The sequence below is a fragment of the Macrotis lagotis genome, chromosome 1 (assembly GCF_037893015.1).
Source record: "Macrotis lagotis isolate mMagLag1 chromosome 1, bilby.v1.9.chrom.fasta, whole genome shotgun sequence".
NCBI classification, from domain to species: Eukaryota; Metazoa; Chordata; class Mammalia; order Peramelemorphia; family Peramelidae; genus Macrotis; species Macrotis lagotis.
Window position 1 is genome coordinate 52,793,753 of NC_133658.1, and position 144,179 is coordinate 52,937,931.

Here is a 144,179-nt window from a genome sequence, read left to right on the forward strand (position 1 = left end):
TGGATCAGAAAACACAGGTGCAACTGTGGTCTCTGTCTATCTGAACCCATCACTGAAAAAGGAGGAAGGATGGAGGAATGAGGGAGGGAGAAAGGTTGAACATATCATGGGACTCTGAAAATAAATATATAATTTCAAACACATCAGAGCACAATAAAGTCATGGAAGAGTAAAGCTCTTTGAGGCCAAAGTCATTTCATATTTAGAACATATTTAGAAATCAGTGACTTCTTGTACATTCTGAACACCCCCCCACACACACACACACTCCTCCCCCATAAACCCTACAGATAACTATAGTTTCAGGATGGGGGCAAGAGAGTGAATAAAAAGTGAAACTCAAAAGTTTAAAAACCTCACTAAAGCTTTGCTGCTACCATTCTTTTGTTCTAGTAACAGAAGAACTGGATCCCTCCCAAATTTGTGCCTTATTAATAATTGGTAAAGTGTTCTAATACCCAGCCTAGAGGTCTTTTCATAAAATCATATGCTGCCTTTGAGGTTCAAGTGAATATCCAGAGCAAACTGGAAAAGGGATATATTTCCAGAAGGACCCAATAGTTCCAATGAAAAAAGAAGTGTCTAGATCTGCATCAGAGCTGGAATAGGCTATTTTCCTGCCTCAGACAGACCTCTCTTCCCCCATTCAAAACCTGGTAACCTGTGGCTTCATCAGAGGGAGAGGTGGTGGATGAGAAGTCTTTCAAAGGGTAAGGTCTTCCCTTACTGGTCCCTCTTCATTAACCTGGGACTTTTCAAATAATAATTAAAAAAATAAACAAAAAATCAAAGACCCTTTAGATACAAATTGTCAGAAAAACTGATACAGTTTCCCTAGGATAGACCAATTAAGAAATAATCCAACCACAATGTCATTTGATATAAATAATTAATAAATATATAGAACCATACATATGCATATAGTCACAATGCTTCTATAAATACAATCTTTGATCAGTGGGTTTTCAGTGGGAATTGCAACCTTCCAGAGCTGACAAGAGAACAAGTGAGCTGATATAGCCCATAAACTCTGCACCCTTTTTTCATTACATTGGCCTGCAGAGACCCAAGGCTTCTGCTCTGTGGGGCAGTCTGAGGGCCTGCCCCAAGAAAGGGGCCCGGCATTGGACATGGACAACTTTGGAAAGAGTAGGAGAAAAAAACACAACAAGATGACACGGAAGGAGGTATTCCAAGAAGGAACCCATCAAAAGACAGCCCACAGGGCTTGAAAATAGCAATAATAATTATAATTATAAAATAACATAAAAGTTTCAGGGTTTACAAAGGGCTTTCCTTTCAGCAACCTTATGAGGTAGGTAGTGTAAGAATTATTGTCCCTGGTTTTCAGATGGGGAAAATTGAAAATCAGAGAGTTTAAGTGACTTTTTTTTTGGGGGGGGGGACTAATGACTAAATCTGGATTAAAAACCCAGGTTTCATTGAACTCCATGACTATATCATTAAAAACATAGCCTCCCCATTTCCACCCCAGCCCCAAAATCCATCCCATCAGGCATGAGAATGAAGGACATCATAGCCAGTAGCTATGAACTACTGTGTTCTCCACTAATTCTTGAGAAGGACCACCCTACCAACAAGAACATTAAATTAGAAGACCAAGAGGAAATCAGAAAGGGAATAGCAATCAGGACCCAAAGAGGATTGTAGCACCAGTAATAAATAATTGAGGATTAAACAGATTCATCTGTCCAGCACCAGAGACACAGGAAAAATCCATCAAGAAGGAGGATGTTTTTTGCCTTGGCTGGGATAAGGCCTCTCTCTTGGGCACTGTCCTTCATCTGGGTTCAGAGCCACATAATTCAGTACTGGAAAAGACCTTTGAGATCATCTGATTCAATGTTCTTATTTTAGTTAGGGAAACTGAGGTCCAAGGAAGATAACTGACTTGCCCAAGGCCATCTAAGTTAGTAGAGCCAAGATTCAAATTCAGGACTCTTGATTCCAGATACAAGACTCTTTCCACCATTCCAGCCTGCTTCATGGGTCAAGCCACAAAACTGAAGGCAGTATTAAACTGGGAAGTAATTGAAGAGGACTGAGCTCAGTGAGTCTTCTTAGCTGAATCGGGGCAGGACACAGGTGCAGCCTACAGGTACACTGATGTATTCTATCTGAAAGGTGAAAGGTGTGGTCGCTTGGGTATCATCCTTCAGAGAACAGGGCTTGCGGCGAAGGACCATCACTCTCTGACGCAGTAGAACTGAGTTGAATGAAGATGACTCCCGACCTGTTTTCATGTCAATACAGCCTTTGCATAAGCACTCTGCAAAGGCCAGCTTTTGGGGGTACCGGTTCTCGTCCATGTCAATTCTGTAAGACAAAAAAAGTAAATGAGCATTCATTGAGTGTATCCTAATTGCTAATTAGAGGGGATACAAAAGGAGCTCACAATCTAATGGACACCTTTTTTTTTGTTTTTTTTGCAAGGAAATGAGGCTAAGTGACTTTCCCAGGGTCACACAGCTAGGTAATAATTAAGTGTCTGAGGTTGGATTTGAACTCAGGTCCTCCTGAATTCAGGACTGGTGCTCTATCTACTGTGCCACCCGGCTGCCCCTTCAATGAACAAGCTTGCAAAACTTTGTGAAGAAAGTGCTCAAAGAATTATAAAAATATAAGTGATCATCAAAAAGCAAATATCATGGGGAGCTGAAATATCCCTAAATCCCTCTTTGCCATTGACAACTAAGATGAGGGGCAGCTGGGTGGCCCAGCTGATAGTGCAGTAGCCTTGGAGTCTGAAGGACCTGAGTTCAAATCAAGCCTCAGACAACTTACTATGTGATCCTGGACAAATCACTTAACCCCAATTGCCTCAAAAAAATCAAACAACTTAGGTGGTAAAGGCTAAGAGCACGATTTCACAGTTTTGTCCGGAAGTTCCAATTTCTGTTCCCCTTTCTGCTGATGGGACAAATCCAAAAAGACTATGTCCCAAGACCCATTGTAGGCAATATTTTGAAGTCTTCTTCATCCTGACACTAATTAAAATCAAATTATTGAATATTGAGGGAATTGTGCAGAGCCTCAAGCACAGGACAGGTAGAAGAGAAGTGGATGATTCTAATGAGGTAATTTTCTTTGTCCTTCATTTTTGAAGAGGACCGTGATGTCAGGGAGGTGATACTATGACCAGCACATGAACGGGATGTGAGTGAAGGGATGCTGGCATTAGTCACCAGCTTCATTTTCCCCCCCAGAGCCTTCCGGGTCCAGTGGCCAGGTATGGATCAAGACGTCTGGAGATGGCCCTGGATGCCAGGAGCCAGGGTTAAGCAACTTGTCCAAGAACACACAGTTAATAAGTGTCAAAGGCTGAATCCAAACTCCCATCCTTCTATATTCTAAGACCAGTGCTCTGTCCACTGTGCCATCTAGCTGCCCTTTCAAAAATTAAATAAAAAATAAATATACTAATAAGTACTAAAAAGAAAAATCCATTCAGCTAACTAATAAATGCTCCCCACCTCCAATCACCAAGGTAAAGTGGGAGGGGATCTGACCCTTCCTTCTTCCACTCTCTTTCCCCATTCATTCGAGACTACTCTAAATGCCCATTTTCATCTGTAACTTTATTTTTATTTTCCAGCAGTTCTGAATTCTCTTCCTTCTTCCCACCCCACTCCCCTTTCAAGAAAGCAAGTTATTTGATATCTGTTAAAAATGCTAGTCATGCAAAACATTACCATAATTATCATGTTGTGAAAGGAAACACAGCCCCTCCTTCCCCCCCAAAAAAGCCTCAAGAAAAAGAAAGCACAAAAAAAAGTATGCTTCAATGTGTCCATTTTCATCTTGCCCAAATACCTGGCTTTTTAGACCTGGCTCTAATGTCATGGTAAATTAGGAGGAGTGGTCTGCAGAATCTCTCAGGTCCCTTCAGGTGCTAACCATTGTGCTAGGTTCTAAGGTTCCTCCAAGCTCTGATACTTCCAGCTCAAAGGTCATTTTTATAGTTCTGGGAGTTTGATTTCACCTATGCAAATGTATGGAGCAAGGAGCAGTCTGGTTTGAGCCCCCAGCCTCCAGACCTCCCTGTTCCTTGCCATCTTGTAGGACTTACCGGTATCTCCAAGGTGATAGGGATCGCTGATGGGGCTCCGCTTCTTGCACATTTTCAAGTTGGAGCGTTGTGCATTGGGGCTCCTGGTGCTGTGGATGTCTCTTTGCCCCATTCAGGTTCTCAGCCTCTAGGCTGGCCACCAGGGCAGCAGGCAGGGAGCGGGCAGTCCTGGCAACCTTGCCCATCAGGTGGAAGGGAAGCTGGCTGGGGGACAGCTCCTCAGGAGAGTAGCAACGATGGTGAAGAGTCAGAGTTTCTGAAGGCTGCCAGTGTGGGTGATGGGAGAAGCAGGCAGGAAAGAAAAGAAGGAGGATCCAGGCAGCAATCTGAATGGAGACAGGTTTGGGAGAAGGAGAAGATAAAGGGAGTCTGGGTGAGACTGGAAGCTTCCTTGGCTGTCTGGTAGATCCTGGGAAAACCTGCCACCTCAGCCAGCAGGGAGACAGGACACCTCCCTCAACCAGGGGGAGAGGGTCATTTTCCACCTTCTTCTAGGACTCAAGGGGCTTCCTTGTTTCAAAGTCCCCAGGATCCTCTAACCCTTAGGCTTCTTTTGTATCATGAACCCCTTTGGCAGTCTGGTGGAGTCTTTTGTCTTCTTAAAATAAAGTTTTTAGTGTGTAAAACAAATGACACAGGATCAAAAAGGATATTCATTAAATTGAATTATAGTCTGTATTTTTCTCTTCTAAGTTTTCAGACCCCCTGAATTCTAGCCAAAGAGGTCCATGGACCTTAAGAATTCCTACTCAGAACTTTTTTTGGTGAGCTACCCCCCCCCCCCACCAAAATAAGCAAAGGTCTATCTCCTCATCGTCTTCCATAAACTCTTTCCCCTATATCATCATTCTGATTCCCCTTCCCAGTTTTAAATTCCCTCAGTTTCCCCTCTCTCCTAATATATCCTAGCCATCAAAGAGAGTTAAAATTGTTCTTCTGATTTTATTTAGGGCAAAGCTAAGGCACCCTAATTCACCAACAGAACCCAATCCATTGCAGAAGAGGGGAAAGAGGAATCTTCATTTCAGTCCCCAGGTTCTTTCTTCCCCAGATCCTGTTTCTACTGCCAGGTGGTCCAGCTTCCATTGTGCCTACCTCCATCCCTCCCATCCCATCAATGAGGACTGGCTCAGCCAGTAACCCATCTCCAGTTGGGAAGAGGCCAAGCAGCCGCCCACAGAAGGCACCGATGCTCTTACCATGTCAGGGGACTCCACTGGCTAAGTGAAGAAGAAACGGAGGCTTCTTTTGGGTCCTCTCTGGTCCTGCAGCAGGCACCTGCCAAGGGGTCTCTTGGGGCGTTTGTGATTCTACCTTTGGCTGGGCCAGCCTCCTTATACTCTGTCAGAGAGGGCGGAACACACCTTCGGAAACTCCGGGGGAAAACATTCCTTTGTTCTCACTCTGCTCTTCCTCCTTGGGAAGGAAGTATCAAGGCCCTGTGTTTTCTCCTCCCAACACTGATCCAGCCTTCGAGAACAGGGGGCCTGCCCAGAGGGATCCAGTTTCACATGTCACTTTAACCCAGGAAGGGTTCTAACCTTTTGCCTTGAGGTTATCCCACGCACCTGATCTGTTCTCCACTTTTCCCTCCCCACCTTCTCCACAACCCCATCTTCCCCAGTCTCCAGGCTAGCCCCTCATTCCCTCTTCCCCAATTCATCTCAGGTTCCCTTGCACCCCCAATCCATCTCCCTTTAACTGCTCTCTACAAACCCAGTAGCCCTGACCCTCAGTCTAATGTCCCATTCTCCAAACCCCAAACTTATCTCCCCTCCAACTTACCCTCTTTAGAAACACATTTTCCTGACGATACTATCCAGAAACACATCTACCCATACCCTTAACCCTAAACTCATTTCTTCTAATTACACCTGTTCACAAATCCCTTTTTCCTCAACCCCACCTTCACAAGCCATATCCTCTTTCCTTCTTTCCCAAGCCCATGCCTCCCTTTTCCTTCTCCATAATCATCCACTTCTCACATGGCAGATAAATGGCTTACTGACGGTACCAGGGATATTTTTTAACTCCCACCTTCCTTTCAATAGGTAGATTCCAAGGATCCATGAAGAGTTGTTAGCATTGGACAGGGGAAAAGAGGAATTTGGGATTTGTTTTCTGATTCTTTGAGCCCCATTTTCCTACTTGCAAAATGGGGTTATTGGTTCCTCTTTCCTCCCTCCCTCCCATCTTTCCTTGGCTTTATTTTTTTTTTTTTTTTTTTTTGTTGTTATTTTGCTAGGCAATGGGGTTAGGTGACTTGCACAAGATCACACTACTGGGTAATTATTAAGTATCTGGGACCCTGATTTGATTTGAACTCAGGTTCTCTTGACTTCAGGGCTGGTGCTCTATCCACTGTGCCACCTAACTGGCCCTTTGGCTTTCTTTTAAAAGAGGAGGGGGAATTCATGGTGCAAAGGCTACACAAAGAATGAATCCCTCAGACTGAGATGTACATATTGCTTTTCCTCTTACTTCACATCTCAACCCTGACTCCAAGGAGACTATAAGCTCTTTGAGGGCAGGGCTCATTTTGGAACAGAACCTAATGCTGAACACAATGAGAGATCTCAGTAAAACATTCATTTGTTCATAGAATTATAATAAATTAAGAGCTGAAAGAGATCATCTAATGAAGCTCCTTCATTTTACAAGGAAGGAAACTTGGAGATAGAAAATGTCATTAAGACATGGCTCCTGGCCTCATGGAGTTTACAGTCTTGTAAGGTGATATGACACATACTCAACCACATAAAACTATCTTACAAAATACTACATAGTAGGTGCAGATAAATTATTATGTGAGGGAGGAGCTGGAGAAAGGGAAAAGGCTATTGCTAGGGAAGGCTAGGGAAGGCTTTATGGTGGTAGCTGGCATTTAATGGAAGGCTAGATGTTGAAAAGCAGTTAAGTGGTGCAATGGGTAGCATGCTAGATCTGGAGTCAGGAAGACCTGAGTTGAAATGTAGCCTCGCCTGAATTTACTTGCTATGTGACCTTGGGCAAGTCATCCAACTCAGTTTATCTGTTTCCTCATCTATAAAATGAATTGGAGAAGGGAATGACAAACCCTTCAGTATTCCTGCCAAGAAAACCCCAAATGGGGTTACAAAGTCAGATTCAACTGAATGATCAAATCAACAACCAAAAACTAATATCAAATAATAAAAATAGTATTCATGTAGCATTTTAAGGAATACAATGCACTTTACACATATTATCTCCTTTTATGCTCATGGTAACCTTGTGAATGATGCAGGTACTATTTTATTCTCATTTTACAGGTGGAGGAAACTGAAGGAGAGAGGTTGTGACCAGCCCAGGGGGTTACACAACTAGTGTCTGAGGCCAGATTTGAACTCACGAAGATCCTGACTCCATGTCTAGCACTCTATCCATTGTACCTCCAAGTTGCTTTTATCATTATTATTTACTTAATAGGAGGAGAGAGAACTTTTTTTATTTTATTATTATTTTTTCCACTTACGTGCAAAGATAGTTTGCAACATTCATCCTTTTGCAAGCTTTTGAGTTGCATATTTTTCTACCACCCTCCCTTTCCTCTCCCCTCCCCATGGCAGTGAGCAATCTGATACAGATTGTTCATGTACAATCATGTTTAACATATTTCCATATTAGTCATGTTGTGAAAGAGGAATTAGAACTGAGGGGAAAAGATGAAACAGAAAGAAAAAACATATAGCAAGTTTCAAAAAGTGAACATAGCATGCTAAACTGCATGACCATGTTTAACGTATTTCTGTATTAGTCCTGTTGTGAAAGAGAAATTAGGGTGGGGTAGGGGAATCATGAGGAAAAAAGAAAAAACAGAAGTTTTAAAAAGTGAGCATGATATACTTTGCTCTGCATTTAGACTCCATGGTTTTTTTCCCACCTCTGAATGTGGATGGCATTGTCCATAACAGGTCAGGAGAAAGAACATTCTAGGAATGTCATAATCAAGGGTTTGAAGACAAGAAGGACTAGAGGCAGTCTGTTGTCCAATCTGGTTATGAGGTCAAGGAATCAAGTAGTGTTAGTTAAGACAAGAGGGTGGTTCCAAATTATGGAGCACCCTGAATACCACAGAACTATCATGAGACCAGAGGCAGAGCCAGGTCTCCTGACTCTAAGCCAAAGTTGAATTGAACTGGAAAGGCAACCTGATGCCCAGGGAAAGCAGATTAGGAACTCACCCCTCTCTCAACATCTTCTTCTTAATCTTTTCCACCAATTGACTATCAATGCTACCATTAAAACTCTATTCTATTACCGGTCACTTATGACTCCCCACTTTCATCCAGGAGCAAGTATAAAAATCTGATTGAATTGCTTTAAGATCAGATGTAGGAAAAAATAATCCTATTTGGCTTTTCAACAGAACCTGGCCCCCTTCCTAGTCTTTCTTTCTAGTCTTCTTGTGTCCCATCCCTTCCCATTATTCCATCCTTCCACAATGGCTTCTTTGCTGGTCCTTAAACTCAACATTCAATCGAACTAGTTGTTCCATGCCTGAAAAAATTCTTTCCCTCCTCATCTCTAGCTTTGAACTTCACTGGCTTCCTTCAAATCTCACACCTAGTCCAGCTTTCCTTAATCTTAGGCCGTCTTCTTGATATTATCTCCAGTTTATCTTGTCTATATCTTTTTAAAAATTTAATTTAAATTTTATTTTTGGTTTTTGCAAGACAATAGGGTTAAGTGACTTGCCCAAGACCACACAGCTAAGTAATTATTAAGTGTCTGAAGTTTGATTTGAATTCAGGTCCTCCTGCCTCCAGGGCCAGCGCTCTAACCTCTTCACCACCTAGTGGTCCCTATCTTGTCTATATATTATTTGAAAATTGTTAGAGATTGTAAAACCCTTGAAGGTAGGAAATGTATTTTTTTGGCCTTTGTATATCCTCAGTTCTTAATAACATGATATGTGGAACAAAGGAGCTTCAGAAATGTTTGTTGATGTTTGTAATATATAACCTATATTAGATTACTCCTCTTAGGGAGGGGGAAAGGAAGGGTGGGAGGTAGAAAAATGTGGAACTCAAAAATCTTACAGAAAATAAATGTCGACAACTATCTGTACATATAATTGGAAAAAATAAAATTCAAATTAAAAAAGAAATGCTTCTTGATTTGACTTGACTATCTCTTTCTTTGGAAGTTTTACTTCCTATTAGGGTGAATTTTTTGTCCATTTTCGAAGAAGACCATGACATCAGGGAGGTGATATCACGACAAGCACATGGATTGGATTTGAGTGGGGGGGGGGTGCTGTGCTAAGTTATCAGTCTTACTTTCTCCTCCAGAACCATCTGGGTCCAGTGGCCAGATATGAATGGATTTGGAATTAGAGGACCTGAATTGAAGTCCAGACTCATCAACTTATGCCCTTGGACTTGGTTTCCTCATCTATAAAGGGAGGGGGCTTGTTTCCATGACTTCAGCATTCTATCCCCCTTCCCCCTGGGGGAATGAGCTATTGAATGAAAGTTCCCAGACAGGATTTGAAAGATTTTAACTTTATGTGACCCAGGACAAGTCATTTCTCCCCTTTGCCTCAGTTTTCTCATTTGTCATATGAACTGGAGAAGGAAACATCAAACCATTCCAGAACCTTTGCCAGGAAAACCCCAAATGGGGTCAAAGGGAGACAGAATCTGGATCCTGAAAGAGGGAAGGAAGGGAAATGGTAACCCTCCACAATAGGAAAGGAATGAAGAATGGCAGAATTAGTGGACATCTAATGACTTAAAAGGCATAGGGAAGCTCTTTCCTTCAGAAATATACTTTCTCCCAGCACCCAGGCCTGGAATAAAAATAATACCAATTCTATCCATCATCTTTAAAAAGACAAATTTGCTATTAAATAAAAAAAAGCAAAGTAAATAATCCATTACCAAGATCCTAGCATCAGGGGATTTCAGAGCTCAGAACAGTATCGGGGAAGAATAATGGATTTGGATGTAGAGGACCTGGGATCAAATATAGTTTTGCTTACCTGTAAAATAAAGGTAGCAAAGGAGAGAGAATGCTGAGCATGAAATCAGAAAGATCTAAATTCAAATCTGGCTTCTGTCACTTAACTAGTTGTGTGACCCTGGGCAAGTCATTTCTCTCTGTTTGCCTCAGTTTCCTCAATTGTCAAATGGGTCAAATGAGGAGTTGGACATGACTGAACCACAACCTAAATGAAGGCAAAGTAGTAGATAGAGATATGAGTGAAGAGCAAATATGGAAAGAATAAAGAAGCAAGAGAAATGAAAACAAGCATAAATGAGATTTTTCATTATTATCCTCAAAAATCATCCAGTCCTTTTGGTGCCTGGAAGCAAGGACACTGGTTACCCCATAAGAATCATAGAGAATAATTTGGCTATTTTTGAAAACTAAACATTCCCCTTCCCATGCTCTGCAGACATGAATTATCCATTGTTAAAATGAGCTTACTCTCAAAAGCTATGAACAAACACTTCTCAAAAGGGGAAATGTAAACAAAGTCATATTAAAGCTCATTCTGAAACACTAATAAGAGAGATGCAAATAAGAGCATTTCTGAGGTCTTCATATTCAGAAAATTGCAAAGGACAATAAATAATGAAAAAATACTCAGTGTTGGAGGCACTGTGGAAAGAAAGGTCTACAGATCAGACTGTTGATGACACCATGAATTGGACCAACCATCCTGTAATAATGTCTTTTATTTCATTTATTTATTTATTTATTTATTTTTAGGTGGTTTTTTTTTTTTGTTTTTTTAATAATGTCTTTTAAAAAGTGACAAAGTGTCATACCCTTTACCCTAGAAATTTCTCTTCTGGGCATCTAACCCAAGGAAATCAAAGACAACTGTTCCATATGCAACAAAATATCCAGAGCAGCACTTTTTGTGTTAGTTAAGACCCAATACAAAAATAGCTATCCATTGATTGGGGGATATATGAACATAATGGGATATTACTAGGTGGCACCATATTGGCCTGAAATCCAGAAGACCTGAGTTCAAATGGGACCCTCAGACACTAGTTATGTGACCCGGGGCAACTCACTTAACCTCTATTTGCCTTAATCCACTGGAGAAGGCAATGGTAAATCACTCCAGTACCTTTGCCAAGAAAACTCCAAATAAGATCACAAAGCGATGTACACAATCACAGCAACAACAGACACGAGATAGATACTAGTATAAGTGAACCAAGGCAGAGTATCTTAAACAGAATCATAAAAATAATCTAAATGATGACTTCAATGATGCAAATAGAAAGAACGAAAACAAATTTAAACGTGAGACAATTATAATCGACCTAGAAGCTTGGTTCTGGAGATGAGCTTTTCTCCTTTCTTCAATATGTGCATTGAATATTTTTTTTGCAAGGCTAGGGAATCATTAAGAGTCTGAGTCCTTCTGGCTCCAGGGTCAGTGCTCCATCCATGTGCATTGAATATTGCAAGTCAATTTGTGGGTTGGTTTTGTTGAACTGCTTTTTTTTGTTGTTTTTATTTTTTAATTATTCCAATTATATGCATTCCAATTATATGATAGTTTTCGACATACATCCTTTGACAAGCTTTTGAGTTTCACATTTTTCCACCACCCTCCCTCCCTTCCCCACTCTCCGTGGCAGTGAAAAATCTGATAAAGATTGTACAAGTTCAATCACGTTTAACATATTTCTATATTCATCCTATTGTGAAAGAGGAATTAGGGTGGGGAGGGGGAACCATGAAGAAAAAAGAAAAAACATAAAAGAAGTTTTAAATAGTGAACATAATATACTTTGCTTTGCATTTAGCCTCCATAATTTTTTTTTTCCTGTAGATGTGTATGGCATTCTGCATAATGGGTCTTTCAGGATCACTGAACTGCCAAGAGGAGTTGGGTCCATCATGGTGGATCAACTCACAATGTTGCTGTTAATGTATAAAATGAACTGCTTTTTTTTTAAAAAAAACTTATTACAGCAGACACTTAATAATTACCTAGCTGTGTTGCCTTGGGCAAGCCACTTAACCCCATTTGTCTTGCAAAAAAACCCTAAAAAAAACAACTTATTACAAGAAGATGATCTCTTGGGAAGAGAAACCGAGAAGGCTGTTTTTGGAAGAGGTGATGTAAGCATAGATGATAATAAAAAATTCAAAATAAAATAAATTCAAGTAATCTTTCTGGAACTGTTTGTCTGACATGAAGATGTCTAAAAGATGTCTAAAATGAAGGTGAGCTGGTGTCCCTGAGGCTTAAGACTGTGAAGGGAAAATAAGGAAAGAATAAAGGAGCAAGAGAAAAAAAGATGAAAGAAAAAAAGAAAAAAAGTAGAGGAAGACAAGCATTAGGCTTATATTCTCCCTCTTTTCCCCAAAGCTGGTTCAGTTTTGTGATTCTTCAAAGAATTTATCTCTGTGCCTCAGTTTCTTCATCTGTCAAATGGGAGTACCCATTTCTTTTTTTGGGGGGGGAGTACTCATTTATAACCTGTCTATATCACAGATGCCTTGTTAGGATCAAAAGGAAGCATCAAGGGGGCAGCTAGGTGGTGCAGTGAATAGAGCACCAGTCCTAGAGTTAAATCAGATCTGGGTTCAAATCCAGCCTCAGACACTTAATAATTACCTTAGCTGTATGATCTTGGGCAAGTCACTTAACCCCACTGCCTTGCAAAAACCAAAAAAAAGGAAGCATCAAAATGAAAGCATTTTATATATAGTAAAGTATACAACTATGAGATTATTCTCTATTATTTTTCAAATTATTTCATCTTTCCTGTGTCTTTATGATTTTCTTTTTTTGATTGAAAATTTACTTTATTTTATTTTTCCAATTACATGTTATGAACGTTTTTCATTTATCCACTTGTATATTTATGTTACATAATTTTCTTCCACCTTCTCTTCCCACCCCGCTCCCTTTACCAGTTAATGGTCTAGTGAAAGTTGTGCCTGGACATTTGTGTGTCTTTATGATTTTCAAATTCCCCTAGGATGGAATGAAAGGAGCATAAAAATATCAGATTGGCTCCCTTTGATTACATTGATTACATGCAATCTGCCTCCAGCCTGGCTTCTTCTGGCTTTGACATGGACAGCAAGCAGGCTGGGGACAGGAGTAAGATAAGACTGCCCTCGGAAAGTATAACTCTGAAATTATGATCTACATTGTTTCTAACAACTATCATTAATAAATTCATTAATTCATTGTGATTGGAGAATGACCACCTATGAAAGAAATATTAAAGTAACATCATAATACCATCAACTCCAAACTACTTTTGATTTTTTAGAGTGAATTTAACTTTAAAAAAAGACCATAAAAAAATCCCAACTTTTTTGGTTACAAATTCCTCTTCAGAGCTCTTTTTCTTCTACGAATTTGGCGGCGGGGAGATGGATTTTGATTTTTTTTTTTACATAGTTGTTTTGGGTCAGAGGGTATAGATACCCTAGTCATTTTTTTCATCTTGTTTTTTCAGAATTGTTGGCCCCAAATGGTTGCTCTGATTCTTCTTTCCTGCATCCTTTTGAACAAGCATCCTCACATTTTCACATTTCTTTGTATTCTTCATAATTGTCATTTTTATAGTGTAATCATGTTCCACTGTATTCGTGTATTTGCTGCACATACTCTTAATTTACTCAAACTTTCTATGACCTGCTTGTCTAGGACTTTGGCGTTTCTAGTGTTTATTTTTTGTTCTTGTTTTTTTGCTACAATGAGAATAGTTAACTTCTACATAGTTTTAAGATTTTTCAAAGCCCTCAACCTCATTTTACCCTCACAACAACTCTGAGAGGTAGGTACTTACCATTCCCCATGTTACAGATAAGGAAGCCAAGGCAGTAGTTAACAGAAGTTAAATGACTTGCCCAGGGTCACAAAATTAGGAAATATCTGAGGCTACATTTGAACTCAGTTCTCTAGATTCCAGGCCTGGTGTTCTGTACATCTACCTGTCTTGTAGATGATTAGTCTGGGAAGATGTTGCACTGTTTGATTCCTAAAGTTTCTTAAAGTTCTGAAACTCTATGGGGCTTTTAATAGTTTCAGTTTATAACAAATTTCACAAGCTTCTAACTCAGGTGATATTCTACAAACTTCATGTTTATTTGACAGAATGTTGGTCAAATCTAAGATAAAACTTAATGAGGATAAATACAAAATCTTAACACTTGGACTCAAAAAGTCACTTTTACAGGTACAAAATTGGGTAACGTAGCTAGACAAAGGTTTGTGAGAAAATGACCTGGGGCTTTTTTGAGTGACCTCTATATATGATGGCAGTGCAAGAGGATAACAGAAGGAAATGCCAGCTTAGGTTGTCTTAAGAGAAGCAGTGAGGGACAGTTAGGTGGCTCAGTGGATAGAGCACCAGTCCTGGAGTCAGGAGGACCTGAATTCAAATGTGACCTCAAACACTTAATTACCTATCTGTGTGACCTTGGGCAAGTCACCTGACCCCATTGCCTTGCAAAAACTAAAAAAAAAAGGTATTTAAGAGAAGTCTTGAATAAGGAAATATGGTAATTCCTCTGCCCTGATCAGGTCACATCACATTCTTTTGTTTTGGAGAGAGTCCAGAGAACGGTAGCCAGGATGATGTGGCAGATCTTGAAGTAATACCTTCTGAGGATTCTCTGAAGGAATTGAGAATGTTTCGTTTAAAGACAAGACTTAGGGAGAATTCACTTTGGGAAGTTTCATGGAAGCAGATTTAGGCTGGGTATAGGATTTCTGACTCAGAGCTTTGCCCAAATGGACTGTATCTGGAGGGATAGATGAGTTTTCCATCACTAGAGGATGTTGTAGGGTAGTTTAGTCACCTACAGGTTGAGCCAGATGGATGGCTTCTCTCCTCTGAGGTTCTGAGGATTTCAAACTATAAGGGGAAATGGAATGCCTGGTGATTCCAGGATTTGTTGAACAAGTCAAGTCTTCTTTCTCTTTCTGGCTTAATCATTCCTTCTTGGGAGGTGTTCATTTCACTTAGGGCTTCAGAGCAGCTCGATCCAAGCCTAGTGGGACCTCTTTCTCTTTTTTAAGCCAATCTGAGGCTTCTGACCTCCTCCCTGAGGCACAGATGTGAATTCCACCTGCTAGAGCAAGGCTACTGGCTATCACTTGTTTTACTATTGGATTCAGGAGAGATCTGCTGCATATAGATAGGGGCAGGGTAAAGGGATCAAGCTCTAAGGGAAAAGTTTTAACTAAGATCATCAAGTTTAGAATCTTGGGTGCCTTAGTCTACCTTCCCTCTCCTATTTTACAGCAGAGAAAATTGAGGTTAAAAGAGGGGAAGAGACTTTCCTAAAGTCACAAAAATGGACTAAAAGTAGGGTTCAAACTCAGGTAATTTGAATATAGTATATGGTTCTTTTGCAGCCTGTTGGACTTTTCCAGTTCATGTTGGAAGATACCTTAGAACATGGTGTGTTAGAGTATAGGATGTCTCCTTTTATAGATGAGTCTGAATGGGGAATTGACTTCCCCAAGGCCACATAGGCAAGAAGCAATAGAGATGACACACCAAATTAGTCCCTTCCCCAGACTCTCTTAAAATTAACACAGTGCAAGAGAGCTAAAGAAAGTCAATGAGGTATATGACCCTGGGCAAGTCTCCCAACCCTGTTTGCCTCAGTTTCCTATCTGTAAAATGAACTGGAGAAGGAAATGGTAAACCCCTCCTATGCCTTTGCCCAGAAAATTCCAAATAGGGTCATGAATAGTTGGACAGGACTTGAATGACTGAACAACAGTAGGGCGTGACCGTATGAGAAGGCACTAATGAAGCAACTCTGGTGCTGGGAGTACCATTGGGTTCCTAGGAGGGGCTGTCTCTAGAACTGTTCCATGTCCAGGGAAATGCTTAGTGGGTCAAGAGTCCGGGTTTCCCTCCCTTCCTTCGTGTATGGCACTGGAACTCTGGTACAAGTGGTACATATGGCTCAGGGCCATAGGAAGTGTGTGTGTGTGTGTGTGTGTGTGTGTGTGTGTGTGTGTGTGTGTATTTCCATCTCTTTGCCCTGATGATGTGGCAAAGGAAGGTACTGACTTCACGTTTCTTTTTGGTTATTCTTTCTGAAGAGTCTCCCTCAATGATTCTTGTTTTTGTTTTTGTTTTTAGGTTTTTGCAAGGCAATGGGGTTAAGTGGCTTGCCCAAGGCCACACCGCTAGGTTATTATGAAGTGTCTGAGCCCGAATTTGAACCCAGGTCCTCCTGACTCCAGGGCCGGTGCTTTATCCACTGCGCCCCCCAGCCACCCCCCACTCAATGATTCGTTGAGCCATTGACAGCAGGTCAGAATCCAATAAGCTGAGTGCTCTTCGAGATTCAGTTCCTTGGTTTTAGTAAAAGAGGAAGCTGAAATGCAGGGGGAAGGCACTGATCCAGTGTTATCCATCTAGGAAGTGACTGGGTCTGGTCACACGCCCAGCTAATCTGAACCCCAGGGCTAGGATTTCTTCCCTCTCCCACCACATCTTGGTCCTCCTGCTGGCAAAAGACAAGGTTGGACCCACTTGTCTTGGGAAGGGCTCTAGTAGAGAGAAAGGAGACCCCGGGTTTTAGGTGGTGCTCCCCACTAAGCCACCGGACAAGCCACGTAACCTCTCCATCTGCCCCTGCCAGTCTGTAAAACACATCACAACGTGCTTTCTGACTCGCCAGAGAACAGCATCTGTGAGGCTCACTAGCCCAAACGCACAGCTCGTCCCCCCTCGGACGGACAGCTCCCCTCAGAACCCTTCTTTGTCTACGTTCAGGAAGCTGGGGCCAGCGGGGGCCAGCGCTTCCTTGGCACTGGTGAACTGAAGGCTCTGGCCGCCTTCGAGGTCATTTGGGCGGCACCTGGGCACACACCCTTCCTCTGGCCCTGGATCTCTCTGCCCAAGGAAGCCTGTTTGGGGGACACAAGGGACGGGGAAGCGCAGCAGCCGTTCAAGGGCTGCGGGCAATTACTGTAATTCTTAGAACGTTTTAAGTTAGCAAGGCTTGCCGCACACCAACAGCCCAGTGGGTAAGGAGGAGAAATAGGAGCTTGACTTCGGAGATGGCGAAACGGAGGCTTCGGCACTGGAATTCGGATCCAGGCTGAGGGGCAGGGTGGGCAGCGAGGCAGACGTCGTGTAAGTCGGGCGCCGAGTGGGGTGGCCAGAGGACGGGGGGCGGGCGCCACTTGTGGGCAGCCCCGGGCTGGGGCGAGCGGCAGAAGTCCCAGGTTGGGCAAGACTGGAAAGGGCGCGCGGGCAGGGCTGAGTGGGTCCGAAGGGCAGGAAGCAAGCGCGGCCAGGGGCGCCGGGCAACCTCTGGGCAGCCCCGGCCCTCGGGAAGCCGCAGCGATTTCCTCCGACGCCCAGATAGCGAGGGCACCCCGCCAGGGCCCCGCCTGGGCTGGCCCCTGCAGCCCCAGGGGCGGCCGGGACTGTCAGCAGGTGGGTGGGGAGGGCTGGACCCGGACCCAGGGAGGCCGGGGCCGGAGAGCCGGCAGGAGGCAGACCCAGCCCGGGCAAGGGCAGAGGAGCTCCAGGTGGCTCCCGAGGCTGCGCCCAGGTGATCCCTCGAAGCTCACAGCAGCCCCGGAAGCTGGGATTGATCACCATCGATCTGTTTAGGAATGAGGAAACGGACACTCCGCTTCAGTGACTCGTTCAAGGTCCCAGAGTATATCGGAAGGGAGACTCAGAACCCAAGTCTACTGGACTCTGTCCAAAATATCAAGCTTTCTCTCCACAGAGTAGGCCAAAGTGGTGCTAAGAGAGCTGACTTTGGATTCAGAAGATTTGGGGTAGGATTTGGCCTCTGTCCCTACATCTGTGACTGCCGACAAGTCATCTCCCCTCTTTGGGACTCAGTTCCCTTCCTTTGTAAAATGACAGCACTGGACTAGATCATCCCCAGGACCCTTTAGGACCCCGTGATTTAAAGAAAAAAGGGGCAGAAAGAAATCAGAAAGAAGGAGAAGCCAGAAGACAAGGAAGCACAACCCTCCAGAAGGCATTGCTTCAGGCTATGGTATTATCAGATCTGTGTTAAAAAATTCTCTCTCTCTCCTCCTTGCATGAACTGATGCTGAGGGAGATGAGCAGAAGCAAAAGAACACTGTCCACCCCAACAGCGACATGGGGGGCGATCAGCCTTAATGGGCTTGCTCGGTCCATCAGCGCAACAACCAGGGACAACGTTAGAGCAGCTGTGAGGGAGAATAGCACCTGTATCCACAACTGTGGAGTCAGAGCACAAAAATGAGCATTTAGCTTCTAGGATTGTTGAGAAAAATCAAATGAGACCACAATTATTTGGAAAGTACTTAGTACACAGTAGACACTTTATAAAATGTTAGCTTTTATTCTTATGATCCTACTCGGTTATCTTAGACAAGTCTTTTTGTCTTTAGACAAGAAAGTTCCTTTGTAAAATGGAGATTCAATTTAGTAACTATATATCGAGAACCCACTATGTATAATGCGCTAGTCTCTTAGGACATCAAGCCAAACAAAGGGGTCCCAGTTCATGCCCTCAAAGTGATTACATTCTAACAGGATTGGGGAGGAGTTTCAGCACAGACAAATATAAATATGAAATATATACAAAGTTGGGAGGGAGTGAATGATGATAGTTGGAAGATTCAGGAAATGCTTTGCATAGGAGTTGACATCCAAGCTGAGCTTTGACATTAGCTAGGGATTCTACCAGGAGGAGGTGAGGAAGGGGTGCATTCCAGAGAGAGTGATGGAGGCTAAAGAGGTGTAGACTGGAGATGAAATTTGTTATATGGAATTCACTGTGATTGAAAGTGTGGAAGGGGGTTAATATGAAACTTTTAAAAATGTAAATGGGAGCCAGATTGTGAAGTCAGATCTTAGCTTTGCCTCTCTCATTTTAAAGTTATGAGGATTAAATGAAAAAATGTAAAGATTTAACACTAACCTTGTTATAGTAATGATATGGCAGAAATGACTCCTTTTCTGAAGTCACAAATAGAATGTGCCCTGAAATGAACAGGTTACTGCATATTATGAAAGGAAAAGGTTTCATATGTACTGATATGCACTTGTAACAAGAAATTAGAAACAGAAAGTATCAATATTTGGCAAATGCAAGGGTAATGGAATATTATTGATTCAAAAGAAATTATGAATATAAAGAATCTGGGAACTTGGACAAACTTATATGAGCTGATATGGTATAAAAGTAAGCAGTCCCAAGAGAATAATTTACATGATGGCCACAGGCATTTAGGAAAATACTAAAAATCAGATCAATGCAATGTCCAATCTTGACCTTCATGACCTTTCTCACTTGTCTTTTCTTTAGTCCCCAAACTCTGTATAGTAAACTGATTTCCTGTGGACTATTTGGTTCTAATGAAATCCTGAATATTCACACTTTGATAAAGTTTAGGGTATAGATGAGGCTTCTGTGGGTTATCTTCACTGCTACTTCCCCATTGTTTCCCTTCTCCATGGCATCCCATCTCTGATAGATCAGGTCCACATTCTTCACCTTTGACTGGAGTCCAAGGGAAAGCCTGGGGGTTCTTTAGAAGAGAACACAATGTTCTCCTTTGGGCAATCTTTAAAAGGTTCGTCTCCTTCCACTTCAATGCATCCTCTTCAGAAATTCATACCAAGCTACTGCTCAAATCGCTGAATCACATTACCGAAGCATCTTGAGATGCTGTCTCTCCAAACCCTAGCATAAAGATCATCCTAGGTCAATGATTTTGTAGAGTTTTAGAGGTATCATGATCCAGGATCATTGTTTCTATAATATTTCCTCTTTCAAAAAAGTCTTATGAAAATGTATACATTCAAAAAAAAGGGGGTGGCTAGGTGGCGTAGTGGATAGAGCACCGGCCCTGGAGTCAGGAGTACCTGAGTTCAAATCCAGCCTCAGACACTTAATAATTACCTAGCTGTGTGGCCTTGGGCAAGCCACTGAACCCATTGCCTTGCAAAAACTAAAAAAACCAAAATTGAAGTGGATTTTGTTCTGAGAATTTCTTGATACTTTCACAATGTCTTTAGATAATTGGCTGACCCTTTCAGATCACCATTTATTGCTTGAACAAGATTAAGTATCTTTGCAAAGCTTTGTGCTTCTTAGAAGAAATAATGATAATTAAGATATAGTTCATCTCAGAGAACATAGTTTAGTTGGGGGGAAAGGGAGACATGAAAAGCACAAATATGTAATAGTATAAAAAAATCCATAAAAGAGGAGCCAACAGGGTGGGGACCATTCATTGCAGAGTGCCATCCCTGGACTCCCCGAGATTTCATACCATGAAACACTTGATCCTTTGATGCTGCTTATCTAGATCCCAACACTTGGATTCAATATCTTCTTTTAGTGGGCAAGAAGAGACCTCAGAAAAAGCCTTGATCCATTCCTGCCCTTTATTCTGTCCATCTAATCTGCTAACTAGGGTCTGGAGAAATTAGGCACCTTGCTCAGAGGCACACTGTCATATCTTTTAGTCATATTCTTACATTCTCCCACAAAGAATGATTAAAGCTTATGTTTGTAGAGTTATGGTTACATGTTCATATATATTATTTCATTAATGAACAAATCCTTAGTAATATCATTTGACAAATGAGCAAACTGAGTCTGTGAGCAGCTAAATAATATGCCCAACAAGAGGTTTTTCCTATCTAGATCCCCCCCCCCCCCCATCACCGGGGTGGTGGTGGTATTTTTCTTTTTCCTTTTTTAAAAAAATCAGGCCAAGTCCAAATTAATAGGGTCATATATTGGAACAGCATTTAGTACAGTTTTTGGCTTAAAGGCTTATTAGATATCTAATCTTCTCCAACCCCACTTTACAGAAGCAATTGGGTTCTGGAAAAATCAGATGACTTGCTCAAAGGCACACAAATAGTGAATCAGCAGTTGGGATTTAAACCCTGGTTCCACTGCTCAGGTCTTGTACTTCTTTCACTGTTACCTCTGAATTTCTTCCTCATTGATTCTCTTCTCTTTGCCTCCAGATGGCTGCTAGCATGCTAAACCAGAGTGAGTTCCATCTCAGTCACTCAATCACAGCGATGTATGACCTCAGCAAAAACACTGGCTCTCAGGCTCCCCAACTATAAAATGAGGGGCATCTCACCAGATTAGCTCTAAGGTTCCATTCAATTCTATTCATTATTCTGTGATCCTCCTTTCTAAACCAGGGTAAAAAAAGTAGTTCCTGAAATCCTATCTCCCCACCAAGCATTCCTGGGTTAACATGAAGGGAGGCAGAATGGGTCACCATGACTATTTCATCTTGACCTTCACCCTCAAACTGCCTGTAATATATTTTTATTACTTAGGAATATGCTCAATCTATATTCTTTGCATTCCCTTCCACATTCACCCACATTAATAACTTACATTTATGTGATTTAGCTTGTAAAAATCACTTTCCAACACATCAGCTGATAATCCAACTCGGTGAGATAGGCAGTATTAAGCTATTATCATCATTGCCATTTTATATAAGAATCAGAACCAGAACCTCGGTCTTTTCGAACTTAAAGTCAATCTTCTTGCCACTGTACGTTTTCTTTTGTACTACAGAATAGCAGGGGCTGTTCACCGATTGTGAAAGAGGTCTGTTATTGGAGCAAGTACAACTATGTGTTTTGAGGCAAGGATCATAGGCGGTCCTCAAAGACCAGGGCTGGTGCTTTTTGTTGAAAACACATTTCTTTTCAGTAAAATGAAAAGGGCTGTATTAGATGATCTCTAAGGTTATTTGCAGTCAAGAGCATTGTGACCCTTAAGTTTCCTAAGGGGTGGTGAGATTGAGGTAGAGCTGGTGTTGGGACCGGGGTGCATGGATTGGTTCTAGCCCCAGCTCTACCACTACTTACCTGGAAAATGCATGGGAAGTCAATTCCCCTCATTTGTATGAGGGTGTTGGGCCAACTGAGGTCTAAGGATCTGAGCTCTGAAGTTCTAAGTATGAGTCCACATCCAGATGATCTGGAAGGTTTGTTCTGACTCATGCTAGGATTCATTTTGCAAGTCTTTCTGCCCATATTTTACCAGAAGAAAGTAACAAGTCTGTCTACAATTAAACAATCAGGACATGTTTCTTTTCTCAAAGTAGAGAGGGCTGTTATTGCAGTGGAAAGAAGCTTGAGTTTGACTCCAATGATTATAGACAAACTTCCTTCATCAAGAGCATATGCTTGCACTGTCTACCTCACAAAGTTGCTACATCAAAGGCTATGCTAACAAAAGCTAATTCTTATCAAATGTCCTATTCATTGCTTGAACTTTTGGTAGTTCCATTGGAAATATACGTAATTTCAGTGACCAAGTTAGGAAACCTGTATTCAAATATCAGCTCTAACACTTAAGAGGTGTGTGACCATAAGCAAGTAATTTATTTACCTTCTCTGAGCTTACTTCCTTAACTGTTAAAACTATGGAAAAAACCACTTGTATCACATACACATAGGCTTTATAGGGTTGTGCAAGCCTTAAAGGACTATGAAATGTGAGTTATCTGATTGGATGATGACAAAAATTAAAAAAAAAAAACACTTGGATACACAATAATATAAATATAGGAAAAGCAAAGTCGACCTTGAGCAAACTGAAGTCACTCAGCAGAGCCAAGACAGCAGCTTCTTGGTCTAAGGTGATGTAAACAGGCTTCAGTAGATTAATTTCATTCCATGAACTCTAAGTTACATGGCATATGGAAAAAGAAGTCTTCTCTCCTGACCTCTACAACCAGGAATCTGTAGGAAAGGTGTCATTTGAATCTATGATTTCTAGAACTTCGCTAGTTGCATGGGTGAGCAGATCCAAAGGTAAGAGCAGGAAATGGGAGAAGAGTCATTCCAGTATAGGTGGACACAACTAAAAGGGCAGGAAGAACTGTTTATCAAAATATTTTATTTTAGGAGACCCCCTCAAAAAAAAGACCCTCCTCATTAGACAGACGCCCAAACAATACCCTTGCTTTTTTCTTTTTTAATCAACTAAAACAATCTGATGCTTAAAATAAAAGACAGGAAGTATTTCCCAATCAGACTTTAGTCAAGAATATATATATATCTATATCTATATATATATTTTTGATCTTGGGGATGGGGCAAGGGAGGGGAAGATGTTGCCAGTAGTTCACAGAAGTATTCGGTTTTCTTGTTACACAGGAAATAGAACTGCATTGCTGAAGACACAAGACACAGCAAGGCTAACTAGAATACAACTCGTGGCTAGCAAAGGGAGGGGGGTGGGGGGGTAGAGGAAGAGGAGGATGAAAAAAGAACAAGAGGGTATGGGGGAGGAGAGAGAGAGAGATCAAGTATCCAATGGGGCTGGAATCAGGAGTCCAGGATTTATAATTTACATTGAAGATGTTGCTGCCTGTGCCTCTGCCTCGGTGCTGGCTCGGTCCATCTCACTGGGAAGCAGCTGGGAATCAGAATCATCTTCATTATATGGGCGGCTTCTTTTCCAGCTGAGAAACTTTTTTTTCTTTTTTCTTTTTTTAATTTTAAAAAAGAACCGCAGCCAAAAGAAGACATTAACTGCACAATCCAAAATGGCTGCGCTTACTCTATTTATAAAAACACGTAAGAGTCTATGATGGGCCAAGTCAGGGGCTATACTTTCCCAGGGATTTTGGCCCGCTTTCGAGCAATGGCATCTTCCACGGCCTTTAGCTGCTTCAAAAGCTCCTCCCGTCTTGATAGCGTGCTTGACTTCCCAGACTTGGCACCAGCTGTGGCTGGGCCGTCAGAGGCTTTGCCGGGCACACTGGTGACTTTGCTTGAACTCTTGGACTGGGGGGATAGCTGGCGTTTCCTGGGAAGGAAGGGAGAGAGAAAGGTAAGAAAGTGGGGCAAGGAGGGGTAAAGAGCAGACCTGACACACTGGCCTGGCAAGGTCTCCTCCTCACTCTGACTCCTCTGCAAGGGAGTAAAAGGTAAGAACCGACTGACTTCAACCATGGACTCCTTGGGAGAAGTCACCTTGAGGAAATGCTTTGTGAAATGTCTGAAAAACCCAAGGGTCAGAAGTGCCTTTGAGGAGGGATTCCAATTCTCTCCCTGCTCTTATGGCTGGCCGAGCATTTGGACAAGCCAGGCTCCTACTTCTCAAGGCCGGCTCTACCTCTCTCTGCTTCTGGGTTTGACCTCTCTGGGTCTTTCCTGTCCTGCAGTCTCTAGAATGACTTTCTAGGTGATTCTGCAGCCAAAAAGCTAGAACCCCCGGGCCACAGGAAAGAAGTCTGCTGGCCCTCCTTGTTCACTTGCCTGCCTCCCCTGAAATGGAAGCTGTGTGAAAAGATCGACCCAGAACTGAAGGATTCAAAGCTCTGTTTTACAGGAGGGGAATCTGGATTTACCAGCTCCTGTTACTTCTTCAGGTTCCCTTGTGCAGTTTCATTTTTGTCTTGTTTCTCAGTTTCACACACAAATGTTTAATAATGTGAGGCTACCAGGCCTTTAGCAACTTTACTATGGGGGGGAGGCAAAACTCAAGTCAGTTAATCTATTCATTAACAGGACTAAGGAAATATTTGGTGGAGCAAATAGTTCAACTTAAGTAAAATAAGAAGTTTTTAGATTATTGGTAGATATTAGTTATACTCTCCTCTTTGTCTTTTAATACAGATTATAAAGAGCTTCTTGTTGGCTCTTTGTTAGGAAGCAAGTTCAGGTTGGCAAGGCTGTGGGCATGAGGCCAGGAGTGCACTGGCTGTGGCCTGAAGATGAAGGTCAACCTCAGAGATGTTTATCTCCACACTGGTCATAGGGCGGTGAGCATTTTGGCTACAGCCTGGTTGGAGGATCTGTTAAGGCTCAAAGAGTTTGTCCTCTCTGATAGTGGAAACAGCATCCCTGAAGGACTGAAGCATTTTAAAATCAGGAATCTTGACTGTTTAGCCAAGGCTCAATGGATCTTTTACAAAGTCACAACAGTTAAGGTTCTGCTTCCTTTACAAGAAAGGAGCCACTTAATTTGGTGAGGAAAAATAGAAGAGACAACTCACCTATCTGGTTGAGTCAGAGGTGGTTTGGGGTTCTGTCCTCTCTGGCGTTCCTGTTTGGGAGAAGAGATTCTCCCACCTGGTTTCCTATCACGAGAACCTGAAATACAAGGTGAAAAGAAGTTATTTTTTTCATCTCATGACTTGTCAAGATCCCCTGAGCCACTAACAATCACATTAAGTATTGAAAGTAATCTTTAAGAATATGACAATTTGGAGTTATGTCAGTGGCAGATGAGACTTAGCTTATGTCTAAGGAAAAATCTTAATTATATCCCATGCTATTTCATTTTCCTTAAGATCACACAAACTGCCATATGCTTCCCTTCTACTGTGCTTGCTGGAAATTCTACTCTGTCATGAATACATTTTCCTTCATCTTGGACCTTTCTTTTGGACTCTTCCAGTGCCCCTGTAGAAACCACACTCCAGTCTACTCTATAAACTCTACCTCCTCCAAGAGACTATAATTTATTTGACTTCTTTCTGTCTATAGCTTCCTTCCTAAGTCTTTTGCATCTTTAAAAGCTTCTCCCTTTTCTAATTTCTTGAATATGTTGTTTACTCTTGGTACTTCTACCTCCTCTTAGCCTACTCCAAAGCTCTCTGGCTTCTGACCTCAAATGAAACTGCTCTGTTCAAAGTTACCAATGATCTCTTAATCACCCAATCCAATGAGCTTTTTTCAAACCTGTTCTTCCTTGACCTTTCTGCAGTCAGTGGCACTGTTGATATAAACAGGGACAGGGTGGGGGTGGGGGACACATCTATGCAAGGAGCAGAAAATCAGCTGGTATGACTAGATCATAGATTGTGTAGTCATTTGTAAAGTTAAGTCTCCTCTATACACTCTCCTCTTTGGATTATTGTGATGCTGCTCTCTCCTCTTTCTCCTCCTCCTGCTATTTCTCAATATGCTTTGATGGATATTATCTGTGTCAAGTCCAATAACTGTGTGTCTTTCAAGTCCTTCCTAGGCCCTCTTCTCTTTTCTCTCTCTCTCTCTATTCTCACTTGGAGAATCTCCCATGGATTCTCATGTCTATTTATTCAGATCTACTCTCTCTCCCTGGGTCCAGCCTGACATAGCCAACTATCTTTTGGACATTTTTAACTGCATGACATCTCAAATTCAACATGTCCAAAACAGAACCCACTTCTCTTTCCCCCCTAAGTCCACATCTCTTCTGATCTTTCCTGTAGATCTCAAGGATCACATTTTCAAATGATTGAATCATTCTCACTTGTTCCATATCTCCAATCAGCTACCAAATCCTATCTTTTCTATCTCCTTAACATCATTTGCCCAGGTCAGTTCTCTCCATCACATGGCCACTCATCATCTCTTGCCCAGACTATGCAATACCCTCTTTAAATTGGACTCCTTTGCTTCCAATCTTCCCCTCCCCCATCTACCCTCCATTCAGTTTTTTCCTAAAAGATTTTCCTAAAGGAGGCCTGACCCACCTCACACTCTTACTTAATACACTTCAATGGTTTCCAATTGCCTCTGGAGTAAAATATTAAAAAAAAAAATTTAGGGTCAGCTAGGTGGAGTCAGGAGGACCCAAGTTCAAATTCAATCTAAGACACTTAATAATTACCTAGCTGTGTGACCTTGGGCAAGTCACTTCACCCATTGCCTTGTCTATGGTCTAGTCATGCCAGTCTATTTGCTGCTGCTCCCTGAACATACATATTTCTTCATGCCCCATTTATGTACTTTTGAACTGGCTGTCCTCCATGTCTGGAAGGTCCTCCTCATCTTCACCTCTTAAAAGAGTTCCTTTTTCCCTTCAAGATGCAGTTTAAATGAAGCCTTCTAAAAGAGGCTTCTGATCCCTCTGTAGCCTGTGCCCCCTTGTCATAGTTTTGTACATATCTACATATTGCTGTTGTTTTTTCTTCTTCATTCATTGAAGGCCATGACATCAGGGAGGTGATGCCATGACAAGCTCATGAATTGTATTTGAGTGAGGCAAGGCTATGCTATGTCATCCACCTCATTTTCTCTTCAGTAGTCCTTTGGGTCCAGTGATCAGATATAGATCAGGATGACTGGAGATGGCTACACATTCTACATATACTTATGGACACATAATATTGTCTTCCTCATTGAAATGTAAGCTCCCTGAAGGCAGAGGCTGTTTCCTTTTGCCTTTGCATCTCTACATCTTCACACAACATAGGACAGACGTTCTTTTCTCAACCCTGCTAAGCTATTCCTTCCTTCTCAATTGAGGACCCTGGGGAATGTTTTCAGTCAGTTTCCTCTTCTCCCCCTTCTCAAAATTCACCATCTCTTCCTCCACACTTTCCTTTCTCTGTTCTAGCCTCTGAGGAAAGTGTCAAAGTGAATCCCTCTCCTTGTGTTCTTGGTCTGACTTCAGTCTCTCTTTTCACCACCATTCTTCAGTCCTCTTTAGTCTCTCCATTCCCTGCCTATAAACACATCCAGGCTTCTCCCAGTCTTTAAAACAAAAGCCCCACCACCTCAAGTTATTATTCTATAGGCACTGAGGTGGAAAGAACACCAGATTTAGGTAAATCACTTTCATCATTTCTCATATCTGATCTTTGATTTAATTTTCTATTAAATAAGGGAACTGAACTAAATGAATTCTAAGGTGTCTTCCTGCTCTAAATCTATGATTTTATTGCTTTAGTAGTCAAACTTGGGAAAAGTTATTTGTGCTCAATTTGGTTTCCCACTCACTTTTTTTTAAATCTTAAAAGTATTTTTATTTCCAATTACATATAAAGATAGTTCTCAACATCCATATTTGTAAAAATTTTTTCTACTTTTAACTGCTATCATACCTCCACTAACCATATTTTGGCCAAGTATTGCTGCAGCTTAAACAGACAAAATGTTGCCCACTTTTGGTAGATCAAAGGGTAGAGACTGTAGAATGCTTCCTTAAAAAGTCAGATTAAAAGGAGATAAATTATGACAAATCTTTGATATGAAAGCTAATGCGTGCAACTAAATGTAGTAGCTATTCCAATTGTTACACCTATAAATAGCTTGCCTACAGGACTGTGAGGCAGCACATTTTTGAGCTTTATTATAAACCTGGTTCTTAGTGATTGAAAAAGTCAAGGTTGTGTCAAAACTAGACAATTGTTTCCAGAAAAGAAATTCTCTCCTCAATAGTAAAATGACAATGTGGTAATTTCTTACCTCTTTCAGGAGATAGGTTAGGTCGTTTTGCTGGAGGAGAAGTTTGTCTGTCCTTGTCTGACGGTTCATATCTCTTCCTGCTTCCTTTATCAGCTGCCTAAAATGAGAAAGGAAATAAAGCCAAAGACTGCAGAGAAAGAAACAGCAGTATCAAGTAATGAAGCTGCCTTCCATTCAAGGCAATCCTTCCCAGCATGGCCACTGTCTTGTCTCCAATTGACTCAATTAGTAAACATCCGTGGGCTTTGTTCCCCTCTCTTTAGACACACAGAAAACATTCCCAATTTCAAGAGGGCCCTCTTGAACATAAAGTTATTCATATAGTTCACAAATTACTGATGCATGAAAAACATAAATGAATTTCAAAGTGTGGTCTAGAGTGTTTGGCTTTGGGTTGCACCTGTGATTTCACTGATGAAGGGAATTCAAAATGAGGAAGCTTGCTCCACTCATCCCAATTTAGCAACTATGGCACAGTGGATAGAACACTGGCCTTGGAATCAGGAGGACAGGAATTCAAATCCAGCCTCTGATACTTAGTAGCTGTGTGACCATGGGCAAGTCACTTAATCCTGACTGCCTCAAATCTAGGGCCGTCTCCAGGCATCCTGATTTATATCTGGCCACTGGACCCTGATGGCTCTGGAGAAGAAAGTAAGACTTATGACTTAGCACAGTCCCCCCTTCACTGAAATCCAATTCATGTGCTTCTCATAGTATCAGCTCCCTGATGTCGTGGTTGTTGTAAAGAATGAAGGACAAGGGGCAGCTAAATGGTGCAGTGGATAGAGCGACAGCCCTGGAGTCAGGAGTATCTGAGTTCAAATCTGGCCCAGACACTTAATAATTACCTAGCTGTGTGACCTTAGGCAAGTCACTTAATCCCATTGCCTTGCAAAAAAACAAAGAATGAAGGACAAACAAACATTATGTGATGGTGAACAAATTAATTAAAATTTGAAATATAGAACCTTTAAAATTTTTATATCTTTAAAAATCTCAATATATTAGGCTCTCTTTTTGCAGTAATTCATTGTTTTAAGTGAAACAGCATTGAATCTACAAAATTTTGATGTATATGTTTTAATTCTCCACCAAAAAAATGTTTTTATTACACTAGATATTATGCATACTTCTGATAAACAGTTCATTTTTCCCAAGTCTAGCTTTTTGATTATAAGCCACAAATTTTCAATGGAGTTTAAATAAAGTAAGATTTTAGGGCACTGAAGCATGTTTTATCTCTTTCTTGGATATCTGTATTAACCCTTTGTGAAGTGGGATATAGTGCAAGGTCATGTTCAGTATATTCCAATTCCATTTGGGAATTTCTATAATAATCTGCTACTTCAGGTACCATCATTCTCCCAATGAGGAGATGACTTCCAAATCCACTGAAGATAAAAAGACCAAAGTCTCAAACATGTTTTGGAGTGGATGTTTTATAGTCTGATGAAGCTGCCACAATCTTACTCACCTGGACTTTTTCTGACAATTGTTTTGGCAAAGCCTTGAATGAAAAAGTGAGTGTTTTTTTTTTTTTTTTTAGTAAAGTCTACATTTTCTCATTCCTGAGAACTCTACATTTTTATGATGTTTTGCCAGTGACAAGAGGCTTTTCTCCACAGGAACAGTTAGCAGTTTTAAAATTATTCTTGCTGTTTGTTCCTCCAACTTCAGGAAGCCTATACTAAACAACAGAGGAATCCGTAAAAACCCTTCCATCTGCCAGGTCCCTCCTTTGCCTGTTTGCAGAGGCTTTTTGTGAATCAACAGTTTCAGTTCTTGGTGTTTTTCACTTTCGGACTCACTTTGCTTTGAGCTTCAGGGTGACTGGTACTGTTTCATCGCAGCTTGAAGATCAATGGGAGATCTGCCTGAAGATCACATAAGCAGCTGCCGCTATCTCTAATATCTTTTAGGTGTGTGCTTTTATTAAAAGTTACACTGTTTGCACACTTTTAGGCTTTAAAAATCACAGAATTAAAAACAATCAAAGAGAGTTATGAAATGTGGATATGGCATGACATTTAAGACCCAGTACAGAGAACTAAGTAGGAAAGATGACAAAAACCAGCTTCATCTGGTCCAAAGTGATATATGTCACCTTTACTTTCACAAAATGAAAACCTATCAAAATCATCCCAAGTCCCCAAGGGTCACTCAGTCAGTCTAGGTCAAAGGTGGAATTCGGATATACATCTTTCAAAATCAGACACTGGATGAGTAGTGAAGCTCAGAAGTAGGAGGAGTGGCTCTAGGGATAGCTATGTTGGAAACTTAACCTTGAGAAGAGGCTCCAAGCTTCCTTACAATGCATTTCATTGACTTTTAGGGAGCTTGAGTCTTCCTAATAGTCAATGTGGTGGGATAGTCACATTCACAGCTGTTTTCAAAGAGCATTTATTTATTCTTCCATTTCACACTTTCCCCCTGCAGCCAGTATACTGAGCTGCAAAGTCCCTGGCCAAGTCTCATTATCAACATAAAGTCATCCTCTCGATATATTCTCCAATTTTCAAAAATGTCAGAAAACAAAACTGTAGATTCTTGGCAAGTGTCAGCAGTACTCAACCCACTTAATCCCCAGGCCACAGGCCTGGAAGTCATTTCTTATGACCTTGCTGGGTTTCTATTCTCCCTCCTAGCGAGCAGACTATGACTCTCCCTCAGTTGGGCTTAGTAGTGAAGTTTCCTATTGCTGAAATTCCTCTTCTTCCTTTTTCCTATTAGCAGATCACCAATAGCTGAATTAGCTGACCTAAAGCCCTTGCTCTACAGATCTTACCTTATTTAATAATGTCAGTTTGATTTCTTTGTGAGCGCTGAACCCTCCTTGCTGAGGTTGTGGTGGGAGCACTTGTTGGGGAGCTGGTGGTTGCTGGGATGATTTACTACTGGCTGTAGGTTTTGTGGATTTAGGGGGCTGTGTGGGTGCCTCCCTTTTCCGCTTCTCTTCTTTAACACTGTCTTCTTTTTTAGATTTTCCTGTTAAATGATAAATCCTCACAGTCAAATCATTTGTAGTAATTTTTTCTTTTGGGTTATTTTTGGGGTAATGTAATTAATAGCAGGAAACATATACTATGTGAATGTAGATTAACAATGTGAATAGGCAAATAGTAATCTTTCTCTAGGTGCTAAATGGTTTCTGAATAGGAGTGGAAGTGGCAAGTAGACCATGACTAGAAAATGTCTACTATGGGCAGACTGATGTAGGCACTAGAGTTAGGGGGAGATGGGGGGAAAGAGCAGTTAGACTACAAAGATGAACATGTGGTTATAATTATAACTAAGAGGTAACTTATATAACAAATCCAAATGACCTTGGACAAGTCACTTAAAACAATTTTCTTGAGGCCTGCATGCTTGGTGTGCATCAATAACAGTAATTTCCTCAAAAGTGTTCCCTGCATCTCTGAAATCACAGGTCTGGTCCAAAAACTCTGAAACAAATCTTCTAAACGCATTCAGCTTCCTTACTGCCAGTGCAGTGAGCTATTCTGGGAGAGGCAGTTCTCTGCCTTCAAGGAGCTTACTGTCTAGTAGATGGGTTTACAAAGAGACCACAAAGAAATACATCCAATGCATAGTATATAAAAATTTATACTGGGGGCAGCTAGGTGGCACAGTGGATAGAGCACTGGCCCTGGAGTCAGGAGGACCCAAGTTCAAATCTGACCTCAGACACTTAATAATTAACTAGCTGTGTGACCTCGGGCAAGTCACTTAACCCCATTGCCTTTCAAAAAGCAAAAAAAAAAAAAAAAAAAAAAAAAAATCTATGTGAAATACATACATAGCACTATGAATTAATAGAGAGAAGATTCCATTCTGGCCAAGAGACTGTCTTCCCTCACTGACCTTCCCTCCCTCCAAATAGGCAATAGATATTTTGAGGAGTTTTCTATTTCAGACTTTCAGAATGAAACTGGGAAAGGAGAGACTCACTTAGGACAAGGATGAAATGTCCATATGGTTTTTCATTTTTATAGCCAAAGGCAAAGAGAGATGTCTACAGTGCAAAGACTCATTGTTTTGAGGGGAAATTTTATACTGCTAGTCTTAATTTTGGGGTATTTACTTCTCATGAGCCTATGTCACCACCAAATTGTTCTAAGTACAGTCTTTCTTTTCTTTCTTTAAATTTAAGCCTTACTGAAGCTTTTTGTTTCTCTATTACAATTATGCCATACTAGACCCCTTCCTCAATATACGAATCTGAGTCATGCACACTATCTAGGGTTGTCTAGTCCTCTCAGAAGATCAATCAGCACACGAGATTCTGATGCTTTACCTTTTTCTTTCTTGGGCTGGGCGGGGGTGGGAGACCGGGAACTGGCTGAGGAAACGGGACTGGCCAGATCAGCGTACATGTCTTCTGAATCGGCACTGCGGACAGAACTGCTACTGGAGGTGGCACTGGAGACCGAGGAGACGCTACTCACGCTCAGGGACCTGAAACATATATAGAAATCCATGCACCACCAAAGGGACACTGGATTGTAGGACAGTGAGGTAAGAGAGGGAAAGCGGGGTGGGGTGGGGTGGGGGTATTTTGCAGAGGTGGAGACTGACTGCTTCCCTACTCCTGCTAGCTGTTGTGCTGTACTCCTCCCTGCTGTGGCTGAAGCTCTCAAGAGGTCATCTACAACAGGAGTCTGTTGCCCTCATCCTTCCCTCTCTTCTTTACTCTCTGTAGCCTCTGAGTCTGTTGATCCATCTCTCCTCAATACTCTTTTTCTCTCTAGGTTTTTAGGACATCATTCTCTCCTTGTTCTCCTACCTCTCTGAATGATCACTCATTCCTCAGTCTGTTGGCTGGATCCTCCTTCAGATCACATCTCTAATCACAGGTCCTACAGGGTTCTGACCTGGTTCTCTTTTCTTCTCATCTATAGTTACTTCACCTGATGATCTTAGCAGTTCTGATGGATTTAATTATCAACTCTAGCTGAAGATTCTTTCATCTATTCATCTAGCCCTCAGCTTTCTGCCAATATCCACCTACTCATTTCAAATTGATCATGGATAGACATCTTAAGCCTATCATGTCCCAAACTGGACTCAGGTTTCCCTATTATACAACTCAGGGTACTAACTGAGTGCTAACTCCTCACTCTCACTCCCCACCTCCCAACCCCAATCTAATCTGTTGCTAAGATCTGTCTATTTTACTTGAAATATCTCTTCCCCCACCCCACACTGCCACCATCTTGGAATAGACCCTCATCACCTCATGCTGGATTATCTCTGCCTCAAATTACTCCTCATTCCAGTTCATCCTACACTCAGCTGTCAAAGGGATCTGTCTGACCTATCTCACTGCACTATTAAATATACTCCAGTGGCTCCCCATTATTTCTACCTTTAAACATATAGTTCTCCATTTGGCATTCAATGTCTATCATAATTTCTCTCCATCCCCATCTAGTATTCTTACACCCTAAGCAATCTGCTCCCAACTTTGTGAGCCAGGGACACTGGTCTCCTTGCTATTCAAAACAAAACCTTCCATCTCCAGACTTGGACATTTTCACTAATTGTCTCTCTTTTCATCTCCTCTTCCTGACTACCTTGGCTTCCTTTAAGTCCCAACCCCAACCCCTCCTTCTAGAAGGAAGCCTTTCCCAATCCCCCTTATTTCTACTATCTTCCTTTTGTTGATTATTTTCAATTTATAATATTTGTACATAGTGATCTTTAAGTTTTCTTCATTAGATAGTGAGCTCCTTAACAGCAGGGTCTTTTATCACTTTTTGGTATCCTAGCAATTAGCACTGTGCCTATAACATAGCCAAGTCTTAATAAATGTTTATTTATTTTAAGTTATAAACATTTGTTTAAGTGTCTACTATTCAAATGACTAATAAATAACATTATCTCCTACTGTAATTTTCTAAGAGATGTGTGTGATCAAAACTATGAAATTCAAAAACAGAACCTTTTGTCACTTGACTAAAAGGATTCCCTCTCCAGTTAAAAGAAGGACAAGACCAAAACCTAGTGTGTTGGTTATGTACTGCCTATTAATTCTGAATAAAAGAAACCCAGCTCTGGTAAACTGAAATTTGCAAAACAAGGAAAAATGACTAACCTATAGAAAAATGAAAAGCTAGATCAGGGACATTTCATTTAAAAAAGTCTATCTGAGGTCAGAACTGAGCTCCTATCAACTTTGGGAAAGCTTACTTTGGATAGTCCTTAGTTTCTCCTCTAGTACAAAAATAATTTCCAAGTCAAGTTACTTCCCTTTCTTTGATCCCCACTTTTGTCATCTGTGAAATGAGTTGGATAGACAATTTTTCAAGTCCCTCTCAGCAAAAATTCCATGAGATGAGAATCAAATCCAAAAAACATGTATTTGAAAGGCAAAAAAGGGTATTTCAAAGAAATATTAAACTATTACAACAAACTCAGAAGCTTTTAAAAGTGGTAGTGGGGTTTTATATCTTTCCAGGGAAAATACCTACCTGGATTTCCTAAGAACATCAATAAATGGGTTTGGGGAAAGGGAAAGAACAACATTTAAAAAAGAAAGGCTATATGCCTAGGCCAATAAAGAAGTTTAGCTAAGAAACCCTAAGCCATCCTACTGCCTGGTATATTAAGAAATATTTTTATTTTACTCATCATCAAGTCACTAATACCCATTGTGGTTTGATCTTTTCCCCCAGTGACCCCTACAAAAGGTATTAAACTTCTTTCAATTATCTTTCTTCTCTTTCAAGTGTCTCTTCAATTTTCAATGAAGAGTTTCCTTAAAGATTCTAGCTAATTCTCAAGGTCTCACATTACAAACTATCAAATTTCTGCCTGGAGAGACTTGAAAACAAACTTTCTGGAACTCAATAGTGTGGTTTCAGATGGCCTGCCTCTACTCTTCTTTCTACTTGTATAGAATATAGAGAAGATATTAACTCTACTGGTTTTCTCTTATAATGGAGAGCATGAGATCAGATCTGGCAATTAAACCCAAGTATTTCAGGGAGAAGTACAGAACATCAACTATCAGTCTAAATTTTCTACTTTTACTTCATAAATACAAAATTCCTTCCTGTGCTATATATATATATATATATATATATATATTCACTTAGAATATTAAAATATTAATCATCTCCAGAATGAGTAGAATGTCTATGAATTTTCTTTTTAAACATTAAGACTGAATTTTAGAGCCATTCTCTAACAGTGTGGTAGTCTTCCAACTCCCCCCTAGGATAAATTTCAAACTTACAGGATTTACTAGTAATTGGTCCCAGAATACCTCAGGGAGAAGGAAGCTAACACTTGGCTTAACTTCTTACCGGGACTTCCTGGACCCTGATGGGGAGGGAGAAATAGAGGCAGAAGTTGATCGGGAATGGGACCTAGAGAGAGATCTTGACAATGACCTGGATCGGGAACTAGATCCGCTATAGCTACTGGCACTGCCGCTGATGCTGCCGCTGATGGTCCGCCTGCAACACAATCGGACATGTTGTTAGAATAAATGTCAATGGATTGAGAACGAGGACAAGGCCAACTTCCTTCCACTGTGATGGGGCTACTAATTTATCAGACACAAACACTTCCAACCTTGGGTTCAGACAAAATAAACTTTTTTGCATGTTAAGCTGAGGGTTCATTAGAACTCCATTTTCTTTATGGAAAAAAAAATAAAAGGAAACCTCAATGATAGCTCATGACAATTCTAAAGAGATGCTGACCATTATCACATGGTCTATCACCACATTAAACTTGTTTCCAAGGAATGAAACAGAGATGGAAAGAGACCCTACTGGTTCCTACATGTTCAATTCCACATGTTGAACCTGTGAACATAGGACACTATTTTCTGTAGTAAAAAGTAAGATGACATAGCCTGACTAGAGACTAAAACCTTGGCAGCATCAGCACCATGCTCTAAATAATAGTGATGATAAATGGCAACAATAAAAATGGTGATAAAGTTCATATTCCTATAAATTTTAGTTTTTAAAGTATTTTTATATACATTATTTCATTTACTCTCTACAACCATTCTGTGATAAAGGCAAAGTAGTTTTCATCATTTAATAGAAAGACACTGAGGTTCAGAGAAATTAAGAACTCGACCAAGGTCACAAAGCTAACCTGTTGGTGAAGTAGGAATTAAATCCCAGGCCTCTTGCTTCTAAATTCAGTGGGTAACTACTACATATAATCAATCACCAGTTTATCAAATCATATTTGCTCAAGGGAAGACTAGATATACTTGTTCAGGAACTCTACTTTCTATTTCTTCTCTATCACTCTGCTTTTAGTCTTGAGTTTACCAGCTCCTAATTTATGTCAGAGTTCACTTTGGAACTGTTCATTTATACCTTTCAGAAATCTTAGTGACCACAAAGAAAGCACAATGATCTCACCTTCTGGGTGGGGTTCTTGTTTGGCGGTCCTTCCTTCTTGCTTCTCTGTTATCTCCTGGTTTGGTTGGCTCTGGTGCAGGTGTAATGGTTTTGGTGGATTGTGGTGGGGCTGGAGGTGGTGCTGGCTTTTTCAGATTCTTCTCTCTAAGAGATAGAATTCAAATATGGGTATTGTCACTATAGAAGAGCTTTTACTTTCTGAACAAAATGTCTAAATAGTCAGACCCAGAATTAGGTAAGAAAAAAAACACAACAATCCAAAAGTTTAACTGTTGTATTTAAATGCAACTTATATACCAGTGACACAGTGTTGCAATAAACTTTCCTATTACTTTGAAAATATTTAAGGGTGGCTAGGTGGCGCAGTGGATAGAGCACTGGCCCTGGAGTCAGGAGTACCTGGGTTCAAATCCCGTCTCAGACACTTAATAATTACCTAGCTGTGTGGCCTTGGGCAAGCCACTTAAGCCCATTGCCTTGCAAAAAAAAAAAATCATCTCTTTATTTGAGGAGGGAAGAATAAAACTATTTTAGGAACATAAAGCTATGAGTAATTAAAAAGTCAAGTGAGCAACATTATTTCTTAAATGCTCCAACATGATGTGTTTATTAAAATAGTTTAAATAATTTCACAAAAGCATGCTAGGAGAGGACCAGGGAAGGCTCGGGCTGAAAGAGAGCTTAAAGTTACCCTTGTCTTAATTCTACAGCTGACTTGAGGTACAGAAAGGAGTTTCCTAGCTTGCCAAAGGTCATAAAGAAAGCTGGCCAGTGTCACAGTTGAAGTTAGAATCCAGTTCTGACTCCTGGACTAGAGTCTTTTCTATTCCACCGTGCTGCCTCTCAAAAATCAAAATAGCGCTTACACAGAGTTTGGTAGAAGTACAAATTTCAGACACTTTGGAAACATTAAAGTAATTATATGAAAAAAAATGATCAAGCTGTCTTATACTGATAAAGTAATTCCACTTGCTGGCATAAATCTCCAGGAGATGAAAGATGGAAATAAAGTTTCAATAGGTACTATACTAGATTCAGCATCATTTATGAAGCAGTGTGTTCTAATGGACAGCCAGGAAGACCTGGGTTTCCTAGAGCTCTGAGACTGGGTGAGCCCCACACCCAACTCAGTAGTATTCCATACATCTACTTTGAAGAGTCAGCACAATACATGTAAAGTGTTCTAAATTTGCAGTCAAAAAGACTTGCTACTCTTCTGTGATTTTTTAGACTTTAGTAGCTCATCTGCAAAATGAGGCTAGGACTGTGAGGGCTACCCAGCTCTAGACTGATGATCGTTAAGGAGCAGAGCAGTGGCAGAACAGTGGCTGACCTGAATGGGGGGGGGGGGGGGGATTTCCTCACTAGAAGACCTCTATTTTCATGAAAACACCTAAAATAGAAATGAAGGATCTAAGAAATTTAGAGAAATATGGCAAACATTAGGTATGAACAGAGAGTGAAATAATGTAGAGTGAAATAAGGAGAATTAGAAGAATAATATACACAAATGATTCTAATATAATCAAAAGCAATGTAAAAACAAGAACTACATGGGTGCTGACCCCAACAGCCTTGAAGTATCTGCACAGGCTCCCCAGCACACACTCAGTAAGGATGTACTATTTCTGTTCACAGAGTGGTATTCAAACTTGCTTGGTATACATTGAAACTTTCTCTCAGGTTCTTCTATGGATGCTATGCCAGGGAAAGGGGAACTAAAGACAGATATCAAGTCATCTCTGCTCCTTAAGAAGCCTGCATGTCATTGGGATCAATACATATTCTATTACATCCATCTACTTATGTATATGCATGAACATGTAAAAAAAGTATATGACATATTACAAAATCAATACAAGGTAATTTTGGGGTAGAAATCACAAGGAGTTGTAGCAAAGGAAAAGTGGCAACCAAAAAATTTTCACATGAAAGATAGCACTAGATTTCTAAAATTCAATTTTATTTCACTGTCAGTTCCTGATTTTTTCCCTCACCCTCTCTCACCTAGTGAGAAAGCAAGAAGTCCTTGACAAATATGCCTAGTCAAGCAAACAAAAGCATGAATCCTGGTCACCTGGTCAGTGATAGGCTATCATCTGTATACAGAGTCCACCACCTCTATCCGAAGGTGTCATTGGGAGACCCCTGGAATTGTGGTTAGCTCCTGAACTGATCAGGTTCCAAAGTCTTTCAAAAATCATGGCTTTTCAATATTATTGCTCTTGAATCAACTGCCCTCCTAACTCACTTCACTTTGCAATGGTTCACATAAATTTTCCCAGGTTTCACTGAAATTACCTCCTTTATCATTTCTTACAACAAAGTATTCTACAACAGAATATTCTATCAAATTCATATAACTTGTTCAGCCATTCTGTAATGGATGGGTATCCTCTCGGTTTCCAATTTTGCTACCAGGAAAAAAGCTATTTTAATTTGCACAAATGAGTCCTTTTCCTCTTTTTTCTTTTTTTGATCTCTTAAGAGGTAAAAAAACAACCTGGTAATGTTTCTGCTAAGTAAAAAAGGGTATGCACAGTTTAATTGCTTTGGGGGCTTATTTACACATTTCTTTTCATAATGACTGGATTTCACAACTCTATCAAAAATGGATTCAAATATCTGTATTTCAATAGCCCCTTTTGCATTTTACATTTTCCTTTATTGCCGCTTTTGCCATGGGTGTGAACAACTACTTTAGAGTTGCTTTAATTTATCCTTCTTTCATATGGCTATTGATAGCTTAAAAATAATTTATTAATTAGGGTATGGATCTAATTTGACTCAGTTCATCTAGAAAGGAGGCCACCAGAGAAATCTATTGCAAAGATTCTGCCCTACCTCATTTCTTGCTTCTCTTTAAATTTTAGCTGCTGTGTGTGTGTGTGTGTGTGTGTGTGTGTGTGTGTGTGTGTATGTGTGTGTGCAAACCATTTATTTGGTGTGAGATAATTGGTTTTTATCTAGTTTCTACCATAACGTTTTCTGATTTTCTCAACAGTTTTTTGTCAGTGAGTTCTTGCCCCCCCCCAAGATAAGATCTTATGAGTTTATCAAGCATTATGTTACTATGCTTGTTTGTTTGGCATATTTACCTAATCTGATCAATATTTCTTTCCCAGGATAAAATTCTTTTGATGTTTACAGCTTTGTAGTATAGTATGAAATCTGAGATTCTAAGCATTTTTTCTTTTCCTTTTTTTACATTGATTCCATTGGCTTTCTTGACCACTGATTCCTCTAAATGAATTTTGCTATGTTTTTTCTAACTCTGTAAAGTAATCCTTAAGTAGTTTGACTGATATGGCATTGAATAAAAAGTTCAATTTATGAAGTATAATTTTTATTACACTGGCTCAGATTAGATACTCATGAGCAATTACTGTTTCTTCAGTTATTTAGATTTGTATTTATTTGTAGTTACAAAAGAGTGTTTGGCAGGTATATGTCTCAAACTAAGAATTTTAAGGAGTAGAAGTGAAGATGGAGAATACTTTGGGATTGAGGCTGGGCTACATTAAGTACAAAGAATGGAAATGCAGTTTTATATGTGAAAAACGGGAAAATCAATTTGGTTGGACTGAAGATTGTGTGAAGAGAAATCATTTGTAATAAGACTGGATAAGTAAATCAGAAGCAGGTTGTGAAAAGTTTTAGGTGCCAAACTGGTTATTTCCACCTGGAGTCAATGAGAAACCAATGATACTTACAAAATAAGTGAGTGATATGGTTAGAGCTGTGTTTTAGGAATTGTGGAAGCTGCATGCAAGATAGATTAGCGAAGGGAGAACCCTGAGAAATTAAAAGGCAAGATGCAAGATGAAGACTTGAACTAGTCAGGCTGACTAATGTGGCTGATTAAGTAGAGATAACAGATATGAGAGATGTTGTGAGGTAACAATGACAAGACTTGTTTATTAATTGGATGTGTAGTGAAGGAGAATGAAGAATGGAGCATGATTCTAAGTTGCAGATCTGGATGCCTGAAAGGATGGTGGACATCAAAATGAAAACAGGGCAAGTTGGAAGAAAGGTGATTGGGGAGGTTAGGGGATGGGAATGAGCTATTTTCAGATGTCTAATGGACATCTGGTTTGAAAAGTCCAACAAGTAGGTGGTAATTTAGGACCAGAGCTCAGAGAGACACTAGAATTTGATATAGACTTCTGGAAGTGATCTGCACAGGAGTTGATGGGATCAACAACAAATAAGAGTTTGAAAAACAAGGTCCAGGACAGAACTTTGGGGTATGCCCATAGATAAAGGATACAATTTAGAAGATGATACTAAAAAAGTGGTCAGAAAGACTGAAATAGAACCAAGAGTAACAGGAGGAGAGAGTAGTCAGTAATGTCAACAAATAAAGCAATGTAAAGAAGGATGAACTGAGAAAAGGTCATCAAATTTGGAAATTAAGAAATTTCTGTTGGACAGAACAGTTAACAATAGAATTGTGAGTTTGAAATCCAGATTGCAAACTACTGAGAAGTGAATGAGAAGCAAAGAAATGAAGACAATAAGAACAGTTTTCTCTAGGATATGACAGGAAAATAGTATGATAACTTGAAAAAATAAGATCAAACGAATAATTTTTAAGTCTAGGAGAGACCTGGATATATTTGTAAGCAACAGGGAAGAAATCAGTAAACAAGGACAAGGGGATGTTTGTGAAGGCAATATGATAAAATAGGAAGGGAACGGAATCAAAGGTACAGATGGAGTATCTGACATTGGTGAGAAGGGACAATTCTTTAGAGATGGGAATAAAGGAGAGAAAAGGAGATGAAAGGGTTTTGAGATGCAGAGAAGGGGGAAAGAGGAAACTCATGGAAATGATCTCTATTTGGGTGCAGAGAACAGTTGATATTGGAAGTTTGAGGAGAAAAATGGAGGAGTAAAAAGACTGTATTGCAACATTAAGGACTCTGTTGAGATTAGATAACAAAAATGTAATGGACCCAGTTAATTCAGTTGAAAAACTTCCTTTTGCTCTATTCAGCAGCAGGTGAAGAGAAGCAGAAGTGGCATCATGGGTTGCTGAATGGCAAGGTACAGACATATAGAGGACAAGGGTAACAAAGAACTCAAGAGCAGGAACTTTGTTCTTGTCTTCATGATCAATAATTTGTGACCAAAGTAAGTGGTAAAGTGGGTTATGAGAGTTCAGGAGATTAAGGAACTGAGAGTTCAAGATATTTGAAAGAAATTCTCTATCAAGTTGGGATGGAGAATACAGAGAAGTCTTTGAGAAAGGAAGGAGAATGACTCCAGGCTGGTATTTATGCAATACTGTGAGCCAGGTACTGAACTTAAGAAAAGAGGGACAATGTTTGTCTGAATTGGGTGATATTTTCAGATAGCACGAACTTAATTTGAAGAGAGATTACTGAATGTTTATGGTAGAGGAAAAGGTCTATTTGTGGCAATAGGTTACAAGAGTATTTCAATGCACTAAGACTGTCTAGGATCAATGTGGCGATGGTATAAGTGAAGGTATAAGCAATACTGTAGAGAAAGGCTTCATGAGGGAGGTGGTATCTAAGTCAAACCTTGAAGGGAAAGATAATGATGGAGAAAGAGTAGTTAGGTGGTATAACTGGACTTGTAGGAATATTAGCAGAAAAGGCAAGAAAAGTAGGTTATACTAGACTATCCAGGGCTTTGAATGCTTAGAAGTTTTCACTTTTTTCCTAGTGTGAAATGGAATTAGTAATAACATCCAAGCAAGAATACTGTATCTGAGTGCTAAATTATGAAAATTACTCTAGTATAAAGAATGCATTAGAAAAAGGATAGCCTAGGGACATGAAAACCATTTTAGAAGGTTGTTAAAATAATCTAGGCAAAAAAAAGAGGGTCTGTACTAGGATGATTGTAGAAGTGGGAAAGAGGGGATAGATAAAAGAGAATGTAAACTGGGAATGAAACTTCAGACTTGGAAGTCATCTGAACAGAGAAGAGGCCATCAAGAGTAGAGAGAAGACCAAGGACAACCTGTCTAAAGACGTGAATGAGGAGCCAACAAATGAGTCATAAATAAATACTGTGGTAGGAGGAAAATCAAAAGGAATAAGGTGTCACAGAAACCAAAGGAGGCCAGTCAGTCAGAATATTCACTGATTAAGTGGCAGGTCCTGATAAGCACTGGGGATATACAAAGAAACAAAATGGGGTCCCTGCCCTCCATGAGTTCCTAATCTGGGGGTGGGGAGACAACAACGACTAGAGGCAATAGAGATACCAGGAGGATCAAAAAGAAAAAGTGAATCGAAGGAAAGTCTTGGCCAAAAGGGTCTGGGAAGGTTCCTGTGGAAGTGGGGATTTGAGTTGTTGGCTGGTCCTGGAGATGAGGAGGAAGAACATGGGAGACCTGGAGACTGTTCAGAGTGAATGCATAGCATCAGGAGGTGGAGGGTCTTGTCTAAGGAACATCTAGAGGCCAGTGACACTGTCAAAAAGAGTCAGGGGAAAGAAGGGAGAAGGGGACTAGAGGATGAAGAACTTTGGACATTAAACAAAAGCATTTTGTATTTGTTCCTAAAACAATAAGAAGTCACTAGAATTAGATGAGAAGAAGGTAGATAGAATTGCAGGGTGAGAGCAGTGTCAGATGAAAGGAAAAGGTACATTTGTGAGAAGTTAGAAAAAAATAAAAATAAATTATAAGAATTGTGGCAGGGGCAGTTAGGTGGTGCAGTGGATAGAGCACCAGCCCTGGAGTCAGGAGGACCTGAGTTCAAACCCAGCCTCAGACACTTAATCATTGCCTAGTTGTGTGACCTTGGCCCAGTCACTTAACACCATTGTCTTAACTTAATTAATTAAAAACAAAAGGAATTGTGGCAACTAAAAGAAAACAAGTTTTGGTAGTACTGGGGGTAAGAACCAGATTGCTAGGGACTGTGGAAATGGAGGCACTCTAGGTAGACAACTCTTTCAAGAGCAAGGTTTCTTAATTATATATAGTTTTGGTTTCCTTAGAAATTCTGTGCCTTCTACTTTATGCATTTAATAGTGTTGTTGGGGGGGACTAGAGGGGTCCAGAACACACATAAGACTCTTGATCTAAGCCTCTAAGCTGCACAGAATATGCCCATTTGCAGAGGAAAATAGAGACAGGTAGTATGGACACCTCTGGTATAATGAAGTAGGGGTTCTCAATCTTTTTTTTGATTCAGAGAGCCCTCTGGCTGTCTGGGAAATCTGTTGACCCACTTCTTATAATGTCTTAAAAGGTAAAGGATCACAAAGGACATGAGTTCCAGCTAAATAAAATTACCGAAATATTAAAACTTGCCCAAGACCATGTAAGACAGTATTTATCAGGAGATGCAACTTGAGTCTAGTCTTCTTAGTTTCAAGGCTGGCTTTCTATCCACATAAACCACAATCCTCTCAAACTGTTCATAATTAATGATAATACATACCTGACATGTTAATTTGATCATTTTAATTTCATATTTCTTTGTCTTAGTTTCTTCAAGTGATTTGCCCAGAGTAAATAAAATATCTGAGAATTCCCAAAATCTAGTAATGCTAAAAGCAATCTAAATCTGTATAAAATAAAACATGAAAAAGATATTGTCCTAGACATGATAGTTTTTAGGCAAGGATGTCTTTCTTGGATAAAGGAACTTGCCTCTTCACATTTGTAGTAAAATTGAAAAACATGAGGCACAATGAGAAAAAATAAAACCCATTAATTGGCCTTAAATACTAGTTATCTTCATCTTAAATACACAGTCCTACATTTTTATAAGAAATATGACACCAGGGCGGTTAGGTGGCGTAGTGGATAAAGCACCAGCCTTGGAATCAGGAGTACCTGGGTTCAAATCCAGTCTCAGACACTTAATAATTACCTAGCTGTGTGGCCTTGGGCAAGCCACTTAACCCCATTTGCTTTACAAAAACCTAAAAAAAAAAAAAAAAAAAAAAAAAAAAAAAAAAAAAAAAGACACCAAAAGATTTTATTTCATTTAGGAGAACTGAAAAACTTTTCATAGCAGAAGCATCAACTACTATACCTATGGCAATTTTAGAGTAGACAAAACACTTGAGAACAACCCTTTAGGAGAAGATAATTCATCACTAACTAATCTTTAGAAGGACTCTAAGCTGCAGCTTAGAAAGCCTGTTTGCCAACTAAATTATATAAACTGGCACATAACCTTAAAAGATTTATTTTCCTATTTTCATCTATTAGATTTTTGTGTTTCATTCTCAGAGAAGACCATCAGGAAAGTGCTGCCATGACAAATACACGAGCTAGATTTGAGCAAGGAGGCTCTGTTAAGTCATGAGCCTCACTTTCTCCTCCAGAACCATCTGGGGCCAATGGCCAGATATGAAGCAGAACAATTGGAGATGGCCCTGGATGAGAGGCAGTCAGGGTTAAAATGCCCAAGGTCATACAGCTTTTAAGTGGTCTGAAGCTGGATTCAAACTCCTGTCAGAACTTCTGACTCCAAGACCAGTGCTTTTATCTATCACACAATCTACCTGCCTTACTAGAACACAGACACCTACTTAAACAAGACAGTTTATTATAGAAATTGGTCGTTTTATATTTACTTTCCTGTTTATCTTGTCAAATGATGTTCTGCCATCAGTCAAAAATCCTTAACAGAGCGTCAATTTATAAGATGTGCATTCTTCATGAATTTCTTCATAATCTCAACCACATTATTAAAAAATAAAAAACCAGTTGGAAAAATGGAGAAAGAGCTGCCAATTCTTCTGAGAGCTTTCTTGACTAAGGACACATTTCCATTCCTCCAAACTCACCCTTTTCCAGTAGGTGGGGCAGTCTCTCCTTTAGTTTTTAGAGAAGGTTTGTGTGGGGATGGTGTTGGCGATGGAGAAGGGGAAGATGAAAAAGACCGAGACCTGGGAAGTAAATAATATCGAATGACTGTCAGGAACAAAGTATAAATATATACAATTAAATAGCACAACTGTATTAAAATAGTTACCATGCTACATGCCTTGCAGAATGTAAGATCATATGAGGGGTTAACATTTTGCTGAAGCATTTAGGCTAGACTTAAGGAAGTATACTAATTATTATTAGTAGTAGTTAGAATTCCATGAATCTTCTCTCACACTGTACTTTAGTTTCAGCTTTTTCTCTTTAATATTTCCTAAATTTATAGTGGAAGAAATGTAAAGAATATAATGAAGATTAAAAACTGGTTAATAATATTTAATGAAATGCAAATACTGAGCTTTTTGGAAGCAGTTAATAGAAATAGTTGGGTCAAGATGAGGATCCTGTGCTTTTGGAGTTTAAAATTTATTCATAATCTGGAGAGGGAATCTGGGAAAAAATATAACACAAACACCTAAAAGCATTTACTATCAGTAGTGGAATGAATATGGAAAGAGTGAAGAGATATATACAGAACAGAAGAGTGAAGTTAATAAAAGTGGAAGGTCCTATGGCAGAGTCATGATTTGATTAAAATTACTATCTCTTTCAGATTGAGTTTAGAGATCTCCTGAATTCTTCCCTTCCTCTGACCCCTTTGTTTGGGTCCTTGTCTCTTTCTAGTCTAATTTACTGCAATAATATTCTAAGTGGTCTTTGATGCCGCCAGTCCTCTTCTTCATTCCATTTCTCACAGCACTGGCCCAAGAAAATTTAAAGTGTTGTTCTGATGTCACTCCTCAAAAAGATTCAATAGTACTAAACTGTTTACTAAAAAAAAAGATAAACTCGTCCTTTTAAGAATGGGCACCATTTAGCTACAACCTCTCTTCCCAGTCTTATCCATAATACCCATGTACATATTCTCTATATTCTAGACCAGGGAACCTTTTATTCTGCCAAGGGCCATTTGGATATTTATAACATCATTTGTGGGTCATACAAAATTGCCAACTTAAAAATTAGTTCACTAAATTTGGTCAAACCTTTAACTAAGCCCTCAAAAGCTTCTAGATTTCCTGAATTTCCAGTCTTGCCTACAGTTGCCTTGGCAGTGCCAGACCAAATGATTTCATAAGCCGTACATGGCTCACGGGGCCAGACATTCCCTGCTCCTGTTCTAGACCTTTTGGATTCCTCTGAGTCCTGGCTTCAATGCACAGCTGATCAGCAATTTTGAGTTCAAGAAGAGCTTCAAGTTCATCTTAGTTGAAGCCTGTCATTTCACAGATTAGTAATAGAAGCTCACAGAAGGAAATAATTTGCCCCAAATCTCAAAGGTCTTAAGCGACAGAACAGGGATTTGTACTCAGGTCATCAGATTTCAAATCAGTACTTTCTGCCATAGCCCCACACTGCTTCCTGATTTCTTCCAAACTCATCTTGTCTCTCCTCTTTTTTCAAGGCTCAAGTCCAGTTCCTACCTTTTCAATGACCATCTACTCCCTGGGACAATGTGATCTCTCCTTCATACTCAAATCACTCTCCACCACAATTATTTGTGTATGTGATCTGTCCCCAAGATAGAGACAGGAATATATGGTTCAATGGGAAAACCACTGGTTTTTAAGAGTTCAAAGGCTCAAGTTCAAATCCCATCATTGCCACTTACCCCCCACCCCACTCTCCCAGTTCACTTCCCATCTTTAGGCCAGTTTCCTTCTCTGTAAATAAGGGGTTTGAAGCAGATGACTTCTATGGTTCTTATACTTGTATATCTACTGCTGTGTGTACTCCTAAATAACTATTTGCTGAATAAATGAATAGGAAGTTAGTTTTGTATCAGATTTGGAAGGATACAAATGGCTAAGAAGAAATACAATCCAAGTCAAGAGAATGACTTGTGTCATGGTTCAGCTCTGGGAATAAGTTAAGTTTTCTGTGGGAGCCCATCTGGCTAAAGTGCAAAACGTTGGATTAATGAAGGGGGTAGGAGTTTGGGGTATCATCACAGGCTAAGATGAAGAACTTGGATTTCTTGATATATAAAACAAGGAACAGGATGATAGGCAGGACTCACCCAGTTTGTTACCCACATTTTACAGAAGAGGAAACAGACCTCTCTAGAGAAGAAGAGGTCACAAAGGTAGTAAGGGGTAAAGATTTGAATGCAAGTCCTATCATCCCAAATTCATCGCATTTCCCACCATGCTGTAATGGTTTGTTGATAAAAAAAAAAGGTACATGAGAAAAACAATGTTAAAAGATTATTTTAGCATGTGGAGAGAGTGGAAAACAGGGAAACACCTGGAAAACTAGCAATTTCAAGAAAATGACAAACTCTGAAAAGATAAGGTTCAAGTGTTAGTGGATTATTCATCTAAAAATATCCTAGACACAAATGGGGATGTCAAAATAAAGAATGAGTGGTTAAGGTTGAAGATATACTGAAGATATGAGTATTATTCAACAGTCATTTCCTAGATGGTGAGCTACACAAGCAAGTGAGTACTAAAGAAGATATTAAAACAAAACATTCATTACAGGTGATTTATACAGGACTCATGTTATCAATGAAGCAAATGTCTAATGTGCTTAAAATATTTTTCTCCTATTAAAAATCGTCATGCAAAAATTTCAACATTTTTTGTTAACACTGGGAGTCAAATATAAAGGAATATTATGAAGTAATTATTACTATACAGTCATTTTGACCAATACAGTTTTTAAAAAGCACTGTACCAAAAAAAGCATTCAAGAAACTTAATGTTCCAGATATATAGCATTCTATTCACAGAGCACTAGTGTGTAACAGAAAATATTTATAAAATGATTCAAAAGGGTACAGATTTAATTTTTTCTCTTACATGATGGGAAAACCCAAATGGGAGTGAATTAGAATATATTATTATAGTTCAATATAAAAGCATTACTTTTGTCTTTCTTCCAAACCTGTAAGGACTTGTTTTGTAATCACTTGCCTATGTGCAATACATACTCTTTCAAAGAAATCCATTATTATCGTTTTCAAAAGTGACAAATGAAAGAGAAATGGGAAAGAAGGAAGGAAGAAGCATGCATCATTCTTGAAACTTTCTCTTTGACAGTCAAGGTTAGAGCAGGGTCTTTTTTGTTGTTACTCATCAATTATCTGGGAAACAACTAGCAGCATTTTTCTTCAAAGGCAAATAATTTTGTGTAATTTCTAAGAATTATCTTTACATCATGGGACTTATTAAGCTTACAAACAAAATCAGTTCTGACACAGAGGTTTGAGTAGATGTATTTGAGTGTAATTAAAATTGGATTCAAGAGCTGGGATAAAGCTTCCAAATTATATACTTCTTACTTTGTCATCCTACAAAATGTATTCTGGCTGAACTCATCAAGGAAAGGAAAGCCCCTCTATTCCTACGGCTTAAACTTCACCTGCACATAATTATCTCCAAAAGTATTATCTATTATTATCACCAATGGTATTATTTTCTTTCCAATTTCTCTGTCGGGTCTTCAAGGTCTACTATTAAATTTAATTTTTCAAGCAAAACATCTTCAGCATACAGCCTGCTTGTTTCTATCACTCTTTTCATGTGCATAGCCTACTCTTCATCACTCCACTACAGACTTTTCTATTATTCCTAATTTCCTTTCCTGAGGAAGTATTCCTTGGATTAAAGTATTTCCTGTGCTAACTTTAATTTCATTACTCTTTCACTTATGTATCTTTATGTACTGTGTCTATACTCATCTTTTATATTCACTTGTATGACATTTTGGTAAATGCCTGTATTTTCATCAGTGGGCAGAGCCACTCAAAGTATACTAGGTTCTCCTAACTCCATAAATTAATGGTAAACAAAGTTACTTTTATTAAAGCTAGTGACTTTCTTGAACCAATTTTTTCTTTTCTTTTCTTTTTTAGGTTTTTTTTGCAAGGCAAATGGGGTTAAGTGGCTTGCCCAAGGCCACACTGCTAGGTAATTATTAAGTGTCTGAGACCGGATTTGAACCCAGGTACTCCTGCCTCCAGGGCCGGTGGCTTTATCCACTGCCACCTAGCCGCCCCCAATTTTTTTTTTCTAAAGTAGGAAGACAGAGGGGCACTTGCTATGTTTATCTAGAAGAGTGGTTGGGAGAATAAAATGAGAATACTGTACAAGTACATACAAATGATAAAATACTATGTAGATGCAACAAATTATTCTAACATGCCAGGTGACTTGGAAAAAGTCTTTTTGAGTCTTTTCCAACATACAAATGTTATATGAATCTCACTTTGAGATCCATGAGAATACAGGCCAAATTTTCTAATTCTTGTACCCATTTGCTTATTCAATAGTACATAGAAGAGTATTCAGCTCATAGCAGGCATTAACAAGTGTAACAGCTCTGTTAAACTTTAATTAGATAAATCATTTCTGTGTGTAAAGTTATATAATATAGTTATAATCCTTACTTTAGTAAGGAAATCTGCTAGAATTTTCTTATTCCACAATCGCCATAGGAATCATCTATCAATCAGAACTGAGGTGGTTAAAGGCTTTATTACATTAATAATGTCCAGTGATAAAGCTTTCCAAAGACACAATGGGGAAAAAAGGGGAAAAAGTATCTTCCCTTCAAAAGCTAATGGCAGGGGTGGCTAGGTGGCACAGCGGATAAAGCACCGGCCCTGGAATCAGGAGTACCTGGGTTCAAATCCGGTCTCAGACACTTAATAATTACCTAGTTGTGTGGCCTTGGGCAAGTCACTTAACCCCATTTGCCTTGCAAAAAAAAAGCTAATGGCAAACTGTTTCATACATGTTTACTTAATGGGCTTTAGCTGAGAGAACATTGTGTTTAGTAAGTATAAGGGTGAGGCAACAGTATTTCTGGTAGGTTTCCTAGATCATGGAATCCTAAAGAACTGGATCTAGTTCCCAGTCTAGAATATAACCTAAAAAAGGCTGTTTTGCAGAAGCTGCCTATGTGTGTCGCTCAGAGATTAGAAGAAAAAGGGTGGGGGTTTGTAGTCAGAAGACTAATGGTTCAATTTGACTCTAACACTTGCTGCTGTGTAATCTCAGATAAATTACTTAAATTTACCAGGTCTCAGATGCCTCACCTATAAATGAAGGAGTTGGACTAAACGACCTCTAAGTTACTTTTTTTTAAGGTTTTTGCAAGGCAAATGGGGTTAAATGGCTTACCCAAGGTCACAGGGCTAGGTAATTATTAAGTGTCTGAGAACGGATTTGAACCCAGGTACTCCTGACTCCAGGGCCGGTGCTTTATCCACTGCGCCACCTAGCCACCTCTCTAAGTTACTTTCTAACTTTAAATCAATGATCCTAGATGCCTATCATCATCATCTACAAACCTGGACAGACTGGGATTTGTTTAAATAAAGCAGAAAAGGAGAGTTGTACTGAATCTAGAAACACAAGTAGTTTATGTTAGCAAAATGTGAGATAGCATCAGATTCTTTGGGGGATACTGTAAAAGATAGGCCTAGGAATGAGAATGTAGAAGGATGAAGTGGGGCTAAGACTGAAAGGATTTATAAAGCGTTGAGGTAGTTTGTAAAGGTAAAAAATTAGGAGAAGTACAAAGGAGAAAGGAGAGAAGTAGAGAAGCTTTAAAATTTGATGGCTATAAGTTCCATTTAAATTTCATTCAATTCTGACTTTCAAGCAAATGAAAACAAAGGACTAAGTAAAATTCTTAACAGAATCTAACAATTTTGAAAACATAAAAACCAACAGTTCCAAAGGAGGGAGCTATTTAAACTTTTTCTAACCTTTAGCAACAATGGATTACATTTTGATAGTTAGAGAAGCCCCAAATTGAAACTTGTCCATTTACTGCATGGCCCCTTATTTTTTTTGATGGGCTTAACTCAATTCCATACTTAGCATACTAAGAAAAATTATTTTGAGTCTGGTATTTCTAGAGTAACAGCTTATGTTTTCATTTCCATTTCATTTATCAACACTTACAACAATCACATTCTATTCCATTTGGTTTCAGGGCATATTAATAAGTTTTAAAACATAGCATTCAACATTTTATAATTATCACAAATCATTTCAAAGCAATCATACATTTAGCAGAAAAATATAGCCTACCTACCTGAGACAAGGAGACAGAGACCCTCCATGGAGAGCAAACTACCTTGACCGGAATTTAGGAACTATTAAAGAGGTACCCTGGTTGACTGCCTCTGTTGTGAGGGTACATGGGGAAAGAGTCCCCCAAACTGTAAGTAACCAAGGCCCCAACTGAAAACTGTATAAAAACAAAGTCGTTCAACACAAAGTCCATAGATTGCCTTTGACCCGCTTCCATCTCTTTTTTTCCAGAAGAGCAGGGAGGCAGTAACGCTGGAGAGCACTGGCCAAAGAAAGTATACCTGGATCTGCTGCCTGAGAATGAGCTGTGTCTAGAAGACCGACTAGAATAGGAGCTGTAGGATGAAGACCTGGACCGGGATCGTGAGGAGCCAGAACCAGAGTATGATGATGAACGAGAAGATGACCTGATAAAAGAAGGGGAGGAAAAGGCATTCTATCAACTTAAGAATATTTGGTTATTTAACTTTATATTAACTTTCAGTTTTGAACAGTATATTTTTATGGACCCTTTCTTCCACACTTAGAGAGATTTTTATGGATGCAATTCAGCCAAATCCATTTTTTACAATTTTTTTTATTTTTCTGGCACTGTTCTCTCATTTATCTCACCCTCCCCAATCCCCAGCCCAAACAAAAATCTAGACTCAAAATTTCCAATACTTTCTATGAGAAAGCTTTTAACATTACCATTCTGCAACACACTGAATTTCCACCAGCTGTCAAAGACTGGCCTTAAAGTTATAGGAGACCCACTGGTTTTTGGTAGCTTTGCAAGAGAGGTTCTATGTAGCTAGAACTTTCATTTTATTCCACAAAACTACCTCAGATCTTTGTACCTTTTTTGCTTTTGGAAGTTAATTCTCACCTTTTATGTCCTATTTTCACTGGGAAACAACTTCATGTAAGTTTCACTTACAACAATAAACTGGTCCAAAATGGAAACATTACTGCTGTTAATAACAATAAACCAAAATATCTAAAGAAGATAATTTAGGAATAACAATGCTTTTTTCTCAAAGTGCTCTTTTTTACCTGGAGGAATTAGATGCAGATGCTGATGAAGCAGATGTTTTCCGACGCCTCCGAGCTCGACTTGGAGAAACTGATACGCCAAGTTTCTTCTTAGGGGACTTAGATCGACGCCAAGGATCCTTCCATTCATCTGCTCTTTTCACCTGTGGGCCAGCTGATGTGGTTTCCTTCTTTGGTGGCTCAGGCTGCCGGCTGAAAACATGCATATGTATCAATTTTGATAAAGAACAGAGTTCTTGTGGTAGCATATGAGACTGATGTTTCAAAGCTACAAGGGTAATCTATCTCATCTTCTACTCAATTTATCACTTAACTTTTTAGTCAAAGAACAATTTGTAAATAAGAGGCAAAGATATTTAGAAGAAAATAGGCACTTCTTGGAGGAAAATTATCTTTTAAAAGGGTGATTCATTCATTTCGTTGAACAAAGTAGTACAAAATTTCCTTACCTCTCCTAACCCAATGCAATAAAGTCTGTCTATAAACTAAAAATCCAGTTTTACAAATTTTAAAATACAGATATGACCTTAAAGAGATAAGTTTTACTGCTTCAATAAATAATAAATAACTTAGGTTAAACATAAAAAAAGATAGTTTGAAAAAATTAGTGAGAAAGCAACTAGGAAACTTAACGGTCCATAAGGAATCATGAAGACAAAAAGTAGTAAGAATGAAAAGAAGATATTCAAAAAGTTCCTAAAGGTAAACTAATTCATATGACCAATGTTGACTTGTATGTTATAATGAACTTAGCAGACAATGATTTTTCAAATGGACAATAATGAAAAATAATTTGATGAAAGCAAATCTCATATGTGAGAAGACCATGAGTACTCTGTTTCTTGTGGTATGAACTCTTAGGGACTAAACTGATCTCCAAATGAATGTCCTGACAAACAGGACTAGCTGGTTAAAAATATTTCTACAATTAAATATGCATAGTATTTGAGGAAGGGTAAATGCCTAGAAAATCTGACAGAGCTAGGTAGTACCACAGTTTGGGATTTTGGAAAGTTAGTGGTTACAGATCCCTTAGAGAAAAAGTTTTAAGATAATCATTTATGAAATATTTTATCAGATGAAGTGAGTCAGTGGGACAAAGGATCGTTAACAAAAAAATGAATATTAGTGTTTCTTTTTTGCCTTTGGGACATTCTTTTGTTAAAAGCAATTATGGGATTTGATCAATTCCTGCCATGACCATGTACTTTGCATTATGAGGACATAAAACTTTAGGTATAACATTTAAATTAACCTGAGAACACAATCAAGACTTAAAATTCAGATCTGAGATGAAGAATGCCATCTATATCCAAAGAAAGAATTGGAGAGTTTAAACAAAAACCAAAGACTATTTCCTTTTAAAAAAGGTATCTCATGTAATTTTGCTCTCTTATATTTTATCTTTTCCTTAAGGATATGATTTCTCTCTCAATACATTCAATTTGGATCAATGTATAGCATGTAAACAATGTAAAAACAATACAGACTGCCTTCTGTGGGGGGAGGGAAGTGAAATTGGGGGAAAAATTGTAAAATTCAAAAAACAATGAAAAAAAAAGTAAAGTCCTTGAAATAAAAAAGACTTATCTCAGCTAAAGTCTCTGAACTATTTAACCATATCCTATTGTATTAATGTAATAAAGGAAAGAAATGAAAAACCAGACAATTTTATTCAGAGATAGGCCATTTAAAAATAGTTCTTTCATCTTTTTACTTTTGGGATTGTTATCTTAGCCTAAACATTTAAACACTAAATTTGTGTTTCATAATGAGGATTTGCCTTAAGGGAATATTCCAGTACTAAATATAACAAAGGGAGGGGGGAGAAATGGGCATCAGACAGGGTAGGGAGCTCTTTGCTCTACCTGTGATTGGTCCTAAATTTTAAAACTATTTGGTGACAGGAAGGAAGGCAAAAAAAAAAAAAAAGTTTTGGTCTGTCTCCAGGATCACAGTCAAATTCCAAAGAGACTATTTTAGATTGTAGACAGACTGGTTAATCCACGTTGCCTACAATTCTTTACAGAGTTCCAGTAAGAATTTCCCATCTACTCTATAGATAAAAACCATTTGGAATCCAAATGAATTGGCTATTTCAATAGTAACAGTGTAGAGCCAAGAAACTATTTGTACACAGTCTTCTTTTCACATAGTTACCTTACAGGAAATTCTGGATATTTTCCAGGCACTTACCAACATGAGGGAACTCTGCAAGCAAGGAGGTACTGGACTTCCTATTAGCAGAGCTAGTCTAATAATGTCCTTATTTTCAAGAGCTGACTACTTCAAGCAAGAAGCAAACAGGCTATCATTCAAGAATTCATTTCATAGGGTATCTTGCCAACCTCAATCTAATGATAATCCTTTTAAAAATTAACTCAAAAAACTTCAAAAATATTCTCAGATCTAGATATCAAATGTTTGAAATAATATCAATTTTAGTGGCAGATCATATTTTTTGAGCAATGAACAACTATCTTGTTGACAATGTCTTATTTATCTTGTCCGTATTCCATTTCCTAGTAGATGCATTATCTGCAATCAACACTTAATATAGGCACAAAATAAATGATAATTCTATTAGATTTTATTGGCTTTGTTCTTTTCTTACATTTGGATAGCATACAGGATTATTTTTTATTCATTTAAAGAGTTTTATTATGGGAATACCACTGAATTAAGGCTATTCTACCATTTATCCTACTTTATGGAAAAATGTACTTGACAAATGAGTCAACCACTACCCATGAAATAATTCTTAACTTGAATGAATGAATAAATGTAAAAGCATTAATTAAGGGCTTTGCTTATGCCTAACAATGTGCTAAGCACTTGGGATATAAATAAAAAAAGAGACCCATGTGGTTCAAGGAGCTCAAACTCCAATTAGAGAAGATAACATACTATAAAAGACTTCAGAAGCAAGGCAGATGGAAAGGTCAACAAGTGCTAAGAGTGCTGGGACAGAGCAGAAGGCAAGGTTCAGGGATTTTTTAGGACACAGAATCAGGACATATAGTAAAGTCCAGTGATCTTCTATCTTACTGAAAGGCTTGCAGCTGGTGATCCAAAACTCATCCAAGGGATATGAAGAGGCATGTGTGCCATGTTTCTCTTCCTTTTGGCTAGGGTGAGTTCTGAGTAGGGGTTCCCGTCATGAGAAAGGAAGGTATGGGGGAAAAACTTTTATGGGGGGGGAAATCTGGACAATGAGGATTTGAAGAAATAGGATGGGTAAAGGAGGGGATTGCAGAGTATTGTGTGTTAAGATCTATTGATGTGAGGAAATCCAGGAACCATTGGTTTGGGAAACATGACTGAGGCTATTTAGGTGGAAGCAAAAGAGAGAAAAAACACCTAGACAGACTGCCTAGAAAAAAAAAGTAAATAGATGAGAAAAAATTGGGGAAAGACAAATTCATGACATAATAGAGATAGAGGCTTTTAATTATGCAGAAATCTGTTCAACTTCTCTCTTCCAAAGGCAGATAGTTAATAGCAATTTGAATTGCCTCAGCAATGATTTCATCCTTTAAAAGGCAGAGACATAAACAAGGTAAAACTATATTTTGGGTCTGATTCTCACTAATAGGGAGAAACTGATGACTGGGGTGGAAATGATAGAAACTTCAGGGAGAAATGTTCATTCCATTCTAGACTTTTAAGAAACTGGGCATGAGTCCAAGATTTTAGGAAAGTAGATTTCAAATGGTCCCAGATGAAAGGTAGGCTCCTGTGGTCTAAAATGCTTTAGAGAAGTCAGCCTAGGAATAATGGGAGATGCTCAAGAATAAATTTTCAAAGAACAAAGATAAATAATTCCATTAAGGAGGAAAAAAAGTTTTGTTTGGTGAAACTAGTGTAAATGCATGGAACTAATCAACTAATTAATATTAAAAAAAAAGAAAAGTTGGAAGCAATGCCAGGTAACAAGTTGGCTTGGTCCTTTAAAAATAATGCTGGGGGGCGGGGGGCGGCAGTTAGGTGGTGCAGTGGATAGAGCACCAGCCCTAGAGTCAGGAGGACCTGAGTTTAAATTGGACTTCAGACACTTAATAATTACCTAGCTGTGTGGCCTTGGGCAAACCACTTAACCAAAATGTCCTGCAAAAAACAAAAAACTAAAAAAAAATGTCAGGAGTGTTTAAGTTCAAGAGTGAGCTAAGTATAAATTTTTTTAAAAAGTGTTTTGTTTCTTTTTAGCCATATTGGGAGAAGAGGAGGATCAAAGAAGGGATAGGATCTTTGCTTAGGATGGATGAGATAACTAATAAAAGTAGAGCTATGATGAGAAAGATCATTTAGAATCACAATTAGAATTACAAAACAAATTGATAGGCGAGTAAGAGATCAGAAGGGCATGTACTTAGCTTACTTTGATGATTTCAAGTCACCTGACCCAGGTGAATTACATTCTTGGGTCTGGTGAAAGAATTGGCAAATAAGTGATCCTAGCTCAGAACTCTGTTATCTGAAAGATCCTGGAAAACAGAAGAACCACAAAACTGGAGAAGAGCAAATGCTGGTCCCAATTTCTAATAAAGTAAAGTGAATAGAATCAGAATCTGCAAACTGTGGACCAGTGAGCTTGATTTTGACTCCTGGAAAAATTCATGTTAGCTGAAAATAAAATATTAAAAAAACCCAGATCACATATGTAATTTTCTTTTTTTTGACGTGATAACTAAACTGGTATATATCTCATGCTATTATTCTGGAGAATATGGAGAACCATGTATTCAACAATAATATAATAAATTAAATACTGAAATGGTTGAATGACTGGACCAAGAGTGGTTGTTAATCATAATGTCAACATATATAACAGTAGATGGTCTTAAGCATACCTCCCAAGGATCTGTGCTTGATCCAGTGCTGCCTAACATTTCAATGTCTTGACAAAAGGCATATCAGTTTGTGTATCAAACTTACAGATATAACACTGGTTTGGGATAACTAATGCAATGGATAAAAGGATCTTGACAGGTTAGAGATGGTAGACTGAATCTTATAAGATGAAGTTCAACAGGGATATATACTGTGCTTGGAAATAAAAAAAAAATCAACTTTACAAGTTTAAGATAGGGAAGACACAGACAGAAGATATTCTAAAAGGATCTGGTTTTAGTGAACTCCAATTGCATTAGCAGTGAGATATGATAGTCAAGAACTAATATGACAGATTGCATTAAAAGGGATGACTTCAAGAACAGGGAGGTGATTATCTCACTGGATTTTACCCTGGCTAAGATCACATCTGGAGTATGTTGTCTGATCCCACTAGTCATTCAACTATCAACAAGCATTTATTTAAAAGACTTTGCCTAGAACTGTGCCAGGGATACAAAGAAAGGCAAAAAGATAGTTCTGGACCTCAAAGAGTTCACATTCTAATAGAGTTGACACCATGCCACCCCCCCCAACTGTACAGACAAGATTTACACAATGTAAATGAGAGGAGCTAGCAAAGGTTTTAGTCCTAGTTTTGATACTAATCCTAGGCAATATAAGTTGAGAAAGACACTGATAAATTGGAGAATGTCCAGACAGAGATCATGGTGATGAAGGGCCTTGGATCCTGAGACATGAGACTCAACTGAGGGAGCCGGGCATGGTTAGCCTGCAGAAATGACTCAAGAAGGACATCCTAATTATTTTCAGGTATCTGAAGGACTATCATACTGGAGAAAAAGACTAGATTTGTTCTGTTTGACCCAAAAATATAAGTTGCAAAGAGGTAAATTTAGTCTTGGAAATCAGAAAGACTTCCTAACAAATAAAACAACACTCAAAGTGTAATGGGATACCTTAAGACACAGTAAGTTTCTATACTTTCTATCTCTCCAAGCCCATTTCCAATCATTCTAGCAAGTGAAATTTAATTTGTTTGCTGCCTCCCTCCCACTCCATTTTTAATTCCTAATTATTTATTTTCTCTTCAGTTCTTTTTGCATAGTCTAGTCCTTTTACCTGGAATACTATCTCTCTTATAAACCAATCTGACCCTCATTCTGTTTCAAAATCTGGCTCTAAAACCACATTTTTTTAGCAAGTTTTCCATGAGTATTTTATATATTATCTTAGTTGCTATATATTTAATTTGATAATTATACTGTTTGCACCTTTTGCTAATTCCTCAAAGGCAGATGTGATGCTTTTTAACTTCATTCATGCTTCTCAGAACATTGAGTAAATTTCTACATGCATTAGATGTTCAAATTGTTAACACACAAGATTCATGAAATTGCTACAAGAAAATTTAAAAATATCATTAATTCAAAATGAATTTAATATCTGAACACATATCAAAAGTTTCATTAAACCAGAAGGGTCAAAATCTTAAATTTGTAAGTTACTTCTAAAAGTTATAGTGACACTTTATTTTTTGTAGAAATAAAAAAAAAAGAAAACAATATAGAAGCCCATTACCGTGTTGTAAGAAATGATGACTATCATAAATAGAAAAGTATGGAAAAATTATAAGAACTGATGCAAAGTAGATTAAACAAAACCAGGGAAACAAAACAAAAAAAAACAAAACAGACAGAATTACAAAGTAACTAAACCTGAATGCCATAAAATTATAATCACTAAACTTTTCCTCCAAGAAAAGATATGAGAAGGTACCTTCCTCTCTTTTCAGCAGAGGTAAAGGAGTATGGGCATGCAACATTACAGATAATGTCATACTTTTTAATATTTTGGTTAGTTTTGCTCAACTGTTTTATTTTCTATTTTTTAATACTTTAATTATAAAGGAAAGAGATGAGATATATTGAGAATTGCAAGTGATATAAAAACAAAAGATAGCAAAAAAATCCTATTTTAATTATTTTTCTTTGTAAAAACACTTGAAAGGGCAAGCAACTGAATGAAGAATTTAGTCCTTAGATTCAACTTTTATTCTGTCAAAATATAAGAAATCTTTTCTCACTTTTGGGAAAGACAACCAACTCAACATGGGCAATGATACAAACCCAAATCAAAACTAGGAAAATATATAAAAATACTAAAACCCTTTACAACACTGGAATGATTATTTTGATAAGTTTAGCAATGAGATCAGTGTGAACTAAGAAGAGTTGGTCTCCCATACAGAAAGGCCTGAGCTGGAATCCTAACTCTGAGAGATACTGTATGACTGTTGCCAAGTCACTCATTCTCTTAGTAACCCCAAGTAACTAAATGTCTAAGACTAAGTCTTAGTTGGATCTATAATAAAGAAGTTTGACATAGTCTGAGGACAAAAAAAAGTCTATAACTACTAAATCTTATTATTAGACAATCATTTATGGTAATAAATAAAAACGACCCAGTAAGGCATGAAAAAGTGATTTATATAAGTGGAAGGGGAACCCATAACAATGAAATAACAGATCTTTTAAAATTATTAGCATTAAATAAGGTCTATTCTATAGCCTAACCACTGAACTTTCTGAAAACATGGACAAGCAAGCGAGGAGCTAAGTGATGATGAATTATTTACAGAAAATGGGAAATTCTAGGCTAAATTTGCATAACTACTTCTAAGAATCATGTTGGGAAGAACTGTACACAATGTATGATGCCACTCACTATAGTATGACTAGGTAGCAATATGTCTCCCAATCTAACATTCTTTTATTCAAACTTCTGGTCCAATGGGTGAAAACTCCTATTTGCTACAAATTCAAAGGATAAATGTATCTAGGGAGCAGAATAAAACTTGAAAAAAAAACACCACTCTACCCCAATCTTTTGTTGTTGTCACATATTTCCCAGAAGTGTAAAGCAGACAGGAGTGTGTGTGTGTGTTGGGAACTTAGACATACCTATCTGAACAGTTGCCAAGTTTGAGGGCAGAAAAAAGTGAAAGAAATTGAAAAAATCAAGAATTTATAAAAAAGAATCAGAAAGAAAATCAGATGCACATAAATTTACCCTCTGACATTTTTATATTAAAAATATTTTCTGGTATGGTATTTTCATTCCAATGAGCATTTCTGGAAAACACCAAGGAGGATAACATTACATACTTACTGAACACTCTCAAATCCCTTGGTGTACAAACAGAATTCAATCTGACTGCCACAATTCTACTTGAAGAGGCAATCTTCCTATAACTGTCAGATGAATGCTTCCCGTGAAAAATGTCTCACACAGACTCAAGAGTTGGAAAGGGGCCTCTGAAGCCACTTAATCCAGCTGACACTCAAACAAAAATCAACATGGAGTCAATCAGAATTTTCTTGAAGAGGGAGACGGATCCCAATGTCTCCAGAGGTAGCCTATTGGAATAGTTCTAGGAATAAGGCTAGGGCCTAAAACTGAGACAACTACCAGTGTAGGGCAGCATCTTTTTTTTTTCAGCTCGGCTTAGAAATCTGCCTACATACTAAATATTGAAATATTAAATGTCAGTATTCATAATATACATCAGATGTAATATCTGAACCCAAGTCTTCCTGGCTTCAAGGTTAATTCTGTAACCACTATACTTTCACAGTAGACAATTGCAATGGTTATTTCCCTTTTCCTTAGGCCAAGCCTACATTTATCTTATTCCAACTTCTACCTATTTCTCCAAGTTCTGTCCTTTGAGTATTCTATAGCCATCATGTCTCTCCTAAGACTTTTCCGGCTAACAATCCCTGTTTTTTAAAATTTTTTTTAGTTTTTTCAAGGCAATGGGGTTAAAGTGGCTTGCCCAAGGCCACATAGTTAGGTAATTATTAAGTGTCTGAGGCTGGATTGGAACTCAGGTACTCCTGACTCCAGGGCCCTGGTGCTCTATCCACTGAGCCACCTAGCTTTCCCAGAATCCCTATTTCTGAACCTAATCTTTGTATTTTGTGATCTCAAGATTTTTTTCACTCTCCCAGTTAGCCTTCTCTGAACTCCAAAACTGACTTTAATCTACAGTGTCTGTGATAAGTAGATAATTATCAATAAATACTTGAATTAAGAGATGAAAAAAACAGTGATATACTTTTTAAAATGGATGTGCACAAATCTACAGATATGACAATTTGTACTCTACATAATTCTAAGGCTGGCCAGACTTTGCTGAACTGATAATTTAATAGTGACAAAAGAGGCTCCTAAACTAGAGCAATGCATTTATAAAAGGGGAAAATGATAATTCAATATTATATAACTTTCAGCTTAATTTATATTAAAAACTGCAACCAAGTTTAACTATGAATTGGAGATACAATGAGAAATTTAAATGGAATAAATTCTAGCAAACATTAATGATTTTTGCTTCTGGCTAAAAAATGTTTGTGGCAAGGGAATTATTTTCTGTTACTTCACAAATATCAAAAATATTGTTTTTGCCTTTTGCATATTAAAATTGTCTCCAAGTTCTTAAATCAATTCTACATAGCTGAATAATTCCTAGAATTCAGTGGGAACAATAATCAAGATAAAGGAATACATTTACAGGGAGAATTACAGCAGTACAGGTAGAAATGTGAATCTATTCACTAGTTTAATTCAACATTTTGCTAAGTGAAGGAACTGAAAGCAATGCCACCTGCTGCTAAATAAGTATGGAAAGAATTTCAGTCTAACTGGAAGAACAGCACTCATATTTTGTTCCTCAATATGCCTTAAAGAAAGATGATGCTACTTTTAAATAATGTTCACAAAAAAGAAAGTCTCAAAAGAACAAATCAAGTGAGGTGATGACATTTGGTATGAACTACCAGGAAAGATGTTTTCAAATCTGACAAAGAAAGCACAACAGCCTGCCAATAAATACTTTCAGAAACCTTTTCACTTTTCACTGTCAGGAAGCAGTGGTTAAAAAAAGAAATGAAAAAAAGGAAAGACTAAGAAAGACATTTTAAAAATTTCTTTCAAAGAGCTCAAGGCAAACATTACTACAAAAAGTACTTTAGTACATAAGTATTTTGCAAAGGTCATAAAATTCTGAAATGGGGAAAAATCTGTGAATCAAAGCCTTTTAAATCAAAGAAAGCAGAGATTTTTTACCACAATTTAACATTTTAATGTATGTATGAAGTTCTTCATATAGTGGCATACTCAATAAAAGACTGAATATTGTATTTAAAAAAACCATGGGGGAAACTTAATTTTAAGTGATCCCTCATCATGTGAATCATTAGAGAAAACAGTACAATTAAATGAAGAAATAGAGTTGGGAGGTCTACGACATTCTACTTATTAAATAACTCTTAGTCCATTTTATAGTACATACAGTCTTGCATAAATCTATTTTTGAACTTTGAATTTTTCAATTATGTTTACATAATTAAACAAACCCAACTCCCCATTAAACAAACACCTTATGATTACAATAAACTAGTTAGCATTTAGCTCATTCATTACATAAAGTGTACAGATACCATAAATCAAATGACAAAATTCAAAATCCACTTCATTCTGTAAGTAAAATACAGGGTAATAAATGGAATAGGATGGAAGTTGGCAAAAAGTTGTAGACGACTGAATACAGCAAAGCCTTTTTTAAAAAACTGAGAGAAGACTTTTCTCAAGGAATCTAAAGAAAAAGAATTTGGAGGGGAAGAAAAGAAAAATTCAAAAATGAAATAGGACATTTTTGCAGAAAAGATGGTAATATTAGTTTAAATGGACAGATAACAGCTAAATTCAGATATATATATATAAACATAAGGCTTACTAATTTCAAATCTAGCACCCTATCCACTCTACCAGTGCTTCTCCAAGTGTGATTCCAAGGGTGCCTTGGGATCTCTAAAAACTGTTCAGAAGATCTTCTGTTCTCCCTTTGAGTCTCCTGACCTGCCTGGTTTATTCAAAAATGCCAACTAAAATTTCACCTTCTACTGGAAACCTTTTTTAATCTTAAAGCACCCTCCCAGTAGATTATTTTCCATGTTTTTCCTTGTTTGTAAATAATTGTTTACATTTTGTCTCTCTCAAAACAGGTTGTGAGGAGAGACAGGAGAGAACACCTGACCCGGAGTCAGGAATGACGAAGAGAGCACTTGGCCTGGAGTCAGGAGGAACTGAGTTCAGATATGGCCTCAGACACTTAATACTTACTTAGCTGTGTGATCTTGGGCAAGTCACTTAACTCCATTGACCTGCAACTAAAAACCCAAACAAAACAAAACCCCAAACCCAACAGCAAACCAAAAAACCAAACAAACTACCCTTCCAAAAATATATTATGAGCTCCTAGAGGGCAAGTACTCTTTTGTCTTTCTTTTTATCCTCAGCACTAGCACAGTGCCTATCACATAGTATGCACTTAATTTATCGATTGATAATATAGTATCAATAGATATAATTCATAAAACAAAGATTCTTGGGGGGAGGAGTTTTGAAAACAAAAAGTTTGAGAACCCCTGTGCCATACGCCATACTGAGTTACTTTTCAAAACTTAGAAGTTTTTTCTACTTTGAATTTTAAAGTAATTCAGAGCACACTAGATCATTCAATTATAAAGGTAGCCAAGGTCCAAAATGCATAGATTTCATAAGCCAAAGTTAATGCCTTGATGAATGTGCAGAAGCAAATAGCCAACACATCTTTCCTAGGCATTTAGAAAATTTACTATGGAAAAAGAAGCCTCACATTTGATTTCCTGACAAGCCACCAAATCCTCAAAAGAAAAGCTAAAGTTTAAGAAGATAGTAAAAGATAACAGATAATACATAATACATAATATTTACAAAGCATTAACATTTACAAAGCACTTTACCTACATCATCTCAACTGAACTTCAAAACAACTCAGTGGAGCAAATACTACAATAATACAGATATTTTACAGATAGAGAAATTAAAGTTTCATATCCAATAAGTGCTAAAAGTGGAATCAAACTTCTTGATTCCAAATACAACAAACTATCCGTTATAGCATACTGTTTCTCAGGGGGAAAGATTAATCTTTACTTGTGCTTATTTTTTTTTTTAGTTTTTTTGCAAGGCAATGGGGTTAAGTGGCTTGCCCAAGGCCACACAGCTGGGTCATTATTAAGTGTCTGAGGCCAGATTTGAACTCAGGGACTCCTGACTCCAGGGCTGGTGCTCTATCCACTGAGCCACCTATAGCCAACCCTATTTGTGTTGAATTTTAAAGCAAAAAATGATCATAGAAAAACAACTTATTTGGTTATAAGGGGAGACTATTACAATTTATTAAAAACAGAATTATTATAAAGTTAAACTATAAACAAAATCAATCAAATCTAGAAAATTAAAAGTAAAATCTTACCTAAAATCTTAGGCTTTAACAAGAAAGCACCAAAAAAAATCAATACATAACACAAAGTTTTGGTACTCTGAAAAAGCTCTGGAATATGGAATAAATTTTGGAGCATTAGATTGTGAAGTTCTGTTTCTAGGTTAAGAATGGCATAGATGGGGCGGCTAGGTGGCGCAGTGGATAGAGCACCAGCCCTGGAGTCAGGAGTCCCTGAGTTCAAAGTTCAAATCCAGTCTCAGACACTTAATAATGACCCAGCTGTGTGGCCTTGGGCAAGTCACTTAACCCCACTGCCTTGCAAAAAAAAAAGGCATAGATATGCAGATAGGAAAAAGAACATAAAGTATATACTAAAAATAAAAACATAGGTCAAGTTAAGAGTGAGCCATTTGTCCCCAATTGATAGTGGTCAAAGGATATGAAAAAAATGTAGATAAAGAAAATAAATCTATGAAAAAAATGCTCTAAATCATTATTGATTAGAGAAATGCAAATTATAATAACTCTGCCTGAAACCCATCGGATTGACTAAAATGAAAAGAAAAACAATCAATATTGGAGAGGATGTGGGAAAAGTGGGACACTAATTCACTGTTGGTGGAATTGTGTACTGATCCACACATTCTGGAGAGCAATTTGGAACTCGGCCCAGAGGGCAATAAAAAAAGTATGTAACCTTTGATCCAGCAATCCCACTACTAGGTCTGTATCCAAAAGAGATCATAAAAATGGGGAAAAGACCCACACGTACAAAAATATAGCAGTGGCAAGGAATTGGAAATTGAGGGGATGCCCATCAACTACGGAATGATTAAACAAGGTATGGTATATGGATGTGATAAGAGTACTAATATTCTGCAAGAAATCATGAGTGGGAGGACAGATTTGAGAAAAGCCTGGAAAGATTAGCATGAACTGATGCTGAGGGAGTTGAGCAGTCAGGAGAATATTGTACATATTAACTATAACATTATGTAATCATCAGCTTTGATAGACATGATTCTTCTCGATAGTTCTGTGATCAAGGACAATTCTAAAACACTTGGGATGAAAAATGCCATCCATATTCAGAGAAAAACTATGGAGTCTGAATGCAGACTAAAGTATATTATGTTTCCTTTTTAAAACTTGTTTTATGGGGGTGGCTAGGTGGCACAGTGGATGGAACACCAGCCCTGGAGTCAGGAGTCCCTGAGTTCAAATCCGGCCCCAGGCACTTAATAATTATCTAGCTGTGTGGCCTTGGGCAAGCCACTTAACCCCATTGCCTTGCAAAAACTAAAAAACAAAAACAAAACCCCAAAAAACTTGTTTTATGGTTTCCTTTCTCAAGTTTCCCCCCTTTAGTTCTGATTTTTCTTTTACAACATGATTAATATACATGTACAATCATGTCTGACATTTTTCATGTTAAACATGACTGTACATGTATAATTTATATCAGATTACTTGCTTTCATGGGAAGGGAGGAGGGAAGAGAGGAGGGTAGACAATGTAGAACTCAAAAGCTTACAAAAGATGAATGATGAAAATAACATTCAGGAAAAAAGAAAGCAAAAAAAGGAAAATGTGAACCACTGAGTGGAAAAGGAACTGAGATTAACATTTTGCACTATAAACCTCAATAAACTCCAGCTAGATGATAGCCTTAAATATAAAATAGTGAAAATATTTAAAATGGGAGAAAATAGAATTATATATTATTTCCACTGAAGAGAGATGAATGATTTTGACTAATAAGTAAAAAAAAATTAATAGGATAAGAGTTGTATTTAAAATTTCTGTATAATACAAATTGAAAACCCCCAATATACTAGAAACAGAAAATTGAAACCAACAAAATTATAGAAAACTAAACACTTGACATCCTAAAATATATGAGGTTTTCCCAACTTTTCTTGGGGTTTTCTTGGCAGAGATACTAGAGTGGTTTGCTACTTCTCTAGTTCTCTTTGCAGATGAGGAAATCGAGGCAACTAAGTTAAATGACTTACTCAGGATCACATACCTGAGTGTTTGAGACCAGATCTGAACTCAGAAAGAGGAGTCTTTCTCCTCTGGGACTTCAGGACCAATACACTCTATATATGTGACCTAGCTTCCCTCAAGATATATGACTGTTAAAATTAAGTGGTAATTTTCAGTCTACCAATGAATTAAAAAAAAACTTAAAATGTGGGGTGGCTAGGTGGCGCAGTGGATAGAACACCAGCCCTGGAGTCAGGAGTACCTGAGTTCAAATCCGGCCTCAGACACTTAATAATTACCTAGCTGTGTGGCCTTGGGCAAGCCTTAACCTCATTGCCTTGCAAAAAAAAAAATCTAACCCCCCCAAAAAACAAAAAAAACACCTCAAAACATAGTAATATTTTTTTGGGAGGGAATACATTTTTAATAATTCCTTGAAAATTGACCAAATTTGATTTGTAATCAAAGAAATGCAAATTAGAAAAACAGAAGTACTCCTTCATATTCATAAAAAATGACAATAAATAAGGGTAGGGTTGTAAAGAGGTTCATGTATTCATTACTGTTAGAATTCTATTTTGGAGAACATCTAGTAACATATAGTACTTGTTACAAAAATGAACATATTCTTCAATCAAACAAGTATTTATTATGTGCCAGGCTTCAGACTATTTGTAGGGATGCAAAGACAAAAGTAGAACTATCTCTGACCTCAAAGAACTTAACATTTAATGGAGAGCACACATAACACGCTATATAGACAGAGAATGGCTCAGAGCAAATTACTTGAAGAAACAATACTTTTGCGATTTCTTTTGTGACATCAACAAGCACGTATGTGTGCTGACACTAGATTAGAAGGTCTGATCAAATGAAATTGGATTGAGTTGGCTCCCTTTAGTTAATTTTGTCAATTGAACATTGCATTTCATGACATACACACATTCCACTGCTTTCTTTGGTCTGGATTTTAAGAATGGATAGTATTCAAAAGCATGCTCCAATGACTGTTATATACAGTGTAGCAGGGGCTGGTATGAGGATGTTAAGTTTTTCTGAAATCATTCAATTTTACCTCAAAACATTTCGGTCTTGAAACTCAAAGCAAAGTAAGACTGAAAATGAAAACCACCACCAAGAACACAAAAGCTTAATTAATCCTCTGAAGAGAAGGACGTGGTGGAACAAAAAGCAAAAATATATTTTTTTTTTAGGTTTTTTCCAAGGCAATGGGGTTAAGCGACTTGCCCAAGGTCACACAACTAGGTAATTAGTAAGTGTCTGAGGCTGGATTTGACCCCAAGTACTCCTGTCTTCAGAGTCAGTGCTCTATTCACTGCTCCACCTAGGCCGCCCTGATGATCAAACTTAATGGACTTGCTCATTCCATCAGTGCAACAATCAGGGACAATTTGGGGGTATCTGCGATGGAGAATATCATCTGTATCTTATATGTAATTTTTCTCTTATATTTTATTTTTTTCCCTTAAGGATATGATTTCTCTCTCAACACATTCAATTTAGATCAATGTATAAAATGGAAACAATGTAAAGACTGACTTCTGTGGGGGGTGAGGGGAGGGAAGCGAAATTAGGGGAAAAATTGTAAAATTCAAAAATAAATATTTTTTTAATAAAAGAAATAGATGCTAATTGTTCCTATGAGGAAAAAATTCTTGTCATAGGCAAAACAACATAAAAGCTGGAGTACTCAAGATTGAGAAAAGGTACATTTTACTAATGAAACTCATTTTTTCAATCAAGACTATGCCAAAACTACTGTAATAAATGAGTAGATAAGACTGCGGTATCTTTATCAAACTATAAAACATCCACTCCAAAACATCTACTCGTGTGTGTGTGTGTGTGCGCGCGCGCGCGCGCGCACACACACACACACACTTCATCAGGACACATATGTAACATTAAAATTCATGGTTTTGGTAAATTCAAAAATGGAGTTGGTTCTCTTCATTTTTTGCATAGTTCTATTTTGACTTCTAGTCAAAAGTAGCAAAGAATTCTTAACTAAAGAATGCTAAATATGAATATAATGGAATACACATTGCTCCAAAGCTTTTAAAAAAATCCTTCTGACTTGGAAAGTTAAATTAAAAACGCCCCATTTTTAAGGGAAGGGGAACATATTTAAAAAGTTTCTAATAAACTAGAAACAGAAACTTAGATGTTAAGACTACTGGGTCTTTTGAGTTACTTTTTCCATAGGCCACGCAAAAGTCAAATTTGACCCAGTTTCACAAATTAATGAAGCCTAAATTAACTGGAAGGTGATTTTTCTTTATTACAAAAGGTTTTGTCATCATAGTGTTCCCTTAAGTAGAAAGCACTCATAAAACATTAATTTAAATATGGAACAGATCTTGTGTAAACCTAAAAGACATGGATTGTGGAAAAACAGCAACTGATTTCAAATCCTCTATCAAAATGTTCAAACTCAGTGAGGTCAGAAATCACCTTGAACATTTGTAGAATTCATCCACAATTCAAGTTATGAACATTTATTAGTTTTTTGCTTGGACTTAAAAAGGTAATGAGGAAATTTTGAACAGATTAGGAGAAAGAGTCATTAGGAGCAAGGGTCATATAAGTCAAGATTCCTATTTATGCTTTATCTGACTCCCCAAATCTCTAACTGGCTGTTTCAAAAAATGGCTAGAGAAACAGTGAATTAATCATACTTTGGCTGAAAAGTCCTGAAAGACGACTAATATAATATGGAAAAGGTAAATCACAGATAAAGGAGAACCTAGAGATTTACCAACAGGAGTCTATTCTTCAAAGACTATCTACCATCACTACCTTTTGCAAGAAATCTCAAAATGAAAATTGGCAGGTACATCATAGACAAAATCCAAAGCATCAAGATCAAAGAAAAAAATACTCCAAGTAGTTAGAGAAAAAAGAATTTAAGTACTGAGGAACTACAGTCAGACTCTCACAAGATTTAGCAGTTACCATTACAAAGGACCAAAGAATAACTGAAAACAAAGGCAAAAGCTTATAACGAAAAATAACTTACCCAGGAAAAATGTAATTCTTTGGGGGTGGGGGTGGGTGGAACAAACATTAATTAAAAAGGACTTTCAAGCATTCCTGAAAAAAAAGGCTACAGTTGAATACAAACTTTGAACTACAAACATAAGAAAATAAGAATATAAGTGAACAATAGGGTTAAGTGCCTATATTCTAATGGGGAGAGAAATGATAAAAAAGCATTGTGAGATCTATAATGACTCCTGGGATCATGGTGGGAGTCCATTAAAATGGTTGTTCTAGGATTAATTTGTGTTATATTGTAATCAGGAAAAGGAACTGGGAGGAAGCATACAATAAGAAAGGTGAGGAATAGGAAGGATGAACTTATTTTCTCATATAATTAACGGGGGAACATGTACAAAGTACAAAAGGGTAGGGGAAGTAGATATCACTTGATCCTCACTTTGAAATGATGCAGATGAACCAGAATAATTTATACTATAATAATAACACTGTAAAAATGTGTATTGTAAAAGAATAAGAACTCTAACCAATGCAATAATGAACCATGATTCAAAATGTTGCCTCTCTCTTGAGAGAGAGGTAATGATCTAGATATGTAGAACAAGATATACATTTTTGGACATGGCCAAGATGAAGATTTGTTCTGCTTGATTGTATATTTATTGCAAAGGTTTATGCTTCCCTCCCTGGGATTGAGGAAGGACAACAAAGTATGAGGGAGATGAGTAAATGATCGTTAATTAAAAAAAAAACTTAGGAAAAAAATACTGCTGAATAGTATTATCTTCAAATTATGACAAGCAATATGATCCTTATCTCATAGTCATCAATCTCCCCCCCCACCAGTGGGGAAAATGTGATGGCTCTCTTTGCATTATGCCAAATATCTCTCCCATTCTGGTTTCCCCACCTCATCACAACTGAAACTGCTCTCTCTAAAGTTATCAACAATCTCTTAATTACTAAATCTAAAATTACTAAAGCCTTTTCTCAACTGGCATCTTTTATTTGTTTTTTTGTTTTTGGATTTTGCAAGGCAAATGGGATTAAGTGGCTTCCCCAAGGCCACACAGCTAGGTAAATTACTAAGTGTCTGAGACTGGATTTGAACCCAGGTACTCCTGACTCCAGGGCCAGTGCTTTATCCACTGCGCCACCTAGCCGCCCCTCAATTGGCATCATTCTTGACCCCTCCAAAGCACTGACATTGTTGACTACTTCGTACTCCTGAATCATTCAGTGGTTCCCTTTACCTTCAGGGTCAAATATAAACTCTATCTGTCATTTAGGCAGAACTTCATAAATTTGCTGTCAACTTTTCTTGTTCCAGCCTATGCCCCAAGTTTTCCCATTGCAAGTAATTAAAGTGGTATATATGAACCCAGGTCTCATTCCAAATCTAGCACTTTAATAATCATTGAGAATCTAGACTAGGAGTTCCCAAACTATTCCTAAAGTCCCTAATGTCTTTCCATGAGATTCAAAGAGGGGACTGACAACTAATACTTTTAGAAAAGAGAAGGGAGAACAGGTAGCTTGGAAATGAATCAGGAAACTTGAAGGGGGATAAATTTCAATTTTTGTTGAGGAAATCTATGGTCTGGACTAAGTCCTCAGACCTCAGTTCAAATATGTCCTATTATGACCTACTTAGAACTTCTCCCCCAGGAAGATACATGAATATTGCCTTCAAAACTCTATAATTACAAGACATATTATGATCATAGCTTTGAGTTTTATAATATCATAAAGTTATCCTTAGGTAGCATTTTTAGAATTAAAAGTTTTAAAAACAATATCAAAAAACCTCACCAAAATACTTATTTATAAAAATTTATTACTTGATACATATACAATCTATTTTTCTTACTGAAATAAGCAAATAAAGGATACAGACTCAGAAAGTGGAAGGGAGGTTATAAGTATTAGAAGACTGGTTGGGAAAGCAATCATCAGGTTATACACTATCATATAAATGGCACAAAACTTAAAGAAAAGTGATCTGGGAAAAAAAAACCAACTCCCTGGATCTCTCAGCAACAAGTACTTTGGCAATGAAAAAATGAAATGCAAAACTAAGAGACTTATAAAAACAAAACTGTAAAGGTAGTGTATTTTAATTTCTTCAGTACCACTTAGTGTCCAAAAAAGAATAAAAACACTTTTCTCTCAGGGAAAATATCTCATCTGGAACATAAATTCTATTGTAGGAGGTGACAAAATACTACCAAACTTTACCTGCTACTACACCCAAAGTACTTTGGAAATGCTTACCTTGGTGGTTGAGGGGATCTAGGTTTTGGTTTTTCCTTTTCTTTTTCTCGCTCTTTTTCTCTGTCCCGGTCTCTGTGCTGTCTGTCTTTTTCATCTCTCTTGGCTCGTTCTCGTTCCCACTCCTCTTTCCTTCGTTGGCGTTCTTTGTCCCGTTCTCTTTCCCTTTCTCGTTCTCTCTCCCTCTGCCGTCGTTCCCTTTCTCGGTCTCTCTCACGTTCCCGTTCCCGTTCTCTCTGTCTATTTTCTCTCTCTCGTTCCCTTTCCCTCTCCTGAGTTTTTTTAAAAAAAAAATACAAGACAATTATTTAACCACATTTACTAACTTGATTATGAAAGAAACAAAGTTTATAGTTTCAAATGATAATTAAATTTCAAAGTTTTACCTGAGAAAATAGGAAACAATGTTGTTGCTGGGTTCAATGTTAAGAAATGGATTAAACACTAACCATAGATGCATAAATAAAATTTTTGAGTACTGAATTCAGTCCAACAAATACTATCCAGGCCTCTGGAATAGCACCAGAGAACTATTTTGGGACTTTTCTCCATTCTTATTCTGAAATGTTCAAGTCTATCATTGTACAAGAATTATATTGAAATTTACTCCCTCACTTGCTTTTTCTTTTTTTTTTAGGTTTTTGCAAGGCAAATAGGGTGAAGTGGCTTGTCCAAGGCCACACAGCTAGGTAATTATTAAGTGTCTGAGACAGGATTTGAACCTAGGTACTCCTGACTCCAGGGCTGGTGCTTTATCCACTGCACCACTTAGCTGCCCCACTCCCTCACTTTCAATCCCAAATAACTGCATTTATGAAAGGAATTGGCTTTACAATGCTTTGTGGTGATATCCTGCCCCCCCCCACCCCGATCATATACTTTCTTGCCATGGCTATTCATCTTTTCACAAAAGAGAAGAATCTCTGTGTCTGGTATTCCAAGAAACTCCTTCTGATCCCTAAAACATGAATTTTGTACACAAAGCAAGAGTATCCAGACCTTATGTCTGAGACAAAAACAAAGCTAACCAACAAAGTTCCTTCCTGAAATTAAGGATATTCCTTTTCTGATGTGGTCATCAGGTCAAATTAAGATGACTTTTATGCATTCTAATGTTTAATTTAAAAGATCACTATTTTTTAATAATGTCTCATAAGTCACACTGGTAAGGATCATCTCTATCTGATAATGGAAATGGCTTCTAGCTAAATTTCTTTGAAGCATATCACAATTAAAGTTGATCGATGAACTATGAACAACCTACAAATTACCTGGCCATGGACAAGTAATTCACAAATATATAAACTAACTGGAAGGGAAAACCAATCTGAACTGGTTGAGTTTATATTATTCAGCCTTTAAAATATAAGAAATGAAGCTTTAAGTACCCAACTTGCCCCAAGAAAAACAGTGCTCACAACTTAAATCTAAAAACTGACTATAATGAGATGAGAAGGAATGATAATTAACAAATCAATAGTATTTAATACTTTGTGGTAACCACCACAAATTAAGGGATTAGAAGGATCTGAATGAATTTTAAGTAGAAACCCTGGCCATTCATTTTAGCTGTGATGATTTGGACATTTTGCCCACAAAATTAAAGCAAATCTTATGCAAAAAAAAAAAAAAGGGGAAAAGACAACAACAAGAAACAAAAAGCAGAAAGTTTAGATTCATTGAAATCTGATTCATACTTACTCGATAATTATGATATGGTTCAGCTTCTGTGTATTGCACTCTGAAGTTCTCATATTGTCCACCACGCCAAAACCGTTCTATTTCATAATCATAATAAGGATCTGAATAAGATTCAAGTCTGAAAAAAAATGCAAAGTAAAGTCTAAATAAAGAAGGGAGGAAAAAAAATCTACATGCAACATTATGAATAAACAAATATTTGCAATGTCTAATTGTGCTGAATGCTATAGGAGACTCAAATGAAATCATGAGCCCAACCACAAAATGCCTAGATATGACTGTAGAGATAGGTATAATACATATAAAACATAAGACAATAAGATCTATAATATAGAGCTCAGTGTATACTTTAGTTGATAAACTCTAGAGCTAGAAAACTGAATCAACAGATAATCAAGGAAGGCTTCCACAAGTGTAATTTGAGATGAAGCAGGTCATAAATCGAGTAGATTTTTTCATTTATTATTTATTTTAGAAATTTCCAGTTCCAAATTCTCTCCCTCCCTCCCTCCAACCACTCCCCCACCGACTGAGAAAGCAAGCAAAATAACTCATTATGCAGTTGAAGTCATGCAAAACTTTTAATTTATTTTTTAACATTCCTTTTTTTTTGATTTTCAGTCAATTGACTGAAATCTTAAAGGATATCTTATCAAGTAATGTTTTCTTCCCCTTTATAATTGGGGAGAGAGAATAGAAGACTCTATCCCCAACTCTTTCTTAGCATTCTTATTCATTCCCATAGCTTCATTTATTATCTCATTTTAGGAGACTACAAAATCTGTATTCTGTATTGACATCTTAGTCTTATACTACACTGGAACAGCACTATTATTGTCTTGGTAACTTATGCTTGAAACCTTAAACTTTTGACTTTTCCGCCACCTCTTCCTCATCTTTCCTCTGACACTGCCATCTAATGTACTTCTTACCTCTTCAGTATCTTGGAAATGCTATTTCTTTCTTTCTCCTCCCAAAGTAACCCTGTAATACATATTTTTATCCTGGAACACAATAATCTCCTAACTGGGTCTATGGTACCAAAAATTTTACTTCTTTATCTGCCCTTTTAACGACTACCTGAGTAATCTTCCTAATACTTGGACCCTGGACTTTAAACACACCTCTCATCTGCTAAAAACAACCACAATTGTTGCTACCACAATAATAATAATAATAATAATAATAATAATAATAATAATAATAATAATAATAATAATAATAATGATAATACACTTTACTAGGTTTCTGGAACCAGGGTATATACTAAAATCCTAAAGCCCTTATTCTGATACTCCAGGACCTGATAAAAGCTAGCACCAATCTAACTTTCCAGATCTATTGCATAGCATTTCAGCATCCATTGGTGATAAGTCTATAGGAAGAGGAAGAAAGTTTCTCCTTCAAAAGTTTTGAAGATCCAACTAAATAGTCATTCCATGAAGCCTTTCTCAGTCCTCACTTAGCTTGCAAGAAATAGCTCTCTCAAGTTTTTCACAGTATAAAATGTCAGACCCATTCTTTGCTTCTGATCACATTCTGCCTTCCATTAGATATTTGTATATGGATTTCCTGATTTTCTGTCAACTCTTCTGAGAGCAGGGATAACTTTAGATACTTTATCTGAGAAGCAAATAACAATGCTTTGAACACAGCAATTGCTCATGTATTTTATGAAAAGAATCAAGAATCAATACTGGTGATGAAGCTCAAAGACTTGGGGAAATGAAAGATATCAAAATTTTTCTGAACAAGAAGTCACAGCCTTTAAGTTACTAGTAAATAAGAACAGAAGGAAGTATGACAACAGAGGAGATGCAAGAAGAACAGGTTTGGTTTTACAGCAACCCAAATTCACTCACTGGTAACAGCCTGCTACCTGGTCAAGATCTAGAAAAAGTCCGACCAGGTATGAGGAAGTCTTATTTACTAGCAATTTCTATTACCCACACAACTGAAATGGTATCAGTTGCCTAATTTAGATCTGACTTTTTTTAAGGTTTTTTTGCAAGGCAAATGAGGTTAAGTGGCTTGCCCAAGGCCACACAGCTAGGTAATTATTAAGTGTCTGAGACCAGATTTGAACCTAGGTACTCCTGACTCCAAGGCTGGTGCTTTACCCACTACACCACCTAGCTATCCCTAGATCTGACTTCTTGAACAGAAACCTCTAGGTGTTTGTTACTAATTGGAAATGAATCTAAAATTCCTTTAAGGTGTAATTTCTTAAAACTTCCCACTCATTTCTCTAAAGAAGCAATAGACAAGTTAATTAATAAGAAAGCAGTTATCCTTCTTAAGAGGAACTATAATATACTAGTTAGTAAAACTCTGCTATAAATTATGTTTAAATTCTTTAGGTTGAAAATAACAGGGCCATCTTCAAAAGTCTAGCTTATACTTTATGTGAGGGAAAAGTTGATAGACATTAGAGACACTCTAAAATCCAGCTTGGTAAGCTTTGTTTCCATTTTCAGGTCTTGGTTTAGAAAAAAAAACACCTTTGATCAATCTTGGATAAAGTACTCACTTCAGCAAATTATGTCACTTATTTATGACAGTTGAATTTGTGCTGTTGCCACTGTGATGACTCTTCCAATTTATTTCACATGCTTTCATTTGTGTCAATGGTGCCTGTTTTTAAATGCTGTGTACTTACTATGCCATTTTCTAATTTGTTTCAAATATCATCCACTATGCTTACAGAGAATTCTTAAAAGACATTTTAGAGTTAAATATATACAGAAGTTTCTCACTTAAGGTAAAGCTAAATTATGCCTCAAGTGTTTCAATACAAGTACTAAAGCTATAAATTAGGATTATAATCTTACAGAAAAAAATCCTTTCACTAAAATAATCCTCATAGGAATAAATTTTTTTCTAGAAAAGTTTAAGGAAAGAACTTCCTGTTCTACTCTTCTCCCATTCCAATCCATCCTTCATAATACTGGCTACAATTCACTTTTTTTTTTTTAAATTTAAATTTATTTTTATTAAAGATATTATTTGAGTTTTACAATTTTCCCCCAATCTTGCTTCCCTCCCCCCTCCCCCCTCTGTCAGTCTTTACTTTGTTTCCATGTTGTACACCTTGGTCCAAATTGGGTGCGATGAGAGAGAAATCATATCCTTAAAGAGAAGTCTAAGAGGTAACAAGATTAGACAATAAACTGTTTTTTTCTAAATTAAAGGGAATAGTCCTTGTCACTTTGTTCAAACTCCACAGCCCTTATCTGTATACAGATGGCACTCTCCTTTGCAGACAGCTCGAAATTGTTCCCAATTGTTGCACTGATGGAATGAGCAAGTCCTTCAAGGTTGAACATCAACCCCCATGTTGCTGTTAGGGTGTACAGTGTTTTTCTGGTTCTGCTCATCTCACTCAACATCAGTTCATGCAAATCCCTCCAGGCTTCCCTGAAATCCCGTCCCTCCTGGTTTCTAATAGAACAATAGTGTTCCATGACATACATATACCAGTTTGCTAAGCCATTCCCCGATTGAAGGACATTTACTGGATTTCCAATTCTTTGCCACCACGAACAGGGCTGCTATAAATATTTTTGTACAAGTGATGTTTTTACCCTTTTTCCTCATCTCTTCAGGGTATAGACCCAGTAGTGGTATTGCTGGGTCAAAGGGTATGCACATTTTTGTTGCCCTTTGGGCATAGTTCCAAATAGCTCTCCAGAAGGGTTGGATGAGTTCACAGCTCCACCAACAGTGTAATAGTACAATTCACTTTCTTATGCACAGATCTGGTCAGGTCACTACGTAGCTTAAATTTTCAGTGGTTCCCTATGGCCTTTATCAGGTAAAATTTAAAAACCTTCCCACTGCATTCTTGTCAACCTTTCTATCCCATCTCCTGTTACTACTCTGTGTATTCTGTTCATGCCAAAGTGAAGCAACTTTTGCCCTGCTAAACAAGTCCTAAGTCTTTGCTCATACAATGCTTGAAATCTACTACTTACACTTGATTCATTTTTTTAAAAGTCCAAATAAAATTCCCATCTCCTCTATGAAATTTCTCCTGAACATATTTTACAACTCAGTATAAAAACCTTCCTTTTCAGAACTCATATACCACTTCACTTTGATTTTTCATCTAAGAGTTTGTAAATTTTACCTATGATTTTATTTTATATCTCAACTAGATTGTAATCTCCACAAAGGCAGGTTATATAACATTACTTAAATTTATATTCTATGAAAAGTTAAGAGTTAAATTAAATTTAAAAAGTCATCCTAAAAATCAAAGCAATTCAGTCATATGAAAAATTGCTCCAAATCATTACTTATTAGAGAAATGCAAATTAAAGCATCCCTGAGATACCACCTCACATCTCTCAGACTGGCCAATATGACCAGAAAGGCCAATGATCAATGTTGGAAGGGATGTGGGAAATCTGGGACACTAATACATTGTTGGTGGAGCTGTGAACTCAACACTTTCTAGAGAGCAATTTGGAATTATGCCCAAAGGGCAACAAAAATGTGCATACCTTTTGATCCAGCAATACCACTACTGGGTCTATACCCTGAAGACATTACGAAAAAGGGTAAAAACATCACTTGTACAAAAATATCCATAGCAGTCCTGTTCGTGGTGGCAAAGAATTGGAAATTAAGTGAATGTCCTTCAATCTGGGAATGGCTTAACAAACTGTGGTATATGTATGTCATGGAACACTATTGTTCTATTAGAAACCAGGAGGGATGGGAATTCAGGGAAGCTTGGAAGGATTTGTATGAACTGATGCTAAGTGAGATGAGCAGAACCAGAAAAACACCGTACACCCTAACAGCAACATGGGGGTGATGATCAACCTTGATGGACTTGCACATTCCATCAGTCCAACAATTAGGGACAATTTGGGGCTATCTGCAATGGAGAATACCATTTGTATCCAGAGAAAGAATTGTGGAGTTTGAACAAAGACCAAAGAAAAAGCCATTGTTTCATTATGTAATTTTGCTATTTCATACTTTATTTTTCTTCCTTAAGGATATGATTTCTCTGTCATCATATTCAGCTGAGAATATATACCATGGAAACAATGTAAAGACTAACAGAATGCCTTCTGTGGGGGGGGGGGAAGCAAGAATGGGGGGAAAATTATAAAACTCAAAATAAATAAAATACTTCTAAAAAAAAAGCCATCCTAAACACAAAGTGAAAATTTCTGCCTTAAGGGAGTTTACATACCAGTAGGGGAGAGGGCAGGAAATACCACATTTACTCAAATAAATATAACCACCTGAATAGAGAAAGAATAATAATAAATAGGGAAACAATTAAAGACTTTCCAAAGGAGGTGGCTCCTATGATAGCCTGAATAGAAATATGGAGAAATGAGATGGAATGCTAAATTCAAAGAACATGTATGCCTGTTTGACTAGAAAAGTATGTGTGAAGGGAAATAAACCTGGAAAGGTAGGGTGGACTCAGACTATGAAGGGTTTCCAATGTCTATCTAAAAAGCTTGTTACTTTATGTTAGAGGCAGCAGGGAGCCATTGGAGACTCAAGCAGGGTAGTGACAGGTACTTAAAGAAAATTATTTTGGTAATTTTTTGTATATATTTTTTGGAGAAGGTAAGACAGACCAATGAGGTTGGTGCTGCGATAATTCAGGCAAAAGGTAATGAGGATCTAGAGTGGTGCCCATGTCACTGGATAGAATATAACCACTACAAAAGTAGAAGAGAAAAAATAGTTATCACTTAACAATCAACTGAATATGAAGAATCTGAGAGAAGAAGGAATGAGAAAATCGCTAGGAGAGGTGTATTTATAATAATATTGATAAAGGACATTTATATGGCATCTTAATGTTTGCAAAGCACCTGACACAAACTATTTCATTTAAGTCTCCAGTTTTTATGAGGTTAATAATACATGTAACATCATTAACATTTTTACTGAGACTCATAGAGGTTAAGTCATTTGCCCAAGATCACGAAGTTATGTGATCTAAGGAACTTTCTGGACAGGGGTTTTGAGATATTGATGAAAGTTGAGAAATTCCCAGTTGAAAATGTAATGCAGCAAGTACAGGTGATGTGAAATTGAAATTCAGGCAAAAGAGTCAATCTGAATATATTGATTTATAAGATAAAGATAATAATTGAATACATGGGAAATATGTTCTCTAAACAAGTGATCTTAAAACTTAAAAATGGGCAGGATATTAAAATAGTTAAACACATGGCTTGTGTGTTTCTTTATATTAGGATGTTTCTGCTAATAGTCCCTTAAACCTGACATTCAAGTATTAAAATGGCTTTTCCTCATCAGAAGGCCTGTGCCTATAATATTATCTTCCACTATTAATTAGTTTTCAAGTCATCGATTTAGATTAGTTCATTCAAATGGACAGTATTCTCTCCATTTGCCAAAAGATTTTTAAAATAAAAACCCAATATGCCACATATGTTTCTGTTCCCATTAGGAGTACATATATATATATACATTTACATATACAAACACAATACATTCCATAATATTTGCAAAGCACTATGTCATCATTGGACACAATATGGTCCCTGCGTGGCTTTGGGTAAGACACTTATCTCTGACCTTCAGTATTTTCATCAGTAAAACAGGGTAAATTATGCCAGGATTAATATACCTCACAGGGTTGTAGTGGGGGAAAGAATTTTTATAATCCTTAAAATATTATATAATTTATATAATCATTATCAAGAGCAGTTATTGGGAGATGTATAACTACAGAACATTTTAGTGTGCTTCCTTTTCATTAGGCCTGGAGAGCTAACAGATCATTAATAACAGAAAAGACAAATAGAAGGTGAGGGGCTGCCCTTTTCCATGTTCATTATACTTTTGGTTCTACTAAATTCCTGTTCTTCCACCCCTTCTTAGTCATTTTCTTTTACAAAATATGTCTAGATTTATAAACTAGACTTTAGATATTCTTGGAAAATAAGTTGTGAATGACCATAATGAACAATTTATAGCATGTATTTTCTTTGAAGAGTCAAAGGATAGAAAAAAATTCCAAGTTCTAATTTATTGCCTTTTTATTAGCAAAATACTTCCTTTATTTAAAACCCTTCTACTTTGAGTTTGGATTTATTCCTTTTCAGCAGCTCTGATTATACCTTATCGGGTGAAGCTAGCAGTTTAACATTCTCTTCTGAGCAAAAGGAGATCTTTTGTTTATTCACTGAACAAAAATACCCAAGAACTTACTACATACCAGCCATAAATAAAAGTTTCATTTCCATCTTGGCCCTCAGTCATTAAAAGACAATAAAAGGATTGAGTTTTGACACTGAATTTTTTTTGAATACAGAATATTAAAGGATATTCTATGGGTCAAGTTTACATATATTAGCAATTCAAAATATCCTTAAGAAATCAAGGGTCAGTTAAAAGTTATATGACTGAATCCTAGACAAATATCAGTCTCATTCATCACTATTTTATTTTCATTTAAATTCATAAATAAAATTCATTTTGATATATGATGGGTTTTTCAATGAACAAAGATAAAGTTACTAATTACAACTGTGAAATGCTGACAAACCAATTGGGACTGTTAGAAGCATTTTATTTTAGTTTATGCCAAATAAGTAAAATGGACCAAAATTATTCTTTTTTAAAGAAACCTGGCTTTAAGTTATTTTTATACCTGAAGAATAAAAAACTTAACAAAGAAAAAGCTGTGACCCCACTAGATTACAAAAGCATGTTCCCATAATCAACTTTTCTAGCAACATGGTGAAGAGAAACAAAAGCAGCAGTGTTGGTTGGCAGTGAGATCTTTAACCCAGTCCCAAGTAAGGCTCACTGTGTCTTGTGTTTCTGTGTCAAGTTCTATAGATTTTCTCTTTCCTGATGGGACCAGGCAGGGGTGAGGAAAGCAAAAAGGAATACAAGGCTCCTGGAGTAAGATACGTTCTCAGACTTGATGGGAACAACAGGTGGCTTATTGAGGGGAATTGCTACTACATAGCCAGAAGTTGTTTCAGTGATGTCAAACATACTGCACTGAAACAAAATTAACATCCTCTAGGCAATCACATGAACAAATACCTACTAACTTACTACCTACCACATAAATGTTTTTCAGTTCTCAAAAAGAAGGTAAGCAATTCCTCTTCCAAATAACTACCAAGGAGTTCTGAGACTAACAGAAAGCTATACTGGAATTTCCCTCCCACAAACCGTTAAAGAAAAGAATGATTCTATTTCTTACGCTGTATCTCTGACATCTCTAGTAATCCGATAATTCCATTCTCTGAAAAATTCATTTTCTTTGTCAAATTCCCGCTCATCTTCTCCAATGGTCACTGTAAACCTTTTTTCTTCAAAATCAGGCTCCTGTTCTTTTCGAATGGTTGCCTTTTTTAATACCTACCATTGCAAGAATAAAATGACATATAAATCATTTAAAAAGAAAATACTATCACAATAACTGAGGATGGGGGTGGGGAAAGGGGAAAGGGGAAAAATTATCAGTCACCTGTATTCTGGTTTGGCATCTAGCACTCCCAGAGACCCTAAATGGGAAGGATGCTAAAATTAACACAGCAGTCAGGCAGAAGCTGCATGATGGTAGAGATACTTTAAAAAAAAAAAACACGATGCCTATAGCTGTGTGAAAAAAATCAAAGCACAGAAAAGAATCCAACAAAATCACAAATCTCTGGGACTCAGTTTCTTCATTTGTAAAACGAGGGGTTTAGATTAGATCTTTAAAGGCCCTTCTAGATCTAGATAGTGTGATCCTAAATGCTACTGGTTTTTAGAAGCAAATCAAATTCTTCGTTAAACCACTGGAGTTGCATCCAGTCCTCAAGCCAGGTCCCCAAAATAGACCCAGGGATTTATTCATATTCCAATAGGCAGAGATCCTATCATTACTCTCAAAGCATTTTGGGGCTGAGTCAAGAGACTGAAAATATTCAAGCAGTCCAAAATGCATGGAGGTAAAGAGAGAGTGTTAAAATGGGAGGCAAAAAAACTCATTACCATAGGACTAAGACTAAATTATTTTTTTATTTTGTGAGTGAAGGGGGACAGGGGAGGTGAGAAGAAAAGGAAGTCTAGTAAAACAGAAATATAAAAGATAAATAGGGGCTAGAAAAATGTAGTGACTCAATTGTTTATTATAAAGAGTTTTTCCAAAAATGAGGTCTCTACAGATGTCCCTACAAAGACTCAAGAATTTTATGGAAGTTAAGGAGGTTAAGCAAGGCTATAGTCATAGACTTCTAGATCAATTGTATTTTGTAAATATTCTCTGGTAGGAAATTTGGTTTAAGAGCAAGTTAAACCTTTTAATAAAGTATACTTGCACAATGCATCTGACAATTACTGGATTTAGTTTTAATTTCAATAGTAACAGCTCATTTATATAGTGTCATAAAGTTCAAACATTTCCTCCAAGCCTTATGAGATAGTCTATCATGATTTCCATTTTGTAGATGAGGAAACTGAGGCACAGATGGATGAAGTGTCTTGTTCATGGTCAGTCTCTTAGTCTAATGTCAGAGCTGAGACTCAGATCTTTTGATTTCCAAACCTTTGCTCTTACTACTATATCATGTTGCCTTTAAAATAGTAAGTAGATCTAATCTCCTCTTCTTTATAGATTGTATGCGTCTTTCCTAGGGAATAAGCCCATATGACCTAAGAAAATCTATAAAACTTAAGGAAATGCTATTTATTTATGTTTTTCTCTTTCTCTTTTTTTTTAAAAGTAAAGTAAATGAAAGATACAATTAGGATCACAGCATTTAAAACTAGAAAGAACCTTCAAGATCAGCTAGTCTAACCCCATATTTTATGGATGGGTAAACTGAGGCCTAAAGAGGGGAGGGAAGTGACAAACAGGTAGTAAGCAGCAGAAGCAGGATTCGAACCCAGGTCCTCTGACTCCAAATTCGGACAGCATGAGTCCACAGAAGTGTGAAAATAATTCCCAGTGGCTTTACTGTGTTTCATTTCATTCTCTCTGGATCAGATAAATGCTAATAATGAATTTTAGGCAATGAAGAAGACTGTATTTTTCTTTTCAGGTTTTCTGCTGTCCTTTTACCTCCTTTGCATGCCGGAGTCCTCTCTCCCATGCACTCTCTGTTGGGGGTTCTGGAGGTGGTGGAGGCAGAATTTCATCAACAACTGGTCCACCCTATTAAAAGATTGACCAAACAAATGAAAGCTTTATTGGGTACTAAAAACTGAAGAGGAAAAAATACAGTCTTAAGTCATTCAAAGCTGCACCTTGATAAATCAGCTGTCTAGGACCACCAATATGTTGAAAACATGCAATCTAAAGCTGCAAAAATGCCTTCTTACAACTAGAAAAACCATCAGATTTAAGTCTAGGACACTTAACAAATTTCAGAATTTCTTATTCAATCAAAATTAAAACATCAACCCCCAAGGCTTTAATGAAAAGAGAAGTTCATACCCAAGGATTGGCAGGCATCAATGGATGAGGTCCAACAGGTGGTGCACCATTAGGTGGGAAAGGGTCTGGTTTTGTGATCAAAGAATAATTTCCTTTGTCATTCACACCAGGATGGATAAACCTACAATTCATTCCCCACGTACAGTGACCTATAAAAACATAAAATCTGGTAAGAATTTGCCCACAGCTAATTTTTAAAACCTTACTACCTAGCAGAACTATATAGAAAAAAGAAATTCAAGATACTGTACAGTATTTCATAAATTCGACAGACAAAAAGGATTCCTTCCTTTTTAGTTAAAGTGTATCAAGTTAGAGCTCAGATTGATTTTCCTGATGGAATTAGATACTAGTATGAACTTTGAACTGAAAATGGCACAATTAACTGACGTGACTTTTTTAGAAAATAAGTTCTTAAAAACTAGCTCAATCTAAATTTAGTATGAAAGATGAAAAATACTCATTAAATAAGTGGTTAAGAATTATTCTATAAGGATTGGATTACATATCTAAGAAATTGAGTATATGAATAACATACTAGAAATTATAGCTTCAATACGGGCAGTGAAGTCAATAACCATTCAATAAGTACTAGGCACTGTGCTAAAGCTGCTGAGGGCAGTGGAGAGAAGAGAGAGAAAAAAATACAACATACACACCATTGCCAAAGGGAAATCGGGCAGGCAGAGGCATGAGGATCCACCTCTATACAATAATCTAGAAGGTAGCCTAATTCCTACTGCTTCAGCACAGTGTTAAACATATCTCACCTATGACCATCAGGGTAATAAGCACAGAGAATAAAGATGCCTCCGAGGCAAAATGATTTGTGCAAATGGCTTGTGATGTTAGAAATCAATTCTGGAGTATTTAAACAACAAAAAAAATCTCACTTTATCAGTGAGTCAGAAATAAAAAAAATTCAGGAAAACATAAGGTATATTTTTCACTCTGGTGAAAGAGAGACAAACTCTACAAAAGGAGAATATAGTGAAAAAGTAGCTAAACTTGGTCTGGTCACACTTCAGACTTCTTAAATTAGTGGCAGAGATCTTATCTAAGAAGTTAATTTTAAATACTAATACAATAAATAAACAAAAAATAAAAATCCAGAAATAGCTTAAATGGCTTATTTTTTAAAAAGGAAAAAGACAAACAACCCAACTACCAGCATTTTAATCAACTTCAACAGTTAGTTATTACATGTTTTCACTGCAATACTTTCTATGATATGAATGATTCTCTACCAATTTAACATTTTCAAAATGCATACATCCTGCTTAAAGAGGTAAACTAGAATTTTAATTATTTTTTTCTTTGATCTTTGGTGTAATCTCACTTAATTGGGTTAACTGTCCTCAATTCCCACTTTTCCTCCATTAGGTCTGAATGAGAAAGTTAATTTTTTGTAAACATTACATAATAAAGATCATAAAAACAATTATTAGAAATTGCTAAAATAAAATCATGCAATTTCATATGTCCTGGTATTTAGCTTTCCTGCTAAGTCAGAGAATATGACATACTAAGTATATAATTCAAATCTTTCAATAACCATTTTCCATCCTGTTTGCATTGTCTCTATTAACAGGAAGATAATCTATTACTCAAATATTCTGATATCTTTAAGATTGCATATAGTGAAGCTAAAGAAATAAATCAATTCCATGGCTATGCTTTTATACAATCAACATGTACTTTAAACACAAGAGAAGAAAGAAAAACAAAGTCAGAGAAGAAAACATAGGAAAGAAGCAATACAATGAATGGAATTGGTTCACATTCTACAAGTGTATAAAAATATAAGGTTTTTAAAAATGCCCAATTCCACTAATGTCTTAAATTCAAGGAAAAGAGTATATGTGAAGTGAAAGTATGAAGCATTTTGTAAATATTTACATATAATTTTCCATGGTTATTTTGTTTACTTTTACTTAGATTGATCATTTACAAAACTAGATAACTATTCCATAGAATTACATAACTGATTTTACTATAAATTATAGAATTTTGTTGAGCTATTAGGCAAGTAAAATAAAGTATCTAGGCTTGAAGATCTCTGAAGTTCCTTTGTGCTCTTTATGTCATGATCCCATATGATTCTTTTTTGTTGTTAATGGGTTTTTTTTGGGGGGGGGGGCTAGGCAATGGAATTAGGTGATTTGCCCAAGGTTACACAGCTAGGAAATTAAGTGTCTGAGGCTGCACTTGAACTCAGGTCCTGACTCCAGGGGCCAGTGTTCTATTCCTTCAACATTAGACTGCCCTGATCCCATATGATTCTTAAGAATGCCTGGCTAATTTGTATCTGAATTGTTACTGCATTTTTAAGGAATGAAGTTTTTCAGATGACTGAAGCTTACTGTTTTCAAGAAATAAATTTCAGTCACTTTTCTTTCCAAAACATATTATACACTTCCCAGCTATCTTAAAAGAGTATGCTTAATATAAAAAAACTTTTCTCAATAACAGTTCATTGCTATGAATATCAATTACTTTTGTGCACCATAAAAACATTTAGATAATACTGAGCTCTATCAGCTTATTCTGTATCTCTACATTAAGTAGTCCCAGATTTTTCAATGTTTTTTTCCTTTCTTTTATGCTTATCTCCTAAAGCTGACATAGGGGCCTCTTCTCCCTAAATGAATTGCTATTTATGCCTTAAGCATAAGGATTTCTCAACAACTATCGATTCCTCATTCAAAGTCTGTTTCCTCTTATTTATTTGTATTATCTGTATTTATTGTATTTGTATTATTTGTATAGTCAATCCTGCCAGGACTAAGACTTTCATAAAAGCCAGGGACTTGGGGGTGGGATGGAGGGGGTGGATAGTACTATACCAAACACAGATGATAGCATTACTTTATCTAGTTAGCTGCTAACTAGTCAAACTGAATTAGATACTAGACTAAGATGAAAGAAGATATAACCTATAGATTAATCCTCTGCTTTGTTATTTTTAACTTAAAGTTGGAAAAGGCCCCTGGTCAGTGAGAAGTCATCTCAGAGGAAGGAACAGAGGATCCAAATTGTAGAACTGGAAAAGAATTTAGATCTCTTCTGGTTCTATCTTCCATAATGATTCCAAAGTTTTCTTTTGATCAATTTTCTTATTCAAAATTCTTAAGTTATACACACTTTATCGAAGTCACCTTTTGTTCCCACATGCAAAAGAGATCAATCAATCAAATTTAAATCATAACAAGATTACTTGATTTGAGGATAGCAATCAGATCATGATTAAATCATTATTTTCCATTAGGTAAATTTGAACTTTGATCTTAAGAATAGAGGATGAAGGTAAGAGTGCATTGACCAAAGCAAAAAAAAAAAAAAAGGTGCCAAGAGAGTAAGTTGAAATGAGTGTAGGATAAATAAGATCACAGAAAATAAAATGGCCAAAAGAAGAGGATATTTAAGTGGCCTGCTAAACAAATTCATTATAAATTCCTAACTCACAACTGAGTTTCTGAATCACAAATGAAAAGCCTTTTCATATGAAAAACAAAATGAAAAAGCAACCAGAAATGACAATCATAAATCCAAATATAAAGTCTCTTCCCAAGTTTCATGGTGAAAAAAGATAAAAGAGAAGAAAATAGGTGTTAGTCCAGATTTTAAAGATTAAGATCTTATCAAACTTCCACCTAGAGTCATACTGTTCAATTCATAGAGAAGAAAGATCACCGTTTCTTTCTGAGGGCTGCTCCGCTTGGAATTCCATGCCGAGAACGTTTCTGTTGCATCCTGTTGAAAGCGGGAACCCACCTTATAGAGGTGGGACATGATCAAAGATAATACCTTCAGAATCTGGCCTTGTAAAAGGGGCCTTTATTCACCTTTCCTTATGAGAAGAATTTTTTTAAACAAAAAAAAAAAACTTCAAATAAGGTTCTGGGGCTTCAAAATCATTTCTTTATCATCAATTGTATGGTGTTTACTGGATAATTGCTTATTTTATCAATGATCATATTGGGTATGGATACAGTGGGGTTGGTATCAAGACACATAAGATTATAAAAATCATCACAGCACAGACTGCTGAGAATATCATTAATATGCTAAGGGGTTCCAGTGAACTCAATACTGTCTGGCTCTCAACAATGACTACAAGTCACTTTCAATTCCTGGGAATGCAACAGGCTTTACAAATGGTGATTTCAAGCCACCTGACTTCACATACAATTACCTTTCATAAAGAATCGGCAGGTGGGACGAGGCCTCACCTTCCTATCACTAGGATCCTTCACTTCTCCTTCTTCCAGATCATCATCCTGAAACAGAGAACAAGATGAAGTAACAGGAATTCAATTGACAAAATTTCCTTTCACAGAAAAGCAAGGAGAGAGCTCTGACAACAAGGTGCCAATATTAGAAAGACAGACATGTAAAAGTCAGTTGATATAAATCTTGGATATATTTTTTTCAGTAACCATGGATGATAAAAGCAGGCTGGCCAGAGGTCAAGAAGACCTGCTTCTGACACATACCAGCTAAGTGACAGTGGGCAAATCTTTTAAATGGTTTAAATTTTTAGTGGTCCAAGCTACTCTCTAAGCCTACTGAGGTTACAGACCAGGTGCTGATATAAACTGGTATGGGAGTTTCTGATATTCACCTGAGAATCTCAGGTGGAGCTTAAAAAAACAAAACAAATCCACCCACTTCCTATGGGTAATTAAAATCTGTATGTGTTGAGAAAAATCTGGCCCTTTAGGCAAATGTCTTAACAAGTTTTTGTACTTTACAATTTAATCCATTCAAAATCTGCACAACCCGTTCCTCACAACTCTGAAATAGACAGATTAAGAATCATTATTATCATGAGTTTAATTGATATTGGGACACATTTTAAAAGCATGAACATTTGGAGCAATTCAATTCTTAACTGTATAATGGGTGGGTAGGTTGTAACACATTACCAATGAGCACTTGCATATGTCAAATAGAATAAAGTTATTATTCATGAGATGCATGAGAAAAAGGAGGCTGGTTCACCATACAGAAATGAAAGTTAAATAGAGAAGTATTAAACACCCAGAGAAAAGCCTTTTACATGTTGATAACATGACATAATATTGGTGAAGCACTTAAAACCCTGTTTAGCACAGTAAAGGGGCTTATAAAATTTTGGTTCCCCTCCCTCTGCCCAGATGGGGCAGATCTTTGAAGGATTTATGAAAAGACTGAACAGTATAGAATAGTCACACAGGATGAGAGAGTGGATGAGCTGCCGCTGTGTCTACACTGTACTATTTCATCTCTCCTAGACATAAGACATCCCCCAGTTCTATTAAGGGAAGAACTTGTGTCATGTAAGTAATATAAATTTGTTTTATTATCACTATTGTACAGGATTATTTTTCTACCTGGTAAAAAATGTTGTAGGCCTGTTAATTTTTTATATTTCTAAGAGTAAATTTTAAGTACAAATAAGATTAGAAGATTATGAAAACCTTAATTAAATAATCCAAATGAAAGATTTCTAAGGCTAATCTTCCCTAAAAAGTTGGCAAATTCATTTCTTTAGTTTTTATGGAAGCATCAAGTTCATCCTATTACAACAATTTAAAGTCTATTTCTCCTATTTTCCAGTTAGTTTTTTTTTTAAAAAAGATTCCCTCATAAAATATGATCATTAACACCAAAACCCTGTTATAAGCATCTAATATCAAAGTCAATCTACCTGAAAATGGTTTTGGCAGTGAGGATGACCAATATGTTGAAAAATTCTCATTATATTTTCTTAATAAACTGTAACTCAATTCATTAAAATTACAAAAGGTAATCTCAAAAGATGATTTGTTTTTTGCAAAGTTCAAAGAAGAAAAATCTCATTTGAAAGGTTCCTAGCCACTTACCTCTTCCTGTTAATCTTGGAAGGTCAAGCATAGATAATAAAATTATAGATAGCTAGGTGGCAGAGGAAACAGAAAGCCAAGTCAGAAGTCAAGAATTCCAGAGTTCAAAGGTGGCCTCAAATCCTCCTAGCTGTGTTCCTTTGGGCAATCTGAGAGAGACATCTTTTCATTCCAACATTCTATGTTCCCTCAACAGTCAATGAGTCTACATTTTTTTTTTTTTAGGTTTTTGCAAGGCAAATGGGGTTAAGTGATTTCCCAAGGCCACACAGTTAGGTAATTATTAGGAGGCCGAATTTGAACTCAGGTACTCCTGACTCTAGGGCCGGTGTTCTATCCACTGCACCACCTAGCCAACCCTGAATTTGCATTTAGTTTGTATTATGCATGTATTATGCAAGTTCAGTCTTTCAAGCACATCCCTGTTTCTCCTAATTTGGGATTATCCACCAGGCATTAGGAGCAGAGTACTATGACCAAAAAGCAAGGGAAAGAAAATAGACTCAAACTCATCTAGTGGGGGCAGATCTATAATAAAGGACAGTATTAATGATCACTTTAGCAAAAAAAGCAAGCATAGGTAATTTTTTACTTAGAATTTGAGAACAATACAAAACATTTCCTGAAAACAATGGCTCAATCAGTGTTCAAAAGAACAAAATGTTGGCATCATCTAGAATAGAAATCCAAGATATTCCCCTGCCTTTATATAAAACCATAGTAGATTATACCCAGATGACCCAATAACAAAGATACCAAAAACTTCAGAAGATCTTCAGGAAGACAACTAACATGAACAGAAGGATATTTGTAACAGGTATGTAAGGAGAAATTTTTAAAAAATTCTTTAATTTGGGGGATGGCTAGGTGTCCTAGTGGATAGAACACCGGCCCTAGAGTCAGGAGTACCTGAGGTCAAATCCGACCTCAGACATTTAATAATACCTAGCTGTGTGGCCTTGAGCAAGCCATTTAACCCCCATTGCCTTGCAAAAACCTAAAAAAAAAGATTAGGGGAAAAATTGTAAAACTCAAAATAAATAAAATCTTTCTAAAAGAGAAAAAAATTACCTAGCTGTGTGACCCTGGGCAAGTCACTTAAACCTATTGCCTCTCCAAATGAATGAATGAATGAATTAAATCAGTTTCATTCATGGTTGAGATTTCAGTGATTTCTTTGATCCTTTACCTTGCAAGCAAAATAATCTGAGTTTGATATAAAAAATTATCTAAAAATTTGCCAGAACAATTTCACCTCTCATGATAATAGATCTAGTTGTAATTAAAGAAAATTTTTATCATGACAAAACATGAGTGATACAAAGCTTTAATTAAAAATGTTAGTCCAAGCAAAACATGTTCAAGAGGATTAATATATGAATTGATGCCATAATAATCAAGGAAATTAAAACAACAACTACAAAAGTGATGGGAAAGGGAGGGAAGAAAAGGAGTCACAATAACCTATAATTTAAAAGGAAAAATAGCTGGATAAATGTCATTCTAATAGAGAAGTAAGTTGGGGGGAAAAGGTCAATTCAAGTTACTTTCTAGAATTAACAAAACTAATAAACACTTGAAGTTATTCTGAATGCTGAGATGAAGAAAATATTGGCATAATGTCAAATCAAATTTGGTAATGAAATCTCTAATACAGTCTATTCTCAAAAAGATTTAAATGAGATGAGTGGCAACCAAACCAACCAAAATCTTCCTGAATGGTGGGTGGTATGTTCCAATTTCTTTTTTAAAAATGATAACCCAAGCGGCAGATTTTTTCTTAATATAGACAACAACCACAATGTAAAAATGTTTATTGCTTTTTATATTAAATATGTAAAAATCATTAAATTATTCAAAACCAAAAGTATTTTCCCAATTTTCAAGTACCTACCAAACAATTATAAGATTTCAATACAGTTTTCTACTTATTCCCAAGCACTAAAGCAGCATGACTGGGCAGAACAGGCATTAGAGAGGAATGAAAAGTCAATACTGGCATAGAAAAAGAAAATAAACAAATAAAAATAAAGTGACAACAGAGCTGAGAGTGACCTATATCCCGGCAATTGATACAAGTTAAATTTACTCTGGCACACAAGACTTGAAGATTAGGACACAAAATAGAAAGAAAATATAACAATATTTAGTCCTTCGTATAGTAAGTACTATCCCAGGATGACATGAGTTTTCTCATTGTGACAAGAACTCATACCGAGCTATCTACACTACTCCCTCTAATTACCCTTAAATACATTAGGAATTGGCTAAGTACGACTAGGGTTAAGGCTTATGTTTGTGGAAGAGGATTTTATTTTGCTCTCTAAAGAAAACTGGCCTTAAATGAGAGATGAAGGAAACAATGCAATATAATTAGTAATTTGCCCTAAACAGTTAAATGGCCCATTAGTAACAGGCTGCTTCAAATTTTTTTTAAATCCTAGTCTCATAAAATTCACAGTTATTTCCTACTAATCCAGGAAAGAAGTCTATTATATTTTAGGAAGATTTTCAATGTGGGTTACAACACAAAGGGTTTGTGGTTAACCAAAGTTTAATGGACAAAAACAGCCCCATTTTTGTGACATTCCTTTTCCTTGGGGCTTTACTATACTTAGAATTCCTTCATTAGAGATCACAGAATTATAGATTTAGATTGGACAGGGCCTCAGAAATCACCTAGATAATCTTTTACAGATGACAAAACTAAGGTACAAGGACACTGAGTGATTAATCCAAGGTCACACTGACAGTGTCTCTGAAGAAGGATCTGAGTCAGTCAAATAGTTAATTAAGGGTCTAGTCACTATCAGGGACTGGGAGATACCAGGATAAAAATAAACCACCCTTACTCAAAGTGGTTCATATTCTATTAGAACAGAAGACACAACTCATGGTCAGCACCTAGTAGGTGCTTAATGTCCATATGATTGCATGTGTGCTATATATAAAATTGACACCAGGTGATTAAGAGTAGGCCATAGCAAAGTTGGTGTAACTGGTCCTAGAGCTGGGGTCCCTAAGGTGAAGAGGATATGTTTTGACCTACAAGAAAGCTGTTTAGGCTGGGCCTGACCTAAGCAGACTGTGGATAAGAAGGTCTGAAAAGGCAGCTGGAACTAGGCTGGGTGGGCCCTCTTAATGCCAATACAATGACTCCAGACATAATGAGTTTATTGAAGAGAGGACTGACAAGATCAGAACAGCATTTTAGGAAAATCACTCTGGCAACTATGGGAAAGGGGAGAGATGTGAGGCAGGAGGAGGTCTTACAATGAAGAAGCCACTGTGGTGGTCCAGATGAGGGGCAATAAAGGTCAGATATGCTGCTGCAGGGGTCACCTAAGTGGACAGGGGAAACAACAAGCTCTGACAACTAGCTGAGAGCCACATGGAGGTAGGAGCCTAGGATTGTTGGAAGGGCAGTGGCAGTCCAATCATGGGTCTCATCTCATCCTCACTACAGCTTTGGGAGACTAGTGCTGCTATGATCCCCATCTTAGAGGAGAGGAAACTGAAGCAAACAAGGTTACCCAGCTATAACATCCTCAAGGCCAGATTTGACTCTAGGTCTACTGCCCCTTCTAGCTTTCTCTACTATGGATAAAAATAGGAAAATCAGAAGAGGAGTGAGTCAGCCCAGGCTCCAACACAGTATGAGCACAACCAATTCATGTAAACACTGGGGCGCAGGCATCTCTAGATCTGCCCATCTCACATTTCCCCTGTGCTGAGGCTCAGTGCCTTCTTCGATGTGGCCATGCCAGACTGGGCTGTCCTGTGTGAGCCCCTCCCAGGACTCACAACTGATACTAGAGTTTAGAGAAACCTCGAGAGCATCCTTGTACTTCTTGTGACCTCTGGGAAAGCATGGGATCAGGGCAGGGGAAAAGAGAATGACTTCTGTTGGATTTGTTCAGAGCTCTGCAGGATACCCAATTTAAAATATAGGCCTGCAGTTGAAAGAAATTAGAGATGAATCTATAGTTACCTGAGAATCATTTACATAGAAATGATAAATAAAAAAACATGAAAGCTGATGAGATCACTAAGCACCAAGGACAGATTTGGGGGGGGGTATATTTACAATTAAGTATGACAAAGATAGTAAGAGTCTAGTTAGTGTAGAAAAGTAGGAGAACTAAAAGAGGAAAGTGCTATGAAAACCTAGATAAGAGAGATATCTAGGAGGGTAAGTTGACAGTGAAAAATGCTATGGAGAAGCCAAAAAGGATAACAACTAAGAAAAGGCCATTATTGATAATTTTGAAATTAATCGACTTTAATTCAGCAAAGCCAATAAAAAATTGTTAGACTAAGAAAAAGGAAATTAAAGCACTTTCTCTAATAGCTTTTTCTAAGAGCTACAAAAGAGAAGGAAAATATGATAATAGTTTAAGAAAGATATTTTGTGTTTTAAGGATGAGGGGCAGGCAAGCAGAAAAGGAAACAAGACAGGGAGAAATTGACAATTAGAAAAAAGGGAATGAAAGCAGAAGGGAATAAGAGTAAAAATTGGCCTCAGTGATTCAAGGGACCACATTTCATTAGAAACTGCAGTAATGAGAAAAGAATGGGCATTAATGATATTAAGAGGTTGTGAGAAAAGAGCTTCTAATGGTCTCCATTTTTCAGATTCTCCTAATGCTTAGGAGAGATTATAACAGGAAAAGTTTGAGAGAAGAGAGATTTCTGAATAGCAGCTCTAATAAGTATGCTACAGATTCAATTAAAGAGAAGTAAACTGAGGATCCAGTTGAGAAGTTCACAAATCTGTAGTAGATCTAGTGAGCATGCTTTCGGTGCCTAGTGTGTTGGCACCGAATAGGAGCAAAGGTAGGGGTTAACCCAGGACTGCTATGTGAGAAAGCATGTAGTAATGGCACAAGGTGGACAAGGTACTTGGGAATAGAAGATTGAATCAAGTTGTGGTGGTTAAGTAAAAGAATTGAGGATGAGAAGGGAGAAAAAGGATAACTAATACAGAGGTCATGGTCTAGGAAAGTACAGGAGTGAGGCAAATAGAGACATGGAATGATATGTGGTTTTGACTGGAAAAAGGAATTTTTAGAGTTTATGGATGACTATGGGAGCAAGAGTATAATCATGTGTGTGTGTGTGTGTGTGTGTGTGGCTGAGGTTGAATGGTAGACAGAGTTGAGGTTAGTGTCTGAAAGAATATCAATATATATTGTTAAAGTCCTTTAGTATAAGAACAGTAATTGGGATTGAGAAAGAGAGTATGACCTGTGATTATCTAACTACCACTAGGCTCCAGATTGGATGACACGATTGGATAGAGTGAACTTCAAAGGAGAAGGTGGTGTAGAGTGAAAATGGGGAACAAGGAACATTCTGATTCTCCCTGCTAGACTGGTGTGATGTAAGATATGGAAGAAGAAGAAAATGATGCTGGAGAAGAGGGCTAGATCTTCTGTCTCTAGAATCTGTGCTTTTCCAATGTATTATGATGCTTCCTGACTTCTCTCCCTTTCTCCCATCCCCCTCTCCCCAAACCCCTTCCTAAAAACACAGCAGTATTCTGTTCTTTGGAAAGTAAAATCCACTGCTACAGGTTCATGAAAAATAAATACAATGTTAGGACAATTAACTTTTCTTTTTCACTTTAAGATTACCTAAGTTAATACCTATAATTTAAAATAAGCAGAAATCATCAAAATTACCGGGTCCTAATTAAAAAATAAAACAAAATAGAAAATCTAATAGCTATCCAAAACTGACACTTTAAATAATTAATTTTACTCTTTCCTTAACTTGTCTTTGGCCAAATCCAGTAAGTAGTAAATTATAGTTAAGTCTGCAATTTCAAGGCGTTGTTTTTTTTTTTTTTTTTTACCATTTTTACTATTTGGCAAAAAGGATAATGATCAGTGAAGTTTACTAAGCAAAGCACTGTGAAACAAAAGCGATCCATGGTAATTTATTTTCAATTCAATTATATAATCCAACAAGTACCAAGTCATACTTATTATGATTTGCCCATTACCTAGTCTAGGAATATCTTTTATAATATTTCCTAGAACAATATCATTTTACAATGGTATTATTAGTACACTATAATCACGATATATTATATCAAACCCTATAAAATCATGAAACCCAGCTAATCACCTTTTTATACCATTCTGTAGAACTGTTTTCCTATATCTTTTTGCCTATTGTCATGTTTTCAGGTCATGATAGTGGGGCAGTGGAGTAAAATGTATGCCAAGTAAGTAGAAAATCCTGTTTGTTTTATTGGGAGAGGGAAGGAATACTAAAAACTTTAAATTTGTTAATTTTCAAGACTAGTACTTACATCAATCTCTCCATCATCTATTTCTCCATCATCTTCTTCTTTTTTTTTCTCCTTAAGTGAGTCCAGAGGCTCTTTGTCCTCCCCATTTTTACCACTGGATTTTTCTTCTTCCTCAGGAGTACCTTCTCCTTTCTCATCCTCATCTTCTGCACCAGCCTTCTCAGTCTCATCCTCTTGAGCAGTAGTTGTTGATTCCTCGGGAACCTCCTCATCATAATCTAATTCATGTTCGTCCAGTTCTCTAGTGACCGATGAGGCTTCATCTCTAAGATCATTTGTCCTTTCTTCCTCCTCCTCATCTTCCTCCTCCTCCTCTGGACATGGGGAGTTCTTAAGATCTCTGCTCTGATCATTATTATCAGAGTCCTGAGATTTGGTTTCACTTAATCGGTCCTCCTCATCTGAATGATTTTCCTCTTCACCCTGACTCAATACCTTTGCTGTATCTTCCTCTTCTTCCTCCAAATCAGTGCCCCTCCCACCCTCACCATCCAAGTCCCGATCAGACCCACTTTCTTTCAGAATGTCATCATCTGAGAGCTCTTGCTGCTCTTCCTCTGGAGATCCAGGATCTCGATCAGGGCTCTCACACACATCCATCAGTATCCTCTGTTCTACAAAAGAAAGAGGAAAAATAGACATTTACCAAATTCAATACAACTAGGAAGTAAATCTCATTTCCTAGCTCTCCTGGCCCGATGAGAAGAAAAGGAGTATATGTGTCTGTCCTTCATCTGGCTTTGATCCTGAACAAATACTTTCTATAATTTAGGTTCTTATTCACTGGAATACAGAAGCTATGCTCCCTGGGCCTCAGAACCTCCTCATTTTACAGATACAGGGACTGAGCTCAGCCCAGAAGATACATAGGTATCAAGTGGTCAAGCCAGGATTTGAACCCAACTCAAAACTAAATCTAGAACTCTTACTACTGTACAATTCCAAGAAAAAACAGGCAATTAATTTTAAAATCATATAGATCTAATTAAGAATTTTAAATTAATTTGATATTTATAAACCATTAAAAAAAGATTTTTAGGAATGACAGTTTAAGAGAAGTATGCATATCCTCAGCATACTACCTCCCTGAACTCTACCTTCCCCTAAATACAAATGCAACTTAAGGTAATACCTCAAGGTTACAATTTTGATCCCCCCCCCCTCCAATTCTAGCAATTAATAGGGAAAAAAACTCAACAAGATCTTTTGCTGCAGGAGACAACAGTGCAAATTTATGTGACATGTTGCTTTTGAAATTAAAGGCTTCCATATAGTAACCATTGATATAATGTACATGGCACCAGATTGTAAGCCATAAACCTACCTTTTGCTTTAGAGTTAACCTTAGGGGCCTAAAAGCAGAATAATTGTAGACAGTTCTTTAGCAACTCTCAGCATGCATTTCAAAGGGTGTCCACGTTGGTGCCTGTCACTTTTCATGTATAGGTACTGTGTTAACATCCACCCAGATCAGAATACCTATTAAAAATAAGTTAGGATAATAGATAGTGGGCACTAGTGGTCCATTTTATGACCTAGGACAACTCTATCCATTGGAAAGGATGGATTTATCAGTATCAATTTACACTCCAAAAGTAGAAGAGCACTTGTCATATAAAAAGATGCCCACAGAAGCAAAGATTTAGAATGCCATGAACTAAAAATTACTAACCTGGCCTCCAAGACTACATAATTCAGTGTAATATTTAAGGCCATTTTGTACTGTCAGGTAATTTAGTGGACACTGTCCTATCTACAATGAAGGACTTTTTCCTTCCCACCAAAATTGTGACTCATGACTTTGATACAAGCTGCCAATGGGTATATTCACCTGTAGAGAAGAACTTCTGGTAGAAAATTCTCCACATTACGAGAGCTGTGCTTACATGATGCTGACAGTCTCATTCTGCTCTATTTCAGAAGATATTCAAGTCTATTTTTACTACTCCAGATTTAATTATAAAGTGCACACATGCTGGTATCCCACTCAGATGCTTTAGGAGGGTACTTGTTCTTCCTTCTCCTGTTTTTAAATGCAGGGCAAGATGGCTGACATTTACTAATTTCATTCTGCATGTTGGTGGCAGAAAAAACACTGGGCAGTTTTCATGCAGTCCTCTGAAATCTACAGGGATGTACACACTGGCTACATTCACAGCATCACAGGATTTAGAGCTGAAAGAGACTTTAGAGATTATCTAGTCCAACCCCCTCAAATGATAGGCAAAGACCTGGTGGGTCAGAGATGGGAAATGGGTTGCCCAATGTCACATGATATATTCAAGGATAGGGTATTTCTCAATTCCACCCCCTTCCCACATACCATCCCCCAATTAATAGTCACATTTGAACCCAGGTCTTTTTAACTCTAACTTCAATGTGCAACACAATGTACCTAACTTCACACCTTGACAGACTTCTACCTCAGTCTTTCCCTGAACGACACTTCCTAAACTCTCATTTCAGGTGATACCTTCCATGGCATACTGCCCCCTTCTTATATGGCCTCACACAAATCATCCCACCACTGAGGTTTCTTCCTCTCTGTCACAATTTCAATAAGAAAACTGGATAGTAAGATCACAAGCACATTATTATCTTAGTAATCTAGGGCAAAAAATATACACTGAATTAAAATCCATCAAGTCATCTAGTGTTCCTGGTTTAGGCAGAAAGACTTTGGGGTTCACTCTTTTCAAAAATATAACATGTCTAAAAGCACATAACTGTATAGTCAAAGCTCAGAAATTCACTCCTCTAAAGGGCTAGCCATAAATCTTTTTTTTTTTTAGGTTTTTGCAAGGCAATGGGGTTAAGTGGCTTGCCCAAGGCCACACAGCTAGGTAATTATTAAGTGTTTGAGACCGGATTTGAACCCAGGTACTCCTGACTCCAGGGCCGGTGCTTTATCCACTATGCCACCTAGCTGCCCCACGCCACCTAGCCGCCCCCATAAATCTTAACAATAATTTATTGTTTCCACAAGTGAAATATTTTCTGTAAGAGACATGCCATGAAAATTTACTTTAAAATGTGACTTTTTAGAACTTGGGATTTTATTTGTGTAGCAAATTCGGTAGTATGAATTCCCTCCATCAATGAAATTAGGCAACTCTGTAACTGGAGGGCCTTAGACAGTTGCTTGGCAGCAGTGAGGTTAATGGTCATACAGTATGTGTCAGAAACGGTACTTGAACCCAAATCTTCCTGATTTTAAGGCCAGCTCTCTATCCCCTGACTTGTTTGCAGAAAGTGACCAGGCAGCCAGAATGAAAGGAAGAAAACAAAGAGAAAAAGTTAAGAGCAATAGACACGTTTGAGACACTAAAAGAAAATATGGGGCACTTGTTTTCTCACCCAATGGAAGTCACTAAAAAGCAGTGTATATTTGAGAGTAATCCACATCTCATTCTACAAACTGTTCAACATTATCATGGAAAGAGAAATTCATCCTTGAATGGGAAAAAAAAGGAGAGAGAAAACTGAGGATTTTTTATTTTTAACAAAACTACACTGTTTGAATTTTATGCTTCAGGTTGTTCTAAGCAAGTGAATAAAGGTGGAGGGAAACTGACCCCATTATTCCAGGGATAATAAAAATTTTAGTCCCTCTGCTGACACTTTTCAGTCCCTCCACCTGAGTCAAATAGGAATAGGGTTGACATGAATTAACAATAGCTGCCAAAAAGGTCAGCAGCCTAAATATTAATAAGGTGAAAATGTCATTTTTTTGAAGCCCTGGTGATGGGGTAATATTAATATACTTAAATAAAACTCAAGAGCCACTTTTGCACTGGCTCTTTGATTATAGTAAAAGAGCCTTTTCTACTCTACGTGTTGAATTTAGATATCTTCAAAAGAACATTTTATCTATGCTACTATCTCCCAAGAAATGAACAGGTACCAAATTTCATGGACTGCTTACAAAAGCAAATTAATCTACAAAATTAAATTTTAATTGAAACTATAGCTCAAAACCATGCATCTGATGGGCTGCAGATATCTCCTGCATATGTCTGCTAAACCCAGAATCACACTTAGATTTTAAAGGTTACTAGCTGGTCCAACCCTCATCTAGTCTAATCTTCAGTTATGATCTAATTATGACATGTGACATACATTTTTATTCAAAGCTCTTCTGTTCCAAGCACTATCACAGACTACTTCTAGACATTCTCACATATAGATAATTCATTATAAAGCATGCTAATCTGGTTTAAATTTAATTAGGTAAAGAACCAACTGCATTTTACATTTAAGCAAAATTGAACTTAAGACCTTAAATGAGAAACTGTGGAAAGAAATGGGTACCTTTCTGACTTTGAATTAGTGTTACCTAATCCAAGAAAAGGGCTTGAAAGTAAATGGAAGAAAGTCCATTTTATTTTTTATATTTTTATATTTTTTTTGCAAGGCAAATGGGGTTAAATGGCTTGCCCAAGGCCACACAGCTAAAAAATATGGAACGCTTCACGAATTTGCATGCCATCCTTGTGCAGGGGCCATGCTAATCTTCTCTGTATCGTTCCAATTTTAGTATATGTGCTGCTAAAGTGAAAGTCCATTTTAAAACTCGCTGTCCTTCCTATACAGAAAAAACATTATAGGTAGTTCCTAATTGACAAACATGAGACTCTGAATAAACTATATGAATAAGAACAATTGTTGCCATCAAAGCCCTCCTTGCCTTCTGGATGACAGCTTTCACTTCTGTCACCAAGAATAACATCTCATTTTCTTGAATTTCACCCTTCACTCAACCTTCTCCCCAATTCTGTGAGCACTAGCAAAGCTCCAACATAGAATGTGCCACACCTCCTTGTTGCTGTATCCTATCCCTACTACATGTACAAGTTTCAGAGATTCAAAAAGTTGAGGGAATCTTACATACTATATAATTCAGTCAAGATATATATTAAAGGGGAGGCTAGGTGGTGCAGTGGATACAGTGCTGGCCCTGGAGTCAGGAGTACCTGAGTTCAAATCCAGCCTCAGACACTTAATAATTACCTAGCTGTGTGGCCTTGAGCAAGTCACTTAACCCCACTGCCTTGCAAAAACTAAAAAAAGAAAAAGACAAAAAGATATATATTAAAGAGATTTGGGGGGGCTACCTTGGAAACCTAGTAACCATTTATAAAAACTGTTTCTATGGAAAATGCTATATTTCAAACAACCAGTCAAAAATGATCTTGCAAAGCACAACCTATTACTACATTGGAGACTGCCTACACTAATAAAGAAGGACATTTCTGAATTGTGCTTCTAATAGTGGTTGATTCATCAAGAAGCATTTATTAAATGTCTAGTATACCTCAGAGCCTAAACCCCTGGGGATACCAAGAAAATATAAATCATCTCTTGCCCTCAAAAAGTTCACAAAACACCAATCAAGTGTCCAACTTATGTGTTACTGCAAACCCAAAAGGGTTTATTTTAAGCCCAAGGAATAATGATAGCCAAAAGTAAGAATCAAGCATGTGGCCTTGGCTTTAGATTGGTAGTTTTGTCTGTGATTTGGAATTTACAAATGATGCTGGACAAAAGAAAAGTCTAAAAGAAATAATCCAGAAGATGTGACCAACTAAAATCAACCTCCTATTCCATAGGAAACGCTGCCTTAATTTTTACTTTTGTGAAATTGTCATCATATAATCTCAGGGTGATCTATTCCAATCTATGCTTGGACATGAATTCCCTTTATGATATCTTTAACAATCATTCATTCAGTCTCTTTTTGGATCCTGATATTTATTCAACATATAAATTATCCCTTCCAGCTTTGAGTTATCCTCAAATTTATTAAGCACTATCCATACCTTCAAAATTATTAAAATGCTGATCATAGGGCTAAGATCAGTAACAAACACATAGACATACGTACATATTTTTTAATTATAAAAAATTTAGCACTAAGTTTTGTTTCCCCTTGTTGTTGTTTTTTTTTTTTTTGCAAGGCAATGGGGTTAAGTGGCTTGCCCAAGGCCACACAGCTAGGTAATGATTAAATGTCTGAGACCGGATTTGAACCCAGGTACTCCTGACTCCAGGGCCAGTGCTCTATCCACTGCGTCACCTAGCCGCCCCCTTGTTTCCCCTTCTAAATCTGATTTTTTTTTTAGTTCTCCTCTACTATGTTGGAAGAGAGGTAACTCAAAAGAACTTCCCGAATTCTATTTCCTATATTCTTCAAGACTAAAGACAAGATTTCACGTGCTTATAAGAATGTGCCAGAGCAATAAAACCATTAAGCACACCTACTATTCAGGAGGAAGTCTTGACTTTCCAGGCAATCAGTTTTGCCTTCTCTTGAAAGATTAGTAAAATGCAAGTCTATGGTGTTATACTAGGCTAAGTGGTTTTTATAAGGATAAATGGTTTCACTCTCTGAAGTCTTTCTTTTTCAACACTACAGTGAGAAATTTGAAAAGCACTATAACATGAAAGTATCATTTAGTATAAGGAAAAAGCATGAGTTCTAGAGTCAGAGAACCTATGTTCATAACTCATTGCTACTTCATAAACCTTGGGCAAATCATTTAACTTCCCCCTGGGTCCCCTGATCTCTTGAAGCTTTTTCTAACTTTATTCTACAAATTTATAAATTCACAGACATCTGGGAGAAGCATCAGGTCAGTTACACCAATTAGAGTCCTGAACTAATTGTCAAAAGACCAGGGTTCTTCAGTCTGTCACCAGCTACTTGTATAAATTTAAGAAACTAAAAAGAATACTGACAGTAACTATCTTATAACTACATAGAGCTTTATGTTTTCATGGTGTTTTCACATACATTCTCTCATACCTTTAAGTCTCAGAGATATAAAGGTCCAAAGCAGGTGAGCTCTATGGTTCCTTCCAGATTTAACATCCTACCAATTTAGCAAAGGCTAGTTCACAAAAACTTGGTTTACTTTTGTTTAACAAACGAGACATTTTCTGGACAAAAGTCTTAGCTGACCTGTAACAATTTTGACCAATTTCGTCTTCTTAGATTACCTAATACTACTCTATGATCATGAATTCATGTCAAGGTTTATAATCTAATCTTTAGGACCCTGTTCAGACATTTAAGGAATTGCCTATAACATGTGAAATTTTACTGAAGTAATGGAGATATTTTTAGAAGCAAAAATTTGAGATTCGTGATTTCAACAATGTGATAAAAAGTCTGTAACAACTGCATACCCAAATAGACTATTTTAATGAATTATTGGGGCCAAATAAAGTCATTACTCTGTCAGGGCTCTAGTAACAAGACTTCACTGAGTTGGTCTGATCCTTAAGCCAGACTCCTACTCAGGATTTTTTAGGATCTGCTGGCATAATCTTCAAGAAAAATATCACCTGGGGCGGCTAGGTGGCACAGTGGATAGAGCACCGGCCCTGGAGTCAGGAGTACCTGACTTCAAATCTGACCTCAGACACTTTATAATGACCTAGCTGTGTGGCCTTGGGCAAGCCACTTAACCCTACTGCCTTGCAAAAAAAAAGATAAAAGAAAACTATCACCTCCTAAAGCAACTAGAGAATAATTTGGTTTGGTTTTTATGCTTAAATTATATAAATGCAAATACATAAGTCACCCTGCAAGACCACATGTTTATCCCAACAAATATAGCTCACTCATAAGTTAAAAGAAAATTTTAGTTAGTTTTATTCAAACTCATTTAAAAAAAAAATTCTTTCAGAATATATGTCAGTATTTTCAAATATATCCAATAGTGGCAAATCTTTGTCCTTTGAGCTCAGAAAGAGTAAAAAGCAATCTCAAATCAAGTCTAATGAATAATTGAGAGATCAAACTGGGTAATATTTTTAGTCACAAAGCAAGGGCTACTATAAAAATCATCCTGGTATTCTTCTCTAGCTTGTAAGGGCTTTGAAAGCAAAGAGGACTCCTTAAAAATGTTTTATCCCATAACGGATTATTGGAATAAGAACAGAGCTTCCCAAGGTGAACTGTCTGAAGGTCAACATTCATTCCAGTATAAATATTTATATGCTTATTTAAAATTTTTTTTAAAGTATTCTTATTTTACAACCATAACTCCTTGTCCACAAAGAGGAGCTACCCAAAAGGTGAACAGTCCCAGAAGAAAACTTAATACAGCTGTTGACTGATCATGTTTATCTAGGAGCTCACTGGAATCCTAGGGCAATGATGCATACTTCTAACAATCAAGAATTGGGGAAACGTATTGAGATCAGAACCGACTTTGGCCACAGGCAAAGTAAAGCAAGGCTTTAACTGTACCTTTTCTGAAGGGGTAATCCAGCTTCTCTACGGCTACAGATTATCACCTAAAGGCTCTCCACCTCAGGAAACTGGTTATCAGCAGCTTAAGCAAAAAAAGGTTTCCTGGCCTTGGTGAAGCTGGCTCGATCTAGGGTCCAGGGAGGTGGGGCGATCCCAAGCCCCCTGTCACGGATATTGCTAAATCACTGAAAAACAACTCCTCAGAAAGCTGGGGGGCCGTGAAGAGAACCCAACAAAATGCCATGCCCTCGCCCCCACGCACGAGACACGACTCCCCCCTATGACTGCAACATAAAGCCAGCCCTCATCCATCTGCCCGGCTGGCCCGGACAATGGACGCCGAGCCCGGGCCGGGCCCCGGATCTGTCAAACGGGGCCCGCGAGCCCGGGCTCCCCTGCCGACCCGCCGGCCGGCCGGACGGACGCGGGGGCCCGGCAGCCGCTCCCCAAAGTTTCTCACGCCGCAACTTTCCGCGCGGGGATGCCCTTCCCCGCCCTCCGGGGCCAGGGAGGCCGGGCGTCGCGCGTGCTCCGGGGCCGCGGCCCCCACGGAGCCCGGCGCCCGGCCCGGCCCCTCCCCCCGCGCCCCACGCGCGCACGCGCACAGCCTCTCGCGCGCGCCGGGGGAGCCACGAGCCCCGAGGAGCTCGAGCCCCTCCCCCCTCGGCGCGGCCTCCGCTCCGCGCCGCCGCCCCCCGGCCGGCCCCCTCCGCGGCCTCCCGCCCAGGCCGGGCCTGCGCCGCCGCCGCCGCCCGGCCCCCGGCGCCCGCTGCCCGCCTGGCCTCGGCGCGAGGGCGGCCGCGGAGGGGCGGAGGGGGCCGGGAGCGGGCAGAGAGGGCGGCGGCGCCGAGGGGCGTCTTCCCGGCCCTTCCGCTCCTCACAGACCTGGGCTGCTTCGGCTCCGGCTCCGGCTCCGGCTCCGGCTTCGGCCTCGGCTTCGGGGCGACGCGGGCGGAACAAACGGGCTCCACTAGCCGCGGGGGCCGGCCATTGTGCGACGTCATCAGGCCGCGACCGCCTCTCCAGAGAGCGGGCTTCCCTCCTCCCTCCTTCTCTCCCTGGCCCGGGCCGGGCCGCTCCGCCCCGCCCCTCTCCGCGCCGCGCCCTGCCGTGCGTGCCCTGCGTGCCCTGCGTGCCCTGCGTGCCGTGCGCGCCTCGCTTAAAGAGACAGCGCTGCCTCCGGCGTGACCCTGGCGAGGGAGGCGGAGAAGGAAGCGGAGGCACCACGTGGCCAGGGAGCCTCCGAACCTCTCCGGATCCACACGGCGGCCGGGGACCGGCGCGGAAGCGGAGCCGCCGCGGCCCTCACGGGGCCCGCACGCGCGTAGGCGGGCGCACGGAGAGGATACAATGTAGCGCGGGGAGGGCGGGGCCAGCCTCCGCGTGCGGAGGGCTGCCGGGGCCCCAGAAACGGAGCCCGGCCCCGGGGGCGGGGAGCAGAGCCGGCGGCCCCTCCGCGTGGCGCCGCCGCGAGGCATCTGCTGCCGCCGAGGGCAGACCTCCGCGGGGCCTGGGCCAAAAACAACCCGAAAACCCCCACCCACAGCAGCTCTGGAGAGTCAGGGTGGGAAAAAAGGGCCAGGCGGCCCCAAATGTTCATTAAGTGGGTTCATTACGGCCGGGTTGGAGGCGGCCGTGGGGCCATGGGCACACACCCTGGAGACAACTGCTCCGGGAGGCGCAGGGGAGAGATGCTGAGGCTCCACTGGGCTGATGGAGGCTGGAGAAGAGGCAAGAAGGGAAACGCTATCTCGTTTGTTCTTCACAACCACCCTGCGGGCAGGAGCTAGTGTACTCAGCTTACAGATGAGGCTGTTGAGGCACACAAAGATTAATTTACTCCACGACACCTTCAGGCTAAAACAGGTAACATAGCTGATGGTACATTTGAACCCCAGGCCCATCTTTATCTCCCTTGAGGAAAACATTGCATATAAAGCTTAAGGGATGGAAGGGATTAGGGTGCCCTAAACACAAGCAGAAAAATGTAGAAGACGGATTTTAAAAAAAAAGGATGACTTCTGTTTTGAGTTTAGTTGCTTCAGGAAAATGGATAAGTCTGCAGCTCTGGAGAGAGACAAGAGCTGGCTATATCAATCTGGGAGTCATTTGCACAGAGATCATGGAAAGCAGTTAGCCAGGGAGAGAGTAGAGAAGATGACCCAGGTCGGGTACACTCATGGGAATGTGCCAAGAAGAGGGGAAAAAAGAATTCAGATGGGTATGGGAAGAACCAAGAGAAAACTGCTAGAAAAGAAGAGGAGCCAGTTAACTATTCAGTTGTTATATTGGAAGACTAAAACCATTCCCGGATCACCTTCCAAGATAATTTTATGAACCTTTGTTATGTGCCTAAGGCATTACATCTAGTGAGTATTTAAGTGTTGTGCTGGATAACTAGACAAAAATGAAATAGCCTGGGAACCCAAGCTTTTTTGGGGAACCAAAAATTGTTTTACTTCTGAGATTGCAATACTAAAAGAGGCAACAATCTTTGCCCTTCAAAGAATGTAAAATCTAATGGGAGAGACCACATAACAAATAAAGGCAAACCATATAGATATAAATGAATAATATATAGATTTATGTGTGTGTGTATACATATATATATATATATATATATATATATATATATATATAACAAATAGGAAATAGTTGAGAAAAGGCACTAAAATTAAGAGGGTTTGGGAAAGACTCTAGTTGAAGCCAGGGAGGTCAGTAGTTGGAAGCAGAAGAGGGAGAGCAGGAGTTTTACAAACCTGGAGGATAGGCAGAGAATATGCCTAGAGTCAAAAGAGGGAATATCTTATTCATGGAATAGCCATGGATCTAATGTCATTAGAGTGTATATTGCAGAAAAGGTATTAAAAATTTGGAAAGGTGAGAGGTGATTTGATTATAGAGCTTTGAATGCCAATAAGAACATTTGCTCTTAGAGACCATAGGAAGCCACTGGAAGACAACATACAAACATAAATCGATATATAATGTGCACAAATTGAATTAAAAGTAGTTATGAGAACCCTGCTGTGCATGTAGAAGAGATGAAGAAAGACCTCATGTGGAAATTGGCAATTAAAAGACTAGAAAATACAAGAAAGAACATTGGATTCTAAATCCAAGGAAGTTGCCTGTTCAGATCTTCAGACTGACTTCAGGTCAGTCAATCCTCTTTGGGCACCTAATGTATAAAATGAGGAAACTGAAGTAGATAGTTTCTAAGATTTGAAATCTATGACCCTACTGGGAAAAACTTCTATCAGCTTCACATAACTTTCTGTTCTACATTTGGGGTGAAGTCTACTAGACTGCTCCAGGAGATAGGATATCACCCAGTGCAGTCTCTGAACATAGTAGGAGCCTGATATTATTAAGCTTCCTTTTGGGAACTATTCTTTGATATCCCTGGGACTACAATAATAATAGCTATTATTTATATAATGGATTATGGTTTACAAAACAGAGCACAAAGTCTTCAAAGATCTAAATTTTCATTTTGCATTTGTCTCAAGCTCATAGCACCTGTATATAGTATAAAACTTAATAAATTTTTGTTGAATTGGTTGTTTTATTGAGAGAGATGGGAGTGTGAGAGGGAACAGACAAAGTAAGAGAAGGGAAGAAAATAGGAAATGAGAATCTAAAAGAATAGAATGAAAAATAAAAATGAGACAGACTGGAAAGATGAAACTACAAATGAGAAGACAGAACAATAAAGGAAAAAGAACCCTGTACCTGCCTCACATGAGAACTCCTTAGCAACACTGTCCTTACCCTGTGGCCCTCACATCAGTATCCTGGGTACACAGCTAAAAGGAACACACCTCATTACTATTAAGTATGTTTCCCACCCAAAGTGTTCTGACAGCCCAGCACATTGGAGGTGGAAGTCTCTGTTGCTGTGCTCCCAGTTCAGAGTGTACTGTACCTTAGCCGTTCTAGCTACAAGCTTCTAAAACAACTCCACAGTCAAAAGTCAGATTTTTCTTGAAAGAGACCAGTGTGTATTAGTGTGATTTTGTGTGTGCACCCATGCTTTTGTATTTATTGATATTTATTTTGCGCACACATTCATTTCACAATGTATTCCTTCCCCACTCCCCTCCCATCCATAACAAAACCAAAAATGAAAACAAAAAAAACCTGACCAGCACATCAACCTGAACAATACAATAGCTCATACCCATAGTCTCTTTCTTCTGCTGAGAAAGGAAGAATTAGCATGTCTTCTCTTGGAGGTAGGATCAAGTTTGGTATTTATATTTACATAGCATTCAGTTTCCTTCCCCACTCTCCCCCTTTCATTTGGGTTGCTATGTTTATTTTATATATTGTTTCCTAGTTTTTTTGCTTCTTTTCACATCAGTTCATCTTAAGTTTTCCTGAGTTCTGAATTCATTATTTCTCTAGTGATAGTAATATTCTATTTTATTCATGTATTACAATTTATAACATGCCCTTTAAGGAAAAAAGATTTTCTTCTAATTAAACTGATTCTTAAATTGTGGAGCAGATCAAAAAAGCCTATTGTATGCAAAGACTGAGAATACAAACACCAAAACCTAAGCAATTCACTTTCTAAGAACTTAATACTTTCTCCTGGGCTTGAGGCTGGGTTGCTAAAAATACAGCTTTTGCATAAATCCTGAATACAAAGTAATTTAAGAAGAGAGAATTAAGTTGAAAGAGAGGGGAATCTGGGAAGAAGACTTCACCAAGGAAGTGAATCTTCTGCTGTATTTGAAGGAAAAGAAGGATTCAGAGACAGGAAATGTTTACATTTCAGACTTAAAACTAATGACTGAAAAGGGGAATGGAATGTCAGATTCCAGGTATAGCTAATAGTCCAGTTTTGTTGGAATATAGACTTAATGATGAGGGAGTAATATGTAGCCTCTTAAAGGACATGATCAGACCTAAGCCTGAACCCTAAGAAGAGTCCTTTGGCAGCCTTGCTGAAGATGGATCAGAAACGGGTGAGTCTAGAAGTAGATTAAGTATGAAACTATAATAAAAAAAAAAAGCCAGCAAGTTGATAAGAATCTGAACCAGGGGAGTTGTATAGGTGAATGGTAAAAAAAAGGATTTGACTGATATGTACAGTTATAATAGCAAGATTTGGGAACTGATTGGATATAGGGAAGGAAGTTTGACCATGTGAGGGAGAGAGAATAATGAAGGTTAACTCTGAGATTACTATGCTGGGTGAGTGACTGGCAGAAGAGGAGTGGTGATGCCTTCAATAGAAGTACATTTTTAGGAAGAGTAAATTTGTATAGGCCTATCACGGGGCTAAGTAAAGACAATACATTACTTAAAAAATTTTTAAATGGTAAAAAAATGTTATTTTTTAAATTACATGCAAAGATCATTTTCAAAATTCATCTTTTTGTAAGCTTTTGAATTCCACATTTTTCTTTTTTTTAGGTTTTTGCAAGGCAAATGGGGTTAAGTGGCTTGCCCAAGGCCACATAGCTAGATAATTATTTATGTGTCTGAGGCTGGATTTGAATTCAGGTATTCCAGACTCCAGGGATGGTGCTCTATCCACTACAACACCTAGCCACCCCAAATTCCACATTTTTCTACCACTCTCCTTTCCCAAACCTCTCTCCCTGCTCATGGTAACTAGCAATCTGATATAGTTGTACATGTACATGCGTTTAATATATTTCCATGTTATAAATGTTGTGAAAGAAGAACTAGAACTAAGGGGGAAAATCAAGAGAAACAAAAAAGAAAATAAATTTTAAAAAGTAAATATATGCTTTGTTCGGCATTCAGACTCCATATTTTTTTCTTTGGATATGGATGGCATTTTACATCACAGGTTTTTTTGGAATTGTCCTTGCTCACTGAACTGCTGAGAGGAGCTATATCCTTTATAGTTGATCATCTCACAATGTTGCTGTTAATAGGTACAATATTCTTGATTAATATGTTTCTGTTTTCAGCCTGGTTGTAGTTATACAGTCTATATTACATTGTTTTCTGTCAGAGGGTGGTGGGGAGGGAAAGAAGGGAAGGTGGAGAATATAATAAAAAATGATCGTTGAAAACTACTGTTAAATGTAATTGGAAAAATAAATTAAAAATTAAAAAAAACCAAAGTGTTCTCCTGATTCTGCTCACTTTACTCATCATCAGTTCATATAAGACTTTCTGAAAGCTGCCCAACTCATGATTTGTTGCAGAATAGTAGTACTCCATAATGTTCACATATTTCCAATTCTTTCCCACCACAAAAAGAACTGTATTTTTGTGTGTGTGTGTGTGTATATATACATACACACATATAAATAGGCTTTTTCCCCTTTTTAAATTTCTCTTTGGGATATAGACCTAGTTGTGATATTGCTGGATCAAAGGATATGCAGTTTTATTGCCCTCTGGCCACAGTTCCAAATTGCTCTCCAGAATGGTTGGATTAGTTCACAACTTCACCAACAGTGCATTAGTGTTCCACTTTTCCCATATCCTCTCCAACAGACTAAATACATTATTAATTGATGTGGGTCAAAAACTACTTCATACTCAAGTGGTATGGTGGTAGACAAATCACTTAACCTTTCTTGGAATCAATCCCTCATCTGTAAAATGGGGAAAGGTGAACTAGAGTTCCGAGGTCCCTTCCAGCTATAAACCTCTCCAAGGGTCTACAGTAAAATGGGGATAATGATAATATCTGAGATGCAGCTTCATGTGGTAGGTGAATGAGGACTAAATTTCTAAGATCCCTTCCAACTACAAGTCTGAGCCTAGATATCTGACATCCTGAAGAAGAGGAAGATGCCTTTTTTTTTTTGCAAGGCAATGGGGTTAAGTGGCTTGCCCAAGGCCACACGGCTAGGTAATTATTAAGTGTCTGAGGTCTGATTTGAACTCAGGTACTTCTGACTCCAGGCTGGTGCTCTATCCATTGTGCCACCTAGCTGCCCCAAGATGCCTTTTCAAACACTAAAGCTCCATGAAATGAACTTGAGAGTTTCCAAGAGTTTATGGCAATTATGCGATGATGAATTTAAAATTCATGGAGAAGTCTGTTCTCAGCTCTAGAGCGAAGGAAGTGAAATGATTTTTAGATTATTGTAAGTTGAGTAGCATCTACTTCCCTGAGGTCAATTTGAGGACTTTGGACAAAATGTTCTTCCTAGATCCTTTTAGTTCTAAATCTTTTTTTCTTTTTAATTTATTCTTATTTTGTACAAATAATGGTTTTTTTTATACATTACTAAAATATTCTTGTTTAAGAGTAAACATATGGGACGGCTAGGTGGCGCAGTGCAGGGGCGGCTAGGTGGCTCAGTGGATAGAGCACCGACCCTGGAGTCAGTAGTACCTGAGTTCAAATCCGGCCTCAGACACTTATTAATTACCTAGCCGTCTGGCCTTGGGCAAGCCACATAACCCCATTGCCTTGAAAAATCTAAAAAAAAAAAGTAAACATAATACCCCCCTCCCCCCCAAAAATATAGACCCACATGAGCGATAAAGGGGAAAGAAAAAATTAAAATAATAATAATAATAATGATAATAATAGTAGGTATGGCCAGGTGGTACAGTGGATGGAGCACCAACTCTGGAGCCAGGAGCACCCGAGCCCAAATCTGTCCCCATACACCCAACAATCACCCAGCTGTATGACCCCATTGCAAGCCACCCCAACCCCCTTGCCCTGCAAAAACCAAAAAAAAAAAAAAAATCCCAAATAAAATAAAATAGTAATAATAATAGTAGGGGCAGCCAGGTGGCAGACATAGCACTGGCCCTTGAGCCAGGAGCACCTGGGTCCAAATCTAGCCTCAGACACTCAACAATCACCCAGCTGTGCGGCCCCAGGAAGGCCATCCAGCCCCATTTGCTCTGCAATCCCCTCCCCCCAAAAATAATAAAAATAAGAAATGTGCTTCACTCTGTGTTCCACCAGCTCTGTTGCAGGTGGATCACCTTCTTTATGATAAATCCATCACAAAAACTACTTCGGTATTTTTCCACCATTGCCCTTGCTGATCGCAACTCCTTCCATTCGTACTTCTCCACTACCATGTACTATATTTTCTCTCTCCTTTCACTCTGTCTTTGCTGTAGGGTAGCTGAGTGGCACAGAAGACAGATCCTTGATCCTGGGACCAAGAGGCCCCGAGCCCCCATACCACTCCTTAGGCCCAGCATCCACCTGGTCTATGGTCCTGGACAGGCCATTCAATTCCAGCCCCTTGCAAGAAGTAAAAAAGAAAATGTGTTATATCTGACCACTCTCCCCCCATGATCCATCCTCTCCTCCATCACTCACATCCGCCCTTCCCCCGTCCCCCTTCTCTCCTTCTTACTCCAGATGTCTATACCTCATTGAAGATATATGCTGTTGCTTCTCCTAGCCACCTCTGATGAGAGCAAAGATTCCCTCATTCCCCTTGCCTTCCCCCCTTCCGTATCATTGCAATAGCTCATTGTAATAAAGGAAAATCTTATATGAAATATCTTAGCCTATTCCTCCTTTCCTTTTTCTTTCTTCCATTACATTTCCCTTTTATCTATTGACTCCATTTTTGCATCACATTATATCTTCAAATTCAGCTTTCTCCTGTGCTTCATTTATTCCTTCTACCTGCTCTATTGAATGAGAAGGTTCATATGAGTATTATCAGTATCATTTTTCTATACAGGAATACATGTAGTCCATCATCATTAAGTCCCTCATATTTTCCCCTTCTCCTGCAATCTCTATGCTTCACCTGAGTCCTGTATTTGAAGATCAAACCTTCTGTTCAGCTCTGGCCATTCCAACAGGAACATTTGAAATTCCCCTGGTTCATTGAAAGTCCATCTTTTTCCCTGGAAGAGGACGTTCATTTTTGCTGGGTAATTGATTCTCAGTTGCATTCCGAGCTCTTTTGCCTTCCAGAATATTATATTCCAAGCCCTTAATGTAGTTGCTGCTAAGTTCTGTGTGATGCTGACTGTAGCTCCACAATATTTGAATTGTGTCCTTCTGGTTGTTTGTAATATTTTCTCTTTGACTTGGGAGTTCTGGAACTTGGCTATAATATTCCGGGGGTGTGTGTGTTTTTGGATCTCTTTCTCGGGGAGATCAGTGGATTCTCTCCATTTCTATTTTTCCCTCTGCTTCTAGGATATCAGGGCAATTTTCCTGTAGAAATTCTTTGAAAATGATCTCAAGGCTCTTTTCCTGGTCATGACTTTCAGGTATTCCAATAATTTTTAAATGATCTTTCCTAAATCTATTTTCCATATCAGTTATTTTTTTCAATGAGATGCTTCACATTTTCTTCTAATATTTCATTCTTTTGGTTTTGAAGTATTGTGTCCTGATTTCTGGTAAAATCAGCAACCTCCCTTAGTTCCATTCTTTGTCTGAAGGATTTGTTTTCCTCAGAGAGCTTTCTTATCTCTTTTTCCATCTGGCCAATTCTGCTTTTTAAAGCATTCTTCTCCTCAATAACTTTTTGAACTGTTTTATTCATTTGACCTATGCTGGTTTTTAATGTTATTTTCTTCAGCATTCTTTTGGATCTCCTTGACTAAGCTGCTGAGTTCTTTTTCATGTTTTCCCTGCATCTCATTTCTTTTCCCAATTTTTCCTTTTAGCTCCCTCACTTGATTTTCAAAGTCTTTTTTGAGCTCTATCATAGCCTGAGCCCAATTTCTGTTTTTCTTGGAGTCTTTAGATGCAGAAGCTTGTACTTCCTCATCTTCAGATTGAGTGTTTTGATCCTTCTTGGGATCACAGGCAAAGTATTTCTCAATGGTGTTCCTCTTTTTTTTCTCTGCTTACTCATTTCTCGAGCCCGTGCCTGGTTTTGGGGTGCTTCCTGAGTTTTTGAGTATTAGTGGGACACCCCCACAAGGATGTCAGTGTGGGAGGCTCTGTCCTCCCTCCTGGTCTGTGAATGACCATAAGTGCACCCCTCTGCCACGGGGCTGAGGTGGGGGGGGGGCTGCTGTTCTATGGGAGGCCTAGACTGCGATCAGGATCTGAATGTAGTCAGAACCCCAGAGTCCTGTTCCAGGGACAGAGGACAGAGCTCAGCAGTCTCTCTCCACTCCCCTCCCTAGGCTCAGCACTCATGCCCTGGGGGCTCCTGCTTACCAGCTACTGCTTCCAGTTTCTGAATCTGGACTGCTGTTGCCATGTTGCTCGCTGTGTTCCCTGTGGACTGGGCTTCATGTGCTCACTCTGGCAGAAGTCCCCCTGCTGATCCCCCAAGTTGTGCTTGGTGCTCCCTGGGGTGTAGGTCAGAAAACTGCCCTCGTTGCTGTGAGTCACGGCTCCCAGCACCCTGGGGCTGCCTCTGGGAGGCTGAAGTTCCTTCACTCTAGCGGGCTATCCCTCCAACCCTGGGAAGCAGAGTCTTTCCACTCTTTTCCAGGTTACCTTGGGTTGGAGAACTGCCTCACTGGGTCCCTCTGTGGATTCTGTCACTCAAAAATTTATTTAGAGTCCTTAGTTTATAAGTCTTAAGAGAGAGAATCTCAGAGAGGATCCTCTCTTGTTGCCATCTTGGCTCTGCCCCCAAAAAGAAGGCGTTACAAATCTTAAAAATATTAAGACATTTGTCTAGTATATTTTAAGTCAGGTTTCCCATGTAAGTGGATTATTCAGATAGTTGAGGATTATCTGTTAAGTCCTAAACCCCACCACCACCAAATTATCCATCTTTTCAATTACATTTTGAAAATGATGAGTTATTTATAGGATAAATGGGAAATAATTGAAAAAGAGAAGGCACTATAATTAAGAGGGGATAGGAAGATTTCCAGTAAAAGAATAGATTTTAGTTGGGACTTAGAGGAAGTCAGGGAAGACAGTAGTAAAAGAGGAAGAGGGAGAGCACTCCACACATGGGAGACAGCCAAAGAAAATAGCTGTAGCTGAGAGATGAAATGAGAGAGGAGAAATGATATATAAGGGGGGAAGTAGTAAGATTGGAAAGGTAAGAGGGAGCTAAATAATAAAAGAATTTGAATGCCAAACATTTTAAATTTGCTGCTGGAGGCAATAGGAAGTCACTGGAGGGGTAGGGGTGTGTGTGTGTGTGTGTGTGTGTGGGTGTGTGTGTGTGTGTGTGTGTGTGTGAGAGAGAGAGAGAGAGAGAGAGAGAGAGAGAGAGAGAGAGAGAGAGAGAGAGAAACAGAGAGAGAGAGACAGACAGACAGAGAGACAGACAAAAAGAGAGGGAGGGTGAGAGCCCTTGCATGTATATGAAGTGATCAGACGCTTATGCTTTAGGAAAATCATTTTAGTGGCTGAATGGAGAATGAATTGGAGGAGTGAGAAATGAAGCAGGCATAACAATCAGCAGACTTGAGGTATTTAAATCTACACTGTGGTGGTAGCAATGTCAATAAAGAGAAAGAGATAAAACTGACAGACCTTGGCAACAGTTTGGATAGGAGGGAAGTGGATGAGGAATAGTGAGGAGCCTAGGATGACTCCTAGGTTATGAGTTGGAGGGACTGGGAAGTTGGTGTTGCTCTCTAAATAATAGGAATTGGTAGAGAAGGGAAACTTAGGGGATAGATCATGAGTGATCAGATGGCATAGTGGATACAATGCCAGTCCTGAAGGCAAAAAGACTCACCTTCCTGAGTTCAAATTTCACCTTGGACACTAACTAGAGCTGTATGACCCCAGGTAAGTCACTTAATTCTTTTTGCCTCAAATTTTCTCATGTATAAAATGAGCTAGAGAAGGAAATGGCAAACTATTCTGGAATCTTTGCCAAGAAAACCAAATATGTAGGATCACAAAGAATTAGACACAACTGAATCTGAACAACATAATGAGTGTAGTTTTGGACATGTTGCATTTAAGATGATATCCACTTAGGTCTGAAAGGCAGGTCGTGACATTGGAGATCAGTAAAGAGTTTGGGGCAGGATAAGTAGGTTTGATAATCATCAGCATAGAGATGATAAATCCATGGGAGCTGGTAATATTACCAAGTGAAGTAATATAGAAGAAGAGAAGAGAAGGTCTTGTGGAATACCTATAGTTAGAGAGTCTGATCTGAATGAGGATCTCGCAAAAGAGACTGAGGCGTGGTCAGGTAGGTGGTATCTCAAAAACCTAGAAGAGAGTATCAAGGAAGAGTGATCAGCAGTGTCAAAGGTTTCAGAGAGATCAAGGAGAATGAGGCTTGAGAAAAGGACAATGGGTTTGTCAGCTAACAGATCATTAGTAACTATGGAGAGAGCAGTTTCAATGGAATGATATGGTTACAAGCTGGATTGTAAGAGAGTAAGAAGAGAGAAGACCTTATTATACATGATCTCAGGAGTTTGACTACAAAGGGCTGAAGAGATATAGGACAATAGAGATAAAAGAATCAAGTGAGATTTTTTTTTCAGGATCTGAAAGATAAGGCTGTTTGTAGGTAGTAGGAAATGAACTGTTAGATTGAAAATAAGGGAAGGTGAAGATGGTGTGGGTGGTCAGAAAATTCCAAGCTCTCCAGATTTCTTTCACCAACAAATCAAAACAAAACAACAACAACAAAAAACAACCTCTGAGTTAAAGTAGATTGGTAAAAGCAAATAAAAATTTTGGCAGAACAGTATTCCTTCTTAGATAACTGGAAAGGATCTAGTGTTCCTTCTGGGATGACCAGAATTGAGGAAAGATCCTAGGACCAAGGTTCTGCTGGCTGAGTGAAGCACAAATATCTCTAGGTTAGCTCGCTGAAATAGCAAGAGGTGAATCCTAGGAGCAGCCAGTTTGGTAAGTAACCTCTGCCTCAGCCACAGGAATTTTTTACCTTCCAGACAATGTGGGGAGACTGGAGAGGGGGGATGTTAACCAAAAGACAGAGAACCTCTGCTGATAGTGAATGCAGAGCCAGTGTCACAAGATGCTGCTGGCTATTGATACTTACAAGAGAACTGATTTCTTGGTCTCCATCCCAGGTGAGAGAGAAAGAACTGAAGGTTGTAACAACTGGAGGGTTTTCAGTGAGTAAGATCATTCCCAGCACAGTGTGTGGGCCCTAGTTGGAGTGGGAAAGAAGTGCAGAAGTTGGGACTCAGGACAAAGCTCCTGATGTCATTCACACACACCCCCTCCCCGTGCACTGCAGAACTAGAGATGAATATGAGAAAAAAGTTGTATAAGAAATTTTTTTTTAAATGAGCAGGCTAAGGAGAAAGAACCTAACCATAGATATATAGGAATAGATAAGACTGGAGTTTGTCTTCAGAAGAAGATGCTAAAGCAAAAACGTTTCTCCTACCCCAAAGAACAACATCAAAAGTCTACCTGGTCAAAAAGAATTCATAGAGGAACTCAAAAAAGGCTTTAAAAATCAAATAAGAGAGATTGAGGAAAAACTAAAAAAGAAAATAAGTACAATTCAAGAAAAATTAAAAAAAATTATTAAAAGAAAGTAAACCAACTGGAAAAGGAGACCAAGAATCTTAAGAAAATGACTCTTTGAAAATTAGAATGGAGCAAGGGGAAACCAGTGAATTTATAAAAGATGAAGAAATGCTAAAACAAAATAAAAAAGAAGATGAAACACTTCACAAGAAAAACAACAGATTTGGAAAACAGATCAAGAAGAGAAAACATATAAATAATCAGACTATCTGAAAGCTATGATCAAAAAAGGAATGAGACAAAAAACAAAACCAGGAAATAATTAAAGAAAATTGTCCTAAAGTATAAAGACAAAAGGGGAAAGTAGAAATAGAAAAAAAAATTCAATGATCATTACCTGAAAGGGACCTTAGGAGGAAAACTTATAGGAATATTATACTAAATTCCAAAACTCCCAGGTTAAGGAGAAAATATTAAGAACAAGGAAAAAAACAATTCAAATTTGGTGGAACTACATTTGGAATTACGCAAGCCCAAGCAGTGGCTACCTTAAAAGATTGCAGGTCTTGAAGAGTAAAAGAGCTAGGACTGGAGTCAAAAACATCATTTCTAGCAAAGTTAAGCATAATCCTGAATGAAAAAAAATGGAATTCAATGAATTTGTCAGACTTTCAGGATTTTGTTGCAAAAAGACCTGAACTGAATAGAAAATTTTTCATACAAGAACCAAAAGAAATACAAGATAAACATTAAAGACAAATCACAAGGGACTCAATAAGAACAGGGGAATGTAAACTATTTGACCATGATTAGTAATTGGGGTAGTTAGAAGGGAAGATGGGCTTAGAATTGAGTTGAATGGGATTCTTTCTTTCTTTTTTTAAACTATTTATTTATTTTTGCCAATCTATTATTACAATAATTTTGTTATAAGAGTAAACATAAACCCCCCGCTCCACCACAAGAAGATGAAAAACCTCAAGAATAATGAGAGAGAGAAAAAAATGTACTTCAGACTGTGTTCCGATTCCAATGACTCCATCTCTGGGGTGAGTTGCTTTCTTTATCATAAGTCCACTAGAGAAGTTGCTTCAATATTTTTCCCACAGTTGCTATTACTAGCTTTTCCCCCCTCCACTCTATTCCTCCCCACTCTCATTTATTCTGCTCGCTCTCTCTCTCTCTCTCTCCTTTCATCCTGGTCCTGTCCAAAAGTGTGTTGTATCTGAATACCCTCTCCTACAATCTTTGCTCTCTTCTATCTCCTATTCCCCCCTTCCCTCCCTGCCCCAATTCCCCCTTATCCCATCCCTTTCTTCTCATTTTTCTCTAGGGTAAGATAGATATGTCATTTCCTCTCTGAGCCATTTTGATGAGAATGAAGGCTCATTCATTCCCCCTTGACTTCCCCTCATTCTACTCCATTGAAATAGCTTTTTCTTGACTCTTATGTGAAATTTCTTAACTTCTTCATCTCCTTTTCCTTCCTCCCAGTACTTTCCTTTATCACTCATTGACTCCATCTTTTTATTATATTATACCATTATATTCTGCTCCTTCCTGTGCCCTGTCTATATAGGCTCCTTCTAACAGCTCTTATAAATGAGAAAGTTCATATGAGTTATCAATATCTTCTTCCCATGCAGGAATACAAACAGTTCAATATCATTAAATTTCTCATAGTTAGTCCTTCTCAGCCACCCCTCTATGGTTCTCCAGAATCCTGTACTTGGAGCTCAAACTTTCTGTTTAGCTCTGGTTGTTTCAATAGGAAATTTTGAAAGTCCCCTGTTTCATTGAAAGTCCATCTTTTCACCTTAAAGAGGATGTTCAGTTTTGCTGGGTAGTTGATTCTTGGTTGTAAACCAAGATCTTTTGCCTTCTGGAATATCATATTCCAATCCCTATGAGCCCATAATGTAGATACTGCCAGATCCTGTGTAATCCTGATTACGGAACCTTGGTAGTTGAATTGTTTGTTTCTGGCAGCTTTTAGAATTTTCTCTTTGATTTGGGGGTTTTGGAATTTGGCTATAATATTTCTGAAAGTTTTTCTTTTGAGATCTCTTTCAGAAGGTGACCAGTGAATTCCCTCAATTTCTATTTTACCCTCTGCTTCTAGGATCTCAGGGCAATTTTGCTATATTATTTCTTGGAAAATGAAGCCTAGGCTCTTTTCCTGGTCATGACTTTCAGGTAGCCCAATAATTTTCAGATTATTTCTTCTGGATCTGTTTTCAAAGTTGGTTGTTATTTCAATGAGATATTTCACATTTTCTTCTGATTTTTTTTTATTTCTTCCTGATTTCTTTCAAAGACATCAGCTTCCTTTAGTTCTATTCTGCATTTGAAGGAGTTATTTTCTTCAGAGAGCTTTTTTAATCTCTTTTTCCAACTGGCCAATTTTGCTTTTTAAGGCATTCTTCTCATTTGCCTTTTGCTTTGCTTTTTCCATTTGACCTAAATTGGTTTTTAACATATTATTTTCTTCAATTTTTTTTTTTGTATTTCTTTCACCAAGCTGGATTTGGTTTTCATGATTTTTCTGCATTGCTCTCATTTCTGCTCCCAATTTTTCCTTCACCTCCCTTAATTGCTATTTTTTTTAGGTTTTTGCAAGGCAAAGGGGGTTAAGTGGCTTGCCCAAGGCCACACAGCTAGGTAATTATTAAGTGTCTGAGATCGGATTTGAACCCAGGTGCTCCTGACTCCAAGGCCAGTGCTTTATTCACTATGCCACCTAGCCGCCCCCCCCAATTGCTTTTCAAAGTCTTTTTTTGTGCTTATCCATAGTCTGAGTCCATTTTCTATTTCTCTTGGAGCTTTTGAATATGGAAGCTTTGATTTTTTTCATCATCTGAGCATGTGTTTTGATCTTCCGTGGGACTAAAGTAATTCTCTATGGTCAGATTCTTCTTTTTCTGCTGTTTACTCATTTCCTCAGCCTAACACTAATTTAAAGCACTTCCAAGGCTTTAGGGTTTTGGCGGGGGCACTCCACTGGGACCTTTATTCCTCCCAGGTCTTATGCTCTGTGCTTTGATATGTAGATGACCACAGCACTCTCCTCTGCCCTGGAGCTGTAAGGAGGAGCCCTGCTGGGCTATCTTAGTATGGCAGCCCAAACTGCAATTTGGAACTGAGTGTGGGAAAACAGCAGAGTCCTGCCCCCAGGGAGAGCAGATATATTTCTGCCTTCTTCCCTGGCCCCCTTACTGTCTGTGGGCTGTGCTCTGGAGGTGCAGGTTGGTTTCTCCTGATTCTCACTTCAGGTTCTGCAGCCGGTGCTCCTCACTCCACACTCATTCTGGTCTAGCTGAATTCTCTCCCCGCCCCTTCAAGCTGTTCCCGGGCTGCGCTGCCACTGGGGCTTTTTCCAGCTCCCAGTCCTGGTGAAACACACCTTTCCTGTGGAACTTCTAAGTTATCTTGAACTGGGAAAATGTATCACTCAGTCTTTCTATGGGTTCAACCCCTCTAAATTTTGGCTAGAGTCATAATTTGATGACTTTTGGAGTTCCCTGGGGAAGGAGTTCCTGGGAATTGATGCCTTCATGTTGCCATCTTGGCTCTGCTCCTACGAATGGGATTATTTCAAGTAAACTGGCTTAGGAAAAGATTTTTTAAAAAGTTACCATGAGGTATGGAAAGAAGAACTGAAACAGAGGAATTAGATATAGAAGGAGAGCTGATAGTTCTAGAAAACTGCTCTCAATGGGAATGGGTTATATAGGGAAAAATATATAGAGAGATAGAGATAGAGATTAGAGATAGAGATAGAGATGATATAGATATAGACATAGATATAGATATAGATATAGATATAGATATAGATGATATAGATATAGATACATCCATACACACACACACACACACACATACACACACATACACACACAGCTATAAAAGCCTTCTAAATTCAGAAAGAAATAAGATGAGCTAGAGAGTGGAATGAGTTAGAGGGTAAGGGAACAGGATAAGAAGGTATATAAAAGAGAGTGTAAAGGAGGGATTCTTTGAAGGATGATTGATTAAGGAATAGAAGGGTAAGATAGTGAATAGAAGTAGAATGAGTGATACACACAAACCAGTATGTATGCAAATGTATATGTCTAAAAATATCTCTTGTATAGGTGTATATGGGTATGAGACTATGTATATAAGTATAAGTTTATATATATGTCTATATCCATGCTTAATTGATCCTGGGGAGAATTGAGAAAAAAATAAACAGCGTACAGCAGAGAAGAGAAGAAAACCTACAAGGAAACAAAGAAAAGATGGACAATTTTGAATATGGTATTTAATATTTATTATACAGGGTTTTTTGAAATAAAAATGTATTGTTTTATATTATGTATTATTTATATTATCTCTTATGTTTTGCTGTACACATGACAGGTTTTTTATTTAAAAAAAAGAAAAGGGGCAGCTAGGTGGTGCAGTGGATAGAGCACTGGCCCTGGAGTCAGTAGTACCTGAGTTCAAATCAGGTCTCAGACACTTAATAATTACCTAGCTGTGTGGCCTTGGGCAAGCCACTTAACCCCATTTGCCTTGAAAAAAACGTAAAAAAAAAAGAAAGAGTAGATTAGTAGAAGGTTTAGTCTTGGTAAGGAGAAAAGCCACTTAATTATGTTAGACTGTATTGGAGGAGAAAATGGAAGGAGACACTTGAATGATAGGAGATGAAGATAAGATGAGAAGATGTTTATGATGAATGCCTCAATTTGGGGGGGGTTTAAATATGAGGCTTTCTTTCAGCTGAGAGAACTGGGGGAGGAAAAGTTTTGGGAGGTTTGAGGAAGGATTAAAAAGATTTGGGAGAGCCACTGTGGAAAGTGAGAGAGTAAGTTGACAAGGTGGGGTAGAATATGATTGCTGGGTAGTGAGGGTCCAGTTGAGGTGTAATATAAATTTTCAGTGGACTTACTTAGAATTTATAGCTCCTAATTGTGTCAGTAAATATTTATTTAATTAATTGAAAGTTGAGAATTTCTTTCCTATAGTTCCCATTATTAATCTTAATTCTGTACTCTAGATTAAGCAAAATAAGTTCAGTCATTCTGCATGGGAATTCTTCAAATATTTAAAGGCAGTGATGATGTGTCCTTATTTTTGACCACAGTCTTCTCTAGTGTAGACTAAACCTCTCTAATTTAGTTCCTTTGACAAAATCTCATGTTATACAGTTTCAAGTCTTCTTATTTTATTTCTCCTTTAGATATATTCCAGCTTGTTAATGCCCTTTGATTAAAAAAAAAACCCCAAAACAACAAAACCTTAAATAATTAAAATGTCTGCTATGTGTTAGGCTCTATAAACTCACCCAGAGCTGAGTACAACACTCTTGATGTGGTTGGACCAAGGCAGAGCACCTTAGGATACTTCCTCTCTTGTTAATTGGTCTCATATAGTCAATTAAAGCAATCTAAGGAAGCAACTAAGGACTTAGTGGATGCAGCATTGGGACTAGAGTCAGGAAGACCTCAGTTAAATCTGATCTCAGACATTTACTAGTTGTGTGACCCTAAACAAGTCACTTAACCTTTGCTTGCCTTAATCTACTGGAGAAGGACATGGCAAACCACTCCAGTATCTTTGCCAAGAAAATCTCATTTAAGAACATGCTATGGTCCACAAGGTCATGAATAGTTGGACACGACTCACAAGAGTACATCAGCTTGATTCTGGCTGCCACATCACACTTGTGACTCATTTTGAGCTTGTATAGCACAAAAACCTTTCATTCATTTATACAGCTGTGTAGCTGGGTCTCCCCAATCCTGAATTTACACATTTTTTTATATTCCAAATATATCTTTATTAAGTCTCATCCAGTCCATTGTTTTCTCCCATAAAGTTTTTTCTGGATCTCACCTCTGCTATCCAAAAACTAAATGAACTCCCCCTCTCTCAGATCATTCAGAATGTCATCTTATTCTTCATTTGAAACAATAATTAAAATCTTGGCTAAAATAAGGCTCAGGACAGTGCTTTGTGTTTTATTTTTTTCTGAAACTGGTTGGTTAGATACCACTCAATTACAATGTGATTTTGAATCTTTTAAAAGATACAATGTTGTTTTAAAAATATAGTATTAGCACAATTCACAGTGGCATTTTTTTTTCTTCTCACTTCTCTCAAAGGATATACAACACAATCTTTCAAAACCCTCATTTGCTCACCAGGAGCCATGGTTGACCACCTGATTGGCACTGTGACACCCTTCATGAGGACTTTCTAGAATAAAGGAACCAGATGTTTTGGTTTTTTAATCAAGAGAATACCAGTTTTGGAGCTCCTGGTTCCTTTTTATAGAAAGGAAACAAACCTAGAGAGATTTGTTGACTTCTCCAAGACCTAATTAATGACAGAGCTGAGATTCAGATTTGAAGATAAAATAACACAGCTATAGATCTCAATAGAGATGTCAGCATAGATATGCATACTCAATTCAAAGGACATGCAGCCAAACATAATTAGAAGCAAGTCTCACCGCACCCTGAAACACCCAGGGAATTTTATCTACCTGGGAAAGAAGGAACTTACGCAAAGTTCTCCTGGACAATGAAATATAGGAAACTCCAGGGCTCCCACAGTTCAGTCCATTCTTCCAGGATAGCATTGAGAGGTTAAGATAAGAGGATCCAGCTTTGGAAACTATTGGAAGTCTCCCTCAGTAGCTAAAATATTAATTATGAGAGATCATGGTTATACAGTACTCTTAAATTTATAAAGCACTTTCAATCAATCAATCAACAAGCATGTATTAAGCACCTATTATGTACTAAACACTGGGTTAAACTCTAGTGATGCAAAGACAAAAATGACACCATACCTGCCCTCAGTAAGCTTCTACTCCATCAGGTTAGCAATAGACACGCAGGCACATACAAAATGATTTTGGTGGGGAGGGCACTAGGATATGGGAGAATCAAGAATGATTTCCTATAGAAAGTGCTGCTTGAGTAAAGTCTTTTTTTTTCTTGCCCAGTCATACAGCTAGTAAATATCAGGAGTCAGATTTGAACTCAGGCTTGGATCTCCTGATTCCAAAGCCAATGTTCTACCCACCATGCCACTTAGCTGCCCCTTAAGCAGAGTCTTAAAGAAAACTAGGAATTCTAAGAAATGATAATGAGGAGGGAAGGCATTCCCAGCATGAAGGGGATTTCTGGCATGTGACTGTTCAAGTCACAGAGATGAGGAATAGAGTATTGCATATGAAAAATGGTAAGAAGCCTAGTTTAGCTGACTAGGCTGAATGGGAGAAGCATGAAGGGAAGTGATGGACTAGAAAGGGAAGTTAGGACCAAGTTATAAAGGGCTTTAAAACCCAAACAGAAGAGTTTATATTTATTCCTAGAAAAGGAGCCATTGTTGGCTATGCAAGTAGCTTAGTCAGAATTGTGCTTTAAGAAAATCACTTTGGAAGCTACATGATGGATTGGAACGATTTGACTTGAAGCATTGAAAGCAATTATGAAGCTAGAAATCACTCAGTTGGCAAGTCTATTATATGTCAGGTATTTTGTTAACTTCCAGGGATATTAAGAAAGGCAGAAGACAGACTCTGCTTGTTGGAGCAATCCTCAATGTGCCCATGGTCTAATAGGGGAGACAACAGACAAAGAACTATGGACAAACAAGATAGACACAAGATCATTTGAAGATACTCAGCATTGGAAACTAGCATTAAAGTGGAGGGGATGGGGCTCAGAAATATTTTGAATTGAATCCTGGTGGGATTTTAGGTGGGACTTGGAAGAAGTCAGGGAAGTCAGGAATCAGAGAGGAAAGAAGGGAGAATTCTCCCTCCATGTCAAGCATGGGAGACAGTGAAAAGATCTAGAATCAGGAAATGTATTGTCTTGTTCAAAGAAGAGTTAGATCAGTATAACTGGGTCATAGAATACACTGAGTGAATGAGGTGCAAGAAGACTGAAAAGAGGTGTGTGTGTATGTGTGTGTGTGTGTGTGTGTGTGTGTGTGTGTGTGTGTGTGTGTGTGTGTGTGTGTGTAGGACTTTAAGATCTGATGATTTTGCTTTAGGAAGATGACTTTGATAGCTGAGTGGATGATGAACTTGAGGCAGTGAGAGACTCAAGCTACAGACCAACTAGCAGACTATTGTTAATGTTTATCCTTTGTTCTTTTTTTTTAAAATTGATGAAAGATTTTATTTACAAATTTGCCCCTATTCTTGCTTCCCTTCCCCCACCTTCCACAGAAGGCACTAAAATATTCCTGTTCAAGAGCAAACACAACAATACAGGTCCCCATGAGAAAGAAAAAAAAAGAAAGAGAAAAAAATGTGTTTCAGTCTGTGTTCTGATACCATCAGCTCTGTCTCGGGTGGATCACATTCTTTATCATAAATCTATCACAGAAGTCATTTCCATATTTTTCCACAGTTGTTGTTGCTGATTGTAATTCCCTCCATCCATTCCTCCCCACTACCATATATTATATTTTCTCTCTTCTAAAATGTGCTGTAGGGTAGCTGAGTGGTGCAGCGGATAGAGAACCAGCCATGGGGCCAAGAGACCCCAAGCCTACATGCTACCACAGAGACCTCCTGGCCCCATGGTCCCAGACAGACCACCAGCACCTTGCAAAAAGTAAAAAAGAAAATGTGTTATATCTGATTATTCTCTCCCATGATCTACCCACTCCTTTATCACCCACATTCCTCCCTCCCCCTGCCCCCCTTCTTTCCTTTTTACTCTAGATGTCTATACCCTATTGAGTGTGTATGCTGTTTCCTCTCTGAGCCATTTCTGATGAGAATGAAGGTTCCTCCTCACCTTCCCCCCTTCCATATCACTGCAAAAGCTCATTGCAAAAAAAAATCTTTTATATGAAATATCCTAGCCTGTTCTACCTCTCCTTTCTCTTACTCCCAGTACATTTCCCTTTTAGCCATTTACTTCATTTTTATAATATATTATATCTTCAAATTCAACTCTCTTCTGTGCTTCATCTATAAAAGTTCCTTCTACCTGCTCTTTTAAATGTGAAGGTTCATAGTATTATCAGCATCATTTTTCTATTCAGGAATACATGCAGTTCATCATCAGGTCCCTCATAATTTACCCTTCTCCTCCACTCTCTATGCTTCACCTGAGTCCTGTACTTGAAGGTCAAACTTTCTGTTCAGCTCTGGTTGTTTCAACAGGAACATTTGAAATTCCCCTGTTTCATTGAAAGTCCATCTTTTCCCCTGGAAGAGGATGTTCAGTTTTGCTGGGTAGTTGATTCTCAGTTTCATTCTCTTTTGCCTTCCAGAATATTATATTCCAAGTCCTCCAAACCCTTAATTTAGTTGCTGCTGTCCTATGTAATTCTGACCGCAGGGCTACAATGAATTGTGTCCTTCTGGCTGCTTATAATATTTTCTCTTTGACTCGAGAGTTTTGGAACTTGGCTATAATACTTCTCAGGGTTGTTGTTTTTAGATTTCTTTCTGGGGGAGATCAGTGGATTGTCTTAATTTCTATTTTGCCCTCTGCTTCTAGGATATCAGGGCAATTTTCCTATAGGAATTCTTTAAAAATGAGGTCAAGGCTCTTTTCCTGATCACAACTTTCAAGTATCCCAATAATTTTTAAATTATCTTTCCTGAACCTATTTTCCAGATCAGTTATTTTTTTCAATGAGACGTTTCACATTTTCTTCTAATTTTTCATGCTTTTGGTGTTGAAGTATTATGTCTTGATTTCTCATAAAGTCACCAACTTCCTTTAGCTCCATTCTACATCTGAAGTATTTGTTTTCCTCAGAGAGCTTTCTTACCTCCTTTTCCATCTGGCCAATTCTGCTTTTTAAAGCATTCTTCTCCTCAATAACTTTTTGAACTGTTTTATCCATTTGACCTAAGCTGGTTTTTAACATGTTTTTTTCTTCAGCATTTTTTTGGATCTCCTTGACTAAGCTGCTGACTTTGTTTTCATGTTTTTCCTGCATCTCTCTCATTTCTTTTCCCAATTTTTCTTCTATGTCCCTTACTTGATTTTCAAAATCTTTCAAAGCTCTGTCATAGCCTGAGTCCAACTTCCATTTTTCTTGGAGTCTTTAGATGCAGAAGCTTGGGCTTCCTCATCTTCAGATTGAGTATTTTGGTCCTCCTTGGGATCATAGACAAAGTATTTGTCAATAGTCAGGTTCCTTTCTATTTTTCCCTGTTTACTCATTTCTCCAGCCTCTGCCTGGTTTTGGGGTGCTTCCTGAGCTTTTGAGTTTAATTGGGGCACCCCCAGAGGAAACTCAGTGTGTGAGGCTTTGACTGTTCTCCTAGTCTGTAAATGACCACAAACTCATCCCTCCACCAGGGGGCTGGGGGGGGGGTCCCTGTTCTATAGGAAGCCTAGACTGTGATCAGGATCTGAATGTGGTCAGAGCCCCAGAGTTCCAGGGATAGTGGACAGACCTTTAAAATCTCCCTCCACTCCCTTGCCTTAGGTGGGCTGAGCCCTTCGGGCACAGCTGCCTGGAGGCTCCTGCTTACTGGCTCTTAGTGCTTCTGTTTCCTGGATCTGCTGACTGCCACAACCATGCTGATGACCTGGGCTTCATGCTCGCTTTGGCAGAGGTCTCCCTACTGATCTTCCACAAAGCTTCCAAGCTTTGTGCTCCCTGGCAGGCCAGGAAACTGCTTTTGCTGCTGGGATCCAGGACTCCTGGGCACCCTGGGGCTGTTTCTGGGAGGCTGAAGTTTCTTCATTCTGGCAGGGCCACCCCTAGAACAGCATTTTCCCACTATTTTCCAGGTTACCTTGGGCTGAAGAATTGCCTCACTGGATCTTTTTATGGGTTCTGTCTCTTGAAAATTTAGTTAGAGTCATAATTTTAAGATTTTTGAAATATTTTGGAGAGAGCACTTAGGAGAGGCTCTTCTGCTGCCATATTGACTCTGCTCCCCTTGTCCTTTGTTCTTGAAGAGAACCATGACATCAGGAAGATGATGCCATGACAAGCACATGAACTGGATTTGAGTGAGGGGGTCCTGTGCTAAGTCACTAACCTCACTTTCTCCTCCAGAGCCATCTGGATCCAGTGACCAAATATGAATCAGGATGACTGGAGAAATATGAGGCAATCAGGGTTAAGTGACTTGCTCAAGGCCAGGAGGTCATACAGCTAGTGTCTAGTATCTGAGGTTGAATTTGACCTCCTTTTCTCTTGTCTCTAAGGCTAGTGCTATCCACTGCACCACCTAGTTGCCCTATAATTTAGGTGTGAGGTGATGCAGGTGTGTACCAGGGTGGTTGCTGTGTCAGAAGAAATAAGGGAATAAATAGAAGAGATATTATAACTCATTGGACATAGGGAATAAGAGATAGTAATGAGTCAGGAATGGTACTTAAATTTCCCAGTAGGTGACTAGGGTCATGAAAGTTGAAAGTAATAGGAAAGTTCAGAAGAGAAGGGGGTTTATGGAAGAGATAATGAGTTTTGTTTTGATAATGTTGAGTTTAATATCTATTTCAAGATGTCCAGTAGGCAGTTGGAGATGTGAGTCTGGAGGTTAGGATGGAATAATTCAATTGAAAAGCAAGCAGAATGGAGATGATAATTGAATTTATGGAAGCTGAAAAGCTCATGTATATAGAAAGAGAAAAGAACACAGAGTTCTGAGGATAGCTACTCTTAGCAGATGTATCTTGAATGAAGATCTGGCAAAAGAGACTGCAGTGTGATTGTATAGGTAGGAGAATCTGCAGAGTAGTGTCAGGAAAACCCAGGATAAGAGAATATCAAGGGAAAGAAAGTAACAGTGTCAAAGGCGGCAGAGAGATAAAGAAGAAGGAACATTTAGAAAAGGTCATTGGACTAGATAATTAATGAAGATGAAAGCCAGATTGTAGAAAGTGAAAATGACAGTGAGCATAAAGGAAGTTGCGGTACCTATTATAGACAGCCTACTCCAGAAGTTCAGCAATAAAAAGGAGGAGAGGTATTTGATAACAAGAATGATAAAATTGAGGGGGTTTAGGGGAGCATGGAGAAGACATAGGCATATTTGGAGGCTGTAGGGAAGTAGCCAGGAAGAGATTAAAGATTAGTTAGAGTGTGACAGAGAGAGTAAACTGCTGGAGTAGATGAAATTGAATGGGATTGCTTTACCTGAGGAAGAGTTTGTCTTGGTAAAGAGAAGGGTCTCTTCTTCAGATGAGACAGAGTGATGGAGAAGTTATTTGTAGATGGCATCTGAATAATGTGAAATCAGAAGGAAGGCAGAAAAAGGAAGCTTTGAGCAAATGGTCTTTTTTTTCAGTTAAAGATGAAGCAGTTTTGGGGTGGCTAGGTGGCGTAGTGGATAAAGCACTGGCCCTGGAGTCAGGAGTACCTGGGTTCAAATCTGGTCTCAGACACTTAATAATGACCTAGCTGTGTGGCCCTGGGCAAGCCACTTAACCCCATTTGCCTTGCAAAAACCTAAAACGAAACAAAACCAAAAAAGATGAAGCAGTTTTTCACTTTCACTGGGAAAACAGGGGGAAGAGGAACTATAGGAAGTCTGAAGAGAGATGAAAAGGCTTGGAAAGACTGGTGAGTTAATGAGTCACTTAAGATGATGTAATAGGATTGCCTTATCACAGTGAGGGACCAGTCAAGGTTATGTAACATAAATTTTTTGTGCAGCTAGTCAGTACTGTGAATTTTTCAGCACATTTTGAGTAGAAGTCAAGGAGTCAAGTGGATGGTAGGAGTAATCCAAGGCTGAGACATGGAAGAGTAAGATAAGCGATAGTACAAAGGGTAAAGTGATTCAGGAGAAAATGACTGAATAGCGGACAGATTCACCAAGGTGTTAAGATACTAAAATGAAGAGAATGCAATCCATGTGGGAATTATGGTCTGGGACATAATTGAAAGGATAGAGCATTTGGTTAAGATGGCAAAAATAGAATTTGGGGTTGCAAAGCAAAGGGAGAGGTGGCTTAACAACAGATTATGATCATACGAGAGAATTTCAAATGAACATGGATGTAGAAGTATAACACTGAGGAGTGTTGACAGGATCAGTAGTGTAACTATCTCTGTATGGACCCAAGACAATGTGGAAGAGTTGTTCATAGGAAATAAGAAATTGGGGAGATTTGATTTTTGAAGGAATTAGTATGTAAGTTGAAGTTCCCTAGGATGACTGCAGGAATTGAGCAGGAGAGAAAGACTATGAACCAGACACTGAATTCAAGGAAGGAACAGGAGTGTCCTAGAGGTCCTAGAGGTCCTAGAGCTATCAGAATTTTGATTGAGTAGATGGGGATGAAGTGAACTTCAGAGAGGAGAGGTTACTAAGTGATGGGGTTAGAGAGAGATTTGGAAGTGGTAAGGAGAAAAAGGAGTATCCTAACTCCCCCTCCTGGACCAGTGAATCAGAGAGAATTGAGTGTAAGTGCAACTAGCAAATATACATACATACATACATTACATATATACCTACATATATATATATATATATATGTGTGTGTGTGTGTTCATGTATATATCTATATCATTATTTGTATGGAAAGAGAGAATGGAAGGAGAGAGAGAAAGGAGAGAGAGAGAGAGAGAGAGAGAGAGAGAGAGAGAGAGAGAGAGAGAGAGAGAGGAGATGGAATAAGAGAAAGTATGGTTTTATGTAAAATTTCAAAAGGCAGCTAGGAGATGAAGTTGATAGACCGGAGTTCACATCTGGTCTCAGACTCATACCAGCTATATGACCTTGGGCAAGTCACTTAACCTTGATTGCCTTGGTTTCCTCATCTGTAAATATGAACTGATGAAGGAAATGGCAAATCCAGCATCTTTGTTAAGAAAATCCCAATGGAGGTCAGAAAGAGTCAGTCATAACTGAAACAACTGAACATAAACCTTTGGTCTCAACTTGGCACTCTTTTCTCACCTATGATGCCGAGAAGCTGTAGTGTGTGTAGGGGCCACGCTCTAGTAAACTGTCTCAGCAGACAGGCTAAACCAGGTTGAAGGTAACCAATGAGTCTAAAACACAGATGAATTAGAGGATGTGTCTACCCTAAGCATGTCAAGACTTCCCCCAGGGGAATGGAAGAATGAAAATAATTTGTTCCAATAGCCATGAAAATGATGAAGCAGGCACTTAGAGTTTAGTCAGACATTGAAGATGTCAAGGTCATCCTCTGTATCCTGGCCCATTGCCAGTCATCCTGATTTTTGTCTTCCCATTGGACTTAGATGATTTTAGAAGGGAGAATGGGGCTGACTGTTTTGTGCAACTCTGTCTCACTTAAATCCAGTTGACACTCTAGCCAAGATATCACTCTGAGAAGTCATGGATCTTCTTTGAAAACAAAGGATAAACAATATATGCATACATGTAAAAGTTTTATATTTTCATATATAGAAGGTACACATATACTTATATACCCACCTAGGAAGGTTTGTAATATGGAGTTTGTCAGGTGTCAGTGAGAGTCAGAAGAATGAACAGATTTAAAATGATGTTTGTTACCTATGGAAAAGGTATTCCAAAGAGAGCATTGGAAAAGGCAGGTCTTTAAAGTAGGACATGGGATGGAGGCTTGGTTGAGGGAGATGGGAATAATGGGATGGTCAGTGGGGGATAGAGAATGGTTTAGATAATGATTGGGAAGAGGTTCCAAATCAGCTGTGTAAAGGAGGTAGATGTGAAAGATGACGTGGAGGTAGATACAACAATGGTAAATTCTTGGATTTATTAGCTAAGTAAGAGTGAGGAGTTAAGGATAATACTAGGGTTGAGAATTGGTGCATTCATAAGAGTGGTGGTATCTTTGACAATATTAGAAAAACCTAGAAGAGGGATGGGATTTTTGGGGGAAAGATAGTAACTATTTTTCATTTTGCTGAATTTGAAATGACGATGATTCATTTAATTTGTTCAATAGACAACTGGTAAAATTATCATATCTATTCAGATGACTACCAGATCAATGTATCCAGTTTTCTTGATGTCTAATCCCATAAGCAAAACAAAAAAAGCACAATCAGAACATACAATGAGTCATGAGAAGTGAAAATCATGTCACATCTTCAAGCAGAAAGAAAATGGAATAAAAGAAAATATGATTTTATGTAAAATTTCAAAAGGCAGCTAGGTGATGCAGTTGATAGAACTTAGTTCAAATTTGACCTCAGACACATACTGGCTATATGACCCTGAGCAAGTCACTTAACTTTGATTACCTCAGTTTCCTCATCTGTAAAAATGAACTGAAGAAGGAAATGGCAAATCAGTATCTTTGCCAAGAAATTTACAAAGGAGACCACGAAGAGTCAGACATGACTGAAACAACTGAACAACAACAATATATTTTTAAAATGCTCAAACAATAATGAAATTTAATCTGTGAAATATGAGAAAAATGGAGCAAGGACACAAAGTTTCTGATTCTTTTTGCAGCCTCTGTCTACTGCCTCTTAACTAAACAACTCAGATCAAGAAATTCTTTCATCTACTGTATACTTAGGAAAGAGATTACAGAATCTGAGTTGAAAGTGACCTCAGAGTATATCCAATTTAACTTTAACTTAACAAGAATCCCTCTTGCTATGATAATGATTGTTATTATTAATATAATTATATATTGTTTTAAGATTTGTAAAGCATTTTAGTATATTATCTCATTTGATTCTCAACATACTCTACATGTAGTTATCCAAGTTTTGTTTGAAGAATCAAATATTTAGATGCTTGCTTTATGTCTGACCTTCTTAAAGGATGGGGATGTAAAGATAGTAAATGTTTTTCTTTTGTTTTTTTGCAAGGCAAATGGGGTTAAGTGGCTTGTCCAAGGCCACACAGCTAGGTAATTATCAAGTGTCTGAGATCGGATTTGAACCCAGCTACTCCTGACTCCAGGGCCGGTGCTTTATCCTCTGGGCCACCTAGCCACCCCAAAATGAAAGAATTCTTGTATTCAAGGAACACACATTTTAATGATGGTGACCAGAAGAATATATACCCATCCAAGTATAGAGAATAAATATAAATACACATCCACAACAAGAGGGTAACTTCATGGAAACATTATAGGAAGGCAAGTCTGAACTGACTATGAAGGATGGTAAGGGCTGGATGTTTAGGATCAGACAGGCCATCAATAAACATTTATTAAGTGTTTATTATGCTCTGGGGCTACAAAGAAAGGCAAAGTTAAGAGACTGTTCTAGGAAATCTGTCATCAGGTGATGATTTTTTAATATATGTAGTTATTTTCACTAATGAGAACAAGTATAAATCCCCTTTGCAGCTCCTTGACTATTTTCCATTCTCATTCTCTGCTCATTAAGTGGAATCATCTAAGTAGATGATCTCCCTGGTGCCTGCCTATTCTAAGATTTAATGTTTTTTTGCTCATTAGGTTGAGTAAACTGTTTATTGAATTGAATTAGAGTGGCTTATTTAAAAGAGACCTGAGGATGACAAGGTCAATCCATATCAACATTGGGTCATGGCAGCCAAAGAGCTAATTCAATCCTAGCATGCATTTACAGAAGTATCATATTCTGAGTAAGAGGAGCCATAGTCCTGCTGCCAGTGTCAGGAGTATTGTGTTTTGTCTTGACCCTGAACTTTAGGAAGGGCATTAATGAATTTGGCCATGACCAAAAGGAAGAGACCTAGATGGTGAAGGAATAGGAAATCATGACATTTAAAGACTTTTTGGAGGAATTGAGTTGTTTCACCTAGAGGAGAGAAGACTAATGAGAGACAGGAGGGAGGAGATAATTATCTATATATGTTTAAAGCAGGAACATGTGGTGAGGGGGAGGCAGAGGAGGTAGAGCGGAGCCTCACCTCTGATTGTGAAGGGTTGAGTGCATACACCTGGTGCTTACACTAAGATGTGTCAGATATAGGTGCTCAAACCTTTGCAGAGGTGAGATTCAGGTGAGGCACAGGTGAGATATAGGGATCACATTCTTGAGTTTGAAGGGTTCTCCTGTGGAAGAGGGATTTACTTGATTCTAGTTTGTCAGAGAAGCAGATTTTAACTGTATATAAAGAACAGCTTCTTAGGGCAAATAGTTATCCTATTGTTATTTAGGATTGGGCTGCTTTGGGAAGTGACACTTCCCTGTTATTTGAAGTCTTCAAAGAGAAGATGAATGATCATTTGTAACAGTTAATCTGTAAAGAGCTCCCTCTTCAGGTAGGAGCTAGATCAGCGCCTCCTTGACTTCCCTTCCAACTCAGATTCCCAATTCTCTACTGGATCATCTCTATTGTATTTTGTATTTTGAGAGACTATGGTGTTTTAGGTGTTATTCTCATATTTGCCACAAGGAAGCATGCAAACCCAATCTACCATGATTTCATAGCCTGCTTCAGGAATGACTTGTTCTTTCCCTTCCTTATGTGAGAACAGGGAGAATATGTCAGAAGGAGGAGAAACTGGAGAGGGGAAGAGTAGTCTTTTATGAAACTGAAGTTTTGAGTGAATAAGACTGCAATTTGAAACACCCAAGCCTTTTTCTTGTTTCCTAGCCTATTAGAATGATCTGGAAGTGTTTTGAAAAAAAAAACCCTCAGAGTTTAAGGAGCCTAGACATTTGGCAGTTTTATATGCAATCAACTTTTTATTGTACTTTGTTATGGAAATACTTGTTTTAGTCCATAAATAAAAAAGAAATAAATTTAAATTTAATTAAAATTAAAAATTAGAATTAAAAATATTATCAGCTTCCCCTCTTTTCTTACTGATTAATAAAAACAAAGAAGGTACAAAAATGCTACACCACAGTAAGCCTCATCTCACTTCCTTCTGTAGCCCTATTCTTGTAAGTATTTAAAATGAATAAATAAATGTATTTTAAAGATTCATTTTTGAATTTGGAAATCACTCATTCAAGAAAGTCATACACTCATAATATCAGACTATATATCTGATCAACTTTGCATAATCTGTGAAAGGTATCTGGGTATCCCAGGGGATAGAGATCTAGACATAGTCAGGAAAAATACAACTCTTCATCTTAAGATACTTAAATAGCTTTGTGGCCCTTGGTAGTTCACTTTACCTCTCTCAGTCTCAGTTTTCTATCTATAAAATAAAGATAACTATAGCTCCTACTCAGAGGGTTATTGTTATTAGGAAAAAAATGAAGAATATGTGTAAAGAATTTATTCAAATCTTAAAGTGATATTGGCATGTTTACTATTACTATAGGGATTTGCATATATATGTATATAAATACATATATATTTACCACACCCATCTTCCTCTTCACACATCAATTATTAATTTTTAAATAAACTTAATAACTACATAAGCAAGATAACTAAGCATAATCATAACCTAAGCATAACTAAGCATATGAAATAAGGAGAAAAATTTTATGATATGATTAGCTAAGGTAGAGCTAAATATATTAATAAATAAGCAAAATAAATTACAGTAAGTAAAAATCCTTTGGTCTCATGTCTCTTCTAGGTTTATCAGAAGACAATTTTCTTTCATTCTGTTTTATAAAACTATAGTCTTTATCAAGGATTCTCAGCTTCATAGAGTTTCACATCTGAATATGAATCTCAAGTGTAACATTTTTTGTCTACATATACATGATTACAGGTCTTCAAACCTAAATAATACACTCATAGTGTATTTCCTATTCATAGTTTCCCCTGGACAGTTCTTCAGGCAGAGTCATAGGAATGTAGAATGTTCAAACTGGCAGGGGAATTGGAGATGACCTAGCCCAATGCACTCGTTTTATAGATGTAGAAATTGATGCTCAGAGAGATGTGATGTGGAAAAATATAAAAATGTTATACTAGATCATCTCTGATATTCCTTCCAGTCCTAAATCTATGATCCATGATCAATTTGACTAGCTAATGGTAGAGTAAGCAGAATCTAGGTCTTCCAATTTTCAGCTTCCTTTTCTTTCCACTGTCCAATTCTGTATGTGTAGACATACACACGTGTACATATACATATATGTATGCATGTGTATGTATATATAGTCTTTTTTTGCCTTTGTTCTTTACATATACTTTGCCTGCAATGCTTCTTGTTTTTTATAAACTCGTATTTACTCCTCCCCTGTGTTGAGTCTTTTCTGGACTCTTATGTTGAGTCCCTTTTCTGGACTCCCACAATCTTTCCCCAGGAGAGTGTTGGAGGGGCGGAAGATAAGGATGACAAGTGCTCCAAGATCCCCAAGTTCCCCAAGGTCTCCAAGGTCTCTGTTTATTTACCAAAATACCAGTGCTTAAATACCTTCCTGAGCCCTTAATCCACTCCCACTCCCTTGGCACTTAGCAAAACAAGGCTCTGGTACTCAAGGACACCAGGTGATGAAGGTTCACAGCACTCCCACACACAACAGTCCCTAACACTCCTGCATTATTCATATGTATATGTGCAGTTATTTCCTAATATTTAGACATTGCAACTTGTTTTTCCACATCTAAATCTTGGTATTTCTCAAGCTGATACCTCATCAAACTCTTTTTCCTCAAGGGAACAGAAAAACCCCCAATGAAAATAACTTCCTACAACTGAATTCTTTAAAAATCTTTCTCGTTCCTTAGGGCAAAATTAAACACATTTATTTTACTTTAAAGACCATAGCGATTGGAAGCTAAATGAGAAAATTTTAAGAGGTTCCACTGTGGCTCACTACTTCACAAAATTCTGAATTAATATGGAATAGCCACCTCCTTCATACCTCATACCCATCTTTTTCCTCTCCAGAGAAAAACAAAGGAAGTAATACTAAAGTATTTCACTTCTCAAAAGTAAGTATACATGGAAATTATTCTGTATAGAGATGGGAAGGGAGATGTTGTAAGTAGACAGGGAAGTAATCATATAAACATCAAGGTGGTATCATGAAATGATTTGGGAACCACTAATTTATCTGTAGGAGATAATGTATGTGAAGGCCTTTTGGTTTTTAATCACCATGATCACTAGCTTTTCTATGAAAAGCCCAGTGAGATTTAATACTAGTTCCAAAACTTACAAATCAAATCAGTAAACACCTACTCTGTACCAGTCACTGTGCTAAGTAAGCACTAAGGATGCAAAAAGATTAAAAAATCCTTGTTTTCAAGGAGTTTTCAGTCTAATGGGGGGAGGGAATAACATTCAATCAATTACATACAAACTATAGACAGGTTATATTGTAAATAATTTTATTTGGAAAAACAGTAAGATAAATGAGGACTAAGAAAGATTTATTGCTGATGGTAAATTACTTGATCTGAGTTCCTTGATTTCCTAATCTGAAATTAAATTATTTCTAAATTCCCTTCCATATGTGACATATTAAGATTCTATAATCTGGTAACGTTCTCTACTCCCACAGTATATTAAGATCAGCAGGTGCTGTGCTTCAGCACCTACACTAGAGGACAGCAGCAACCAAGGAACTGTCCATAACACATGATAATTTTCAGGAAATAGGGATGTTCCATTTAGGACTCTGGTGAAAACTGTGAGTCAGGGTTAGTGGGGAACAGAAACACAGAAAGGGGAAGGAGGACAAGTGAGAATATTCGTCCATTCCCACTAAGTCAGAATACATAGGATAAAAGAAGCAGTACATGGAGGGATAGAATTGTATCTGTGGTGACTATGTTTATCAACATCTAGCCATAGACTGACAGAAAGTTTTCTTATAAGGAGCACTAGTTCCCTTTGATCTGAAAATGTTTTCCATAATTTTTGGAAAAGAGTTATTTGCATTCACTGGAGACTCTCATTTGCTAAAAGAGCAGCTGTCAGCAATGTCTGACTGAAATCATTTTTCTCCTTATAGATGAATACTTATTATGTGTCTGGTCCTGTGATGGGCATTTTGGAACATTTCAGAATTGTAAGTGACCTCAGAAGTCAAGCTTTATGTGATCAGGAGTTTTTTCTCACAGCATCAAATCTAAAAATTGTTCATCCCATTTCCACCTTGAAAACCATCATCAATGAACCACCTGAGACAGCTTACTCCACTTTGGACAGTTCAGAATAGACTATACAATATGAAATTCTATGTTTTAATATCTTTTGTAATGTTCTAAAGGCTCTGACAAGTCAAGAAATATTTATTGGGACAGCTAGGTGACTCAGTGGATAGCATACTAACCCCTGGAGTCAGGAGGACCTGAGTTCACATGTGATCTCAGACAATATTACCTAGCTGTGTGACCTTGGGCAGGTCACTTAATCCCATTGCCTTCTAAAATAACAAGAATATTAACTAACATGTGTATAGTGCTTTAAGATTTAGAAAATGTTGTGTAAATATCTTTTGAACTCTGGATAGATGCTATTATTATTTCAATGTGACAGATGAGAAAACAGGTACAAGGATGTTAAACAACTTGCTCAGGGTCATAGTATCTGAGGCAGGACTTGAATTCAGGTCTTTCTGATTCTAGGTCCAGGGCTCTATCCTCTGTACCTAGCTGCTTATAGTATATTAAGTTCTTAGTATGTTAAGTGCTGGGAATACAAATACAACCTGACAGTTCCTGTCCTTAAGGAACATATACTCTGGTGGTAGAAGACATGCACACATACATACATATATGATGAAAAAGGGGGAGAGAGAAGATGCAAGTTCCAGGATAAGGCAACAAAGTATAGTTGGTCTCTTCCCTCAAGGCTCTCGTGCTTATGATCTCACAGAGAAGATAGACAAGATAAAGTGTGTGTAAAATTAAATCTAAGAAAAACTGCTACAAAATAGTTGACAATTTTCAGGAAAGAGAGTTAAGCTTTTATTCACAAGGGGGGAGTAGAGTTAGGGGAAGTCTTGTGGAGGAGGTAGCATTTGAGCCGGGCCCTGAATGATGAGATTTCAACAGGTAGAGACATGGTGTCAATACAAGGGTTATTCCAGATTTGAGGAATGAACACCAGAGACAGGAGCTCCAATGGTTGTGACCAAAACCACAGAGACTCAAATGCCTGGAAGTCAGGGAAACTCTACTCAATTTGAAATCTGTGCCTGAAATCATAATATTCTTTTCCCCTTCTAAATCCTTTCAGGGACTCACAAATCAGGCAAAGGTTCCAATGAATGGAAATAGGCATTTGAGTCTCTGTGGTTTTGGTCACAACCATTGGAGCTCCTGTCTCTGGTGTTCATTCCTCAAATCTGGAATAACCCTTGTATTGACACCATGTCTCTACCTGTTGAAATCTCATCATTCAGGGCCCGGCTCAAATGCTACCTCCTCCACAAGACTTCCCCTAACTCTACTCCCCCCTTGTGAATAAAAGCTTAACTCTCTTTCCTGAAAATTGTCAACTATTTTGTAGCAGTTTTTCTTAGATTTAATTTTACACACACTTTATCTTGTCTATCTTCTCTGTGAGATCATAAGCACGAGAGCCTTGAGGGAAGAGACCATGTCTAAGTTCCTTGCACAGAACTGTATATTCTATAGATTATAAATTGGAAGCTTAAGCTCTGTTCTTATGAATCTTATTCCTAGCAATTGTGCCAATGGACTCTGAGATCCTTGATGAAGGATTGGAGATCGTAGACTGGAACTTGCCAGAGAAATATTTGATGATTTTGGAGTAGGTTGAATAGCTATGTGGTGTGGGGGAGCTCCTGGGGCCCCTTTCTCCAGGACGGTTGAGGTGACAGTTTCAGCCCCTTCCCTGGAGAAATGTGTGGATGAAATACTGGCTGATTCTGTCTCATTGGAGCAAGTAAGTGTGAGGGGAGGTAGCCCTCTGGAGGGAAACTGTTGAGAGAGCTGGGTGGTCGGTGTTGGTTGGCTTTCCTGAGACAGAGAGAACTAGGTTCTTTTCTCATAGGTTTCTCTGAGAGGGAAGAGGCATCAGCTGATGAAGAGCTGGCTTTATATCAGTCAGCAGGCAGCTGTAGTCCTGCAGAAGAGGGAGAGTGAGGGGCTGTGTGCATATTCACACACTGAGAGGAAAAGCAGAAGTCACAGCAGAGGGGGTGTGTGTTTGTGTGTGTGTATGTGTGCTTCACTCATTTTCTTTTTGAACCTTTAGTAGGGAGAAGCTCTTCAATTGGTTAAATCTGAGAGTCTGAGGGATCGGTTTGACTTGTTCTCCTTCCTAAATGAAACAAGACTGAAATGAAACATTTTGAGGTAAGTTCCTCCAGGAAGTTCCAATGGGCCCTTGGGTGATGGGGACTGCGTGATAGCTAAGCTAGATACCTAAGAGGTACAACAAAGTTGTCTCTTTGGGGGTCGGAATGGAAATTGGTGTGCTATTGATAGGATTGAGGGGGAGATCACAGTCTGCATTGGGGGGAGCCAGTCAAATGTATGCAGGAGAGGGGTGATTAATTTTTTTTAACCCTCTCAATCAGTTTAGCATCAAGAGACATAATACTGGTTGTGACTGGGTGAATTTCCATGATCCTGCAGATGTTATACATCTGAACAAGTAATCAAACCTCTGAAATCTCTCATATGGGCTAAAGAGGCTTCTCTGGGTTAGTTCTCTCAAAATGCCTAAAGGAAAAAGAATATCCTTTGGAAATATAGGGGTTTCTTAAGCACAAAACCTTTGACTTTGAGAATATATTACAAGTATCAAGTCTTAGGCCAGGCATTGACTGTCTTTTCAAACAAAACAAAATGTTTAGCTAAAGAAGGAAGAGTGTTGAGGGATGGGGGTGGGTGGGGAGGGAGTAGACAGGAGAAGAAGCTGGGTTATATTTTTGCTGTTCTTGTTTTGTTTTATTTTTCCCCCCAGAGGTTCCTAGGAACTTTTAACCCCTTGTTTTGGCACCTATAGAGGCCCTAGTAGTGGTATGCTTGTTGCCAGGCAGGCTGAATTTCCTTCACTCTGAGGCTTGGGATGGAGATGGGGAACTGCAGCTTAGTCCACTTCTGTGGGGGGGGGAGATATAAGGGGCGACTTGTGCAGACTAGCTTCCCAGTCACTTGGATGAAGTTGTATTTTACCTGTATGTTTCAGGGCAAGGTGGTCTTTCAGGGACCAAATGTAATCTTCCTCTAAGTAAAGGACTTGAACATTTGGGTTGCTTGTTTTCATTTCATTTCCTGATCCCATATGGAACAAAGCAGGTATGTGGATAAGCTGTCTGTCTGTCCTAGCTAAAATGTTTGTTGATCTGCCCATTATCTGTCTGCATCTGCACAGGTGTCATTTCTCCCTGAATCATCATGGGTCTGTCAATGTACCTTGTCTGCCTGCCTTTGTCATATTTGTCTGTCTGAAGAAACTGCATAAATCTTGGTTGTCCATGGGGTGTATGTCTATAGGCTTTTCTCTCCTCATCTTAATAGAAATAAGCCCCGGGATCCAAATCTAATCGAGTGATGTGCTGTTCTTCTTTTATGCAAAGTAGTATCATTTTATAAACAATAGTAGAGGATTCTGTGCCTTAATTGAGCCTTACTATTATCCTATTTCACCAAGTTCTCCAAGGAAGCTTTGTTGCAAGCAATTGTTTAAATCTGTTGAACCCAAGCTAGAGAACTGAACCATTTTGGTCTCAATTTAGAGGGAAAGTCTACATAAAATACCCCAAACAAGGCTAGTTTTGTTTAGTTTGTCTAGTTCCAAATTGTGATTCTTCCCCACAGGAGAAAATCAGTCACAAAGATTTTCTTTATTGTCTATATGGCTGTTTTGGGTATGCCTTATTTTCCTAGCCCATTTCTCTGAATTACTCAGAGCTGTTGGCCACATCTGCCCATAAGCTTCAAGTTCAAGGTGAATGGCCATCTAAGAGGTGGGGGGTGGGGAAGAACTCAGAACTCAAAGCCCAGGAAGAATAATCTTCCTGCCTAATAACTTCCAGTTGCCTCTTGCCAGTCAACCCTTTGGCAACTCCTGAAGCAGATGCTTAGATAGTCTGGTTGGTCTTTAATTTCCCTAATCATCCTAGGTGAGGTTGTTCCCTTCCCCTCCTCAGAAATTTCTTTCAATTCATCCTGCATATTAGCTTATTTGTACATAATTGTATCCCTTCTCAAAATAGAGGCTCCTTGATAGCAGGGACTGTATTTTTTACTTTTCTTTGTATCTTTAGTTCTTTGCACAACTCCTGCCATACTTACTTGTCGAGAGAGCAGCTAGGTAGTGACAGAGAATTGAGCACTGGCCCTGGAGTCAGAGAACCTAAGTTCAAATTCATCCTCAGACACTTGATATTTACTAGGTGTGTGACCTTGGACAAGTCACTTAACCCCATTGCCTCACCTCCCCTGCCCCAAATACTTGCTTGTTAACCAACTGACTCAGGGCATTCAATCACACATCTCCCCATCTCCAAAATATGATAGCTCATAAGAACTAGAGCTGGGAAAAAAACCTCAGAAATGAACCAAATACTAAAACTGAGGCCCAGAGAAGGGGAATGATCTGCTCAAAAATTCATAGGTAACATGTAGCCGAGATGGAACACCTATTCTCCCTTCCCCTCTCTCTCCCTCCCTCCTATTCAAACCTGTTCTCTGAAAAGGCTTTTCATGGCCTAAGAATTTTTTTTTTAGGTTTTTTTTTTTGGAAGGTAAATGGGGTTAAGTGGCTTGCCCAAGGCCACACAGCTAGGCAATTATTAAGTGTCTGAGACCGGATTTGAACCCAGGTCACTCCTGACTCCAAGGCCGGTGCTTTATCCACTGCGCCACCTAGCTGCCCCAAGGCCTAAGAATTTTGAAGGGGAATTCCTGAGATTTTGAGACAATGTCTATACTTGTGATGAAAGCCATCCCTAATCTTTTATTTTTAAAAATTAAAAAAAAAAAATAGAGAAGAGGGGGTTGGGATATAAGAAGTTTGAATGAGGGAGTTTAGGAGATGGGATAGTCAGACAGGGCTTGGAGCACCTCAGTGTTTTCCAAATTTGTGCAGGTTCGTATTGACTCAGCAGTTGCTAGGTAGAGTTACAAAGTCACTGTCAGTTTTGTGTATCATATCTAGTATGGGAGTCTGATGCTATACAGTGAGCAGAATGCCACTTTTTTATTTTAAAACCTTCAATGACTTCTCATTGTCTATTGGAAACAATATATTACATATATGATACAAATCTATTCTATAGAAATATTTATGTATACATATAATATTATAATGTGAATTAATAGAATATGAAATAAAAATAACATATAATAT

The 144,179-nt window shown here is 38.3% G+C and overlaps 1 protein-coding gene and 1 non-coding gene across 10 annotated transcripts; both read right to left on the reverse strand.

Moving 5' to 3' along the window:
• Positions 1-22,964: 22,964 nt before the first annotated feature.
• On the reverse strand, positions 22,965-105,837 carry ZC3H18 (zinc finger CCCH-type containing 18). 9 transcript variants are annotated; one of them, XM_074201326.1, is made up of 20 exons: positions 105,630-105,837; positions 97,809-97,963; positions 96,485-97,098; positions 88,494-88,578; positions 87,992-88,072; positions 84,299-84,447; positions 83,924-84,016; positions 82,079-82,236; positions 73,852-73,969; positions 72,154-72,422; positions 52,686-52,877; positions 51,932-52,057; positions 45,456-45,557; positions 36,666-36,809; positions 35,583-35,735; positions 32,570-32,730; positions 31,061-31,260; positions 28,273-28,369; positions 25,092-25,188; positions 22,965-23,899 (listed from the first exon to the last, which is right to left on the reverse strand). In XM_074201326.1, the coding sequence occupies exons 3-20, from the start codon at positions 97,082-97,084 to the stop codon at positions 23,698-23,700; spliced, it is 3,027 nt and encodes a 1,008-aa protein (XP_074057427.1). In that variant the 5' UTR covers positions 97,085-97,098; positions 97,809-97,963; positions 105,630-105,837; the 3' UTR covers positions 22,965-23,697. The 9 variants fall into 9 exon arrangements, with proteins under 9 accessions (XP_074057427.1, XP_074057407.1, XP_074057421.1 ...); XM_074201306.1 differs by lacking the exon at positions 97,809-97,963 and adding an exon at positions 98,316-98,507; XM_074201320.1 differs by lacking the exon at positions 105,630-105,837 and adding an exon at positions 98,316-105,088.
• LOC141510362 (U6 spliceosomal RNA) lies at positions 100,939-101,047 on the reverse strand. Its single transcript, XR_012474858.1, has one exon. It is a non-coding gene; the product is annotated as a U6 spliceosomal RNA (small nuclear RNA).
• Positions 105,838-144,179: the final 38,342 nt, after the last annotated feature.

Coding starts and splice junctions, on each gene's coding strand:
- ZC3H18 (XM_074201306.1), bottom strand. CDS start 98,352: ATGTGGAGAATTTTCTACCAGAAGTTCTTCTCTACAG. Junction 88,579..96,484: donor TAGATGATGGAGAGATTGAT/GTAAGTACTAGT, acceptor TCTCTGTTTCAG/GATGATGATCTGGAAGAAGG. Junction 36,810..45,455: donor GCCCCACCTACTGGAAAAGG/GTGAGTTTGGAG, acceptor TCTATCTCTTAG/AGAGAAGAATCTGAAAAAGC.